At 45.4% G+C, this 112,227-nt stretch overlaps 3 protein-coding genes across 5 annotated transcripts; 2 read left to right on the top strand and 1 right to left on the bottom strand.

Annotated features, from left to right (window-relative positions):
- Window positions 1-12,387: 12,387 nt before the first annotated feature.
- Window positions 12,388-16,780, top strand: LOC310815827 (LIM/homeobox protein Lhx1-like; the record flags this gene model as incomplete). Its single annotated transcript, XM_083685764.1, has 5 exons — window positions 12,388-12,557; window positions 13,884-14,104; window positions 14,734-15,008; window positions 15,636-15,801; window positions 16,401-16,780. 5 exons carry the CDS (start codon window positions 12,388-12,390, stop codon window positions 16,778-16,780), a joined length of 1,212 nt encoding a protein of 403 aa, XP_083541890.1.
- Window positions 16,781-18,824: 2,044 nt separating this feature from the next.
- Window positions 18,825-33,205, top strand: aatf (apoptosis antagonizing transcription factor). Its single transcript, XM_083665485.1, has 12 exons — window positions 18,825-18,935; window positions 19,835-20,008; window positions 21,028-21,474; window positions 21,719-21,856; window positions 23,539-23,653; window positions 23,958-24,174; window positions 25,013-25,180; window positions 25,915-25,998; window positions 27,750-27,817; window positions 27,953-28,033; window positions 28,992-29,063; window positions 32,235-33,205. The coding sequence occupies exons 1-12, from the start codon at window positions 18,851-18,853 to the stop codon at window positions 32,296-32,298; spliced, it is 1,713 nt and encodes a 570-aa protein (XP_083521611.1). The 5' UTR covers window positions 18,825-18,850; the 3' UTR covers window positions 32,299-33,205.
- A 285-nt stretch (window positions 33,206-33,490) lies between these two features.
- On the bottom strand, window positions 33,491-83,338 carry acaca (acetyl-CoA carboxylase alpha). 3 transcript variants are annotated; one of them, XM_083697551.1, is made up of 55 exons: window positions 83,186-83,338; window positions 82,269-82,527; window positions 79,838-79,982; window positions 79,586-79,724; window positions 78,851-78,960; window positions 78,639-78,720; window positions 78,111-78,209; window positions 77,791-77,897; window positions 77,567-77,677; window positions 76,952-77,161; window positions 76,454-76,624; window positions 74,914-75,075; window positions 74,257-74,420; window positions 73,729-73,879; window positions 73,307-73,410; window positions 72,799-73,026; window positions 72,020-72,170; window positions 71,748-71,882; window positions 71,431-71,577; window positions 67,140-67,328; window positions 66,846-66,946; window positions 66,563-66,651; window positions 66,190-66,314; window positions 65,944-66,057; window positions 65,716-65,829; window positions 65,401-65,490; window positions 64,906-65,024; window positions 62,776-62,799; window positions 61,952-62,092; window positions 60,890-61,033; window positions 60,516-60,618; window positions 60,052-60,159; window positions 59,269-59,325; window positions 58,899-58,943; window positions 57,732-57,773; window positions 56,367-56,582; window positions 56,060-56,215; window positions 55,559-55,783; window positions 53,936-54,091; window positions 53,337-53,483; window positions 52,585-52,854; window positions 52,241-52,338; window positions 51,735-51,855; window positions 51,173-51,283; window positions 47,644-47,787; window positions 47,086-47,206; window positions 44,444-44,540; window positions 43,636-43,732; window positions 43,366-43,501; window positions 43,084-43,261; window positions 42,292-42,404; window positions 41,302-41,456; window positions 37,018-37,188; window positions 35,777-35,913; window positions 33,491-35,410 (listed from the first exon to the last, which is right to left on the bottom strand). In XM_083697551.1, exons 2-55 carry the CDS (start codon window positions 82,496-82,498, stop codon window positions 35,278-35,280), a joined length of 7,233 nt encoding a protein of 2,410 aa, XP_083553677.1. In that variant the 5' UTR covers window positions 82,499-82,527; window positions 83,186-83,338; the 3' UTR covers window positions 33,491-35,277. The 3 variants fall into 3 exon arrangements, with proteins under 3 accessions (XP_083553677.1, XP_083553678.1, XP_083553679.1); XM_083697552.1 differs by having other exon boundaries at window positions 79,838-79,970; XM_083697553.1 differs by lacking the exons at window positions 33,491-35,410; window positions 35,777-35,913; window positions 37,018-37,188; ... (21 more) ...; window positions 60,516-60,618; window positions 60,890-61,033 and having other exon boundaries at window positions 61,207-62,092.
- Between the last annotated feature and the right edge of the window lie 28,889 nt (window positions 83,339-112,227).

Genomic DNA, 112,227 nt, shown 5'->3' with positions numbered 1-112,227 from the left:
TCTTACATAGCGATTAGCATATCTGGAAGCCCAGACAGGGACGGGAGGGACGGGAGGGCAGCGAGGGAGGAATGAAAGGACACTGGCTGCTGATAAGACTCTGGCTTGTTTTTTATGTCGATGAAAAATGTGGATAGGATGGCTAAAGGCGCTGTTTTGACATACACACGCGCACGTGCAACCAGACACACACACAGACACGCACACAGGCACGCACGCACACACACACACACACACGTGGACGCACGCATGCACGCATGCACACACGCACACACACACACACACACTGGATACACCCTGACACGAAAAAGGAGACACATTAAAGCCTTAACACAAACGTTCATAGAGAATAAGGGATTCTGTTGGTAGACAAATGTTTCTAGTCATGCGGCTACATGTGCAATGTATGTCTGTAGAACCATGACTCAAAATGATATATATTTCCATTGCTGGTAATGTACTTACAAAAGAGCAGTGATGAATCGTTGGGCCAATGCAGGGTAACTGTCTTTTTTTGTCTATTCTATTCTTTCACACCCCCCCTCCACCTCTCTCTCTCTCTCTCTCTCTCACTCAATGTCTCTCTCTCTCTCTTTTCTCTCTCTCTCTCTTGCCCTCTTTCTCACTCTCTCTCTCTCTCTTTCTCTATCTCTCTTTCTCTCTCTCTCTCTCTCTCCCTCTTTCTCACTCTCTCTCTCCTCCTTCTCTCTCCTTCTCTCTCTCTCTCTTTCTCTTTCTCTCTCTCTCCTTCTCTCTCTCTCTCCTTCTCTCTCTCTCTCTCTCCTCTCTCTCTCTCCCTCTTTCTCACTCTCTCTCTCCTTCTCTCTCTCTCTCTCTCTCTCTCTCTCTCTCTCTCTCTCTCTCCCTCCACTCTCTCTCTCTCTCTCTCTCTCTCTCTCCCTCCACTCTCTCTCTCCCTCCACTCTCTCTCTCCCCTACATTAACGTACTACATGCTTTATATTGTCTGTATCTGCCTCCCTGTCAATATCCACTATCACCTAATGCACGCTTGGCTGCTGTTTACAGCGGTGTAGATACAATCACTATATTGACTGAGCACTACAGTGTGCTGGAGGTGCAGAGGTAGAAGCACTAAAGGGAGGAGGCTGTTCGTGTGAGACTGAATTATTTGTCATTTACCGTATATATCAATGGATTTCTAAGGTAATACATTTCCTAAAAACAAGTCTATTTATGTCACCTTATACACGATCCGTCACAATGGGTTTCAACCTAAAAAATATTAAATGGGGTTGTGTTGTGAAGTACAGTGCAGTGGAAAGGATAGAAAAGTGTATTTGGATAGAGTAGGGAAAATATTCAAATGTACTCTATCTTCATTTGTACGATCGTATTCGTATTATTCATGCGTTCATTTTGTATTCCTACACAATAGTCACACAGTATATCAGACGGTTGTTGTTGTATCTCCAGAGAGAACATACCGTGGTATTCTCTCTCTCTCTCTCTGTCTCTCTCTCTCTCTCTCTCTCTCTCTCTTTCTCTCATAAAAGGGAAAGTCTCCCTCTTTCTCAATTCTCTACGGTCGCCCTGGCAGTGCGTAAATCCACCGAGTGCATATGAATTTGTCTGCTGTCACACCTAACCTGAACACTACCTCCAAACACAGCCCTAGAGAGTGAGACACACACCGAAGCGTCACCAGCCCATAATTCTCTGCCTCCACGCGTGCTCTATGCTATAACGATAGCAGAAGAAAATGGCTTTCTAACTACCTCCATGCTTCTGTGTTTTTTTCTTCTGCTTGCCCTTACGCCCACTGCACAAACAAAGTCCCCACGAGCCACTGTATCAATTCTAAGTTTGGTATTGGAGTGTAATCGGCCATGTAGGACACCAGCTTGCTGAGGCACGGGGGCCTTTGTGAGGCGCCCATCTGCTTGGTGCACAGGGACGGGCTGGGGGTCCCACTGTGCTGACGGGGATGAAAGGGGGGAGTGTGAGAGGGGCCAGCTGAAAACACAAGGGTGGGCGGCTGCATCGGGACGCCTGTTTGTGGCTGCGCCGTCCTCCCTAGCGCGCCGCGGCGCTCCCTTATTCTAATGTAGCATCCAGGGACGCCCCCTCACGCATACAACCCAGAGATCAGAGACTGCTAGAACACACCGAGGGAATCGCACACAGTGCGGTGCGTGTGTGTGTGTGTGTGTGTGCGTGTGCATGTGTGTGTGTATGTGCACGTGTGTACACACGCGTACGTTAGAGTGCATCTTGCGTTCTCTTCCTCCTCTTTTCTCTCGCTCCCTGCACAGCGGTTTGGCTAATATTTTCCTATTGACTCGCCAATGTACATATTACCCAGTCTCAGTGACCTCTGAGAAGCACATTTCTCTGTGAGCACAGATCGATTGATACAGTGGTCTCCCTCCCTCTTGTCTCTGGTGTTCAGAGGATGGGGATGGTGTGTGGGTGCAGATGATAAGCTGCAGCAGGCCAGTCATATCACTCAACCAGGAGTCGTGACCCCACTGCAAACAGGGCTGATTACGGCTCACCCATGGCTGCACGCTCTCCTCATAATCAAGCCCCCCCTGCTCTATGTGGCACATCATATCCCTCCTCACTGAGATCACAACATCAACAAGGTGGAGACCAATAAGGTCACACGGTCAATGCAACGATAGCTTTGTAAGTGGGATTGTGTGTTTGTCATGTCTGGTCTTGTTTATATGTCCTGTTATTCTTCCCATCATTTTGTTATTGATCAGATAACAATGGGGTGGCTTGGAGTCATGGTTATGGAGAGCGAGTTAGCATGGTTAGCATGTTTGAAATGTCATGCCTACATCATCTTACAGCTTCTGAAGAAACTCAGTGACTTGATTTAAATGACTGAGATGATTTGGGGAAGACATTTCAAACGCGCTAACTTAGGGTCCATTGACTTGGTTTTGGTTCAAAATGTCATATTAACGAACAATTAGCAGTTAGTTCCAGTGCCCAGATAAACACAACCAAAGTGTGGACTGAAGTCTGATATCCATTAGAGTCCTTTCAGGGTAAATAACCAAATATGTCATTTTGTAATTTGGGTGAACTATCTTTTGAGGTTCAGCTTTCTTCCTCAATTCAACTCTATGAAAGAAAGGGACCATAAAAGGGTATAATTGTTGCATTTGATAATAAATGTCTCGCTGGGGGGAAAATATTGTGATATGTTGTGTAAACCTGTGATATAATGTGATATTTGTTTCCGACATCTGTGAAGATGGTTTGAGGCGAGCAGTCGACGTAGGACAGGTTGGGGAATACGGTGGCAGGTGATTGGCTTGTGTGAGAGTTGGCATGTGTTCTGGACAGGAATACACACTACAGGTCCTCTTGGCGAGGCACCATATGCCCTCCAGCTTCATCAACCCCCACAAACACACACACACACACACACACACACACACACACACACACACACACACACACACCCCTTCCCCACCCCCAACCCCCCCTCCACCCCCACACAACCCCAGTATCTGGCACAGCGCTGGCTGCATAGATGAGCACAATACATGGGGCAGGGCCGCTCAGCTGGCCTCCACTCCCCACTTGACACAGGTTTGACCTCTGCTGTGTGAGTGTCCTCCCTGTAGGCTGCACCCCCACCCCGGCGCAGGCTGTCTCTCTATCTCTGTTCCCCACACACGCTGCTCAGAGGCAGGGCACCCATCCAGGGCCCCGGTGCATCCTCAGGTCACACAGGTCAATTAAATTCAAATTGAGGATAAATGATCTGCAAATGATCTACAAATAAGAGAGTAATGCAGGGAACGTTCCGCCTTTTTTCCTCTTGTTGTCCGGGTTGGAGTGTGTCAGGTCGATAGATCCTAAAATATTGGCTTTTTGACTGTGTTCTCAGATGTTGAAAACCTCAACAAAAGACAACTCAAAAAGTAGAAATTGGCTAAATTGACTACAGTACTGCCCTGTGACATACAGACACACACGCACACACACAAATGTACACACACACACACACACACACACACACACACACACACACACACAGGCATGGCGTCACAGACGTGGCCAGTGTGAGTGAAAGGCGTGTAACAGCTCTCCTCCCTGAGGGGTTGATGACACTAAAGAGACCAAACAGAAGCTGCAGTGTGACAGAGTGGGGAGGGGAGGGGAGGGGGGGGGGAGGGAGGGGAGGGGGGGAGCGCATCAGCCCCTCTGCCATTCTGCTCTTTTACAACTTTTACAAAATAGCCTTTTAATTTGCCTGAGCGTCTGGGGTGTCTGAGTTGTGCCTGCATCAATCACCATCATCACTAGGCTCCAGGCACACGTTCCCCAGGGCCCTCTCACTGCAAGGCCCCCAGGCTCTCTCTCTCCCCCCCTGGGTGTATAACGCCACCTTTCTCTCTCTCTCTCTCTCTCTCTCTCTCCTCCTCTCTCCTGTCCTCTACCTCACCCTCTCTCTCTCCTCTCTCCACACTCATCATCACTCACTCACACACACCCTGTCACACAGAATGGTCCTGGACCTGTCGTCATGTTAACACTCATCTGGCTTCTCTTCTCCCTCACACTCATAGCTACCCTTGTCACACTGCCAAACCTTCTTTTTTTTTAAATCATATTTTAAAATAAAAAAATATGGTTTTTTACCTTTAGCGTCAACAAATGCTGTCTCAGTTAAGATGTCAACCTCATTGGCCTCTTGAGCGATTGCTTTGTGTAGTTGATAATGATGCTCCTCGTGACCTCATATTGCCTCCTCTTCCAATGGACGGGTATCGTATCTTACTGTAAGACTGCCAAAGCCTGTGGTCGCATAAAAAGGTCATCTTCAGGGTCAACTGAGAAATCCCTCAGTGCTTTTTAAATTTCTACTCCATTACAAAATGACCATGATCTGTCTGATTGATTTCTCACCATCGTGAAGAGGCCTGTTTGATTAGACACCGAGGACTGCTTCATTAACCTAATGTACTGTACTCTCCCACTTCTCTCTGGGTGGCTTTGGAATGTAAATGTTTGTTTGTGTGAATCCTTCCTCTCTCCCTCTGTGGTAGATTTTGGTAGAGCCCTAATGATCATGGTGGCATTGGAAACCATCAATGGTATGGACTAACAGGGGGGTGGCTTGATGAAGGCACATCATTGAGCGAGACAAATCCATGATATGAATTGGCAGACGAGGGGAGAAGAGGTCGATACGGATTACAGCTAAGCCTCTCCTCTTTGTCACTGTTCGCCCTGGCATTGATGGGCTCTCCCAGCAGCCCCTTGCACTGTGAGGGTGGGGTAGGGAGGGAGGAAGGGAGGGTGGAGGGAGCCGAGCTGGCAGGGTGGAGAAGGGCTGCTAAACCTGAACTCCACCCCTCCAATCTCAGCCCTCCTTGATCACGCTGTGTTGGCACAGACAGAGCCCCAAACACTGCCAGCTGGGCACACAATTACAACAAGTCAACTGGATGAGAGAGGAACACCTTGCTAGACAGAAGATAGAAGCGCACACGAAAACCACCACATGCTTTTGTTTTTTGGTTTGTGTTATATGATGATGTGAGTGTTAAAACATACAGGATGTTCAAGGACTGTTGTGTGTGTGTGTGTGTGTGTGTGTGTGTGTGTGTGTGTGTGTGTGTGTGTGTGTGTGTGTGTGTGTGTGTGTGTGTGTGTGTGTGTGTGTGTGTGTGTGTGTGTGTGTCTTGTGGGGGGGGGGAGTGGGAGGTTAGAGAGAGGGGGGGTGCTTTGGTTCTGCTGAGTGCTCCATGTGCTGAATGCTGTATACCAAGAGGTCTGGTGCTGCTGCCCCAATTCTCTGCCCTGAAAAATTGCTGAAGTGTGTCATTTCTCAATGGCCTTCAGGGCTGCTTGCTGAGAGGACAGGAGGTGCAGGTGTGTGTGCGTGTGCGTGTGTGTGTGTGTGTGTGTGTGTGTGTGTGTGTGTGTGTGTGTGTGTGTGTGTGTGTGTGTGTGTGTGTGTGTGTCAGGATGCTTAAATCTTGCTTAACACTCCCATAGTAGCCTTCTGGTATTGCTTGTGTTATTTACCCTGCTTTCACTCAAACCTTCCAAACATTTTAAAAAGGCAATCTATTTTCAACAATAGATATATATATATAAAAACAAAATATTTGAAAATCATACAGACATCACCAAGAATGTAATTTGGGAAATATTCTTATGTAATTTGTACAGTCCATTAATGGTTTTTTACATGTTACATTGCTTGGAACATAATTAGTGCTAACATTGAGATTTAGGGTTATTGAGTACTTGTAAATTGTAAATAGAGTCTGTATATCAATGGGTCAACACTTTATGGACCTTGGTGGTATGCTTGTGGAATGCTGTCATGTTGATGTTGTTGTTATTGTTGTTGTTGTTGTTGTTGTTGTTGTTGTTGTTGTTGTTGTCATTGTTGTTGTTGTTCTTGTTGACTATGTTCCCCAAGTAATTGCCCCTGGGAGATGAATAACGTTTTTTTTATTTGAATTGAATGAACTGTGGACAATGCATCACAACATACAGTAAGACACAGTTGTGGAGCTGTCCACAGAATGGTGCTGAATGCCCGGGAGGGGGTGGGGGGGGGGGGGGGGGGGTATTCTCATCGCCTCTCTCTTCATCTCTTTCTTGTTCTACTACATCGCTTCCCACTGTCTGCCCCACAATAATCAGGGTCTTCATTTGGATACAGAACATTTTAAGCCTGTTTTGTCCTCGTTGACAGAGTGGTTGGAGAGTAGATACAGCTCGCTGATTGACAGTGAGAGTGGAGACTCTCTGATTGAAACGGTTGAGAGAGCTGCAGGTCTCATCAGTTTACACGTTGGATACATTCACCATGTGGAGTGTGTGTACAACGACTCCATCAGCTTGTTTCAGAGGGCCAGGAAGGTCTAAGCTCCCCGAGATCGAGTCATCGTTTTATACTGTGTGATTTCAGATCTGTCTCTAACTTCCTCCATTCCAACATTGGGGATCAATCAGCGTTAATGGGCTTTAATTAGCATCTAGTAATTAATTTTGTTTTCGACAAATTATTTGTATGAACGGTCCCACCGGGTTGCCTGTTCATCTCGTTAGAACCAATTAGCTGCAATTAACACGCACTAATGAGATGCTTTTTGAGTCCAAAACAAACAGTACGCACCCTGCCTGATTCCAGAGCTCTTGTGTGTTTTGAGTGGTGCTAGGGGCCAGCTCACTGGGCCAGGTTCCCAATCAACACCTCTCATAGAGGGACACAAACCCAGCTGGATGCTCCCTTCCACACTCCACACACACACGCACACGCGCACACACACACACACACACACACACACACACACACACACACACACACACACACACACACACACACACACACACACACACACACACACACACTATCACCAAGCAAATCATTTTCGCCTCTGAAACTTTCCCCATTGACTTGTTGCAACAGATTTCTTTCATCATGAGCTTACTTTTAGATATTGGTGTGGGGGGTTATATTTGAAATGGGAGATAGAGAGAGAGAGAGCGTGTGTGACTAGAGATGACTGACAGGTTTTGTAGTGTTTGCCTAGTGGGCTCTTTGTGTGGAGTGACTTATGATGAACTCGTGGACAGGGACCTCAACTGAAATGCGTGGAAGCTTTGGGAGTTTCTGGTAAAAAAATATTGTACACATTGTAAATACTTTAGCGAATACAAGATCTGTTCACATGTGTCATCAGTCCCACAGAGGAGGGTCACCAGAGAGAGAGAGAGTGCTGTTACAGAGACAGAAACAGAGGTGAGGAGGAATTTTCCGTAACCCCCAGGGATATAGAAAAGAAATCCTCCTGTGAAATAGACTGATCAGAATGGTACAAGTCACTGTAGGTCTTACTCAGCGGAGGCTGGTGGAGGTAGAAATTTGAGGACGGGCTCATTGTAATGCATAGAACGGAATGAGGAATGGTATCAATCCTGATGTTGCCCTCTTTTGCCTCCTTTTGCCCACATGTTTGACATTCCATTCCATGCATTACAATGAGCCCGTCCTCTGATGTTTCCATCCGTCAGCCTGCCCAGCCTGCCCCTCACAGCAGGGAGGGGAGTGGGTATTAGTAACAGTGCTTTACTATGATGCAGAGATCCTAGGGGGCAAAAGAGGGCAACATTAGGATTCTGAGGAGGGTAAGGAGACTGTTGGAGGAGGGGGTGGGTATCTTACGGAAGGCAGAGGGGTAGGATTACTAGGCTTTGTGATGCTGGACGATGGGTGACTTTCAGTCTTGTGGAGAGAGGGGTGAATTAAGGTGCTTTGTGTGTGTGTGTGTGTGTGTATGTGTGTGTGTGTGTGTGTGTGTGTGTGTGTGTGTGTGTGTGTGTGTGTCTACGTATGCTTGCATGTCTACGTGTGTTTGTGTGTGCGTGCGTGCGTGCGTGCGTGCATGCATGCGTGCGTGCGTGTGTGCGTGCGTGCATGTATGTATGTAATTACCTTATAATACCATAGCATCTGCCTAAGCCTCACTTGTCTGTCATATAAGAACATAGAACATTGTTTTATGTAACACACAGGTTTCTGATGGTGATTCTCTACTCTTTATATGGCAAAAAAATAAATAAATAACATAATGACAGTTGAATTGTACAGGAGACAGTTACATTTGAAAAGACAACAAAATGAAAACTGATATCAAAGGAAAATGAGTCCTTTATTTTCACATATGAATCAATATCAGGCGCTGAACCGGATGTTGATATGGTTACAAATGATACAGGATTGGGAAACTTGTCGTAAGGCCCAAGCAGAGTGATGTTGCAGACTGTGTTTCCACACTTGAACACAGATCTGTGAGGACAGTCCCATCACCCTCGCTGCTCATTTCTCCTCAAGTGCACCGGCACATTCTCTGCCTGCACCACGCATGCATCTATTAAAATATAAAGTAACCGAGGGAACAGCAATGTGTTTGAAATGATGGTGCCCCTGTGTACTGTGGTTTGGGTGATTTGCAGTTTCTCACACCCTCAGGGTCTAGGATCCACAAGGTAGGCTACACCGCTTAGCCATCCATCAGCTAGCTGCAGTCAACTGAATAGGAGATGTGTAAGATTGATAAGTTCAAAAATAGGAGGGAATAAAAAGTCAACTGTTCATTATTGTGGCTCAGTTATCCGACCTGAGACTGCCAGAGAGACTGTCTCTCCTGCATACTCTGAGGTGTCAGAGTTGTTAGTCAATCCTGGGGTGGGAAAAAAAATGCTTTTGAAATATCATAATCAAACACACTGTACCACCAATTCATCTTATGAGAGGACAGGGTATAGGTGATGGAGAGGAACCACTGAGACATCTGTATTTACTGCCACAGCCATGAGAGTACATTGTTAGGGGTGAATTGTATGTTATATCTATTTTAGGCCATTTTATTGTTAGAAGTGAATTGTATGTTGTATCTAAATTATGCCAAATAGTGTCAGACAGAATGTCACCACGAACACCTATGACACTCTGTGTCAGTGTGTGTGTGCGTGCGTGCGTGCGTGCGTGCGTGCGTGCGTGCGTGCGTGTGTGTGTGTGTGTGTGTGTGTGTGTGTTTCACTATTATTTTACATTTTAGAGCTCACCATGCAAGGGCCTGGAACCGACCCTAAATCCTGACCGACCTATGTCGAAGTGCGAAATGCCGAGACCACCGAGTTTTGCTTATTCATTAGCCATTCTTTTCATCTGCTTGACATATCCCTAACATAAAACCGTAAGGCAGTCGTGAACTATCTCTCTCCTGGTGAAAATAAAGCGTCGCCTCTCTCCTGATCTATGGGCTATAAAATGAAGCCCGTCCACCGGTGTTGGCTCTATCTTCAACAAGGCCTGCTCTTGCACACACAAAAGGCTATGAAGACGAATGGAATAGATTGTGGTGATTCTCACGCGCTAGCTCCCTACAATCTCCACTCAAATCAGTTCTCTTGTGCCCCTCAATTTTTTTTTTTGCTGGGGACTCAGTAGTCAATGCAAGCTATTCATTTTTTTAAATTTTTATTTCACACTGACTTCATTAAGCTGTTAATGCAGATTATTAGCCTGCCTACTTTAATCCTGTTTTTTATTCAGAATTCTCAGAATCACTCTTGATTTTTTGAGGGGATTTGAGCAAATTAATCCATGGCAATATCGTAGTAGCATAGGCCTACAAACGTATAAAGCCTGATTTGCACGTAGGCCCACAAACAAATAAAAAGACGAACACATGAATACGCCTGGATTTAAGGATAAATAACAAATATATTCCACGTTCTGAATAAGACCATATCGCAAGTGTTACAGCCCTCCATACGGTTGATTGTTTATACATTTCCCCAGGCAACAGATATCAGCAACGTGCAGGAGCTGTGGCCGGTGGGAGCCTGGGCAGAAAATCCGCTATCTCCGAGTTCCCAGCCCCGCAGAATGTCCCAAGTGCATTGCCCACTGCGCGATAATATCTTCAAGGGAGCGACTATCGCTAGACATTATATTATAATCATTAGTGATCCTTGCCCTTTCACCCGAAATGTAGAATAAGCGCGGGGAACCATTAATCTATGTAGAAAGCTTGTGTTCAGACTTCCCTGAGCTCTTCTCTCTCCTCATCTGCAGAAGATGAAGTCATGATTTGTCATTTCTGTCACGTCGCCATAGTTTTATTCCCTTGTAGGTCTATTCACAGACTGTCGTTAAGGGAGTTTTTGGAAAACATAAAAACTGGACAGACTAAACAGTAAAACGATAGAGACTAGTATAAGCACATTTTAGTTGGCCTACAGCTCTATATGTTTGGCTACAAAACAACCTTTCCTACCCTTGAAATGTAACCGATATTTCGATTTCAAAATTAATTTAAATGTGTCTCAATATTTAGGCCTATTTTCTCTTCGATTAAGACACACCGAACATGATTTGGTTATGGATACCAAAATCATATTTTTGGTGTATGAGTTTGGCTTGCTCTGGGAAAACCATCACGATTGGGATGGGTCAATCAAATTGTTTCAATAACATCCATATGAAGAGTGAAACATTTACACTGAACAATTGGTGTCTGTTTATAAAATGTCATTATTTTTCTGTAGACCTGCAATAAAATTCTTCTTTTTTTTTTGTAATTGATGATATAGCCAAGTGATAGATTTTTTTTCGTCCTCCTCCTGCTCATCATCATTGTCATCATCATCATCAAACCATCGGCAACAAGTTATAAAATCGTGGCTGCAATATATTACAATGTAACTTAATAGTTGATGTGTCCTTTTGCTACTCCTGCTTGTTGTCTCACTTAGAATATAGAATAGATTGAGTTTGTCACATATTTCGTAGTTTATTCCTGAATCTCTTCATCTAAATATCCACGTGTGGACTTGCGTGCATTTGATAGCCTGACTCCATCCAGCAACCGCGCGCTTTGCCACTCACTCTCACCTCCAGGTAAACCTGTAAGCAAATGTTCTCCTGAAAAGAATGATATGAAACGCGCACGAACTGACGTCCCTCTGCCAAAGAGACATTGCCGTTATAGACTAAAAATGAAATCTATTGTTGTCATGAAATACTGTACCTTATCTTGTTCAATGTTTAGAGACCCAGCTGCGCATCGACGTGGAACTATGCCTGCAGCTTTATCGAGTGGGAATTTACGCGTTTCCAAACCAGTACCATTTCAGCGGAATGGAGCAATAGTCTCTTATATATTCTTATATTCTCTGGTCCTTCAGTGGGTCCGGCAGAGTTTAGAGGGCATAGTAATTGCCACTCGAGTAGCAAGCTGCTGATAGGTTTTGATTCGTCATGACGTCACTTGGCTCTGAATAAGGCAAGCTCGTGCGCTTTCAGCGGCACGCATATTGACGCTTGGACTAGGAGTGCATCATATAGGAGGAATCGGAGGAATATGACAGAAATGACAAGAGATTGAACTCACGAGACAATATTTGTTTTAACTATCTGCGTTTTAAATCGTCAGTCGGCTGTATTATTGTTATGTATCCCTGCGTAATTGTAGCGGCGAATGACTAAACAAAGATTCTCTAAAATCTTATTATCGCACTTCTCAGCTCACCACTATCTTAATGGCTGACGGGAGGCCTCAAGTTTCCATTCGTGCTTGTGAAATGTGTAGACTTTTTTAAGTTGTTCGTTCGTTTTCGATCTATTTGTTGCAATTTTCGTATTTTGTCCTGTGCATGGGAGAGAAATGAAATAGCCTATTTGAGCTCAAGGATATGATGATGCTAAACCATTCGTAAGAGATTCCTCTGGAGGAACTGCATCCCCTAGATCGAAGGAGTGGATCGGAGCAGGTTCTTGAGGTCACCAAAGCGACTCCGGAGACACACCGCTTTGGGACAAAAAGGGAAGACATTCAACCTTGGGATTGCTGGAAATATCTAAAGAAAAATGGTTCACTGTGCCGGCTGCGAAAGGCCTATTCTGGACAGATTTTTACTCAATGTTCTGGACAGACCGTGGCACATCAAGTGCGTCCAATGCTGTGAATGTAAATGCAATTTGACAGAAAAATGTTTTTCACGGGAAGGGAGACTGTACTGCAAAAACGACTTTTTTAGGTAAGCCCATCTGAGCACGAGTTAAGACTGTTTCTTGTTTTGTTGTGCAGAAAATACTCTGCTCATTGGCTGTTTAATTTGGTAGTTACCATGCACAGAACCATAGGCCTGTACCTGTAGACTAAAAAATACAGGGTTTTTTAAACTACTCTACACAATTATACAATTGTGTTACAAACTGAATCTATTGTTGTTTGTTGTGCAATAGGCCTGTGGGAAGTACTGGATAATACAATATGTTCCTTAGATGAGCGACGTAAATTAGACTAAACAAACCTGAGGGAGAATTCCCAGATTATGAGCTATCCACCACAAGCTGATACATTAAAAGCATATATCACCATGTTCTGTGACGGATTCAAGGAAATCGTCCTTTGTTTACAAGGAAAGGCTGCCAGACAAGCCGCGGGGATGAGAATTATTCCAGGATTCTTGACGGAAGTGTATCCCGCCTCAGTTCAATCAGTCGCTGCAGACGCGTTTGTTTGCTGAGACTCGAGTTAAAATGTGCTAAATGGATTTGAATAATAAATCAGCTTGAGAAAACCCACAGTATAATCACAGACCTCCAATACACACGCGTTTGTTAACAATTTGAATACACACTATTTACATAAATAAGCAGCACAGTTACATTCAGCAGGCTCTTTGTTATTTTCAAGATAGGCAAGGCTGTAATTTCATAAGCCTAAAAATGTGATTGTTTAAAAAAAAAAAAAATACAATCTCCATTCAACATCATGTCGTGTGGCCTGTCCTGGAAAAAAAAACCTCTAACATTTATTAAATAATTTCCCCTTTATTTATTTTCCAGGATTACTTCATTCTAGGGCTATTTCTGATGTTCTAATGAATTGCTTTAAAATAAGTGTAAGACTTATAAACACTCACATAATTGAGATGAGACATTATCTCATGCTGGCCTAATTTCTGTATAATTTTCGGTCCACACTTACTATAAAAGTAATTTTAAAAGAAAAAGTAACGGAAATTGAACCCTATTCAATTCAGGACCTGATCATCGGCATCTATTTTATCTTCAAACGATTGCCCAAACCCCTTGCTGTATCTAGCCTCAGCATAATATTATAGCTTTATATCAGCCACATGCCTACTTTCTGTTCTCCAGTTGTCTTGTTTTTCTAGTGGTACTTTTTGCCAATGGCCCCTGGTCCTAGCATAGATTTTTCTTATGATGACCGATGTATAGATAATTCACTTACTTTAGACAAATGTACTTGTTGTAAGTCGCTTTTGATAAAAGCGTCTGCTAAATGTGAAAAATGTAAACATTTAAATGTTGTCTTCCTTTTTTTTTTTTTTAAGGAGATTTGGCACAAAGTGTGGAGGCTGCGCCCAAGGGATCTCCCCCAACGATTTGGTTCGGAGGGCAAAGAGCAAAGTGTTCCACCTGAACTGCTTCACTTGTATGATGTGTAATAAACAGTTGTCAACCGGAGAGGAACTATACATTCTAGATGAATTTAAGTTTGTTTGTAAAGACGATTACCTAAGCAGCAACGGGAAGGACACAACCCTCCTCTCAGGTAAGAATCAGGCTTGAACAACCATAGTTTACTGTCCCATTGTGCTTTAATTAGCCTTTTGATTTGTGAATCACGTATTTTTGGCCGTTTCATATTTCAGACTCCATGTTCCATTTATGAAAAGGCATTTTTTACGTCGCAAATAATTATGTTGATATAGGCCTATCAATGATAACAGTAAACTTAACAACAATGTTGATAACGATAAAAACTAATTTAGCAATAATATAATCACTATTAAGGATTATCATTCATTGGTAGTTGGGTATGTTATTATAATTTGGTTAAGCAGACTAAATGTTATTATTACCACCACCATAGGCCTAATAGTAGTAGGCCTAGTAGGCTAGCAATTATTACGCTATAACAATAATAGTAACAACATTATGCCTACTATCATTGCTAATAATAATGTAGGCTAGATATTCCAATAATAATAACAATAATAATAATAATAATAATAATAATAGGCTAATAATCATACTACTAATAATAAATATAATAATAATTTGATATTCAATTTATTGTCGCAGGGTTCATGTTTTTGTCTACCATTAATAGCACAACATAGAGGCTAAAGAATACATTTGTATGTAACATCATTTCATTTTGTTTTTCTTATGTGACAGTCACGACTTGCAGTGACCCAAGTTTGTCTCCAGATTCCCAAGACCCACAGGATGACGGTAAAGATTCGGAAATAGCTAATTTATCCGATAAAGAGGCGGGCAACAATGAAAACGACGAGCAGAACCTAGGTGGAAAACGACGCGGACCGCGAACCACCATCAAAGCCAAGCAACTGGAACTCCTCAAAGCAGCTTTCGCGGCGACGCCGAAGCCCACCAGACACATTCGAGAACAACTGGCCCAGGAGACAGGGCTCAACATGAGAGTGATCCAGGCAAGTCTATTTACCATAATACGTAATGTTTGGCAACTTGTTGTTCTTCTTACATCGTGCATAGGTCTATACATGCAAGTCTTAAGAGTTTAGGCATACTGTTTTCTTATTGAGTTGGTTGAAGCTGATGCTTTTTACAATTATTTGGCTCTGCATGGCCTATAACTATATTGGTCTATGATGTGGAAAATGTATTCGAATAAATCACGTAGCCTATAGGCCTATGGAAACATGTAAATGAGGAGCATAGGTCTATACCCTTTAGTTGATAAAGTAGGGTAGGGCCTACTTCTAACTCACATAGGCTACAGCCTAAGCGTATACGTCCGATCAATTTGAGTTCTATACACGATTATTTTGTATCCACAAAGCAGATAAAACACTGTGTTAAAGACCAGTGAATTTGAGCCGTCATCAAGTACACGTAGGGCCTACCAAACACATCGCTCTTACAAACACATCATGTCCCTTAATGGAACCTCGAGATCATGCACACATTTAGTTTTCTTTTTTTTTGTTGCAACACCAGACATTTAGCCGACGTTGCAGACTATTGAATGTTTCTATTATTTATCGTTCCGTTGTGATGCCCCATCTCAGCCCGCTCTTTTGATTTGTGCTCTGCAGGTATGGTTCCAGAACCGGAGGTCTAAGGAGCGGCGCATGAAGCAGCTCAGCGCACTAGGGGCGAGGCGGCACGCGTTTTTCCGTAGTCCTAGGAGAATGAGGACTCTTGTGGACCGACTCGAACCAGGGGAGCTTATCCCCAACGGCCATTTCTCTTACTATGGAGGTATGTTGTTCTACCACCTAACACTGGCCGCGGTTCATACAATAACGTGTTTTCAAAATTATGCAGAATAGATGCATCATTGAAACATGCATTTCATTAAAATGAGCTGAACAATATTTAAGCAGACTGATATCATTTTAATGCGTCCATATCTGTAAGTGCATTGATTTTGGGTTGGAAAACGTCTTGGTAAATTAAACTGGAGGTCAAATTCAACCAATTATGTAGCCTACTTGCATGCGGTGCGAAAGCCTAAGAGATAGCCTATTATAAACTATTAAAGAGGTATTAGACAGTATTAAAACGAATGAACAATTATAAATAAGTAATAAACACTGTACAGGACTATTGAAGTGAGAAAGAACGTCAACATGGATGCTCAGATAAGCATGTGTAGGCCTACCTCATTAGTGAAATTACAGCAGAATAACTATTATCCCCCAGTGGCAAATGCATCTTCTAAACATCTGGAAATGTAATGACTTTGTCCTCCTTTGTGATTCAAATGTCAAATAAAGGTTAGAAAGAAAGCTTTAGGTAATGTTTTTTTGTCGCCGCAATTTATGTCTCATAATGACTCTTATGTTTATGTTTTTCAGATTATCAGAGTGAATACTATGGCGCTGGGGGGAATTATGAGTACTACGCCCAGGGCCCTCCATCATCTCAGGCCCAGACTCCAGGGGAGCTAGGTTTTGTGCCCTCCTCTGGCCCCGCTGGCACCCCTTTAGGGAGCATGGACCATCACCATCCTGGGCACCACTCGTCCGGTGAGGTGCAGTGTTTCACTGACATCATATCTCACCATCCATCGGACTCACCTAGCCCAGAGCCCAACGGACCCGGGTCAATGCACAGCATCTCCAGCGAGATGTGTGGCCCAGGCACGCCCTTCACCTCACTCTCCCTCAATGGCAGCGGATACAGCAACCAACTGTCACACCCTTCCTCAGAGATGAGTGAAGGCACTGTCTGGTAGCCAGGAGGACACTGAAGCCATGGGCTAACCATAATGACTTTGGAAGCAAAGGAAGTCCTGAAAGAATATTCCTTTTTATTCATATTATTTATGTATCTATTTAATTTATTCATTTTTTTAATTTATGTATTTATTAATCAAGTAATTATTTAAACATATTTTATTTATTAATTGTGTCCAACTACCTTTATTGTTGTATTGATGTTGCAGTTTTATTTAGAAATACGATAGCAGCAGTAATAGCAGGATGGGGCTGTGGACCTCGAAGAAGTCTTGGGGCCTATTTGTGGTGAATACGTGAGCATTCACCAGACCTATTTGTTTTTTGAGGGTCTACTATATCAACACGTAAACTCTTTTTGACCACTAGCTTGTCTGATGGCTTTGGTTATTGTGTTTATTTCAAAACGTACATCTCATTTCATATTTTTTCTCTGTATATTTCAGTGTTTTGCCAAATCCTAGTGAGTTTGCCTTCAAAAGGAAAACTTTAAAAAGTTGTATAGCCCTTTATTTGATAGAAAATAACTTGAATTTTAAGAAGAAGTCAACCTTCTAAAAATTGGACAATGGTTTGAGGTGGACATAGAACAGTCAACTGTTTACGTATATATATTTACAGTATTTACAGTACTTCAGGGGTTTGAATATCAGCATTGTTTGAAACCTCTTGATTCTGGAGAAAATCTTTCAAGCAACAAACCAAACTTTTGTATCTATTCTATTTATATTATGGTCGTGGTTCCTCACTGTGCTAGTTTGTATTATATTGTGTTAACTTTGAAAAAAAATGTAAAAACACAAATAGACAGTTGCCAAATAAGAATGGAAGCACAATGTTGTAAGTGCTTTGCACCACCAATTGCTGAACATAATGTCTACTACAAAAAACATGTTGTAGCATTTTACCAGAATGTGTTCAATTCTAGTTTTAATGAGGATGTCTATTGTGGAAAGAATTCATGCAGATCACTGAACCAACCACAATCAAAAAAGCTTTTTTTTGTGTGTCTTTACATGAAAATCCAAATGATTAAACATTAATGGTCGAATATGCTACCAGCAGCTGCTATGTTCTTGAAATATCAACTCTTATGTGATGTACTCTATTGTTCTGATAAACAAGCTTATGTGACCTCCAGTGCGTATTAGACCATTCACTGTATAATAAAACATATTGAAACAATTTCTAGTTTTTTTATGATATAGGACAAGATAGGTTAGGTGTTCTGTACAACCCGTGTTATGTCACTGCTGTTCTTCACTTTTAGAAAATAGCTTATGTCAATGCTGCTTCATTTCTGAGCAGTAGCCTACACTAATTGTTCACCCAAAAACAGTGTAGGCATACAGTATGACGACATAAACACTGTATACTTGGAGGTCCTGGTACAGTAGGTTACAAATGACAATATCACTCATGCAGTCATGCATGGACAATATATGCCACCTTCTCACATTGTCTTCAGCTCTCCATCACCAGGTAAGTGGTTAGACTACATAAGGGCCATGTATGTTTGGTGAGATTATTTGCAATTAGAAAAGTACTTTTTGTTTTGTTTATTTCTCACATGTACCAAATAGACTACAGTAGAATTCTGAGTGTGGGAAGCAGCCATATCCGTCTGGTTCTCTGCCACAGTGTGACATTGCAATCCTAGAAATAGAACACATAGAAACGGCTTCTGTGCTCGAGATTATAACTTTTTTACTTGTGTGGTTTACGGTAGCATACAGTAAACTTGACTTGCACTCCATTATAACTGGATTATTGGTTAATAAACTGTTGTTATTCAACATAAATAGGCTAGGAAATTATGGTTCATTCAGACTTCTGTATACTACATAAACAATCTGATCGTATTCAGGCAGAGTTATACACAGCACTATCTCATTTAATTATTTTGATAATCCTAATTTCAAACCGCAGATTTGCCAATTATTTTCCTCCCCCGTGGCAGACAATGTTGCAGAGCTTCAAATTGCGCTGTAGCTTCTACCTCTTCTATTTCTATTTCTAATGTCGCCTCTTGGTGACGTAAGAGAAAGAAGCGTGTTGAGTTCTGAACGATGGCTGGCCCGATATCACAGCAGCTCGAAGACTTATTAAATCCTTTGCCTAAGTTTACAGACCCGGAGGATGATCACGATGAAGGTATGGTGTATCGTCTACAATATTATCACATTTTGATTGCGATTTCAGTTGTATCAACTCACGTGCCTGCAAAGCCATCTAGCTAGTTAACGTGGGCTAGCTAGTTAGCTGTCCTTCCTCTAGGCTAGGAGGATAGAAATATACTGTACTAATACACATCAAGCTGTTGCCATAGTAGACAACTCAGATATTCACTAGTCTTCATATGAGGAGTGTCCATACGGAGACAAATTGTCAATGTGTCAGTTGTCTCCGGCTAGCCATATCATATGGGCTGGATCTTCACTTCACACATTTTACGACATTAGCGACCGGTACTGCCTGTAAGCTCAGTGTTGTATGATTTTTGTACAGCTGGCTATATTCTTGCCATTGGCATTATAACCTTTGCTGGAAAAGTTTGTTGATGTGATTTGTACTGCTGTTGAAGATGCAACACGAACATGATGGCTGTGGGAAAGAGCGCAGGCACATGGTGACCCTCCATCCCCTTCACTGTGTTATTCAGCTAGGGTTGAGTGGGTAGGGTTAGGCGTAGGCTATGGGTCAGAGTTTGGTTGCGGACAGCAGCAAAGTTAGGATGCATACAATAGATTGGGGTTCGAGCTATAGTTAGGGTTTGGATTAGGGTGTAACATCTGAACCCGTCAGTTTATGGTTAATCATATAACTTTGCCCTGTACCAGGACAAATGTCTTGTGTATATGGTCTAACTGTTACCACCAGGTATCATCTAACTTGTCTTATATATTCTGAGAAGTGAACTCCTAGAATTTACTTTCTACCTTTTGCTATTGCCACTTCACGCCGATTAAGCATCAGATATGCGCGCTTTACGCATGTTTTTGATCCTACTGTACAGTATCAACCGCTCACTGATTGTGTTCCTTTCGTTTCAGAGACCAAAGCCAAGGTGGAAGAAAAGTTTGATGAGGGTGATGATGAAGTTGAAGATGGCGTTGCTTTGAGTGGGCTGCGTAAGCGTGCTATAACTCTGCTGTCCGACACAGACCGTCGCTACCTGGGCAAGGCCACCACTCGTAAAGAGCTGCAGAAGGAGATTGCAGGTTCTGGTAAGTTTTTTTTGTTTGTTGTATAATATGTTTTTAGGGCATTCCTGCTTTATTGGGATAGAGACAGTAGAGATTGACAGGAAGGATGGGAGAGAGAGGAGGGATGACATGCAAGATAGGTCGAGGGTCGGAATTGAACCAGGAACCTTGCGATTATGTGGGAAGCGCATTAGTGTGCTACGCTACTAAGCGCCCCCAGGTTCTGGTAAGTTGATGCAAGCATGTTTAATTATTATTATTTTTTTTACAATGGAAGAGGAAATAAGTCATTATTTCAAGTGCCCTGTGTTCATTTATCCAATCACATTAGATATTTGTTGTTACCTTCTGGACGTGAGGGACAGGGTTGGTGAGCCTGTTTCAGAGTCATCCAATCAGGGCCCCATCATTTGAGAAGGTAGATAGAAATCGGACATCTGTAGAATTCTGCCCTCTTGTGGTTTTGAAAGGGGCACCTTTTGTAAACATCAAGTTGAAGATTGAGAGTCGTAATTTATTTGTATGCCATAGTTGATGGTGAACCAGGCTACACCCTTCATCCTGTGTGCTGTGTCATGGTATGGATTCTTTTAGTTCATAACAATGAGTATGTGAAACATCGAGTAGCTTACTTGTTTAAGTGGCCTGTTTTCTGGTTGTTAAACTGAGAAATTGCTATGCTTGTTAATCAAGCTAATCCCTGTTTATCCGAACAAGATGCCTTGATTAAGGCAGAGATTTGCAAGTCAAACATGAGGCCAGCTAATCAATTTAAACCTAGTAGACAACTGATTGCAGCTTAAAGCTGTTGTGTACACTCGCTGCACACACACCACCCTACTGTTATTCAGGCGTTGGGTGGGAGGACATCTCAAGCTTTATTTGCCTTACCTCTGTGCATGAGCCTCGTTGGGTTGATGGTATAATCTTAGCCATTTCACAGTTGTACTGTAGCGGCTAGTCATGCATATCTTAATTTATTGTCTGAAAAGAGATGGAATCTTGGTATTATGATTGAATTGTGAAATGTGGTCCTTTAGGAGAGGATGATGACGAAGATGATGATGAGGAGGAGGAGGAAGAAGAAGAGGAGGAGGAAGGTGACGATGGTGATGACCTGGAGGATGGAGAGGCTGAAGATGAAGATGGAGATGAAGATGAGGAGGATGAGGAGGATGATGAAGAGATGGAGAATGGCATAGCCCAGATGAAAACCTTGGTGTCGAAGCTGAAGGGGACTGACATCACGTTTCCCGCTGAGACAGACTTCAAGAAGCTAACAGCGGGTATGGATGACCTTGGGGAGAGTGAAGGGGATGATGAAAGTGGTGAGGACGATGGAGAGAGCGAGGAAGACGAGGATGGCTCAGAGGAAGAGGATGAGGAGGACAAGATGGAGGATGAAGATGTTGGAGCTGTGATGACCTTCTCGAAAGAAAAAGTAGATGAACAGGTGGAGAAAGGGAAGGCTGTTAAAGACCAACTTGGTAAGTATTTCTGACTTGTGTCACTGCTATGCCTATATTTGTCTCTACAGGCCTTTGCCAAGCATTTAATAGGACCCAACTATATAAACAGCATATTACATTATTTATTTTTTTAAATCCTCCATAATTTTCATGTGTGTATTGTTGTACTCAAATGGCTGAGGCAACACTCTTCTTTTAATGTCAAATAAGGTCATGAATTAATTCATGACCTTATTTGATAAACTCTTTTTGTTGTCCACAGTTCTTTGGGACCAGCTACTCGAGGGGCGAATTAAAATGCAGAAAGCTCTTGTGACAGCCAATCAACTCCCACAACCACAGACCTTCCCAGAGTTCAAGAAGAGGGGCGGAGCAGAGTATGCCAGTGCGTTGAAGAATAGTAAGTTCCTTGTTTCGCTCTTGTTTTATTTTTTTAGACGGTTTGTTTTCTTTTACAACACCTACTAGCCTAATCACCCGCCTGATGTAGATGATGCGTTGCTGATGAATACCACCTGGCTCATTGTTTGGAATAGCTTCATGCATGACAGAAGGTGATACAGCAGACTCAAACAGGAAATTAATATCAATTTCAACTTCGCGTTGTACTGTTTCAAAACCATTTATCTATGCATACTGTACGCAAATGTTGAACAAAATGTATTTGATATTCTCTGATCAGAAGTGTGTAAAAAGGATACTTAAAATACACGCTTGAAACATGCTTGTTTGTTTTGGATTTGTTTTGCTGGGGCCAGTGCAGTGATACGGTTCAGTTTATTATATATTTCTTTAACCGTGGCAAATGTTTAGATTTTCCATTTTCATCTTGACATTGACACAAATCTCTCAGTATGGTACATTGATAAACATAAATACACTAGATGGTATTTATCAAAGTCAGCGAAATTAGATAAGAAAATAATAACTGGTTCACTTTATGATGAGTTATAAAACAATTAAAACAAATGTGACGATAATGATATGCAAGCATGGCTGTCTGTAACAATTATCAGTGTAATACCCATAGGAAGGTTAAACAGAGAAACATTCAAGTCTTTCCATTGAAGAAAGAACCGGAGTAGTTAAGATTTTTCACAGTGGAATCCTATGCGGAACTGCTATTTTGCCTTTCTCTTATTATTGTTTAAACCTGACCGATTTGGCCGATTCTCGAATGCTATTTTCTTTTTTTTTTTTTTGCTCCAGGCATGGTAGTCCACCTCCCTCATGAAAATCACTCACACAATTTTATAATCAATGCCCACAGTAATAGGATTCCTCTGGCCATGGGCAATTAATACAGTTTTTTTTCTTTCTTTTTTTCTCGCGCTGATCTCAAAGCTACGAGACACTGGCTTCTCCTCATTTGCATATTTATTGCATTGGACTCAAATCTGGCGAGTGATTGATGTGGAGCCTGCCTCCTGAATTTTGAGCGGCCCATTATGATGAAAGGGAGGGAGGAGGCTCCGGCATGCCAGTGTACTCTTGATTAAAGTTGAAGAGGACGGAATCATAAGTGTTCCCCACCTCCTTTCTTTCCCTACGCCCCGTGATTTGAAAGGGCAAAGTCTTCGAGAATTTGCGGCGTGTTTTAATGGATGTTGACAAGATGTGGACTAACAAAAGCCAAGGCGGATCTGCTTGAAAAGATTTTAATCAGTCATGCTTGGGGTGAATTACTATGCTGTTGATTTGTTGGACAAGCAAAGTTATGAGGGATATGTTTTTTTATTGTTATCTTGCATAACTTTAGTGCTTCTGATATGTGCCCTGCCCCCTCCTTACTGATATCGAGGGATTAAATTGCGCAGATGCGATAAACCACATTTTCCTGTTTAGTGGGAGCGTACAGTTGAGCACTCTTCAGTAAATATTAAACCAAAAATAATAACTGATATTATATCAATAGTAGACCTAATAATGACATACTTTTCAAACCTCTGTGAAGACTCTACCAAACCCATGTGAAGCCAAGCCACAGCATGTTTGGCCCGAACCTCGTTCCCCCTGGCTCCATATCTGTGCTTTACTGTAGTAGCTGTGATCCTGACTGTGTGTCCTCTCTGTCTTAATAAGGCCACAAAGCCCTGAAGGCTCTCCAGAGATCCCTGCTGGAGCTCCAGGACCAGCTGCTCTACCAGAACCCAGACACCAGGCCTGTCTCACTGGGCAAAACATGGGGAGTCCACAGGTCAGTACTACCTCTCCTGTCCGACAGCCGGCCAGAACTCAGCAGGGATGGGCTACAAGGAACTACAGAGACGAAACACCGTTATTAATTAATCATGTTCATAATAATAATAATAATAATAATAATAATTTCATCATCTATGCATGGAACTCTCCTCTAACTCTGCCCAGGGAATCGGTGTGTTTGCCTTGTAGCGGTGCTTCTAATGAAGAGATGACAATGACATTGTCGGTTGCTAACTCTTTTTTTTAGCCGCAGGACTCTTGAAGACTGAAGAATTGAAGTGTTTGTTTCTCTTCTACAGTGAGGACGAGGAGATACTCAGCAGCGGCGAGGAGGAGGAGGAGATGCAGCAAGCGGCGGTGTCGGGAGGGGAGACGGGGCCTCCCAAACGCAAGCTGGAAATGGCAGAGTACCCAGGCTTCATGGCCAAGCGCTTCGCCGCCTTCCAGCCGTACCGCGACGCCACGCTGCAGAAGTGGCACGACAAGACCAGGCTGAGCACGGGGAAGAGCAGCAAGGTCAGGACCGACTCAGAACTACCTTGTGTGTGTCTCTCTCTCTCTCTGTCTCTTCTCTCTCTCTCTCCCCCTCTTTTCTTTCTTTCTCGTTCTTTTTTTCTTTCTCTTTCTTGCTCTTTCTCCCTTTCTCTCCCCCCCCTCTTCTACTCTTTCTCTCTCCTACTCCCCTCTGACTCGCAACTACCTTGTTTCTCTCTCTCTCTTTTCTCTCTCTCTCTATCTACACCCAGTAAGGACACACGTTCACATGCACCAGCTGCACACCACCAGTCAGCACTGTAGTGTGTGTGTGCTTCTCCATCAGCATGCACTGTGCATACAGTGGTACCACCCTCAGTGCCTACAACGCACACCTCTCCTGCCCAGTGCTGAAATTTCATTGCGCTCGTAAACCAAAAGGCTAACATGTCAATGAAAGCCGTGATCACTTCCCTTCATTTTTTACGATGTGAAGTTGAGCCTGTCCATCTTTTCTTTTGGAAACACTGTAACCGATGTCTCTTTTTTTAGTTTGTCAATTAGATGTGTTCTACTGGTGCATGTAGATGGTGATATTGTGATATTTTAATGGCAGATGCTAAGTGGGATCCTTGGGGACGACCCTATACTAAACCCTAACCCTTACCTTAACCCCTAACCCTTACTGTAACCTTAACCCTAACCCTTACCTCACCCTAAACCTTTACCGTAATTGTTTTAGATCTGAATGTCAAATGGGGGTGACATCAGAGTCGGGTCACCCCCAAGCATCCCTTTTCACCATGTTTGTAATCAGAGTAATGGGGTCAGGTTTCTGACTGCTCCCTCTCTCTCTCTCTCCCTCTCCCCCTCACCTCAGGGGTTCGGGGCGTTTGACAGGAACATCCTGACCCAGGTGGAGCAGGTGTTGATGGACAAGGACAGGCTGCTACGACGAACCCAGACCCGCCGCTCCGAGTACCGAGTCCTGGGGAAGCCCGAGGCTGTGGCCCCCGCCCCTGAAGCCACCACCACCATGGAGGGAGAGGTGAGATGGGCGGGGGGGCGTAAGCAGGCCGGGGAGGCTCAGCCCTCGTGTCTGACACATGCATTTAGCCTACAATATGTGTGTTAGCCTTGCTTTTTCACTGCAAGTAAGTTTTCTCCATACAAGCAAGGATGACTACAACCACGGGGAGCTGGGGGTGGGGGGGGGGCGGGGGGGGCTGTCACTACAGACCTCTACTCCTCTTGTAGTCAGATACCTCCCAGTTTGTATCCAGGGGTGCATTAAGCTGTTACAGCATTAACTGAGTGAGATGCATTAGGCCTGTATCTTAATTGAATCTAGCCAGCAACTGCAGCATCTGAACTTTATTAACCTGAAATGTAGCCCAAAATGATTCAAAGCAGGCGGCATTTGCGGGTTGGTTAATACATTACCCGCGGACGCGGTTGTTTCAGCACTTTAGATTAGACGCCCGGGCCCAGCCATCCCTCTCTCTCTCCTCCAGAGGTGTCACTTTATCTAGAGAGCAGCCTGTTTATCTTGGCTGTTACATCTGGACTTTATGGCTTCACCTCCTGCACTACTACATGACACGTCTCTCTCTCTCTCTCTCTCTCTTCCTTCTTTCTTTCTTTTTCTTGCTCCCCCCCCTCTCTCTCTCTCCCCCCTTTCCCCCTATTTTCTTTCTTTCTTTCTCATTCTTTCTTTCTTTCTTTCTTTCTCTTTCTTCCTCCCCCCCGCTCCCTGCCCCCCCCTCTCTCTCTCTCCCCCAGGTAACTGAGCAGCTGCTGAAAGCCAACACGCACCTCAAAGACCTGGATGAGGAGATCTTTGACGACGATGATTTTTATCACCAGGTGAGTTCTCTGCCTTTTTTCTTTTCTTCGAATGAAACCATCTCCCACAGTCCTCCCACATGGAGGAGGAGGGTGGTGGTCAGTGTGGAGCGTGTAGGTTCTGATCCTATTCTTATTGGCCATTCCATGCATTACAAACCAGCCCGTCTCCCTCCAGCCTCCCCTTGATCTGGTTGGCACACTAACGTCCAGACTTGAGTGATGATGGCGCGGTCGTGGTGTTGGTGTCGAAGCCCAAGGACTGTCCTTGTTATTGTGCAGTGCTTTGTCCTTCAGAGGACATCCCAGTCTAGCCCAGTCTAGAGGCCTATGGAAATGCAGCACACACACATAGAGAGAGAGAGAGAGAGAGCACGGTTCTCCTGTGGGAGTTGGCCCCTCCATGCTCCAGTAATGCTCCTGTAATGCATGCATTTTAATGTCGCTAACCTCTCACTGCTTACAGCCCGGCACCGGACGGATGTTTGCATTCAGCCAAACTTTTTTAGTCAGCAACTCTGAGCATGCCATAAATCACAGACTCTCTGTGTGTGTGTGTGTGTGTGTGTGTGTGTGTGCGCGCGCCCGTGTGTGCTGACTCCTATACTTACGACTTGCCATAAAGACCACCTCCACGCTGCGCGGTACAGCTTTCGGTGGTGGAGAGTCAGAGTCATTAACAATGTATATGAACAGCGCGATCACTCACACATGGTGTTAGTCATTATGTATTGCCAATATATTATGAAGACTTATATTCAATAAAAAGAACTGCAAGATATGCAGAACCCTAACCTATGTTTAAGTATATATCTTTTTCGTGTGGTGTATATGAATGTGGTGTCTGAGCTCCTTCGGTATTGGCGCTCCCTCCTTCCTCTCTCTCTCTCCTTCCTCTCTCTCTCCCTCCCTTCTCTCCCTCTCTCTTCTCTCTCCCTCCCTCCCTCTCTCTGTGCCTGGAAGGTGGCCATGCTGAGAGCGTAGGAGGGGGTTAATTGGGGACATTAATGAAGATTCTCTGCTGATGGGGGTCAGGGAGGGGCTACAGAATGCCCGATTCAAACAAAATGGTCCAGTCAGTCAAGATGTTATCTCGGGGAGGAGGGGGGGGGGATGAGTAATGAAAGTGCAGCTTGTACTGTGTTACTGTGTGTGTGTGTGTGTGTGTGTGTGTGTGTGTGTGTCTGTCTGTAATGTGTGTAGTTGGCGTACATTGTGTAAGTCAGTGAATGAGAGTGAATGATCTGCGCTGTGACTTCCAGTGGAGTTGTATTCCCCTCTGAGGTTCAGTGCTGAGGGTAGTCAGGGAGGTCCTGGCCTCTGGATGTCTCTGCTAACTGAGCCTGATGCCCAGCCGCAGCTCTCTGTCTGCCAGACCTGGGCGTGCTGGGCCTGCCATTGGCTGCCGGTGATGAAGAGAGAGAGAGAGAGAGAGAGAATGAGAGAGCCACCTCTGTGGTCCATTGAATGAATGGGGTTGGCAAAGATGAAACAGTGAGAGCTCTGAGCCCAGGGACAGCACTGATAGAGGGAAGATGAAGGGTCAATGTTCGAGCTCTGGTATGGGAGGATTCCATGCATTACAATGAAGCCTATCCTCCGATTTCCACTGATGTGTGTGTGTGTGTGTGTGTGTGTGTGTGAGCTGTGTGTCGTCACAGATTGGTTAAACGCAAGTAGGAGCAGCAGCTACTTTCATGTCCGTGTTCTAGAATGTTTACCCTCTGCTCTCTCTCTCTCTCTCTCTCTCCGCCTCACTCTGTCCACCTCAGCTCTTGCGAGAGCTCATCGAACGCAAGACCAACGCGTCGGACCCTAACGACCAGGTGGCTATGGGGAGGTGAGTGTTCCATGCCTGTGGTGTGTAGAGGTCTGGGGGTCCCCCCCCCCCCCCCAGGGTCTGTCTGACTGTGGCTCTCACCTCTCCTCCTCCTCCTCCTCCTCCTCCTCCTCCTCCCCTCTGTCACTCCTCCAGGCAATGGCTGGCCATCCAGAAGCTGCGCAGTAAGATCAAGAAGAGAGTGGACACCAAGGCCAGCAAGGGCCGCAAAGTCAGGTGAGTTTGGGATACATTCGACGTATTTGGTCACGAAGCCAAATGTACCCAACGTACGCAGGCAACACAGGAAATCGGCGATCCCGTGTACTTCCTGCGTCCCCACAATGCACAGAAGCGTACAGCCTGAAATTTGTCACACTGCGCAAGGATGCAGGAATCACTATTTTGCGTAGCTAATTTCATTGCATACACATTGTAGGGTATAAACTAGGCCTTATAAAGCAACTCATGTAAATAAAGCCTTTCTCCTCTATCTGCCTCCTGCCCCCCCCCCCCCCCACATTGTAACTCTCAGAAGTGTTTTGTGCCATACCTCCTTTTTTACACACATTCAATCAACTTCATGTTATGTGAGAGGATAAAGAGGCTGTGTTTAGTATGAGGCAGGACAGTTAGATACAAAAGGCCTGCTTGAGAGAACATTATTTAGCAACCAATGTAAAAGAAGCTCTGAACCTCTTTGTCGCGGGGGCGCGGGGGGGGGGGGGGGGGTGGGGGTGGGGGTGTACGCTCCAGTGGCAAAATATATTCACCACTATTAATTTGTACAAAATAGAATTAGCTTCTTTTAAGGCTGGTTTATCTATTCATTCAGTTTTTTTCAATTATCTTTCTTTATAGAAAACGTCCTCGACTGTTAATGTAAATTGCATTTCCATGCAGTCTGATTAAATATTTTGAGCATTCCAATTGATAATTTGTATTTATACATATAAAACCATTTGCCAGTGAAAAAGGGCAATTAAGCTAGTTGTTCTCTCGATTTATGTGGAAAGGTCAGCTTTTTTATTTATGCCTATTGTGTTTCTCAGTGTTTATCTTGTATATGCAGGCACTCTAGACAAACAAACACTCACATTTATTAATGGACAAACCACTATCGTGTGTGTACGTGCGTGCGTGTGTGTGTGTGTTCTTTGAGTCTGATGGTGGGTTTGCTTCTGTGTGTCCCTAGGTTTCACATCCACAGTAAGCTGATGAATTTCATGGCCCCCATCGACAACAGTTCCATGAATGATGACGCACGGTGAGTAGCTTATTATTGACCTGTTACTAGTGTAAGGTAGAGCACTTTCGCACTTAAAAGTCGATATTGACCTGTTCTTCAACCTATCGCTTCCTCCTTCATCCTGCGTCCGTCAGTCACAGGCTTCCGGTGTGTCCGTCCGTGTCCGCGTGTGTCCGTGTGTGTGCGTGTCCGTGTCCTGTCTTTCCAGCGTACTCATAGATCTGACATACTCACTCTGCACACCCCTGACAAAAATGTGCCCAATGACTGCCTCATCACACACACACACACACACACACACACTCACACACTCTGTTTCTCTCAGTCCCTCTTATCTGTGCATCTCTGTACATACAGCAGAAGGTGGAGCAGGCTTGTCTGTGTTTACTGAGAGATGACAGGCATTCTAAACACACAGTACACAATGGGCTGACCTTCCCCATCCCGCCACCCCTGCTGCATGTAGGGGCAGGGGGGCCTGCCTCATTTCCATACCAATCAATGGCCTACAGTAATAATGGTGATGTATGGCCATAGCAGCAGACTGGCCACTGACCTTTCCCAGAGAGAGCCACACACTAGGTGACCTTTGTGAATGAATGCCCCTCACCCTCTCCCTCCCTCCCTCCCCCCCTCCCTCCCTCCGCCGTGCTGCGCCCGTCCCCCCCCCTGCTGCCGTATCTCAGCGCTGGCTTCACGGACGCAGCCCGCCACGCTCCACTGGCTCCATGAATGTTAATGTGGGGATGGGAGATGGGGGAGGGGGCGGGGGCGGGCGCGGGGAGGGCCTTCACCTGGTCTGCAGTGCACACACTGATGTATGCATCAACACATTCTTGTGCGCTAGTATTCATTCATTCATTCATACATGTATGCACACATACACACACGCACACACATTTAGGTGTTCTAGAGGGTAAGACCGACCGGTAGATAGACGTACAGACAGGTAGACATTCATCATGCTAATGTTTTGCTCGGGCATGATCGGGCTGCAGACAGACAGGATATGTGATTTTGAGGCAGGCTGTATCTCAAACACTACACACACGGCTTCCCTTTGGTCCCTTGTCTCTTGTCTACTCTCCATCAGACACAGACAGACAGCCACACACAGCCACACACACACAGAGACAGACACAGTCTGTAGTTTGAGTTCTTGAATCAGCCTCTCCTCTCTCTCTCTCTCCCCTCCCCTCCCCTGTCACCCTGGTGCTCAGTATTCCCAAGCCGATGTTTACCGAGCTCTGGCAGAATAAGAATGTATGCATTAACGTGGTGATGATCAGAGTGTATTGTAATCCTTGACCCTGGTGGTGCATTTCAAATGGGGATTGGGGATTAAGCCCCTCCTGTTGCTGGCTGACAGGCTGGCTCCCCATGCCCCCTAAGGGGAACACAGCCCCCCTCTTTAACTCACTGGCCTGGCCTTTCTCTGCATAAAACAGCTCCCGGGACAGTGTTGACCCATAGCCTGGCTGGTTGGGCTGCTTGGGACACACACATTTGTTAAAGTGTTATGTAGGATGTTTGAATGATCTGCTGTTTGTAAATTCAGATTATACCCCTGTACCCTTATAGAGAGGGTAGGTAAGAACCAGGGCAGGCCTGTGGATCGGAGGACGGCCTCATTGTAATGCATGGAATGGAATGAGGAATGGTATCCAGCCTCCCCGGGTTAGAACAGAGCTGTATAGACCACAATGGGTACTGCAGGTGGAATCCTAAAGCGAGATCTGCGCACATTTGCATTTGTGTAAATGGGACATTCGTGTAATGTCATGTATTGACGTCAATAGGGAACATGCAGAGTTACGCGCAGAATCTGCAGCGACTGTAGGATTCCTCCCTGAATGAATACTGATGATCAGCATCGCTTCTCCTCAAGTTCTGCGGTGATTTCCCCCCCAGTGACTTTCACACTACGGAATTCACTTTACTAACCAGACATTGCAGGTTCACTTGACTCCCTCCAAAACACAATTAACTGAGAACTGTCATTACTGGTGACACCACACACTGCCCTCTAGTGTCTGTTTCACATGTGCGCACAGACGCATATGCAGATACAGGCCTTAAAGACGTTTTAATGGATTTTCCCTGTCGACATCCATCCACCTGCGGATCTGCTAGAGGATGTGGTCCCTGCGGATGTACTTGATGTTCTCATCTACCACAGACCTGGCCCCCTCCTCCTCAGCCAGCTGTTTCTCCAGCCACTCCACCACCTCCTCATTACTGTCCCACAGATAGGCCTGCAGAGAGAGAGAGGGAGGGGAGAGGGATAGAGGAAGAGAGAGAATAAATATATTCCAAAACATGAATTATGATTAGTCTAAAGTTTAATTCATTATGGATGTTGGAAATATCTTAGATGGACAGTGCGTGTATGTATTAGGTACGAACACACAGAAATCTCCCTTTTTAAAATTGAACAGACATCAGTTGACTGACTGAAATAGCTGAGATGGGGAGTGAGGAGTGAAGATGAGTTTTCCTGAGTCTCTAGCCCCGACAGTTGGAGTACAGCCTGTGTGTTGTCATAGCCACAGACACTTGTGCTCAGGCTGTAATCAGACAGCCTGGGGCCCTATAAAGACTCTCCCTTTCTCATCTCAACTGTTGCATATACCCCCCTAATTGGAATCCTGCAACTGGGTCACTGGCATTGTCTCTCAAGTACCGTCAAGTCGTTGAGATGCATGAATGTGGAATTATTCTTGCCTCGGATGCATGATTGAGTCCCCTCTTCTCCCTTTCTTTCTCTCTCCCTCTCATCTCTCTCCATCTCTTCCACTGATTTCCTTCTCTCTTTTTACATTGTAATGTTCATAACAAAATGCCATATGGGTCCCGTAGTCCGACAGGAATTATTTGGCAGAATTCTGCTAGTACAAACTGTTCCCTTTTTCTTATTACAGTTCAAGAGGGCAATCTTGGTACATTCATTGTTGGACATTTAATTAATGATTAAATGTAGCAATTGATTATTGAGGAATACAATGCAGAAAAGGCTCATGAGCTTAGTTAAACTGTCTTACCCTATCAGAACCCCAAATATAGCACTGTCTGTGAATTCGAGTGGTTGTATTTTTCCAGCTCCGTCTCACAGCTGTTTACCCCCCAAAAGTGACCCAGATTGCCCTTATCTAAACTGTTTTTTTTCTGCTTTCTTTCCTTGTTGTGTAGGACTGAATTATACCGTTCACTATTTGGGAAGAACTCCTACACTGATGGTGTGGTAGCCGAGTGACATGGTCTGAGCTACCCAGAGGGAAGGACCGCAGACCGGACCGCAGACCGGACCTTAAAGACACTCATACCTCCTTCTGTGGTCCGGTCCTTCCCTGTCCCGTGGTCTGTGAACAGAGCCGGTCTAGAGATGGGCTCAGACTGAAGAGGACTTGGCTGGGTTGGACTGTGCTCCTTAGGCCTGAAGAGACTTGGCTGTTTTTGTACCTCAACAGCCACACATTTTTAAAGATACCTTGAGAGAACAGAACATTTTTTTTGCCAACTTGTTTCTATTATCCTTGATTTATTATGCTTTATTTGAATGTAAAGGTCATGTATAATTGTGCTGACCAATGGAGGGAAGTCAACACACCACTTCATATTTGTTGGTAATTAAATGTATTTTATTATAATGGAGTTTTTGTTGTTCTTTTGTTAACTTATTATGGAAGAGAGTGGGAAAAAAAACGTGCTTACAATCAGCCATGCCCAAAACCGGCGTAAAGCAATTTCTCCCAACTTTCTCCAAACAATCCCCTTCTCTCCGCTCCAGTAGGAGAGGAAGGACCTGATTCTGCAGTTTGTCAGTGATTAGCGGAGGAATTAGCCAGCCTAGCGTGCCTCCACAAATGAGCAAAGCCCTCTGGGAGACCGGAGAGACCAGGCAAGGCGCATTTCCAATTATACCGCCAAATGAGTCATTTTCTTATTGGGCCTCCCGTAATTGTGATGGGTATTGGGTGCCTGCAACTCAATTTGTCTTACATATTTGTTGGTAGGATAGTAATAGAGTTGACAGTGCCAAGGGGACAGTATTAAAGTAAGAGACAGGAATAAAACAAAGGGATTAGATGGATCCCTCTCTCTATTTGTTTGATCTGTCTCATCCCTCTTAAGACGGTTGAAGTTTAAAAGCTTGGGAAATAAAGAATGCTACTTTGATCATATGCGAGTTGAGGGATGAGAGGAGAGAATGTCATTTTAAAACAATCATAAAATACCTCTCCACTGTATGATACTTATTGAAGCATTCAATGGTGTGATAATCTATCATGTAGATCAATGGATAAACTGTGAATAAATAACTCAGATGCATTCAATTTGTACAGTTGAACTGCATTTTGTAGACAGGTTGGAGGCTATATAATATTCATATTGCCATACGTATGCATCATTTTACTCTACATTGAAAATACAAACATCAGACGGCCACAAGTTAAGACTTTATTAAATTTGGGGTTACCAGAGTTCATCACATTTGAACACATTCTCCTTCCTCATTCTTTACCTAAACAGCCAATCACTGTGTTAGTAACAGAACTACAAGCAATAACAGACAGACAGATAAGACAGACTTAAAACTAGCACTGTGCATGGAAGCCATCCGACATTGTCAATCCCTGCCAATTCAGCAAGGCAAAATTACATTTGACCTTTTAATTGAATCAAGTATTATGTTTAAAGTACATTGTTGAGGCTCTCCAGCGGACCTTGCCGCCATCACTTTGCCATTAAGAGACTGTCGTGCCCAGTTGTGGACATTACAGAAGACTACAGTACCCAGGTTCCATCCCTGTTAATCCTATATTCCACATTTAGCATACCCAAGTGGACAGTTCACACAATACTCTCATTTTCTCCTTGGAAAGTCGTCATTAATAATCAGATGTTTCATGTATAGGACGTCACAGATTAAAGTAACGTTAACATGCCAGCGAACTCGAAATTACAAAATAAAAAAATGTCACATCTGACATTATACTGTATGAATAAGTCCAGAGTGTAGTACCTAGTTCTGTTTAACATGATTGCCATTTAATAAATTAGTCACTTCAATGTTTAACATTATTTTTCTACATTTTAAAAATGAACAAACTATACAAACTCACACATTTAACAGTTCATTTTTGGTGGAAATAAGCCACAATAATTGTCAAAAATATACCCCATAGATCACCAAAATCATGGAAAGTGTGTGTGTGTGTATGTATGTCAAATTTGAAGAGCAAACTGCTAAATGGAAGCCGGATGCAACGTATGTGAAAGAAGAGAAAGGTGCATTCAAAGCTCTCTGTGTGTGTATGTGTGTATGTGTGTATGTATGTATGTGTATGTGTGTTCGCGTGCGTGTGTGTAACAGCTGTGGCTCTATCTGCTGGGGTTTTGTGTGACTGCGTCTGTGCGGTTTTGTTGTGTGGCTGACTGCCCATGGCTCACCCCAGGGTCACAGAGGGTGGGTAGGGTCTGAATGGGGCCCTCTCCCTGCACCCTGCCGGGCTCTTCTGTCCAACCCCCGAGGGCAACCCACTCACCCCCCCCCCCTCACAATGCCCCACCACGCTCCCAGTGTTTCATCATTCATTAAGTGCTTGCTCCAAAAGGTGTGCAAAACTCCCCATCATTAACCCTCCCAGCAATCTGGTGCCGTTTTATTGTCAAGATTTTCATCAAAACACTCAAACCCAACAAGCACCCTTTTATTTATAGAAAAAAAAGGAAAAAAAAAAAAGGAAAAAGAAAAAGAAAAAGAAAAAAAGTGCCCCCTCCCCTTCCTCCCCTATTCTTTTGTGGTATGCATTTTCCTGTGCAATAGGACAGAGACTCTTCATGATCACAGAGGTAATGAAGACTTGCCTCCATTTTTATCTAAGTTATCAAGTATATATTCATATTTCTGGTCTCTGCTTGTCTGTCATTCTTCAATTGCACTTACATACATATACATATATATAACCACTAACACGCATATGTAAGACATTTGTAAATGCATTACCCCGGACATCAGTCCCCGAACTCCCCATGTGTCCTCGACTCCCCCACCGTTAGAATCATTGCCAACAGTTTCATTAGTAACATCGCAGCCTCCGCAGGCGGCCATGTTGGCTCCTCCGGCCTCAGTTTCCAGCTCAGTTCCTCCGCAGGAGCGCCGCGAGCGTGGTGAGGTGCTCCTGTCTGAGTGGGGCGACGTGGGGCCAGGCTGGGGAGCGAGGACAAACCCCTATGTGGCGGTGGGGGTGGCGGCGTCCATGGAGGATAGGATGCGCACCACCTCGGCACGCTGGGTGGGCGAGATGTGCTGGGTCATGTACACGATGGAATCCATGGCAACCTCCGGGTTAGCTTGGACCAGGCTAGAGAGAGAGAGAGAGAGAGAGAGAGACCATGGGAGGGAGAGATGTTAGCATGATTGGGCAGATGCACTAGTAAACACACTGTTGAATTACAATATTATTATTATTAGTAGGTTACAATATTTTTGGGCAAATTGGTGCAAACACCTACATCAGTGGAGGGCTCATTGTAATGTATGGAATGCATTCTGTTCCATGCATTACAATGAGCCCATCCTCCTTCTACCTCCATTTACGTACATAGTTATGACCAGAGAATCTCCCTCTGTACAAACACAGACAGTATTGTAGCGCTGAGGTGGCTGATTAGTGGTCACGTACAGGCCGGTTCACACTGAGGTGGCTGTTATGAACAGCCTGTCTCACCTGCGGATCTGCTTGAGGATGTGGTCCCTGCGGATGTACTTGATGTTCTCATCTACCACAGACCTGGCCCCCTCCTCCTCAGCCAGCTGTTTCTCCAGCCACTCCACCACCTCCTCATTACTGTCCCACAGATAGGCCTGCAGAGAGAGGGAGAAAGAGGGAGGGGATAGGGGAGAGGGGGAGAGGGATAGAGGAAGAGAGAGAATAAATATATTCCAAAACATGAATTATGATTAGTCTAAAGTTTCGCCTGATTTGTAAAAAAAAAAAAAAAAAAAAAAAAAAAAATTAATAATAATGGTTTGTCCTGTGCAGGAGAATACTACAAACATTTCTTCTTCTAACCTTGTGCGTTTGAACCGGTACGTTTGAACCAAAATCAAGAAAGCGGTCCGAATAAATAAGAAAAAAAAAAAAACAATGTTCATATGTGAAGTCAAAGAGTCTGAGAGCTACAAAGCGGTGTGGACTGATGCCTTTTTGACTGGACCTGATAGAAGAAATCCATATTCATGAGTGGCGCCGTCTTCTGATCCCAAACAAAGGCGGGCTGGGGCTTAGGAAGATTGGGGGGGCGTTAATGGCCTCACGCCGTTTTAAGAGAGCTCCGGCTTGTAGTCCGCAAGAACATTTAATGCCCTTATTAATCATTTTTAATCCGTTTGCTTTTAATTAAGAAACAGCGTGTCGCCCTCCTATCTGCACGTGCCAGGGCTCAGATTAATTGTGGCTTAAGATAGCCGGCCCTGATTGGAGTAATGTATTAGGTAACAAGACGCCCGGCTTCTAAAGATACTCTCTCACATTACCTCAGGAGCGGGGCTGTTTCTAGTCACCCCTCCAGCAACACCCATCCCTGGTCTGGGAAGGACATCTCCCTTTGCATGTTGACGTCTCTACACCTATTATCACCTTGTATCACAATTGAATGTCGAATGTACTGGAATAGATTTTTAAACTATTGCTTGTAAAACGTTATATAAATGTTTTATAAAAGCATTATATAAATGTTGATATACTGTAAAAGATATATTGTGTATATAATATATAGTACAAGACGAATGACCAATGGAACCGCATGCAGATCAGATCGTCATGGTCAGACTGACAGTATCAATGCTGATTCTGACAAGGGCAGTGGTGGTTTTGGGGGGGATGGGGGGGATTTGGGGGAGGGTGAGAGGGATTTTGGGGGAGGGTGAGAGGGATTTTGGGGGGGACGGACAGACATGGATGCTCACCTTAACGGCTCCCTCGGCCTCTACAAACCAGCGGCGCAGCATGGCCTGGATCTGTCCGTCCGTCAGCTCGCTGTTGGCCACCTGGATCTTCCTCTTCACTGTGTCCTCCAGCAGCAGACGCCGCAGGCGCCAGTAGAAGAACTGCCGCGATGTCCGCCAGTCCAGGATGTCCTGATACACACACACACACACACACACACACACACACACACACACACACACACACACACACACACACACACACACACACACACACACACACACACACACACCTTTACTAGCCAATACATTTAGAATTGAGTGCTGAAGCCTGTCCAGTCTAAGTAAATTAATTTAATCTTGTTTCAAGTCAGTGTGTTGCTGGTAGTTTTGCTGTATTTTGCTGTGGCTATCCTGCCTTAAGCTCTGGACCTAGTTTCTGTTGAAAGCTATCTGTTTGAAGCCAATTGCTGTCAATGTCCAGTGGGAGGGCCTAAAACTATTCTGCAAGGTATTTAACTCCGGCTCACCTTGGACCAGGACTAATACATTTGGAATTGAGTGGTAAAACCTGTCTGGTCATTAACTGATCATTAGGTGGGAGGGGCTGCTACCCTGCTAGTCATCAGCAATTACAGAATCTGCATTTCTATCTTGACAGTCATAGAGCGATAGCCACTGCGACAGCCTCCTGACACGAAGACGAAGGAGTCAATCTGTGGAGTCCATCGAGGAAGGCCTGAGAGGAAGACCAAACTACTAAAGTATTTTTATTCTATTAGTTTCTATTTTCACTACTCTGAGTATATTGAGCGCTACCTACATATTGTATTACCCACAAACCCTCTCTCTATACCGGCAAATATCACAATATGCTTTCTCCCCATTCCTGTTATTTCATCCCTCAGGAGGACACATCAAAGCTACACCTCCCTTCGCAACCATTCCAATCTAATCTACCCACTCAACTGACCACGATCTCACTGTCATGAGAGGACTTTGGAACTGCCAGTCAGTGGTCCGGAAAGCAGAGGCTATCTCAGCTTACGCCTGCTTTAAGTCCCTCCACTACCTTGCCCTCACAGAGACATAGATTACACTGGAAAACACAGCTACTCTGGCAGCCCTCTCTGATGCCTACTCCTTTTCTCATTCCCCTAGACTTTGTGGTCAAGGGGGAGGCACAGGACTCCTCATCTCACCTAAGTGGTCACATAATGCCCTTCCCCTGTCACACCTGTCCATATCCACCTTCGAATTCCACGCTGTTTCTGTCACCTCCCCTGTCAAACTTCACATTGTCGTTATCTATCATCCAGGTCAGCTTGGCCACTTCTTAGATGAGATGGATGTCCTTCTCAGCTTCTTCCCTGAGGATGGTACACCGCTCTCACTACTGGGTGACTTCAGCATCCAGTCAGAGAAGCTTCACTCGTCTGGAGTATTTTACCTTCTCTCCTCCTTTGGCCTTACCCTGTCTCACTCTCCTCCGACTCATAAAGCAAGGGCAGGGCAATCAGCTCGACCTCGTCTTCACCAGATCCTCCCATACCTCCAACCTCACTGTTACCCCTCTTCCAGTTTTTGTATCCTTCTTCCTTCCCCTCAAATCCACCCCCTCCCAGTCAGTCTCTACCCACACTGTATCCTCTCGTCACAACCTGCGTACCCTCTCCCTTACCCCTCTCTTCCTCTGTCTTATTCTCCCTACCCTCTGTGGAATCCTTCTCCCTTCTATCCACTGATGCAGCCTCCTCCACCCTCCTGTCCACTCTTTCCTCATCCTTCGACTCTCTCTGTCCACTGACCTCAAGGCCAGCACGATCCTTTCTACACGCTCCTTGGCTGTCTGAATCCCTGCAAGCTTGTAGAATAGGGCTCCGGGCAGCTGTGAGGAAATGGGAGAAAAACCGGCCTCTCTGATGACCTAAAACCTTATCTCTCTCTCCTCCTCAACTACACCTCATCTGCATCAGCTGCTAAAGCTTCTTACTACCATTCCAAAATTCAATCCTCGGCCTCTGACCCAAGGAAACTGTTCTCCACATTTTCCTCACTCCTCAACCCACCTCCTCCCTCTCCTCCCTGTCTGCGGATGACTTTGTCACCTACTTTAAAAAGAAGGTTGATGACATAAGCAGCTCTTTCTCTCTACCTCTCACCAACACTGCTACCTCTCCTCCCAAACCCACTGCGCTACACTCGGTCTCTGGTTTATCAGCTTTTCCCTGCCTCTCCCCTGATATGCTAAAACTGGTCACATCCAAGCGGGCAACCACCTGCCTCCTCGATCCTATCCCCTCCCCCTTTCTCCAAAGACCTCCTTCCATTCCTTACCACCATAAGCAATTCCTCTCTATCCACAGGATCTGTCCCAGCTGCCTTTAAGACAGCCAGAGTCAAGCCTCTTCTCAAGAAACCAACTTTTGACCTATCTGCTGTCCATAACTACAGACCGGTATCCCTTCTCTCCTTCTTATCTAAAACCCTTGAACGTGCTGTCTCTAACCAACTGTCTCACTACCTCCTTTAGAGCAACATCCTTGACCATCACCAATCCGGCTTTAAGGCTGGGCAATCTACTGAGACTGCTCTCCTTGCTGTCGCGGAGGCCCTCCACTCTGCTCGAGCTTCTCCATCACAGTAGAGAACTCTACTGTGACCTCCTCCCAGACAGCCAAAAACCTTGGGGTTATCCTTGACAACCACTTATCCTGTGTGGCAAACATCACAGCGACAGCACGCTCCTATAGATTCTTCCTCTACAACATCAGAAGGATACATCTATTCCTCACCAGACAAGCAGCACAAATCTTGGTCCAGACACTTGTGATCTCTAGCCTTGACTACTACAATGTAATGATGGCTGGGCTCCCCACCTCCGCCATCAGGCCTCTGCAGGTCATCCAGAATGCTGCCGCCCGTCTGGTGTTCAATCTCCCCAAATTCTCCCATGTCACCCTCTTCTTCGCACCCTTCACTTGCTCCCGGTAGCAGCACGCATCAGATTCAAGACCCTGGTGCTCGCCTACCGGGCGGCAAAGGGAACAGCCCCTCCCTATTTGCAAGCGATGGTCAGCCCCCAAACCCCTGCCCGATCACTCCACTCTTCCACCTCGGCTGGCTGCCTGGCACTGCCGCCTCTACGTTGATGCAGCAGTCACACTACTCGGTGATGGCTTTTCACTGTCCTGGCGCCCCGCTGGTTGAACGAGCTTCCCACTGCTGTCAGGACTGCAGAGTCACTACCTATCTTCCCCTGTAGATTGAAGACCCATCTCTTCAGGCTACATCTTAACTGTCTCTCCTAAAGACCTCTTCATTCCACCTACCCCCATGTACAGGTTTCTCTACTGTAAATAAATTACTAACAATAATAAAAAAAAGAAGCATTGTGACTGCCAATAGCCCCTGGTCCTAGCATCGATAATTTTTTCTTATGATGACTGATGGATAGATGATTCACTGACTTAGACAAATGTATTTCTTGTAAGTCGCTTTGGATAAAGGTGTCTGCTAAATGCCATAAATGTAAATGTAAACCATACTAACACTTACATTTCAAATAAAAAATCCAATGTTACTATGTTGAGATATTCTTGGTCACCACTTCAGTCATACGTCTTCCAATACCTGGCATTATTAAATTTACATACTATTATTATTATTTTTTTGGAACTGAATAAAGTATTCTATTTTTACGAGGTGTGTGTGTGTGTGACTAGATACTCAAGAGCTGCTCCTGCTCTTGGTGTTCTACAGAGCTGCCATGCATCCATCAGATTCTTGCTGTTCCTTTTGAGGGCGTCAGAGATTTTTATCTCTTACAGAAATACTTAAAAACTGCCCCGACTGCTTTTCTCTCATAAAGCAGGCTTTTGTTCATGCGTGTGCACGTGTGTATGCATGTGCGCACGTGTGTGCACGTGTTGTGTGTGTGAGAGTGAGAGAGAGAGAGGACAGAGTGAGACTGGAATCCAGCCCGGGGCTGTTCCGTGCTTGCTGAGGTGATGGACCAGGTCATCAGAAGGTAATTATGAAGACGTGTCTAACAGCCTGAGTGAGATTGGAACACTCTCTGTTTCCGTAGGCATCTCTACCGCCACAGCCACAGTTCCCCTGGGTTTTTCCGCCGGCTGGGTGACTCACACACACACACACCACACACAGACAGTTCTGTGTGTACGGTCTATGGAATGATACCATCAAAAGCACCGCTCATCCTAAGAAAACACTTGGTATGAGGTGTTCTGATACGATCTGCGTTTCGATCATGAGCGTGACGCCATGGACGGTGACACTCACCGTGATGACGCCCTTCTCCTGCATCCGGCCGGGCGTGTCGTGGAGGTCGGCGAACTGCACGGCCACCTGGTGGTAGATGGGTAGGAGGAACTCCTCGCGCTCCTTCAGCTTCGTCTCCAGCTCCTTCCTGTCTGCCTGGCCCAGCTCTGGGGTGCCTGAGGGGGGGGGGGGGGGGACCACAACGTTATTATCATTCATCGATCAATCTTACTATTAGTCTAACCTTCTCTCATCACCTTTAATCATCTCTATCTATCTATCTATAGACCAAACCATCTTTTAACTTTATCAACTACCAAAATCAGACTTTGCAAGCCCACAAAGTTTCTTCTGAAACTTCTTTTTCTAGTTATAACACCATAACACCAAGTTATGAGATATGGTGCTAGCCAGCTACATGACTGTAATCAGAATGACATTCTGAATTGCGGCAATAGGACAGTGTCAGTGTTTGGAGTTCATTAACACGGTTGGTTCAGAGTGAGTGACAGTGGGAGGGTTTCGGAGCAGGGCTGCTGAGCTTCCACTGGCACCGGGTTTGGTCTTTACGGAGTGTGTGGAGGAGAGCAGGGCTGAGCTCTCAGTAACAGTGTTTTGGTTCAGAGTTCTTCAGAACCCCTGGCTGCTGTCAGCCGTGATTGATTTCTGTCAGAGCCAATCGGTCAGCCCCCCCTCCCCCCACACACACACCTCCCCCCCACCTCCCCCCTATAGGCCCGGCGCTGGCCCATGGCTCCTGTGAGCCAAGAGGAAAAATCTATAGGGGCGGGCAGCAGAGACGAGACGGGCGGCTGATTGATCTGGAACCGCTGTGATTGACACATCTCCCCGGGGAGCGGAGCAGGGACGATACAATCACCCTCAGATAAAGAACAGGAGTGACAGGGAATTACAGCCCACGTGCCCCCAACCAGATATATTACCATCCCTCACAAGAGAGGGAGGGAGGGAGGGGAGAGAAGGGGGGTGGTAGCGAGAGAGAAAACTCACCCAGTTTCTCTGCCAGGCCCAAGTAGACAGGGTCCACACGTCTCATGGTCTTCACCAGGTCCTTCCTCCTAAACTTGATCTCTACCGTCCCTTCTGGCTCCAACACTCCACCCCTAGAGACCACAGAGAGGGAGTTAGAGTAGAGGAACTCGTCAACACTCACCATCACTGACCGCAACAGTCTTTTTTTTCCATTTACAGTAGCAGACGCTTTTGTCCAAAGCGACTTACAATACGTACATTTGTCTAAAGTAAGTGAATCAACTATACTATCACAGTCATTGTAAGTTAAGTCAAGAGTCATACATGACCTGGGCCCACTATTGAGTAAAGACATTGAAAACCAAGAAGCACAAAAAAAAAAAAAAAAAAAAAAAAAAATATATATATATATTATTATTATTTATTTTTTATTTTTTTTACAAATAATAATATATAATAATTTTTCAACAGAAAAACAATCCTAACAGTGACTCTCCAGCAGAATTGATTTATTTATCCCTTATTCAACCAGGTAAGTTGACTGAGAACATATTCTCATTTGGGGAAGAGTTGCCAGGAAGAGGAGAGGGGATGGGATGAATGAGCCAATTGGAAAGTAGGGGACCATTAGGTAGCCATGATAGTGTGAGGGCCAGATTGGGGATTCAGCCAGGACACAGGCGTTAGCACGCCTACCCTTGAGGATAAGTGCCATGGGATATTTAACTGCTCTGCAGTGGCGACCTCTGTTTAACGTCGCATCCGAAGGACAGTGTGGGCCGTGGTCTGTGTGTGTCAAGAGGAACTCACCGGCTGTCCTTGTCGGCGTACATCTCCATGTGGCGGGGGTTGATGGTGGGGTCTATGACCACCCAGGACCCTCCTCTCAGCTCCGCCTGAGGAGGGATGTACACCAACACTGGCTGGCGGTACTCTCTCAGTCCATCCACGATGTACGCCCCGAACTTCAGCACCTGGTCGTACATGTCTGAGAGAGGCGGGTGGAGAGGATTTTTTTCCCATGTTAAGACACTGGACACACAGACAGACAGACACACAGACAGACACACATACACACTGATTCTGTGGTACCTTTCATGCCTCCAGAGAAGCCCCTCCAGTTGGCGAAGACCATGAGTGGGAGACCCTCTCGGTTCAGGTCTTTGATGGCCTGGGCCGTCTTGAAGGCAGAGTCAGGGAACCACACCTGGCCTGCCTGCTGGATGATCTGAGGATGTGACACAGCAGAGAGTTAATGGTCAGTGTGTGTGTGTGTGTGTGTGTATATATACAGTGTGTGAGAGAGAGAGAGAGAGAGTGTGAGAGTGTGTGTGTACGTGTACACAGGATGCATTTTAGTACCTTGGCCTCAGAGTCCAGGTTGGCTGGGTCAGCTGGGATGGACAGCTCCACCGATCTGGTTTCCACGGCAACCACTCCAGTAGGGATCCCACCCAGCCTGAGACCAGACACGGGGGGGGGGGGGTCAGTCATCAATGGGACAAGAACACACAACAGTGGCACCGCTGGGGGGGATGGCAGGTCAGGGGTCAAGTAGGTCAATAGGTGGGGTTACAGGCTAAAGGATTTTCCACACTGGACAATGTGGATGGACCGGTATTACCACGTTGTAGTATAGAGGAATGACTACAATCATATGGGTTCTCTAACGGTATTCTTCAAACCTGAAGCCACATCATCAGTTTGACATCGCTATGGACTGTGGGCCCTTGAGGCTCTGAAGGCATTCAATATATCATAATAATTAATGACCAAAAACAACGTTTTAAGGGAGACGCTTTCAATATGTGTTCCTGTCTGTAAACATTTTGTGTTATATCAAGCTCATTGCCACAAAGATTACCGGAATTATCCATAGATCGTGTAAAGGTTTCCTTGACCTGTTTTATCAAATCACTGTGTAACAAAGAAGAAACATGCTCTGTAAATCTTTCCTTAAAACAACCTAGCACTTTTCCCGATCATTGGATAGACATCACTTCTCTGTCAAGTAGGCTAATCATGTCTGTGTAGCCATAGTGTTTATATGTGTGTCTGTTTCACAATAAGTCTGGTTGTGTTTCAATTAGAATATTTAGGCTTAAGTTATTATTATTAACATTATTATATGAACATGATAGGCTGTGCCTGTGTGGATACATCTTCTCACCTGGCTCTGCCCACCACCACGCTCTGAGCCCACGGCTGCATGATCTCCATGAAGGAGCCGTGGTCAAAGAAACCACTCTGCCACGGACCCTTAGGGGCTGGAGGGAGGGAGGGATAGAGGGAGGGAGAGAGAGAGAGAGAGGGGAGTTGGCATCAGCAAAAAGATTTAGATAGAAGGGGGGAAGAAAAGAGAGAGACCAAGAGAGATGGAGTGTGAATGAAAGGAAAAATCATCAAACGTTGCAGTTTCAAGACTGTTTTGACACAGTAAACATTCACATCTGTTCATTGTTCTACTAGGTAGAGGCTGTATTTATATATATATATATATATATATATATATATATATATATATTAATGCAAATATCTAATCAGCCAATCACATGGCAGCAACTCAATGCATTTAGGCATGTAGACATGGTCAAGACGACCTGCTGAAGTTCAAACCGAGCATCAGAATGGGGAAGAAAGGTGATTTAAGTGACTTTGAACGTGGCATGGTTGTTGGTGCCAGACGGGCTGGTCTGAGTATTTCAGAAACTGCTGATCCACTGGGATTTTCACGCACAACCATCTCTAGGGTTTACAGAGAATGGTCCGAAAAAGAGAAAATATCCAGTGAGCGGCAGTTCTCTGGGTGAGTGCCTTGTTGATGCCAGAGGTCAGAGGAAAATGGCCAGACTAGTTTTGAGATGATAGAAAGGCAACAGTAACTCAAATAACCACTTGTTACAACCAAGGTATGCAGAAGACCATCTCTGAACGCACAACACATCGAACCTTGAAGCAGATGGGCTACAGCAGCAGAAGACCACACCGGGTGCCACTCCTGTCAGCTAAGAACAGGAAACTGAAGCTACAATTCGCACGGGCTCACCAAAATTGAACAATAGAAGATTGGAAAAACATTGCCTGGTCTGATGAGTCTCGATTTCTGCTGCGACATTCAGATGGTAGGGTCAGAATTTGGCGTAAACAACATGAAAGCATGGATCCATCCTGCCTTGTATCAACGGTTCAGGCTGCTGGTGGTGGTGTAATGGTGTGGGGGATATTTTCGTGGCACACTTAGTACCAATTGAGCATTGTTTAAACGCCACAGCCTACCTGAGTATTGTTGCTGACAATGTCCATCCCTTTATGACCACAGTGTACCCATCTTCTGATGGCTACTTCCAGCAGCATAATGCACCATTTTCACAAAGCAAAAGTCGTCTCAAACTGTTTTTATGAACATGACAATGAGTTCAGTGTTCTTCAGTGGCCTTCCCAGTCATCGGATATGAATCATTGGAACACCTTTGGTATGTGGTAGAACAGGAGATTCACAGCTTGAAAGTGTACCTGAAAAATCTGCAGGAATTGCATGATGTCATCATGGACCAGAATCTCAAAGGAATGTTTCCAACATCTTGTGGAAGAACTGAGGCTATTTTGAGAGCAAAGGCAGGCCCTACCCAGTATTAGTATAGTGTTCCTAATAAAGTGTTCAGTGAGTGTATGTATATCTATATCTATCTATCTATATATATCTATATCTATATATCTATATATCTATATATCTATATATATATATATATAAATATAATTTCTTTCCCAGAAGTCTGTGATCTTTGCAGGGCCCCATGACGGATGAGTGTGTAAAGAGCCTCCCTCGGTTCCTCTGCTGCTGCTGCCAGCAGAGTGAGAGAGACAGGGCTAGTCTAAGAGGTTACCATTCAATTAAGCTGCCCCACTCATCACAACTGAAGACATGGACTGCCCTCCCCACCTCCCTCCACCCCCCCGCCCCGCCCCACCCCCCCCCCCCACACACACACCCACCCCACACCCCAATCTCTCCCCCTGCCCCAAAGTTGTAATTACACTGATATGGAATCTGCTCTGGCCTGACCCTCCCGTGTAAAACATGAGCCATCCATTCCACTGCTATCGCTTCATGCACACAGCTCCATGACGCCCTGGGTTGGCTGTGTGTCTCTCTGAGTGTCTGGATGAGGGATTTCCCCCCCTCCAGCCCCCATCGCTACAGTCATGAATTAGCTTAGCCTCTGACCCCCAGGGGATATCTGCCTCCAATGATCACACCGCAAATCTGCACGTCTACCTTTAAATGACACACTCACTAAATTGAAGTATGGGGGGATGGGGGGGGGAGGAGGAGGGGGGGGGGCTGCTGTTTCACACATGCTGATGCAGCTCTTTATGTGAGGCTGGAGGAGAGAGATGAAGACACGACTGTCTGGAAAGTGACTGATTATTTTTTTAGAAAGATAGAAATATAAAGAATCTTTATTGCACAGCGACGGGAAAGACTGGATAGGTTGCATCGAATTGTGTTTTTACGGTGAATTACGGCATTCGGCACTTGGCGACCGATACTATGTTTTTCTAATGTACGTTGAGTCAAGAGTGTTTGTTTTTCTTCATTGGATACTGAATAAATATGAATTAATACGCCGATGCTTATGACAAATGCAGGTGGGACTAGAAGAAGCCTGTAGCTGGATCTCTCTGGGCAGGTAGGAGAGAGACTAGAAGAGAGGCCTGTAGCTGGATCTCTCTGGGCAGGTAGGAGAGAGACTAGAAGAGAGGCCTGTAGCTAGATCTCTCTGGGCAGGTAGGAGAGGGGAGCAGACTCACTCTGGCTGGGCCGTCCTGACAGCATCCAGCGAGGGTCGTAGGGTGCCTTGGTGGGCACAAATTCCACCGGCCGGTCGATGGGGTCCTTAGCTTTGAGAATGGGCCCCGGACTGGAAGAGCACTGAGAGGGGGCAAAGACAAGAACCTTAAAATCCCCCTTTTCACAACAGTATAACACATGAACACAGAGTTGAATACACAAAAACCCCACACAATTGTTTTCTCTCCTTTACCTAGCACAGGGACTACTTTGAGCACGTATTCTTATAGACAGTCTTACGTGTGACGATTGTGTGATGTATAGGTGTGTCACTTACTTTAAGTGAATGTACTTATTGTAAGACGCTCTTTTAGTCATTTGCGTCTGCTAAAAGACGCGAATGACTAAAAAAAAAAAAAAGGGAAAAATATCTATCTATTTTCACACTGAAGCTGTGGCAGCTATGCGTACATGACACTGCTGACCTTCTGTCACAATATGTGGGCATATTCCAGAGGTTAGATTCCCAGTTCCAGTGGAACAAATATAGCTGATGAGGAGCGGCTGGTGATGTTTACCTTGGGCATGTAGGACAGCCACTGCAGCAGGGTGAAGACTCCCTCAAAGTCGTCACACACGGTGCTGTGGGTCACGCCGTTGTTGTGCATGATCTGTACTCCGCCCAGCTGGTTATTAGACGTGTACACCTCTCTGCCCAGCACCTGTGGAAAGATCAAGAGACAGAATAAATGTCATCTCCTCTCTTTTTTTTTTTTTTTTCCATTGGAGACCTCTTCTTTCGTCACATTCCACCAAACCAAACCATTTCAAGTCGATTCATCACTCGAGAGACTGCATCACCAAGCATGACATGTATATACGCCATACAGTTTACAATGCTTCTCAAGAAACCCATGATTCCCCTCCCTGTAGGTATAGTCTCTGCCCCTCAGAGGACATTATGTGTGTGTGTGTGTGTGTGTTTGTGCTAATCCAGTCATAATGGCTGCCTGGCGTCGTGGCTGAGGATGGAGGATGGTGTCAGTAGGCCCTCTGGTCCCTGGGGCTGCCGATCAATAGGATCCCACACACAGACACAGATATGCCGGTGGGGACAGGGACCCTGCCGCTCTGTGGCCCGCGAGGGCCAGTCGATACTGTCAATGGGTGGCCAGGGATCTGTGTATCAGGGCGGTCACGGGGGGGTGGGGGGGTGGACAGGGGTGCCAGACTACCCCCCCCCCCCAGGGGTTGTTTGTAACCTCCAGAGTGAATGAATACATGAGGTTTCTCCTCCCTGACACTCTTATTCACCCACACTATCGACAGGCACTGTGACAAAGAGCTGCCCCGCACACTGCCTCACCACCCGTTTCTGAGAACTGTATATGTGTGTGTGTGTGTGTGTGTGTGTATGTATTGGTTTATCGTGCGTCTCCCCGGCTGTGAGAGGCTAATGAAGGATGGCACGGAGGCCACTGAACTCATTTTGGCGTCCAAACTGCTCCTGTGACCGCCCCCCCCCCCTCCCGGACCCATTAACCTCCCCCCCTACCCTCCCCCCCAATCCCGGCACACCAGAGGCTGGGCGGCCGCGCGTGGGGAGGGGGGGGGGGCGGGACACACAGCTCCGTAAAACACGGAGAGGGGGCTCGTCGCTCACTCGTGGCTTTCACCTCTTCGGCCATCATTTACTTTCTTTATTACCATTAATGGTTATGTCCCTGGCTACAAATCTGGGGCGCTCTCCTAAAGCTGTCAGGCCAGCCTGCGGGCCCCAGGAAGCATTGCAGTCACCTTGACAGGCAGACGCAGAGGCCCCTGTGCCACCGGGCTGAGCCGGGTTCATTAAGATTCCACAGGATCGAGGGGAGGGGGGGGAGAGGGGGAGAGAGAGAGAGAGAGAGAGAGAGAGAAGAAATAGGGAGTAGACGGAAGAAAGAGGGGAGGAGAGGGAAGAGAGGATGGGGAGAGAGGAGGAAACGGCTCACTGGGGTATATGGGCCAGTACTGTAGTTACTATCCAGTCACCATACAAATGTGAGAAAGATTGCCACCAGCAGATGAAATGACAGTAGGCTTCCCTCTTCTTTGGTTAACGACCTACTATGAGGACATGGTGTGGATGAGATAACAGTGAATCTCTGTCCAGTGTCCCTGTCATACGTCACTGTGGAATGAACCTAACCCCGATCGTAAATGGACAAATTCACTATTCATAAGGATAGCAGTATAATCCCCACACATATACAACCTAATCCTGCCTATGACCACCAAGTCCCTGTTCTGTAACGCACGCACGCACGCACGCACGCACGCACGCACGCACGCACGGTTCCAGCAAAAACCTGCAAATCGAAACGTGAGTGTTGTTGTGTTTTCTCATGCGGCGATTTGTCATGTAATTTGGAATGGAGTCATGTTAATGCACTGACAGAGAGGAGAGATGGAGGGGGTGCTAGTGGGGGACACAGAGAGAGAGAGAAAACAATCTGCCTCAGCAAAACTTTCCATTCTGATTGGAGACAAATGATATGGGTGTCCTTCTCTCTCTCTCCCTCTCTCTCTCTCTCTCTCCCCTCCCGAGCTGCAGCCTCAGGCACCACGCTATATCTATGCAAATAACAACTTCACGCTTCCCTTTCTATTATTCCACGAGGAGCTGCAAGGGGGAGGGGGTGTATGTGTATGTGTGTGTGTGTGTGTGTGTGTGTGTGTGTGTGTGTGTGTGGGGGGGGGGGGGTAGGGGGGAATGGCTGAGGGGGGAGGGGGGGGGGGGGTAGGGGGGGGTTTCAACCACAGAACGAGAAAAGGGCCTGATCACTGAGGTGGAAAATATGTACACGGAGAGTGAGAGAGAAAATACAAGATCACAAAACACCATTATAATTTGTATTCTCTGATTTAGACATGATGCCATCTTCCTCCTGTCTCCTAGTTCAGAGTGGGCTGTCTTATCCATTGTACATGCACGTACGCACGCACGCAGAGTGTCTGTGCTCTTCCCAAAATTAACTACTACAAAAGAAAAAGAAAAACACAACCGACTAATACATATTAATAGTGAAATTCCACATTAAAATGCAGATGCGTTAATTGCATGAACTAAGGACAATCTATTTGGGTCACAGCCGAAGGAGCACAGTGCAGAAGCTCACATTAACATCTCGCTGTCTACTGTCTTTTATATAAAAAAATAAAAATAAAAATAAAATAATAAAAAAACACAGGACAATCAAAAGAGAATTAAAATGACCTTCACCCTATCCGTATCTTAAATGGTTATTATAATAAAACATACTGTTGTTGTTGGTGCATGGTGGGGTGAACAGCTGACTGAGGAAAAGCCATGCTCCACTCTCAAAACAAATGAAAAGTCAGCGTCTTTGAACGTTGTAGCCTAGGATCCAATATGCACACAATACAGCCAGCACTCTTTTTTATTATTATTATAATTCTAATTATTTTTAAGTAATAGTTTAATACATGCTACAGGGGGCCAATGACGACCCATGTACTTCCCGTGTCCACTTTCAAATTCCTTTGCGAATTTTGGCATTGTATCAGTGGCGATTTCTAACATTTGAAAGCAACAACTTCCCAGATGAATAACTGATTTGTTATGACTTGTATTCTTGAAGAGCGATCGTTTTAAAGCGGTAAAGTTACGAGACCGTGTTCGAAAAGGTTTTTTTTTTTTCTTTTTCTTTGCTACTGGCAAAGAGATACTGGCTAGAAAAACCATTAGTGACGTCCTGTAAGCATACGTTGAACATTGAATTTAGAAAAAAAAATCCAGACGGAGAAAAATGAATGTGGGACGTTCCACTTGTGTGTGGATCCAGAAGTGACGACACACCTCGGTACTCAGTATGCAAGAGGAACCACTGAAACACTAGGCATACATCCTGACACAATAACTCAGTGAGAGTTCCATGTCTATGAGCATTGAGCCAGGTCAGGTCAGGTCAGGTCAGGTCAGGTCAGGTCAGGTCAGGTCAGCTCAGCTCAGCCCAGCCTGTGCTGGATCAGATGTTATACCCAGTACAACACAGGCCCGCTCGGTTCGGCTGTGCAGTGTAAGTGAAGCCCATGTTGGGCTCTTACCTTGTTGAGAGCTCCAGCCCCAGTGAGGATGATGTGGGAGTTCTCCACCTGGATGGTCCTCTGGCCCAGCCTCACCAGGTAGGCCCCGATCCCTATGGCTCGACACGTCACCTGGACAGGGAACAGGAGACAGCCTGCTTAGGAATCCATGTGTGTTTTTGTATTGTAATGTATTGTAGTGTCGTGTATTGTACTATATTGTAGTGTATTGTACTGTATTGCAGTGTAGTGCGTCTGTTTTGTGAAATACCCTGCAAGGATTCTGTCCAGTAGACAGAAAATAACAATAAAAACATTGAAAAGGAATCCAAATGCACGCAAATTGCTATGCAGGCTAAAGCTGGTCTTGCGTCAATTCTATGGGTTTTACTGTACATTTATACTGTTCTTGGCAGTGTTTCTCTTGGCAGTGTTTCTCTTGGCAGTGTTTCCCAGAGTGTGCATTTAGATCCTTTTAAGTAGCCCATTTCTATGATTGTTTGTGTGTGCCTGTGTGTGGGTGTGTGTGTGGGTCTGTGTGTGCGTGGGGTCGCACATGTCTCTGCGTCCAGTGTGTGCGTACCAGGTTCATGGTGATGACCTCCTCGTAGGCCAGAGAGGACTCTCCGGCGATCATCCCAGAGCCCTTCAGATTCTCCACCCCCAGCCCCTCCTCCTTTCCAATGATGTCAGTGATCTTGTACCTGCAGAGGAAAACAGCTCAGTCAGACACACACACACACACACACACCACTTCTTCACCTTTTTAATTTCTCTCCCTCTATTCTTGTAGGCCTATTCATGTGTAGTCATGCACAGTCCATTGATTCTATATAGCAGGTTGCAGATTTAGCGCCCCTCACCAAGCTTCAGTGAGGAGAAGGTAGAGTATGATGTGTATTGAGTAGGGGAGCCGTGTGGCAGCGAGATAAGGGCTGACCTGATTTGATGGGTGAGAGCAACACGGTGAAAAGCTTGCTATGATCACAATCCGATCATGTTCAGATCAGCGATTACTTAGAGGAAAGGGAGGAAAGTAAAGGCTACATTGTTTTTGAAAAGGTATTGGAACGGGGCCCCTGGACTCACCTGGACTCTCCCTCGTCCTCCACATGTTCACAGTGGACAGAGTTCAGGGCAGACACCTTCTTGTAGTCCTGGGGGGTGAGGTACAGGTACTTGAAGCCCTGGGGGAGAGGAACAAACACACCGTTTGGATGAGCAAGGCTGTGACCGCTGACAGAGAAGACTTCTGGATAGCCAAATTAGCCAACACTTGTCTGGGCCACACAACTGACGACACAACGATTCTGTCTAGTTCTGCCTGGCCGTGCAACGTATTCAAACGATTTGTATTTGAACCCTACGACGGAAGGTCTATGGGCACCCACCCACCCACCCGCATTACCGTACCCGTCCTGCTGCCAGCTCACCTTGTAGGGGTCGGCAGTGTCCTGCCAGGCCACGTGGAACATGTGTCTGATCTCCTCCGCCAGGCCGATGCGGGCGCCGCTGTTGGCAGCGATGTAGATGCGCGGGATGCCACTCTCCCGGGACATCTCGGAGGCCTGCAGGAACAGCACGTCCTCCTGGGGCCCAAACGACCCGATCTTGTGCGTGATGTCATTACTGATGACGACGATCTCCCGCCCCGCAGGGTACTCGGGGGTCCGCAGGGTCATTCGCCAAGCCACCATGCCAATCTGTGGTTGAGGGTGGGTGGATGGACGGACACACAAACTCATGAGATTTGTATTTAGTTTATGAGTACAGTACAACCAAAGCCTGCCTCTGAACAATACTGCCAAAGAAACACAGAGACACCTACAGAATATAAATGGAATTACACGTTTTAAGACAGGGAAAAAAAGACATCAGGTTCATATTAAGTAACCACCAAAAAGGCAGGAAAAGTTTTCAGAAAGTAATACTAAATAACCGTCCTTATTTCAAGTTCAGGCATTAAGAAACCTATTTTTGAAAACCTTTGAGCTTAAAAAAAGTTCCTACGTTTCATTTACTGAAAGGAAAACATGATGAGTCAGCAGCTCAGCAAGCGACACTTGATAATTGGACTGAAGATGGAAGAACAGGAATAATAGATGAAGATCTGAGGAATAATAATTTCCCATGAGTCAGGACATCCCATCATTATGTCTAATTTACAGTCGTGGAGCTTCCCCACCTCGTTTCCCCCTGGCAGGCGGTTCATCTGCACCAGCTGGCCCTGCGCGTCCAGCACCAGCTCAGTGAAGGTCAACAGCTCAGAGGGCAGAGGGCATTTGGGCAGGTGGGCGTAGGCCAGGGTGGACTGCCACAGTTTCCTCAGAGCCTGGATAGGAGGAGGAGGAGGAGGAGGGGGACGGACAGAGAGACCCAGTCAAAGAGCTGCTTTACACTCTCCTTGTAACAAACGATACTTTTCTAACCCTAACCATTTTTAGAACCATGTCGTAGCTTTTTGTATGATTCTGTTTAAAACCATCTATTTGGTGGTACCGGTTCTGGCCATCTCGGGTTGTGCTTTAGTTTCCCCTCTTACTATAACAAACAATTACATTTGGCTCTACACTCGCTTACTGTATATATAGAAACTCGATTTATTTATTACTCTATATATATTTATTACAGTATAATATAGAGGAATACAGAACACACTCAAGGTGAGGTGCTGACTAAGGGAACACAACTCATAACTTCTCTCCGTTATGTGACATTTATTCACCAATATGTTTGAGCCCGGAACATTGGTGAATAAATGTCACTCCACTCGGTGTACAGTACCTGTCGGACCATCTCTGGGAAGTCGTAGACGTAGGTGGTCCCCAGGGACTGGGCCTGGAAGCGCTTGGACTGCAGCAGGTCCTTGGTGACGTAGGGGGTGTTGATGAGCATGCCATGTAGAGGACCCTGCTTGTCACCGTACGCCTGGAACATGATCTGTACCCAGCCAGGAGGAGATGGTTACTCATCACACACACACACAATCATAGAACAGATATCCTTTCCACAGAACATCACGTAATGTAAACCAAGGACAAACTGATCCCACACAGAACATCATCTGAAGTTAACATGAAAACAGTGAGAATGTTACTTCGGTGATGCGAAGAATAATTAAAATCATATCAAATGGTGCACTGTCCTTCAAGTACTGGATTTGTTAATGTGCTGCAGTCGGTTTTTGTTTGTTTTCTGTTCCATTTTCTCCCTCCCTACCATTTTAGTTTGTAATTATTGAATCCTGTATTATTGGGACATTTCTTGAAAATATAATCTATATATAAAATATAAAATAAAGAGTATAATCAAATCAAATATAGAATATTACAATATTCTAATATTGTTTTAAATACAGTGAGAATGAAACGTAAATAAAACGTAACACGGCATCCTCAACAGTCATTTGTACTTCAGCAATATGAACACGATGATACGACACCACATCCCCCATCAGCTGTGCACTTCCGTTTGATTAGACCCATTGAGCAGCGCTGGCGAGCTGAACTGTGTCATTTCACATTAGGAGACAGGCGGCAGAACTCCTCAGGGTGAGAAAAACCCCCCCCCCAAAAAACCAGCTAGGAACTTATGAGGTTTAATACAATAGAAGTCATTTGGGAAGAAAAGCGAAGTTCGATGTAACACATCCAGCCATTGAGACACATTGGTCTCCTGAGTACGGGGCAAGAATGAGCCTGCCTGGCGGCTCCTGTGGTTAAGTGTTAATGACTCCAGCCCCGGCACAATGCACTGAATCCTCACTCAACGACGCCTAGCAGCTCCAAAATAGAAACCAAATTGAACTCCTCTCTCATATTCAATGCCATGAAACTAATAAGGCAGCTGCCCAAAAAAACAAATGAGAAGCACGACATTTCATTATTTCTCGCTCAACCATAGGTCCACGTAAGCTTCCTCTCCTCTCGTATTCTCCAAAGGAGAGAAAGCTCTTTCCTTTCGTGTTGGTTTCTGCCAAATGTCCCGTTTGAAAGATGGAACGTTTGACGTGGTTTGTTACAGTGGAAGGGAATGACACCGCGGATGAACCGTGAAGCCGTTTCATCGCCTATATTAAAGACTAACGCATGGGGATCGCAAATAGGCTCATCCAAGGGGCCAGACGAGAGGCTGTGCAGATCTCTTACAGGGCCTCAGCTCCTCTCAAACAGTCGATTCACATCATCTACACGCCTAGAAAGTACTTCTATAACGAGAAGTAGACATTTTAGCATATAGTATTTTATTTGACAAGATAAGAATAACCACTGACAGAGGTGCATTCTGGGAGCTGAGGGACCTGTGAGAGGCCGAGCCCAGCCCCTTGCCTGTGATTGGATGGGGAGATACGGGGGGAGGGGATATGAGGGGAGGGGAGGAGAGATGAGAGACGTGTGAGGGACCCACCTGTCGGTCTTTGGGCCCCACCTGTCCCGTGCGGGAGTCGGTGACCTCCTTGTACAGGCTGATGTCCAGGTAGTAGCCCGACTCGTTGGTGAGGAACAGACGGATGGGGATCTGCTTCCCGGTGGGCGTCAGGCGGATGTTGATCTTCAGCTCGGCCTGCAGCACGCGCAGCTTCCACAGACGGCTGCCGTAGCGCATCACCATGGAGCGCACAGACTCCTCAATCTGAACGGACGCACGGATCAGGTTACTGTCATTGTTTCACTGACTTTAGGCAAATGTCCTTATTATTGCTCTGGATATTGGAAATGACTCAAATGTAAAACAAATCAAAACAGATAAATAAAAAGAAAAGTAAATGTTACTACAATACATGTAAAATACACATTTTATCAACATTTGGGTGAGTGACTTGCTGAGTAGGAGGGTGACCAGACGCTAGGAGTGTGTGTGTGTGTGTGTGTGTGTGTGTATAGGGTGGGGTCTACTGCTGCCACTGACCTTGGAGGGGTCCATGATGACGGTGGGGACAAAGTTGAGGAAGATGTGGTTGCAGTCTGTCCGCACGGTGGTGTTGTTGAACGCCACCTCCAGCTCATCCATGGCCTCCAGCAGCAGACGCTCAGCCTCGTTGTGGAGGTACTCAAAGGAGGCTTCCTGGAGATCAGCGAGAGGGGGCAAGGCCATGCTGTTTATCACTCTCTGACCATACACACCCACCCACCCACCCACACACACACACACACACACCCACCCACACCCACCCACCCACCCACACACGTTCTATCCCACAACCAAGGGGTCTTACCTTGGTGACCAGGTCCGAGTGGCGGATGATGGCACGCACAAAGAAGCGGTAGTCAGTGACCTCTGTGCCCGCCTCCACGCGGGCAGCGCCCAGGTACAGGTGCATCTTGTGGTTGGCACAGGGGATGGCCGTCAGGGCAAAGTTCCTCATGCGGTTGAGCTCCAGCTGGAAGGCCAGAGCTGGCTCCAGGTGACGGTAGATCCTATCCTCCACAAACTGAGGATGCAAGGTGACAAACAGCAAGATAACATCTCTGAAACCTACAGGAGGAGGGTTGGGCCGGTATTCCCTTATCGTATATTGTGTGATATCTGGAGAATATTTGTGACTATGTAGAGCATATTGTTATGTTGTTCTCTCACAGACGGTAAGCAGTCTGTGAAAGTCCTTCAGGCAGGCAAGGCTCATCTAGCGGTGAAAACAACGCTCTTTGTTTCACCAGACTACGGACAACCATCAGCCTCACACTTGATGCGCTGGAGTTTTGCCTCCGCCTTACTTCAGCAATATGGTCAATGAGAACATTTTGATATCGTACCGACCCTGCGACCTACATGTGAGTGGGCACGTGAGTGGGCTTTCCTCAAGGCCTTTATGGAAAAACATGTTTGGGCTCCCCGGCCATCAGCCCCATCATTACGAGAGGCAGAATAAGGGGTAGATTGGCTGTTTCAGGAGCTTGCGTGCGTGCGTGCGTGTGTATGTGTGTGTGTCTGTGTGTGTGCGTGTGTTTTTCAGGAGCATTGGGTTTATATAAGAATAGAAAGATGCCCGCCAGCCAAACACCGCATTAAGTAATTGAAATCAAAGGCAATCTCAGCCTGCTAATGGGTGTCATTTCTCTTAAATGGGGGACATAATTAAATAGTTCATTACTGTAATGAGTTTTGGTGGTGCCATTGTAGTGAAACTATCAGGGGCGGCGGGCGAGGGGGAAAGAGCCATCATTGATCATGATGAAGTGACTTTCAGTGCCAACCGAGGGGTGAGCAAGTCGTGTAAGTTACTTTTTTTAAGTAACTGTTTCCCACACCTGAATGGCCCACACTTTCCACTGTCATGGGTGTGAAATCAACATGCGCCTCGGGGGGGGGGGAGGCTCCTGCTGTAACTTGACAGACATACTGATGAAATGTGGTCATTTGGGCTCATCTTTTTTTTTTTTTTTATAATCTCAGAGATATATTCAGTGTGGTGTTTGCACTTGGAATATGAATTACATTATCCAGCCCGGATTAGATTCCACCTGTTCGCCTCTCCATTGACCACCTCTACTGAGCAGGATATTCCCTGTTATTAGAAGTGTAGCGGTATTAAAGCCAGAGAAAATTGGGAAGATTGGCATGATGGTTTGGAGAAACTCACCTTGTCTCTGGCTCGGAAGGTGAAGAACTTGGGGAACTCTCTCTGTGAGGGGGGGGGGGGGGTGAGAGAGAGGTTAGAATTACAAACACACAACACACTGTCTCAACCCCTACCCGTTCTACTGGTTAGTACATGCTAAGAATGAGAGTTATATAGGGCTTTGAGGCTTTGAGGATTTCAAGGATCTCTGCTAAGCTGTACTTACGCAATCAGCCATTACACATTAGCATTGTTCCAAACCCGGTAACCGCAGGTGGAAATGGAGGTTGAGGAGTGACATTCTGATAATGCTTCAGTACGAGCGACTACATTTCTTTCTATGCTGCAACGTTTCCCACACTGAAAAGATCTGTAATGGCCGCTGTTTGAATTGATGCGTCAGAGAGGCCCGCCGCGGTGTGGCATCAAGTCTGTGATCAGCGGGAGCCTCTTTAACATTGGACAAGCCCTTGGTACCATCCCATGATCACAGACTATTCTCCCAAACAGCCCCATTCAGATAATGACAGCAACAAACAGTAGGGGGACAGACAGACAACACTAAACTAATGAATACATTTTTTTTTTTTTTTACCACTGAACAAAACCTGAATGCACTACAACCCCTGGTTGCCCCCCCCCCACACACACACACACTTTCCCCATACAATACCTAACTAATTGTAAACACACTCATCAACTCAAAGCCTACATAATGACTGTGGAAGCTACAATTGGACAACAGCAAAAGTGTCTAGCCTGGGGGGGGGATTCACAACCCTCTCTCTATAGAAAAACATACGAGTCGAGGGTTTAATAGCAGTAATTGCTTCTCAGAGGAGGTGAGGGTGTCTCTGTGGGACACACAAGGCCCGCCTAACGAGGAGGGGTGTCACCGACGACAGTGATTAACTCTCATCAGAAGGCTGTTCTTCTCTTCTCAAAAGAGAGAGTCAAAAGGGCTTCGGTCATCATGGAGGGGGGAGAAGAGAAAAGAGAACCTGGCATTTACCCGCATTTCGTTAGTCTAAAACACTGTCATTATCGTCCCGGAGCACACCCGAAAGAGACTCTAAATGTTACCTCAATTGTAATGTATCAACGCTAAAGGACTGAAAACAGGAGGACAAACTGAACCATACAGGCTGTATTCCACATCCATCATTCACATCCTGCCACTGTACTCACATGAAACCTCTGGTCCACCTCACAGTTGACCTGCTTCCTGAAATCCTGTCAGCACAAACCCCCACACAGCAGAGATACAGAGAAGGACAGAGAGGGTGAGAGAGAGAGAGGGAGAGAGAGAAAGAGAGAGAGAGAGAGAGAGAGAGAGAGAGAGAGAGAGAAAGAGACAGGCACAAAGACAGAGAGAATGAGAGAGAGAGAGAGAAGAGAGCAGGCAAACAAAAACAGCCAAATTATGAGCAATTAAATGTTAGACTCTCGTCATGTAGTCATCAGAGTCGGTGTGCATCATTTTGATTGAGATAATTGAGAGCTGATGAGGAACCTGAAGGTAGAGTTGGGGGGGGGTACAGGGAGAGGCAGTCTTTACCTTCTGAGCCACCAGGAATGTCAGTCTACGGATGCCATGTTCATATAGCAGGGTTTTCTGGGGGGAGGGAAGAGGACACAAGGATCAGACTTCTCAGAGACACTGACACTGGTCTTTTAGTCATACCGGTGGCGAAGACAAAGAAATACGGGGAGGCAGCTTTTAGTGTCTATGGTCCTCGCCTCTGGAATAACCTACCTCATGAGCTTAGGGTGTCACAATCCATTAACACTTTTAAAAGAAACCTCAAGACACACCTTTTTATCTTAGCTTTCTCTTAAACCATTTGCACCTCTATTTTTTTTTTCTTTTTCTTTTACCCTCTTAATCCATTCTTATTTCTATTTCTATTCTCTATGTACATATGTATGTTCTGTACTTATGTATTTTCAATTTTACTGTTAAGCACCTTGTATTGCAATTTTGTATGAAAGGCGCTATATAAATAAAGCTTGATTGATTGATTACAGTGAGAGATGCAGAGGTATCATCTATATTCCCTTTGTGGAATTCTTCTCTTTCAAGACAGTCCTCTCTTGTACTTTGTTTTTACTGTTTGATCTTCCATGGCTGCAACACTTTCATTATCCCCCTTATGATCTTGTTGTGTTTTTTCTTCTTTTTCTCTGCTTTGATGTATTCTTCCTGTACAGCGCATTGTATTGCATGTGTGTGTGTATGAAATGTGTTCTATACACATCAAGTTGGATAGATTGATTGGTCGATCAATCAACCAATCAAGTGAAACAGAGGCTGTAACTGTGTATGGATGGATGTTCTGACCTTGGAATGGGTGAACTCGCGGAACATGGCCGCCAGGCCATCGTCATCGATGTCACTGTCAGTCTTGATGGCCACGTTGAGGATGTGGATGGGCTCGTCCTGGATGCTCTGGGTGGAACACACACGCAGGCAAAATCAGTATCTATGGTGACTCCTATAAATGAATCATTGGATAGGAATTCATTGAATTCCAAGGTCACACTTATTACTTTGATAGCAGTCCTTCTCAGAACCAAACCCAAGACAACATAAGTATCGGGGAGAGGCTGGTTGGAGGTAGAAATCGGAGGACACGCTCATTGTAATGCTTGGAACGGAATGAGGAATGGTATCAAACACAAAAATTTGGTTTGAGACCATTCCATTCCATGCATTACAATGAGCCTACCTCCACCAGCCTCCCCTGATGAAGTGTACTATATATCAGTGTGAATAGGAGATGTTCCCCCTTCTCCGAGGCCCACCTTGATGTCCTCCTCGCCATAGAGCACAGGGTTGCCCCCCTCAGGGAAAGTGGGGCTGGGGGGAGGGGAGTCGGAGAAACAGCTCATCACATCCTTGATGTTCCTGAGGGATGGGAGGGAGAGAGGAGAGGACCATGGTTAGACACCATACAGACAGACCGTTACTACTGTGTCTACCATTCTTATACCGCAAAAAAAAATCTCTCTATATATATATTTTTTTTAAACTAAAGACACATTAAAAACAAGTCCATTTAACTTAATGATTTCAAAACTTAAAGATTTAAAAAACTGAGGTAAAATTGTGTTGTTTTTTTCCCCAGTGTTTGCTGTTCTAAAAAGGTTCTAAAAGGCGGGGGCGGGCCAGCGCTCACCTGGTAAACTCCTGGAAGGAGCGGAAGGAGACCATGGCGCCCATGCGCTGGCAGGGCGGGGTGAAGGAGGTGTCCAGGAGCACGTCGCTCACGCTGCCCAGGTGCATCATACCGTAGTGGTTCAGATTGGACGAGAACGACATTCTGGCGACATCACAACACAAACAGCTGTTAAGACTACAGCCCCTCCTGCCACAACCAGCTATGCCCCACACACACACACACACACGTTCACTCCAATAACCCAGAGTTGGGCCCGAGTGTGTGTGTGTGTGTGTGTGTGTGTGAGGTATTCCAGCTCTAGTGAGCATCTCCCCCCTGGCTTCCACCTTAAGAGAATGCCCCACCAGCCAGACCCTTCAGTCACGATGAGCAGCAGGGGCCGACTGACCATTCTGACTGCTCATTCACTTGAGGTGCGGGCACGTAAATCATTTGCATAAATCTGGCACTGATGTCAATGGGAAATTTGCACCATGATGCGATTTACGGGGAGGATCTCAAGTTCGGGTTACACCCATACAGCACAAGAGCGCCCTCTCCTGGTCATACCATGTCTTAATGATGGGACCTAACAAGGAAACGACGACAAATAGGTTACCCAACGTGGCCCGGTCTGGAGTGGAATGTTGACAGGATGGATCACAAATGTGTGTACAGTACCAGTAGGGTTATAGAGATGATGACTTAACACAAAGGCTATTCATGAATGACAATCAAATGGCCTTGGCTGGGTCTGGGTTGACTGCTCACTGGCAGTAGGGAGTTATAACACAGCAGGGATATACAAAATGGTCGGCTGTTAGTGAAAGATCACGTGTGTTTCATGTTAGTGGAAGATAAGATAATCCCCTGCCCAAAACATTCAGAAGTAAGGACACGGTTCAGAAAAGACCCACAGTTTCCCCAGGAGCTTTTAGTACTCAGAATTCCTCTCCTCTCCACTCCAAACACACATACAGGATTGAAGGAATCAGGTCCCTTCCATTAAAAAGAGGTTTGTCCCAGAAGTTATCCCATTGAGAGGACAGAAATATATATGAGTGGCAGTGTGGGCCCAACCTGTCCACATCTGAGTCCGTATCTGGTGCTTTACTGTCCTCTGTTTTACCATCCTTTGTTTTACTGTCCTGTGCTTCAGTGTCCTGTATTTTAGTATCCATCATGGGTTTAAGCATGCCCTGCCCCGGAGCAGGCAATCTCCTGAGAGAACAGTGGTACATTCAGAACACAACACCACCCAGGACACTCGGCATATTTCAAAACAATGTTTGAGAAACATTTTTTTGGTTACAGAAGGTCTCTTTGACTCCCAACACAGAACAATATCTGCATGCGTAACACAGATGTAGTCAGAAACACACCTACAGTACAGGACAATACACCCTGCTATGACACAGGCACACATACAGACACACACACATACAGACACACGCACACACACACACACACACAGGCATACACACACACACAGGCATACACACACACACACACACACACACACACAGGCATTCACACACACGCACACGCACACACACACACACACACACTTTGTCTTTCTCCAAGGATTTGGACAAGTATGCTGCCAAACGCCATGCGATTGCCATTGATTTAAGAAACACCAGACAATCAATTTCAAAATCAAGATTCATTCTTTGTAGAACTCAAACACTTGACAGAAAAAAAGCAGCATAGCCAAACAGAATTGTGCTGGATGGTTAAAAACCCAATTCCTGAATGTCAACGGCATCATTCAAGTTCCAATTCCACATGTTTTTCTGCCCCAGCACCTCTCCCCGCTTCTGTTTGTTTGACCATGCTGCTTCCTAATCTAAAGTCTCTATGAGTCTACATATCGGTTGCAATAAAAGAATGTTGTACTATACCTGTTTAGAGTTGGGATGTTCCCTCTGCAATCAAACAACATCGATTACTGATTACTATTGGTTAGTGGCAGGCATCAGTGGGAGGAGCCAGTCAGGGTTCAGATCGGTGTGTGTGTGTGTGTGTGTGTGTGTGTGCCACAACAGTTGGAGACTGTTCTATTCTATCTGAATTCATGTCCTGCATCGAATATATGTGGTAATCTATGTGTTACGATTAAGGATGGGTCCGATGGGTTCAGTTTTTTGGAAAACTGATTAGTCTTAGATGGGTGCTATAGGACCGATGAACTGATCTCACACCACGGGGCCATAACTTCAATAATGTCACTTTCTTTTTTTAAGCATGGCTGTGTGACTGGGCCAGCCAGGAGTGATCTGATAGTTACAGTGACTGAAGACAAGAGCAGGGTCTGCTGCTGTTGGATAGAATGGTGACCAGCGCCGACCACAATTTCTACTAATAACTACTGGCTTGCTTCAGTCGTGCTAGTGAAAGTGAGTGATCTTTCTTCGATGAACAATGACCTATTTTTAAAATCAATTTGGACCACCCATTCATCGGACTCATCCTAGTTCTGATGATCAGATCATTGCTGCCAATCGTGCATCCTTTTGAAAGCACCAAACCTCCCGTCTAGGAGGACTGGAAGAGATGGCTTGAAAAACAACACATATACACACACTCACATATCCCCCCCCGTCCCCGTCCCCATGACTGCTCCTCCACAACATGCAACAATAAGTCCTAACTTAAGCCTTCTTTGTGGCCAGTGGTCAGTTCATTCCTCCAGTAGGGGTACAGTACATGCATGCAGCTAGATTTGGTCCATGATGACCGTGCGGTAGTCAATCATAGGAGGTTAATGACAAATGGGTTAAAACCAAGTGCAGGCAACAGTTTGAGTACAGCAGCCAATGGGGGACAATGGGTTACAGCATTCCCTCCTGTCAGAGAGGCTAGTCAGACTAGTCAGCCACAGGGGAATGAAGCACATACGTTACCACTCGTAAACATACATACTGTACATACACGTACACATACAGGACCATGACATCTCCACATCGGCATGAAGCACAACATACAACTGGGAATGACGAGGTTCGGGATCTGTTACAGGTCAAGGCAGTCGTCGTCACAAATGCTGAGCATGTACAAAATCCTGAGTTTCTCTCTGGTTGTGTGTTTCTGAATTCCAAATCTGGGATATGAGCTATAGGAGCTTTTCCAACAAAAAAAAAGTTTAAAAAACGGTTGGACATCCATTGGACAGACTGGAAGGAAAAGGACAAAAGTGGGACCCTTTTGTGGGGGACGTGAAACTTAGTTACCCCACTCACACACACTTGTACAGTAGCAGCGAACCAGGTGGAAAGTATTTGTGTGCTCTCTCACAGAATACCTGCTAATTGCACATGAGGAGCATTGTCAGGAAGAGGACACAGTGTGATGGGGTGGGGCTGGGGGGAGGGGGGTTGGGGAGAGGGGGGGGGGGGGGTTGGGGGGGTTAAGAGAGAGTACTGTGGCACCGTGGAAGAGAACAAGACCCTGTAGATCCTCACTCCCGGTCCTGGAGAGGGCTTTTTGTCCCAGCTCAGCACTGACACACCTGAGTCAGCTGATCAAGGTTTTAAAAGATCAGTTGATTAGTTCAATCAGGTGTTAGTTCAATCAGCACTAGGCTGGAACAAAAACCTGGACCCACTACGGCTCTCCAGGACCAGGAGTGAGTATCCCTCCAGAGCTACTGACTTAAGAGCAGTTCTACCAACGCCAGTCCTACAACAATCAACCATTCTGAGCTCAGCAGCAGCTCTGCCTCTAGTCTGCCATGGGGTCATGGAGTCATCATTGAGGGCATAATACACACCACACCATCTCCTCCATGGTGCCACACAGGAGAGAGGGCAGGGCAGTAGAGGGTGTGTGAGAGAGTGTGTGTGTATGTGTGTGTGTATGACAGTATGTGCTGGAGAATAAGTGTGAGTGAGTGTGTGTGTGTGTGTGTGTGTGTGTGTGAGAGTGTGTGTGTGTGTGTGTGTGTGTGTATGACAGTATGTGTGTGTGTTAGAGTATGTGTGTATGTATGTATGTGTGTGTGTGTGTGTGTGTGTATGTGTGTGTGTGTATACCTGTTGGGGTGGGAGGTGGGCAGCATGAACTGGAACTCTACAATGCAGGTGTTGTCCTTCAGCTGTCTGTGCTGGACACTGTTGAGCTCATAGGCGATGTAGGCTCTACGCACGTACACCTGGGGGAGGGAGGGAGGGGGGGGGGGGGCAGGGTTAGAGGTAAGGCAGAGTGGAGGTGTGTTACCCTGCCTTTCTTTTCACTGCAAAGAATAGAAAGGGGTTATGGCGTTCTGAACTCACTCAAAGATGTCTCAAACCTGTTCATCGGGTGCAGGGGTCACAAGCAAGAACATAGGAAACAAGCCAAAGCCACACTCGCTAGAAACACTGTGGTTATTTGAAGCATTTCTAGGCGAGTGTGGCAGGTTTTTCTCTTTTCACTGAGAAATGTCTCGACGTTCAGTGGGGCTAGGAATGGCTTCCCTCCCTGGGCCTCTACACCCAGCAGGTAAAAGGGACATTATTGTGGAATGTTCTGTCTGCTTCCTCTCTCACCTCCAGGGCAGCCATCCTGACCACCTGGTTACTGTGGTAAAAGAAGTTGGGCAGCACATCAAAGATGGAGGTCTCCGACAGGATCAGTTTCTACAGACAGAGAGAGAGAGGGGGGGGGGACGAGGGGGGGACATGAAAGGGTAAGTCAAAATACTATTCTACGTCTGACTCAGAACCACCTCATTCCACAGTCATCAGATTATGACTTCTTCGGATGATTCCTCCCCCCCGACTGGAGTGCCACTGCAGACGCTGGCAATGTTTCTCGTTTGAGAAAGAGAGAAAACAGAATGACTAGAAAGCGCTGGCTCCTACCTGCAGGTTCTCGATACAGAACTGGTGTCCGTACATGTCGATGGCAGAGAGGAAGATGGACTCCACCTGGTTGTGGCGGAGCTCATAGGAAGGGAGGTGGGAGGCGATCAGCACCTGAGGACAGCAGGGGGGGTGAGGGGGGGGGAGAAGATAACTCATGCATGTTCCTAGAAGAGGCACCAGATTGGCGACAGGAAAATGTTGGCAGAGGAATTGGCGTGGGCTGACCTGGCGTGCGCGCAGTGCCACCTTGGCATTGGTGGTCTTGCTGAGCTGGGTGAGCTCTGTCAGGATGGCCATCAGCTCATCTGTCAGCGTGGGGTCACGGCCACACAACTGGTCCTGCACGGGGGGTGGGGGGGGAGACAAACACTTCAGTCTGGCTCTCACACAACACTTCACTTGAATGTATATATGTTATTTGAAATATATTTTATTATCATCATCATCATCATCATCACGACAGACACTTACGATGAGCATGGTGACCAGCAGGTTCTTCTTCGTGGCCTGGGCGTGGGAGAAGATGTAGTTCAGCACGTTGGCCATGTCGCCCTTGTTCTCTTCACGCAGTGTGAACACACACTTGTCGTAATGTCCTGGAAACACACACGCGCAGACACACACGCACAGACACACACACACTCTTCAGTGGAGAACAAAACTACTGAGCAAAGGAAAGTCAGATGCTTGTTTGTGTAACAGTGCCCTCATGTGGACAATCTAAGCTTTTGGTTTGAATTAAAGATAACATTTATTCTTCCTTTTTTACCCCTTACATCAACAAACCCATCCAAACTTTTTTTCCTAAAACAACTCAAAGTTGGTGCAGTTGACTGTTGCTCACCATTCTGGAATTGAACCTCTACTTTGAGGTACTGTCTGAGCAGGTCCATCACCACAGCCTTCATGTGCCCACGGATCCCACTGCGGTACCTGGACAGAAATACACCGTTTATGAATATATAGTATAAAACAAGCAGCCAGGAGATGGGGCCACTGCGATATAAAGCCAGATGCTCAACACAACACACATCCACATTCCAGACACACCAGTGGAGGCAGGAATCGGAGAACGGGCTCATTCCATGGAATGGAATGAAGAGTGGTATCAAAGATCTCTGACTCACTTCTGCACCAGCTGCACGATACTCTGAGTGTTCATGAAGAAGACCTCTCTCTCCGACTTCCTGTTCAGCGTGGCAGCATGGCTGTCCAGGATGTTAGCAATCTGGAAAACACCAGAGGGAAACCAGTTATACGCGACACTTAACTATAAATAATAAAATATCTGCAGCCTAAATAATAAATACAGTGTCTGGGTTTTGAGAGAGACACAGACACATGTCTGTCTGTGTGTGTGTGTGTGTGTGTGTGTGTGTGTGTGTGTGTGTGTGTGTGTGTGTGTGTGTGTGGCAACATACCTGCTGGCTAGGGAACTGGCAGAGCACAGAGGTGATGTTGCTGGCATACTGAGCCATCTCCTTCTTGATGGACTTCTCCACGGCTGGGGGGATACGACCAGAGACACTGGTCATGATGTCCTGCAGCTCAAGTAGGGGCAGAGAGGGGTCCCGCAAGGTCTTCATCAGCCTCTCCACCCACTCCTTCAGCTATGGAAACACACACACACACACACACACACACACACACACACACAGTCAGCATTTTTCTCACTTACTGAACACCACATGAATTCACCCCCGGAGTGGATTATCCCTTTAAAAAGAGATGGTTCAGCCTATTTTCATGTTTTGATGAAATATAATTTTACCCTGAGTTGTCCTCATAGACTAGTAGTGAAAGCTTATCCAGTTCTCCATTCTCCACTTTGCTACCACAGCAAAGGCCAACAGTTAGCAGAGCCCTCTACAATAGACAGGATTCCGACGGCAAGTAGCTAGCTGTGAACAAAAAGTTGCTGGCATATCCTAATGGAATCCAGGAAGTATATGTGACAACCAGTCATTGCATATTATTACAAGACTGTGTCCTTTCCGATTACAATAAAAGCATGTTCAGGTTCATCTAGAATATAGCTGCTAGGCCTGCGGGATATGAACAAGATATCATGTTAGGATACTTTTGCTAGATATTGCGACAGCAATGTAAGTAGCGATATATACCAAACACTTGGGTGAACACTATTTCTAGAGCCTGACCGATACTGGATTTTTAAATCCGATACCGATGCTGATTTATGGGAGGCAAAATTCACAGATTGCCGATATATATATATATATATATATATATATATATATATATATATATATATATATATATATATATATATATATACACATACATATATATATACATATGTCTTACCTTTTATATATATAAAAACATTGTTTTCTTATGAAAACTGTGCTAAAAAGGAACTCTCTCTCTCTTAGCAGTTTTCATAAGAAAACAATGGCAAAAAAGATGCTCTTAACGCTGAAATGCTCTCCATTGCTAAATGGAGCAACATTTATTTATTTTATGCGCACAGTTACTATACCAAATGCCGAATTTTACATTGTTCAGTGCACTTCATATTGATATCAGTGAATATTGATATAATTGCTGTTCAATCTAACTGGTGACAGTTTGATCATCCACTGAATTATTTTTGTTATACTCAAGTTATATTTAATGTACAAAAACATTAAAAATAAATAAATAAATAATGCTCCCTCCACATTCTGGTTTCCAACCACTGTCATTTCCAATAATGGTTTATGCCAGCGCCCCCCCTCCCCACGACGAACTTTATCAAAGTGGTCAATTTCGCTCTATTCAGAGTAAACGCTGCCCTGCGTCGTGCGGTCCACGCTGATAGGGTTAATTAACTACGCCTTTAATTATCCTTTAGTTGTCCTTATCCTTTAGTTAGCAACTGTGCTAGTTGACTGCAGTCCAAAGAGCTAACGTCACTTTGCTAAATTCAGCCACTTCAGTAGGCACACTCAGGTAAAAGCAAACGCCAATAAACAAGCTTATTCATTCATAAAAATCCATGTCTATATTGCTCCGAGTGCCACATATTTTCTATAAGTTCAGAATGTCTAAGTTGAAGTGCTGTACAGTGTAACTTTTTTTTAAAATTTTTATTATTGAGTGTCACAAGCCTCTTGCAATATGGATATTGCACGTGTTCATATTGCAACATCGATAGTGCCGTACTCCACACACGCATTTGACATTCAAACGAATATACTTTCAACGTAAGGCCTGCTGACATAATGTTTGTTTGTTTTAACAGAGAGGAGTATAGACAACTAATACTAATAAATAAAATAAAATAATAATAAATATATATTTTTAATAGGATACACTTCAACAGACGTCATCAAAAAAATAACCCGTATAGCAGAGGGGATTGAAATTCCGCTACTACTTCCTACTACTAAAAAATCTTAATGATGACATCATACATTCTTCACCTTGCATGGTCATCACGATGTTGGAACAAGTGGTTGCTAAAACAATATTTCAGAACACAAGCTGCATCTTTTAAGTTTTTGAAAACACACAGCAATGATGTCATAATCTAAATCGATTATTCTTTTTCTGTATTTCCAAGGAAACAGAACCAAACAACTGTGTTCTTTTCACCAAAAACAGACAAAGCTACATTCATAACGAAAACCTTTCTGATGAAATGCAATCGCATGATACTATGAATTCCAAAGCCTTCCAGTTCTACAGGTCTCAGACTGCTCTTTCAGGTCTCTACTCCCCTATTACCAGTGACGAGGACTCTGACGACTTTTCAGGTAAGGGCTAAACTTTATTTTCTCCCATATCTACTAATATTTGTTATTTGGTCTTGTTTGTTTCAGCAAGTTATTCATACATGTTGAGCATCTGCATGCCTGTCCTGTTTGGTCCAGATTGGGGCTTCTCTCCTGCTGGACCAAGAGTAGGGAGCCCTGTAAGGAGCCAACGAGATCATTTGGAGATCACCCTTCTTCAATCCCGGCTCTCTCAACTTGCTCTCTCAGATCGCTTCTCTTCTGTTAATTCAGAGGAGCTGGAAAGTGGCTCTGACATCGACCACTCCTCAGGTAAGTATCTAACTCCCTGTCTTGTTTCATCCACAGACGGAGACAGATCTAGATTGCGGAGCCCTGGGCCTCTGTTCAGTCCCTGGGAGTCCCCTGTAAACAGTCCTCCTGGTAGTCCCCGCTGCTGTAGTCCAGCTCCAGCTCCAGCTCCAGCTCCAGCTCCAGCTCTAGCCACCCCCATCCATTCCTGCCAGGCTGGGAATAATGCCTCAGCGCTCTGCTCACCCATTACCAGTGATGAGGAGCTGTTCCAGAGTGACATGGACTCTGGCTACTCCTCAGGTAAGGAGTCTTTTTGTCTAGTATTTAAAAACTTAGGAATTTCTAATGTTGCTGTCATTTCTAGTAAATTGTTCATGTGAATTGATCATGGTTGTCCCTCTTGATCCTTAGCTGAGGACATGGGGGAGGAGAGCTCAGAGCACCTGGGCAGTCTCTGGGAGTCTCCAGAGCACAGGGCCTTGAATCCCCTTACTGGTGCCCACTCCTCTAGGTTTACCCCCGTCCAGTCCAGCCTTGCCCTCTCTGACCTCCACTCTACCACTGCTAGTGAGGAAGAACCCCAAAGTGACTCTGACACCGACCACCCCTCAGGTGAGCGGTCAACCCCTGTCTATCTGCTAATCTTTGATGATCAGTAAATGTTTGTCACTTAGTTTGAGTAAGTTTCTCCCATCTTAGATGATTCTATCTTTATTCACAGATTTGGGCTTGACTCCTAGCAGTGCACCTAGAGTGGAGAGCCCCGGACGCCTGGTGATGGATGCCCCCCCTCTTGCAGAGGCCTCACTCCCCTCCTCTTCTGTTGAAGATTCCTCCAGAAAGGAGGGGGATGGAGGACAGAGCCGGAGCCCCAGCCCTCAGCCTGGCCCCAGCAGTGCTCAGCCCAACCAAGACAAGAGAGGCAGGGAGAGTGGAGACAGACCAGAGTTCCACCCAGACCACAAGAGAGCCAGGAAATGAGAACCTCAAGCTTGGTCTCGGAACTAAATGAGGACATGGGGACTTAAAGCTTCCTGTTTATCTTAAGAATTAATTATATTTGTTATATCATAATTGCAGTATTATTGACGTTGTGGTGGCTCTTTTAGAAACATAGTCACAAATATTTGTTTATGATAAGTCTTGTTTTTGATAGGTGTGCGATAGGTATAAATACAAGTATATGTTTAAAAATGTAAAGTGTTATAAAGGTAATGTACGAATTCTAAATAAATAACATTTAAGATTATCACTGACTATGCTGTTTTTGTTACATAATGTACTGTGTCCATGAGTTTCTGTTTTATTACGTTTAGTGTCAAAGAATGGCCAACAATGCAACCTCTTGTGATGTGGATATTGTTAATATTGCGTTAATATTGCGATATCGATAGTCATACAATATATTGTGCAGCCCTAGCTTTATAGCTGCTACTAAACTGTGTTTGAAGTTTCTCTGAGGAGACTTTGGCATGTCATTTCAACAATGCTAAACTACGTACCTTCAGAATCCTGTCTATTGGAGAGGGCGCTGCTAACTGTTAGCCTGCGCTGCGGTAGCAAAGTGAAGAACGGAAACCGGAGAAGCCTATGACGACAATTCAGGGTAGGATGATATTTCACCTGGACAAGAAAATAGGCTGAGCTATCCCTTGAAGTGTTTGATGTGTTTCTCTCTGACCTTGCAGCTGAAGAATGGTTCTGGAAGGCAGAAGCCACTCATGATGTGGACCAGGTGGTCCAGGGTGCTGTGGAAGACCCTGTGCAGCTTCTCTCCTCTCAACGCCACTGCCTGGATGACGGGCAGGGCCCCTGTATGCAGCTCCGCCTGAGGGACCGAGAGATATTGTTACAGCACACTCCCATAGTCACACACAGTACACGGAATACCCCACATTCAAAAGTAACACAATACCACTAATGACATTTAGACACATATTGGTGAAATCTCCTGCATTGGATGACCACGCACACAAGCACAACTACACACACACACACCTGTTGTACTCTGCTGGGGTCATCCAGCTGTAGCTTAGCGATGACACATCCAGGCTCCAGCACTGCACCAGCCCTCTTCACATAGTGGATACAGCCAGACTCTACAGCAGTCAGAGTCATCACCATCTTCATTACCTGAAACAGTCACACACACGGTTTACAGATATTGTCTCTACTACACAACGTAGCGAGTCTTAAATACATCCATACACACACACACACACACACACACTCTACTACATTACAGTCAGTAGAGTACACATCACACACACCTCTATCTCGGCATAACACTGGCCAGAAAACACATGTCCCCCATCCTCCACAGTGTACTGGATGAGTTTCCCTGCCGAGGGCGAGCGCAGCAGCGAAGGGTCGTTCTCCTTCTCAAACACACACGTCTTGTTACCAATAGTGACGCGGTACCTGGCAAAACACAATTAGTCAAAAAACTTTACAAAACTTTAAAGCTTTACAACATGAACAATACAAACAATAAAACAATATAAACAACAAATACAATGTAAATAAAACGAACTAACACCAAAGCAAGGTAGGGAAAAACCTTCCAGTGGAAAGAAATCCTTATCACTGTCTCTATAGTGTATGTCTCTCAGAGAAAATATTCTTTTATCGGACCAGGAAGTAATATGTCCGAATGATAGACTCCTACACCACCCATAGTGCTATGCGCCTCCCAGCCAATCACGGAGGTAAGCTAAGAAGCACGTTAGTAAACACACGGATGTATGTGCTAGTGCGGTGCTTACAGATGTAAACAAACCAGGCAGTAGCTAATATGGAAACGATAACCTCACTCCTCCCTAAAGCCCCTTGTAGTTTTCAAAAACATGCGATTGCCCCCAAATACATAATTCAGGGTAAAATCCTAAAACGAACAGTTTTTGATCTACAGAACGCATTTGGAAGCCGTTTTCACATGACCACACTTCCATAAGAACAATTGAGGTAAAAACAAAAGAAATCTGTAAAGTGTCCTTTTAAGACGGTATTGAAAAATACCAATAAAAAGCATGATTATGACTAGTATTACCTGTCCACCTCCTCCTTCATGTATGTGGTGTAGCTGCTGCCGTCGTAGGAGAGCAGCAGACCCCCGTCACTGAGGCGGTGGACGTCCACCTCGGCCAAGGTTCTGTTCATGATGACCACGTAGGAGTTGGGCGACTGTCGCGTCACCTTCAACACGTACTTGGTGCCCTCGTAGATCAGCTCCGCCTCCACGGTGTTGAGGAGGGTGTGGGCCGGCAACACCTGGCCCCTGAGAGAGAGAGAGACAGAGAGAGAGAGAGAGAGAGAGAGACAGAGACAGAGAGACAGAGGCAGAGATAGAGAGAGGCAAAGAGAGAGGCAGAGAGAGAGAGAGAGAGAGAGAGAGAGAGACAGAGAGAGAGAGGCAGAGAGAGAGAGAGAGAGAGAGAGGCAGAGAGAGAGAGAGACTCCATCATCCAAACATTCTTCCACAAACCCAGAGCAGTGCTCAGCCTGCAGAGAGATATTATTCTAGAGCTGCAATTCTACAAGAGTGTATGTTTGTTTACCTTTCTAGAGAGTGCAGGAAGTTGGACACACTGTTCCGGAGGTTGACGTCAGCCACGTGGAGAGCTCCGCTCACGATGCCCAGCATAGTGTCTGGTCGCTCTGCCTGCCCACACACACACATAGATACAGTGCCCTGCATAAGTAACGGGACAGTGAAGCATTTTTTCTTCTTTTGGCTCTACACTCCAAAGATTTGGATTTGAAATCAAACAATTACTATCAAAGGTTAAAGTAAACATTCTCAGCTTTTATTTGGTGGTATTGGTATACATATATATACATATTCATTGTGGAATTTCAATGAATAGAGGTCTAGTATGCTTCTATTCAGAGCCTTCAGAATGACCGGTTCTATATAGGACATGCCCACAGGAGAAATCAATCTTCTATAGGAGCAACAGCTGCTGTTTACAGCATTTACCTGCATCTTCTCCGAGATAAGCCTGTCCAGCCAACCAGTGTCGATGGTGTTGTGCTGGAAGCTCTCCGTCTCTAGCAGCTTGATGAGGTATTCTACTGTGGTCCTGAAGTCTCCTCTGATAGACAGCTCCTTCAGGGCCACCACCATGTTCCTACACACACACACACACACACACACAATATACTGACAGCAAACCCAAACCTCTATATATCACCATGGGGTTCATAGTCCTTACATGACTATTGGCCTTCATACGCACCTATCCCAGATAGCGCTAGCTACTGTAGCTACATTAGCCAAGTCACGTACTGTAGCTAGCAAAATCAGTTAACTGTTTTCATTATTTCGGTTGTTTTATTTCAATGTTTTTAAATTGTTTATGCTACTAACAATAACAAGAAGAAGAAGAAGAACGCGTGTGATAAAGACCACTTGGTAGCAATCATGCCACAGAAACTCAACTCCATACAGAGTTAAGAGAGTGATATCGAGAGTGATATCGTGATATGTTGGGCTGGGTGTACTTACGAGATGGCCTCCTCGCGGTTCTCTCCCCAGGAGAAGCAGTGGCCGAACTGGGAGTCGGCGAACTCATGCAGGCCTCCGGCCGCCGCCACGCTGAAGTAGCCCCACACGTTCTTGTTGCTGCGGAAGTTCAGCTCCTGGACCGTGCCTGAGCTCGGCTTGAAGCCCTGCGAGAAAACACAAACCTCAGCTGAGCCAGGACTCCAGCATTTACCACCCTTCTAACCTGTCAAATATATTTGTATTGTAAATATACAGTATATTATAATAATAATGCCATTTTAGCAGAAGCTTTTACCCGAAGCAACTTACAGTACAGTGAGAGCATTCCATTTTAGTACTGTATATTTGGTCGCAGCGGGAATCGAACCCACAACCTAAGCGTTGCTAGCTCTACCAACTGAGCCACACAGGACCGTATTTGTGCTTCCCTAGTCACAGGGACAACACACTAGTCTCCACACAGTCTGACAATATATGCCATTGAGCTGATGCTTTCATCCAAAGCGACTTACATTGCAGTGAGTGCATACTTTTTTCAGTATATATGGTCCCAGCGGGAATCGAACCCACATTAGCACCATACTCTACCAACTGAGCCACAGAGGACCACTCAGCCACTCAGTATACCATGGTATAACCAACAACAGGAGGGCCTACCTCGTCAGGGTTCTCACTGGTGATGCGGGCAGCGATGACGTGTCCCCGTGGAGAGGGGGCCGTGGACAGACCCTCAAAGTCAATGAGACAGTCGCCCCAGGGCTGGACCCCGTACATCATCCTGATGTCTTTGATCCTGTGGAGGGGGATCCCCATGGCAATCTGAAGGGAAGTTGGGGAAATAAGAACAGTCAAGAGTCCGGAACGGTTGACATAGTATCTTTTCAAATGGTACTCCTCCTTGTACCTTAACGCAGTTAAGAGCAGTAAAACTCAGTAGGGTTTTATGTGGCGTATGGACAGGGACTTTATTTTACAGGGGGGTTTATATGTCTGGAATGAAACAGAACCATTTCTCTTGCACCGTTTATCTCATTTGTTTGGAACACTCTTATCACACTTGCTCCTCCGCGTCCTGGCCTGGCGGTGATCATTGTTGTATCCCCCTGACAGGAGACACAGCCTCCTTGTATGCTACTGTTCTCTGTCCCTCCCGCAGAGATTAGATAGTGTGTGAGTGTGTGTGTGTGTGTTTGTGTGTGTGTGTTCCCGTGTGGTGGACAGAGTTGTTCCCTCCCCCACAGAAGCCTGCGTGCCAGCCTGACCTCCTCAGTGGTACTCTCCTTCAGCTTGAGCGCCACTGACCTACATACTGCAGGGTGGACACGTGACCTACGTCTCCTACTGCTGCTGCTAGAGGTGTCTGGGACAGCAAAGGGGTGAAGAGGACGATGAAGGGGGAGCGGGGGGGGGGAGGGGGGAGGCTTTGTGTGTTGCTGCACATCGGCTCCTTCAAACCCAGCCAGTTGCCATGGAGACAGGGGCCTAGGCTAATGTTAAACGTCCAGTGCAGTGAAGCGCTCTGGCTTTTGTGCCTTCGCCACGTAGAAGTAGGGCCTCAAACGATGATATCTGTGACCTAATCCCCTTTCATTCATGACCGCTGTGTGATCTCTGGTCATGAGCTAAAAATTCACAAAGTCTTAATCCGAGTGTTTTTTTTGTAACGTTATTGGTTAGTAATGTTTTTGCAATGCCTTCCTAGGGTTTTTGTAGTGTCAGTTATTGACCCTCCTCTATTGCCCTTCCTTGTAGAGTATCAGGTTACTAGATGAATGCGTTGTTGGGTTGTTTTGCCATCCGTCTAGATACCTGTTCCCAGACGGCCAGGCCCAGAACCCAGACCTCACAGGACTGTGTGAGCCCCCCCCCCCACAGGACTACATCAAAGTCACAGATCAGTGTCACACTCACTGACTCACACACACAAATAATGAAAGTTTAGTTTTGCTCGCCTTTTAGGAGCTCTCTTTTGGGTTCTAATTGTTTGTTTGATTTGAACAGCCCTTGCCGGCCCTTTTTCCTTTGTAGTGGTACCTGTTGTGTGTTTCCGTTGTTACCTTTTCAAAAAAGACCTTCTAAGTTCCTTGTTAATAAAATAAACTTTAATTTACCAAATCCATCTGGTTTTATGTTGCTTCCCTTTCCCCTAGCGAGCTGGGTTGTAACACACACACACACACACAAAATGGCCACTGACCTGCAGCTGTGCAGCAGGCAGGTTGACATCGGCCACCATCTCCGTGCAGGGGTGTTCCACCTGCAGACGAGGGTTGAGCTCCAGGAAGTAGAAGCTGCCGTCTTGACTGTAGAGGTACTCCACTGTTCCAGCGCTCACGTAGCCCACCATCTTAGCCAGCTTCACCGCACACTGTAGAGCAAACACACAGACACTCACTATTGGCCACTCCAGTCACAGGTCAACGAGTCCGCTCGTAGAAGACGTAATAACCTAGGACAAAAAAAAGGAATCGTCTCGAATGTCAAAATTCATCTTGGCAGGGCTTGTCACGTGCCAGTGTGACGAGCTGGGTTTCCAAACTGGGTCTCCTGTTACGTGGAAGACCCAAGCGTCTACCATGAGGTCCAAGAGGCTATGTCTCAGGCAGGGCTACCTCATTTACAAATCACCTCCGCTACACCAGAGCCCCTCTTTATTGTACTATATAAGGAGCCAGGTACTGGGGATACGCCATACCCTCTCCATGTCCTCAAACACGTCCGATGTGGCAATGGTGGCGGGCGCCTCCTCGATGATCTTCTGGTGTCTGCGCTGGACGGAGCAGTCTCTGCCGAACAGGGAGATGGCGTTGCCGTACTGGTCAGCCAGGAGCTGCACCTCCAGGTGGCGTGCGTGCTTGGCCAGCTGCATGACGAAGATGGGCGACCCCGGAACCTCCGTCTGGACCTGGGGAAGAGCGGGCATGATTGGGTTTATTCAGGATTCTTCTACAGCCAATCAAAAAGGCTGATGTTGGTGGAATACTGAAGTTTCACATCGAATTTTGGCTTAAAATGTTGGCTGTATGGTTCATAACGTTAATTGATTTCGTACAGTCTCTCATTAGACCACACAGTCCTTTGTTTAAGGCTAACAAAGTTTAGCGAAATAAGTTTTTTTGGGTCATGGGTGTCGGGGGGTATGCCCCTGTTATGCCTAAATCAGGTAATTTGTTGACAATATCTCTGTCTATTTAGGGGACCCACCCAGCTCAAGAGCTCCCCCGCAGGTCAAAAGTTCCATATAAATCACTTTAAGTAGCGACATTCACATTACAGTGTAGCTATGGAGACGGAGGTCCCCCGTGCTCACCTGTCTGTAGAGGTTGGGGAAGTCGTCAGCGCAGTTGACCTTGCGGATGCCCTTTCCTCCGCCCCCCTCCGAGGCTTTCACCATCACTGGGTAGCCCACGTGCTCGGCAGCCTAGGACACAACACAACACAGCTGTTGAGCGTCCTCACGGTCGGACTGAAGCCCATAGCCGAACCCACTCTCATTCATGTCTCAATCGTATCTGTTACTGCTGCCAGGAGTACCTTCAGCCCTGCCTCCACATCGTGGATGCAGCCCTGCTCGTAGAGATCAGGGGGGACATTGATTATATTCTTCTTCTGGTCACTCTCTGTCCACTCCACCGTCAGCCCTGATACACACACACACACACACACACACACACACACACACACACACACACACACACACACACACAGACACACACACACACACACACACACACACACACACACACACACACACAATCAGTCTCTTCGGGCACAAGTGTCAGGGACATTGACAGTATTGACTATTCAGGAAAATAAATTAACAGATAAATAAACAGCTTGGAAGATAGACTGACCTAGTCCACTCCAAGGCAGGGTAGGGATGCCAGCGGTCTGGGCCACTATGGACGAGGCAATCTTGTCCCCTAACGCCCACATGGCCTGGCTAGGGGGACCTGGGAGGGGACACAGAGACAGGACAGGGTGGGCTAGACACATCAGATGTCAAACATACATGACATTGTATTACATTGTGCTGCTCATTGAGAATCCATCAAATAATAACAGCTGTGGTCTTTCATCATGAAAAACTGATACGGGGAATAAATAGTTTCTCTCTGATAATTCCTTGTCATATTCAAATGTGGGGAGATGTACAACCAGGCTCGGTTTCTGTCATCGTAGTGAAACTGTGGGGGATTGGTAGTAAGGGAAAGAAGTAATGCTGTCTGTCTGTCTGTCTGTCTGTCTCAGGTTTCTAATCAAGAATGCCATTCCCAAAGGTGTGTCAAACTAGGCTTGCACCATTGCAAAGCCTGCAGCTCTAGAAAAGAAATAAAGATGAAGAAATAAAGATTTCAAAACATAAGGACACCCAGTCTTACCCATGAAGGCAATGCCATTCTTATGCAGCAGCTCTGGGAGTTTGGGGTTCTCTGACGCGTGGCCCCATCCTGCCCAGACAGCCTGGAGAGAGCATTAAAATCACCCACAGTCAGACACAGATACAAATAGACAACATGGTCTAGGATCATGTCATGACTGTCCTAACAAGCCTATGCTTGAAATGGAAGATGAATGGCTTGAGGTACTCTACCTGCACAGGTATGCGTTTAGCAATGTCCAAGATGAGCTCCACATTGGCATAGTTGTTGTTATTCGTCCCTCCTGGCACAGGCACATAGTGGTCGGCCATCTTTATGTACTCTGAGGATGACAGTGACAGGAAAATCATTCACATGTTTTTATTTGACCTTTATTTAGACAGTTAAGTCCATTAAAAACAATGTGGCCAATTCACCCCTTGACACCGACAGGTTGAGCACAGCAAAGTAAACCACATAAAATAAATAAAAAAAATATACAGCATACAACTGATGATGACAACGTCACAACGTGCAAAGTTCAGTCAGAGTCTCGAAACAGTTTGCATATTTGATTCACTCTATACAGCACCATGTATGTGGTAGAACCTACTTTTCTCTAGCTTTGTCGCTATGGGCTTGCTATGATCATATGTGAGTCTCACTCCCCGAAAGACAAACTATTTTACACATGAAAGAATATTCAGAAAGCAATGCTGTTTCTATACCATCCAGCAGAGTCTTTTCTTCTGAATTAGGGCAGGCTAAATGGCTGTTCAGTGCAGGCCTGAACCAACAGAGAGCAGCCGGTGCCTGGAAGCCTGGTCTGCTTGTTTAAACACATCGGCTAGAGAGCGTTGTCATGGGTTTTGCTGGGTCATTAGACAGCAGAGTCGCCTCTCTTCAGTAGTGAACTCTGTTGTTGCCCTCCTGTTGACGCCACACCGTCAGAAAATAAAACCACTCACCTGCGTTAGCTTTGAGGTCCTCCGGGGTGACCATAACGACGAAGCGGATGGCCCTCTCGTTGCGGAACATCTCGTAGGCCCAGCGGCGGATGGAGCGCATGCACTTGACCGCTGCGATGCCGTTGTTGGCGATGAGGACCTGGGCGGGGGAGGGGGGGGGGTTAGGGGGGGAGAAAGGATATGAGCGATTCATACCACCACTAGGACTACATATGTCCAGAACACACAGGGTTAAACAACTCCTGGACATACCTTCTCGATGACTTTATTGCCTCCAAAGCGGGTGACAAACTCGGCCGGGGAGGCCACGGTAAAGTCTCTCTGCAGGTCGATACGTCGGCGGTCTCGGCCTTGCTTGACCAGGTGGAGCCCTGACATGCTTGGTCTGTGTGAATAACTAACATTAATACAGCATGAGGAATCAGAATTCACCCGATCCGAATCATTAACATCCCAATCATCAACAGATGACCCAGCATCATCATACATTGCTCTTAAAAAAATAATAATAATAATTATGTGAAAGACCAAACCAAGCAAATCTAGTCGACACTAGCTCTGTGTTGACAACACTTCATGTCTACCATCAGACAGATAAAAGGGCCCAGGGATAAAGGGATCACAGGGGTGTTTAGACGGCTACTGGTGCTAGGGAGCAGCAGATTACTGTATCTCATCTGAGATTAGATAGCGGAGGTGGCCTGGGTGTGGCAGCCCAGACACGCTTTTTTTTCTTTTTTCTTTTTTACAACCGCTCACTAGAGAGCACCAATTTATCAGTGCCATGATGGCAACGGTCACATCCATATAGACAGGGATGACGATTGTTGATTAACGACAACGTCAGCTTTGCTGACAAGAGACATCAATGCCACTGGGGAGAAGGGAAAATGTCCTCTCATTGTGTGAGAAATTGTCACTCAGTAAAAAAAAAAAGTAGGTAAGGTGAGGTTCGCTTCATTCCGGAAATGTTTACAGGCTTGGGCAAGAGTTTTGTTTGAGGGAAAACTGGGCCCCCTGGAATGGAGCTCCACCCTCTGAGGGAGCCAGAGGGAGGAGGCAGAGGGAGGGGGACCCAGTCATCACACTCATCCAGGAGGGTGTGGCAGAGCCTAGGCCTGTGTATGGCTGGCTCCAGTGGCCTGACACTGCAATATTGCATCATGATGGGGGTGCTGGCACGATACTGGGGCCTCTGATTGATGGCCAAGAGAATGGTACTTCCAGCTATAGAACACCCCCTTGTCCTATGAGAGAGAGAGAGAGTGAGAGAGGGGGGGGGGGGGGGGGGGGGGAAGGGGAGGCAGCCTCCCGCTGTCCAGTATTTCCAGTTTTGACACCATCAAACCTCCTCCTCCACGCCACCCAACCCGATTCCTCCTATCACACTCCCTCCAGTCCCCAATGGTTACACTAAACCAGACAGGCCGGGGCAGCTGTGACACTAATAACCCAAATGACAGGGGTCAAACAAGGATCAAAAACAAAAACATGCCTCTCTCCCAGACAGCCATATCATAACAGGCGGAGAGCTTAACCATATGATCCTAACTATATGATTACCTTGTATTTAAATATGAACGATAGAATAGCTGTGTACATAATTGTACAATGGCTTTGGAATGTAGGCCTAATTGTGCTGAAAGAGTTCAGTGCTAGATAGGCAAGTTGAACTGAGACACATACAGTATTTTACATTTTCATCAGTACAAAGCATAGGCCTAATCATGTTGATTGGTTCTCCAAAAAACAATTACAACCCCATGGCTGAAGCAATACTAGACCTGGGAGACCTGCCTTGCACTCGTACCAGGCACAACAACACCTTCATTTCATGAACAGCACAGATCTGCAGTTAAGGAGCTTTGTGAAGAGACAAAAGTGGGCCTACAGGCTACGATCGCACCACAGAACCAACAGATATCAAAGACAAAGCAAAGGCAACAGCAAAAAAACAGAGAGACTGGCATCTTGTGAAGCAAATGTCCTAACCATTATCTAGCTCATCATTTTAACCAAATGTAGCTATACTCTGGCCAGCTCCATAACATCTGAAAGACTTAGCCTACTGACGCAGATGGAAGCTTAGTCTTGTATAGCCCTAGCCTATAGCCAGCAAGACATCTACATTCACCCTATCCATTCCCTCGTCCCAGTGCCTGTGAAAGGAGGCCTACAAAGCAGAGCTCGGGAGCTCAGGGAGTTCTGAGGGTTTTGGCAACGGGACAGAAGCCAGCTCCAGTAGTCCTCCCAGAACACACAGTTCCACTGTGGCAGAGTGTGAAGCTGGTGAGGCCACATTTTTCACACACAGCAGAGCGGGGGCCACCCAGCCAGGGGGAGTGCACTCAGTCAACTGAACACAACACAATGTTCTGGGGCCGCCATTTCTGAATACACTACAACATTCGTCAAATTAAGACCTCTCTGTAATGGAGGTTACTTCATGTTCCATACACCTGGGGCCAGATTATTATAGCAAAAACTAAAATGTCACGAGGAGATCGACCCTTTTGATGTTTTTCATACTTGAGTATCTTTTAATTCATTATTTCTCTGACTAATGCAATACTAGTCATCATTCTGTATAGTTGAAATACCCATTGGCGATCACTAAAACAGATGCTGTGACAGAAATTCGTGGTACGGGTGGCATGCAAATGAAACAGGCCCGGGTTCTGACCTCAGGTGTTGCAGGGGCCCATCGATGTGGTCGAAGCCCACCTCAAAGGTGCTGTCCGAGCTGCTGATGGACGAGGGGGACAGGGATCGCTCCTTCTCCTCCAGCTGCAGGTCAGGCTTCCCCAGGATCTCATCCTCAGAGTTCTCCTCCGACACAGAGCCGACGATGAAGTGGGAGTGCAGCGCGGCCGCAGCCGCGGGGTTCTTGGCAGGCGGGTCCTGCTGTGCCATGGCTGGACGACACGGACAGGCTGCAAACACTGGAGGGAGAGGACAGTTAGAGCCCCAGTTATAAAGCCTGCGCGAGGGCTGCAGACAGTGTGACATGGGTTCAAACTGGCATGGGCCAGTATTTGTCAGGTTGCATCACTGAGTTGCACAAAATGAGACTGACCCTGCATATAAAGAACACGTTTTCACAATGTGTACTGCACGACATTACAAAACAATGACCGGTGTGCTGACCTCTGAGGAGTGTATTGCCTCACCATCCCCCCTGTACAAAGTCGCTTTATGTTGGCTACAACAATATTTTTTTAATATCTATCTTACAACTCCATTGTAAATCACATGAAATAAGCACACACGGGTAAAGTTTGGGATGAAACTGCAGCCTTGTCACAGACATGAGCAAGACACACCTTGCTTGCTGGACCTGAAAAACCCGCCCAGCAATCCAGACATTGCGAAAATGACTGAACATTACTAGCGACACGCTTGGAGAGGGATAACATAGCTAGTAGCAGATCATGTTTGGAAACAAATGTCGTATCCACACACTGCTATGGCAAGAGAAAGGAATCGTAGCTACGAGCTAGCTACAGTACTACTCTGCTACCAGCTAGCTAAGTCAGCTAGGTGGATTGCTAGCACTGCTGTGTGTGTGTTCATGTAATGAGCTTATCTATAACGACTCACCGTGTGAAAGAAACCGACAAGCAATCCTGAATCGTGGATCCCAAAAATATTGGTGACGATCTATTTAACTCAATATGAGTTCTGACATGTCTTTCGAAGCGGGGAAGGCAAAAAATCACATCATGATTGATGTGCTTATGCGCGACTACAACAGACGCTTTGACAGCGGAAAGTGGTGCGATGTGATGCGCAGATGGGTTACTTCTGGCCATTCCCCTCTGACCTTGGATTGCTGCGGAGAGGGCCAATTGGATTGCACGACGACATCCAAGGGCGGGCAGAAACCGGCAATCTGTAGGAGGTGTGCCCAATGAAAAACCTTTCTCCTGTTCTATGTGCTATGTCCAGAACGGCCCGGTTCAATGGTCCGATCCAAATGGAGAGATCCCCCTCACCCAATCCTGACTGGTTTACCCATTTATCCTTATACAAATCTGATCTGCTCTTTGGAACCTGATGCAGTACAGCATGTCAAAACCGGTAGCTCTCAGCAATGTCCAGACATTTGCCTAACCAGGGTTGATTTGATCCATGAATAAGATTCCGTTTTGTAATTTTGGGGTCGATATTCTAACGAGGCTTAACAACAGAGATTTACATAGGTTGAAATGAATGTGTTTAAAACTGGTCAGTCTATGGATAACCCGATTGTTTTAGATGAGACAATACCTGTTTTTGGTCCTCACACATCAATCATATTTAATCTCAGTCAAAGAAGAATGTGAGCTATTCACAGATTTGAACTGCTTAAAACCCTCAAAATACCAACATATTTCGCTGTTCAACAGGGATTTGGCCAGAACCCAATACTGAAAACATAAAAAAGCCACAATCTTTCAAAAAGTAATACGTTTTCCTTTCATAGTTTTAATTTATAATTTCTAACAACAAAAAAGAAGTTGCACATTGCAACACATGTAATGTTAATCAATACATCTTTTCTTTTGCCTGAAACATTTGTAATTTTCTGAATACCAAATTAATACTTGACACCAAATAACATGGTTTGGAGATGTTTTTTTGAAAAAGTCTAGAAGAACTGGAAATTTAGAATATATATATGGCCAGACGCCAGATGGTACTTTTAGGGCGTACATTTATATATATACATGTATATTTAAAAAATGTACGCCCTAAAAGTATCAATTGGCGTCTGGCCATAAGAATCACTGCTAGTTTTAGTCACAATAAAGTACTTATATGTTGCCACACCAATAAGGTATCCTTCCCTAAACCTACATAAACAGGTAATGCAGTTGATCACCCATTGGTTACTCAGGAATAATAAAAGTGTATTTGTCACTTCAAATATTCTTACATTCAAACTCAAGATTCTACACAGATGAGGGTCAAACTAAGTGTAGCTTTAGGCAGTACAGCACTGTCATCTAGTGGATATTCACAGACACTGCAAGTGTCCTTGTTCTCCTTGGTCTATGTTCAGCCTCCCCATTTCCCCCTTGTTTATGACGTTCAATATTTTGTGATCATAATTTTACTGATTAAATATTTTTACAGTGATAAATATTTTACTGATAGTAAAATAGCTGTAGTCATACAGTACACTTCCTAAGTCTCCCCATAATGTTTATGATATTTCATGTTCAGTTTAAATAAACAGATTTCCATGTACTATGACAAGGAACCATATCTCCATGCATATTTTTCTAAAATGTATTTAGGAAATGCAATCCAAGCATTGCAAATCAAAACATGCTTTAGAATGTGTATTTTCAGTTAAAATGATAGAATCATCTTACATATACAATAGTTGAGATATTAAAATGTCTTTACAGTAGGGTGCTTACAACGCTCTGTTGCCCAACAGAGTGCAGCAGATAGTGTTTTCATTGCGCTAAAGCTACTCTGGGTCCTCCATATGTACCAAGGTGTTTCAGAGATGTCTTAAATAATTCAAATGAAATATTCACATTAAAGTGCTTTCAATTCTGGGGAGAGTGTGCTTTACTGTTTCTGCAACGTACTGAGTTGCTTGGATTAGTTTCTAATGGATAAGGAAAACAAAACATCCCTAAAAGTATGTTTTCCTGGCAGGGGAAGTTGTATTTCACGCAGCCCTTTCCAACAATACTCAACCGTCAACAAATGACCAATGAACCACGCCAAACTGTGCTGTTGTAATTATGATTCCCAGCTATTGAGGTTTCTTTTCTATGGAAATACATACAGTAGCTCAAATATCTTCTCACAATAAAGGGTCTAAAAGGTTATGGAAAATGTGGTAATAAAAATACTCAAAAGCCCAGTAGAGGCCTATCATCGCTCTCTGTCCCTCATTGGCAGCCATTGCAGGGAGTCGCTGAAAATCACATGCATTGAAACAAACACCCTGGGTATCAGGAACCCTGCAGTGAAAAGAATCTGTGTTAATGTGCTCACCCATCACACAGAAGAACATATTGCTTACAACCGGTACAATGAGTTTGGGGTGACTTCAGTTACACGTTCCTGGAGACTGGCAGACTGTTACAATGGGGGCCGGGGCCCTGGCCCCCTTTGTTGCCACGGCGAGGAGGAAAGTGGCCAGCTACAGTTTCACTCCATCCCTTCATTGCTGATTGACATCCTTGAATGCGGCTTTTGAGGCGAGCTCCAGTTTAATTAAAGCGTTTGCCCCGCTTCACGGTGATCCTGTGAGCACCGGTGATAAATATTGAATGGAGTTCACCTTCTGGTTAGCGCGTGAAGTGGGGGGCGGGGGGTGGTGGTGGTGGTGGTGGTGGTGGTGGTGGGGGGGAGGTGGGGGGAGGTGGGGGGAGATACAGGCAGATGCTTTGTGAGAAGGGGGGGATCTCTGGAGAGAGCCCCTCAGTGGGGTCTGGGGGACTGGGCCCCCGCTGGCTGTATGGGACGCTGAATGAGACGAGAGCTCAGCCGCCGCGGGCTGTGCCAGCGCGGTTGAGCCCTAGAGCGGCCTGCCGTGTGAGATTTCACACTGCCCAAACACCGTGGCGGCTCTCGGGTGTCTGAACAGCCGTGCTGGAGAGGGAGAGAGGTCTCACTGAGGGCCACTTTCTCTCCTCAGAGCCCGGGAGCCGGGTATCAGGCTACCTTTTGCCGAGTGAAAAGACAGACTGATAACCTGTTAACCAAGCCCCGTGTGTAAAAGACACTGGCACACATACCTTATCTCACCCACATTAGCCTCCCTCAGATACACTTCTCTGGATTGTGTAATCCAGTATGTTCTGAACAGCTCACTATCACCTCTGATACTGGGACAGTGCCTCCCATCTTGCGCTTTTAACCTAATGAGTTTATGAGATGAAGAACTGTAATGGGTGTGAGGCTGTCTCTCTTCTCTGGGTGACATTCTGATCTGAGGTGCGGGGGGGTCAGGTTGGTGTTGATCCAATTGGAGACGGGGGGGGGGGAGTGTGGGTGCTGTGGTTTAGGGATGGGGAAGGGGAGAAGTGATGAAGTTCTTATCTGCATTCCAGAGGTGACTCCTGGCCCGTCGCGGTGTGAGTGAAGCTGAGACTGTGTCAGGCAAGCATCTCCATGGTAGGGGGAGTGGAAGGTAGGGGGGGGGGGACAGGGGGGACAGGGGGGACGAGGACGGGGACGGGGGGGACGTGTAACAGATACCCTTGTGTCAGCTGTTTCCTGCACTGCAGCTGACAAGGACCCCCATTCACAACTCTCCCCTCCTTCCCCACTGTGATGAATAAGTAATTATTCCATCACGGAGGCCGGGCACTTGGAACGGACTATTTCATGTGGCAGCCGTGGGTAAAGCGATCCCCCCTGTCACGGGCAACTGGAGCCGAGTGTGTACCAATTCCAGCAGGGCCGTAACCCTACCTGCTCCGAGCGCTCTGTTTATTTGGCACATCAGCGGAGCCTTTCTCTACCTGAGTGACAGCTTCGAAAAGGGGGTCACATTCACCTCCACTCTATCGCGTATTGTAATATTTAATGGCAAACAAGCTTGAGAAGGACGGCAGGTAACCAGAGTCCATCCTTTCCACCGATGCCGGGGCTAAGGAGGCAGCTTGATCCCTGGTATTGTGGTGCAACACACGCCCGTGGCTTGCTATTTGTTTATAAGGGGATATAGCCTTACTGATCACAGTTTGAAAGGAAAAAGGGTGAAAAGAGAGAGGGCCGTATAGAGTTAAGAATGTGTTATTTGAACATGTGCGGTGATGGTGACTTTTTCCTTGATGTCGTCGAGTAGGTGTGCTGCTTTTGTACTGGAAATAAGGGCTTGATCACTTTCATATGAAAGAAGGTGAATTGAGCTCCCCAGTAGAGCTCAGATCACTGATAAGTGGGTTTTTTTACGGATAGAAATACACCATCCTCTTTGCTGCTGAGTGTAGCGCTGTGAATTGCTCTCAGTGATAGAACACCTCTATGAAGAAGACTCCTTGATCCGTGGCAGGGGGGTCTTTGATATAGTGATGAATTAAATGTGTGTATTGTGAGTGGGGTGTGAGTGCCTGTGCACAGTACATTGTGTGTGTGTGTGTGTGTGTGTGCGTGTGTGTGTGTGTGTGTGTGTGTGTGTGTGTGTGTGTGTGTGTGTTGCATAGATATGAAACAGCAGGTCCTACAGCTCTAGAGGAGGACAGCTTCTGAAAGCCAATTTAGAAATTGTCCTTCACTCACACAGAGATCAAGGGATGAGGCTGCAGTATAGCCGTACAACACCTGGAACACCTTCCCTCCATGTTGTATTGCCCTGGGTCAATTTCCTATGATCAGTGCAGTGATAGTACAGTGAAATGTGTTTGTCTAATGTTGGCCTCCATATCATGTGGACAGAAGCTAACCCTCTTGTCAGGGATAAAACAAAAATACAGATAGCTCTCATTGAATCCTACTGGGTACATACATTTCCGAATATAACATTTGCGTCGCATATCCACTAGATGGCTTCAGAGGCCATTGGTTGACAAACATGAGCGTTTCTACATAAAACGATGCCCGTAGAATATTAGCTTATGACTGCCGTGTTATGCTACCACTCTTTATCTAGCTGGTTGGTGTGTGTTTCAAAGCAGTGATATTAAAAAGCGAAGCATTTATAATACATGGAGTCCAAAACCTCAGTCTCTACACATCACATGAAACTTTCCCTTGTATATCACCTTACAACTGACATGTTTACCCATAGGGCTCCATTGATAAATACTCTGTCCACTTTGTCTGTCATGCTATTGAGATGAATAATTGATTGTCTTTCAAGTTTTGTCTTTCAGCATTAATTCTACAGCAGTAACATGTTGGGTAGCCTTCTCAAATGGCGGGGTGAATTAATATGTACAGGGCTCACTGTGTGACACTGTAACTAATTTGTTGTTTAAATGTTTCGCTTTTCGCCATTCTAATTGTTGATAGAGGTGTGAGGTGTTTCTAGCAGAGGACCCTCCAACACCGATCACCGATCTTCAAAATACATTGATGTTTTTGGATCATTTTGAATCGTTATGATATTATGATGAAACCATGCCACCGATGGCGTCTCCCATGCTTGGCGTGATCATTGCTGTGATGTCCAGGGTGTGAATAATTCACATCTTCATGTGTGTCCTCGTGCCTCTGAAGGGGTTCACCATGTTTCTTTTATGTGGCCACTGGTGCTGCTGACACCCTCCATTATTAAAAGGCTGGAAACACTAATGCAACTTATGGCTCAACACGGAGCTAGAGGAAAGGTAACTAACGTCACAACAAAAGGCCAGCTGAAAGGTGCATCCATAAGAGAGCTACTTAGGAATGCAATAGTTCAATGGCAATGTACTAACGTCTACCTCTGTAGTTATGTTTGTGTTTTATAAGACTGTGACAGCAGTGCAGTCTTGCATACATTTGATATCTTCATTTTTTTTAAATACATTTTTGTCATGCGTTGTCTGCAGGTCTACACTGTATGTCTCCCTCAGTCTGCTCTATACAAATGCACGAGATAGCTTTATTTGTAACATAACATCACTGTATAGCTTCTCTATGATATGGTTCAATTATGAATTATGCACATGCCCTCTCTCCGAGCATTTTTTTGCCATCTGTGTTGTAGGATTACGTGCTAAAGTTTAGATGAGTGGAAGTGACTTCCGTTATTATGATGAAGGTGATGATGAATATTTCAAGGCAAACGCTTTACAGAAATGGGGCAAGAATTCTTTCGGGGTCCTGGCAAAATGTTGACAAACAGGAGTTCTTGTTGCTTTGACGTTCCAGCATGCAAAAGGATGATGTTTAATGAATAAGTCATATCCAAGCTTTCCAGTCCCCCACCTTTCCAAACCTGAGGAAATAGGGCCTCGCTTCATTTCACATCCCAGCTCAGGCGTGCAGAGGCTGCTTGCTCTCTGTGCTCGTTCTCTCATTTGTATCTTTGACTCGCCTCACTGAGTCCCCCACGCACAGCCGAGTGTGAGCTGATAGCATTCTCAGTCCCATCCCCACTTCTGCTCCGTTCCACAGCCGCCTGGGCCTGCCGTGGTGGAGGGAGGGGTCCTGGGGTGAGAGAGAGAGAGAGAGCCTTGGACGCCAGGAGGAGAGAGAGAGAGAGAGAGAGAGCACTTCTTGGCCTGCTTCTGATCCATCTAATGCCAAGCCCCTCTTCTTCTCTTCCCGACCACCAGAACACTCAAGCCCTGGCTGCAGTGAGAAGTTTTCTGCTGACTGCAAGAACTTGTAGTTGACCTCTTCGCCACGTTTCCGAGCCAATGGAGATGCTCTTTCACTGTGAAGCCACGCTCAGCCAAGGAGAAAATCCACACAGCGGAGACATGAGTGGAGGCCAGCGAGAGGAGAGGGCTTTTAGATCAATGCTCGTCCCGGGAGACCGCCTGACTTTTTGCACCAGTTACAGCGCAGCCACAGTGATTTTATTACGGGGGAGAGTTAAAACACACCAGGTTCTTTGCCAAAAGTGGAAAAATAAGAGCAGAGAGAGAGAGAGAGGGGATGAGAAGATGGACTTTTATATTACTTTTGCAATAACTAATGGGGTGTGGGTAGTGCTGCTTGTAGGATGGAAAGACACTGGGTTGTCTGTTACATTAGCAGAGTAGGCCTATCATCAATCTGGAACAACTTGACTCTTAGGGGAGGACTCTACTGAAGTAAACTATTGACCCTGTCATCCCAGCCTAATGGAGCATCGGTAATTCAACCACTTTACCAAATATAAAGCAATAAATATTCGTTTCACTATTGTGGTCAGCGGGACAACATTGTGAGAGAGGAGTGAGAAAAGTACACAAAAGGCCATGCACTACAGCAGTGGTACTTTAGTAACAGGGCAACTACATTTGTTTTTAAATTGCAACTCTCATGTATACAATATTACTAGACATGTAATGACATAGTAATATGTAATGAAATACACATATTTCTTCCAATCAAAACAAAAGTCACGTGATATAACACAAGCACTATTCAATATGAAGATTAGAATGCAAACAGGTGTTTAGATTCCTCAGGATAACCCCCCCCACGTCCCATCAACGTGTTTTTTCAACAAAAAATGTTTTTAGCTCTTGTGTGTTGTCATGTGTAAACAGTACTAATCTTTTGCATATCCTTTTTTTTTTTCATGGAGCAAACTGACCTTTCCAAATTATTTTGGGCATATTCTGTTTTTGTTTTTTTTGCAGCCTACCTGTCAAAGTATGTCAAAGGCTCTCCTGACTGGCTCTGTCACCGTGGGGACATGTGCAGATGATTGATGCTTCCCAGACGTTCACCTCAACGGCCAGAGCTGTACGGAGCGACAGGACTCTTACCTCTGGGGGAAAGCCTTTGATTTTCCTCCTTTCCACTTGGCTGGACGGGGGGCAGGGAATTTGGGGCTGCATTAGATTTGAATTTTGCAGCTTGTTCATGGTCCCTTTGAGCATCCAGCACATGGGATGAGAGGGTTGTAGGGGGAGAGGGGGTCGAGGGAGGGGGGGGGGGGGGGAGAGGGGCGGAGAGAGGGTTGCAAACGGACCTGTGTGCCTGACCGTTGTCACTCCCCATGGCCCAAATGCCACATGGTTATTGACAGTGCTCTGTGATCCGTGTCCTGTGCTAACAGTCCCAAGACAGAGGATTCGTACCTTTTCACGGTAATGGCGTGGAGCCTAACCGAGGGGTCAGAGGGTTGAGGTCATCTGTGTTGATTTGACAAGACGTAATGTGCATTGGACTTCAAGAGGGATTGTTTCACCAGGAGTGAAAGGCTTACATCTCCTCACTTATGTCATTCAACACCTATAGTCTCTGTAGGTCTATATGCCCCGATAGACATACAGTATATTAGACAAGGGAGGCTAATGAAGGTAGAAATCGGAGGACGGGCTCCTTGTAATACATAGAATGGAATGATGAATTGTATCAAACACATTGTAATGCATGGAATGGAATGAAGAATGGTATCAAACATGTGGTGTTTGATACAATTCCTCATTCCATTCCATGCATTACAATGTGTTTGATACAATTCATCATTCAGCCTGTCCTCCGATTTCTACCTCCACTGATATCAGCAGCATAGTCAGGATTGGACATTGGATCCCACTAGTGATGACCTGATTACCCACAGGACAGTGAACCTACAATAGCGATGGCCTGCTCTCTGTTCACAGGTACAGGGCGTTGAAGCCAAGACACTAACACTGAAGGGGTTGGGACTGACATACTGTAATAGATTGTCCAAGGCAGCAAGCTGCCTTCTGCAGGGTTTCAATCAAAACACACTGAGCTTCAGTCACATTTAAATCCTCTGTCTCTGGGACACACACCGTCTACACCTTCAGAAGAAACATCAGCAGTGAACACCGTGGCCATAGATGGCTGTGTTAGATACGATTTGATGAAAACAAAAACTAGGTGCACATCACGAAAAAATGAAAGCGTACAGCTTTCCGTACGTTTAAATGTGCAATTGTCCCTATAAAAGAGAGTTTTAGATAGTTGGAATATGTCAGGCTGCAGAGTGTGGTGAACCACATGCAGATGGGCCAGGGGAGGCTGGTGTAGGTAGAAATCGAAGGGCAAGCTCATTGTAATGCATGTAATAGAATGAGAAATGTCCTCTGATTTCTACCTCCACCAGCCTCTACGGAGATGGGCCACATGCAGATGGGCCTTGGTGGACCAGAGACTGAGCTGTATCCTCTCATCTCAGACAGACTGACACCCAGATGGAGCACGGTGAAATCTCCAAGACAGACACAAGATGGCCGCCCATAGCCGAGGGCAACACACTCTCACACACAGCTGCACCGCAGAAAGATGCTCGGCTGCAAAACATGCCTAGAGGCTAACGGTTTGTTTTCACGGATGAACAGGTAAGATAAGCAGAAGACAGATGAACAATAACATTACGTCTAATGACATTTTAACAAATCCCTTCCAGCTTGTGGTTTCGTATACTTTTTGGGATCTTTGCTCGGAGCAAAGATTGGCTTTTTCACATATGCAACCTGTCAGGTTAGATAGAGGGCTGGATTGTGATTGGATCTAAATGACACCAAGGCCTCGGGCTACTGGCCTTTCCCTTTGACAACTCTGTCCCCCACACTTGATGCCACATCCCTGCTGGTGTCACCGAGACGGATGAGATCTCATCAGGAAAACTAGTGGCCTTTTATGAGATGCTCTCTGACTGTCTGAATGACAGGCACCTCTCCTCCTGGCGACAAACACAGTAGGATTTCCTTAGACCTCTGTTCACGATGTGGGTGTGTCATGAAGAGTATTGGCCTCTGTCCAACTGTAAACATGTTGGTTTTTAGAGGGACCTGTAAGAAAGATGACATGGATCTAGTGGTCTGTGGGTTAATGATGTCTTGTAACATATGACAGCTGTCAGCGTCTGTTAGTGTGACTGGGCTCTCAGAGTGTGAGCTGGAAAAGGCTTCCTACATCGGGAGTGACATGACCTCCCACCATGATGTACCTGCCATGCCCTGGAGCCCAGGGGTAGGGTTCAATGGGGTCCTTGAGTACCTGTTCGCGGGGTCATTTCCCCCTCTGCGTCCCTCAGAGCCTGTCAGGTGGCATATCTGTGAACTTATCACCTGTCAATTTGCAAACACAAGTGCCAAAACTCACATGAAGGGCAGTGGCTGAACATTGGCAGATGTTGTCCTGTCTCCTCTGTCTGGGGACTGTTGTGTCGAACGCCTACAGTACGAGTCCTGCTCAGTCCTGTTACCGTCGACCTGGCCTCTCCCCGCCCTCCTTCCCCCTTTCAGGATGGCTGTGCTTCCTCCTCAGGCTTCTGTGTGTCATCTGAGGGTCGGCTGTGTGACAGCATACTGTGTAGACAGCCTCACCCTCCCTCTGTAATGCAACGGCTAATACATGTACAAATTATGTTCTTCGTTAAAAGTCATTTTTAGTTCAAAGTTAAAAGTTTGCACATCAACGACAGGCGAAAGTCAAAACGTCACGACAAAAAGACACGGTTTAAAAAGGTGAGGTGAGGTGAAAAAGGTGTATTAAAAAAAAAGAAGGTATATAAGAGAACCTCACCACCACAGGAAGAAAAATGTAGTACATAAACCAATACAGAAAATAAAGTGCAGAGTCAATGACATGAAACAACTTTAGTACAATAGATTCTGAATCAGGAGGCAGGGTGTGACATTGACCCAGGTGATCTCATACATGGCTTCAATAGCAATGACAATAATAGAAGGCATTTATAAAGCACCTTTCTTCTGTGTGGAGACAACTCACCCAGGCTCGTTGTTGGTTGCTTAGCAGTATGAACACTGGCACGGCCAGCGCCTGTTATGACTGCTATGAGAGGGGACATGGACTGTTACAGTGGCCCTTATCCATGCAGGTTTGTTTACTCCACAGTGTAATTAGGAGGGAAATGCCTGGCGTAGTGATACAGTATTTGTCCATTTAAAAAGGGTGTGAGTAGGCAGAGCAAAACAGGTATTAAAGAGGGAAGCATTACTTATTAAAGAATTAATGCTAGTTCTGCCATGTTTCAAATTAATCTCACTTAATCTGTGCTTCCCCTGAATTAGCTACAGCTTTAGAGAGAGATGTCCAACCTAGAAGCTAGATGGCTGATTTATTTCTCCAAACATCTACAAGCAGACATAGAAGTATAGTTCCAAAACTGCTAGACTGATTCATGGAGTAACTTTACTGTAAATTGTATCAGAAAAAAATCCAATTCAAAAGCATGGATTTTATAACTTTCGTATTGATCATCTTTAATCGTGTTTCCAATCATTGTTCACAATTTGAGAGCTTCTTCATGGAAATCTCTGTCTGTGATTTAGCAGATAACATCAGATTAGGGGACCCCTAAACTGATAAGCATACTGTATGCGTTCTCTCCTGCTGGACTGTAAAAATCCTTACCAAGTCCTAATGACACAGATAACAGGCAGATTAGAGAGAAGGATGGATTAGCCATTTGCACCTATAAGTAAAGATTAGTCTCTCATTGACCCTTTTCACTGTGTCTCCTATCCACGTTGACATATTGCACATTTTGCTAAATTGTATAGAACATTAATACATTTACAGATTGTGGCCATAAAAGTGATACAACTATTTTGAGTCTCCAAATTGTTTTGCGCAAGTAACAATAGGACATGGGCTTACATCACCCTCTGTCTTTCTTCACAGTTAGTACAGTACGCAGTTCGCTGCAGTAAAGTAGTTGATCAGTGCAGGTAATCTGTTGTGGCTTGTTGCCAGGCTTTAGAGCATTGTGGAGCTTCTTAGTGGTTTGTCACTAATCAGCCACTGTAATAACCATCTGACATTTCATTAGGAGATCTTCAAAGTGTCCCTTCTCATGAACTGATCCTTTATAGCTTTAAGATCTTAAGAGGTCTTGGTCCAGCATTTTGCCAGCAGGAGTCAGAGAGTGTCTCTGCTGGAGCCCAGGCTGGTATCATTGTCAAACAAGCTGTCTGTACTTATTTTCTGAAAGCCTATAAGCATAATACTGTATATCATTGATATGTTAAACATTATTATCTTACTGTAAAAAAACAAATAAATAATTCAAATTCATTTCAAAATGTAATGTTACTATAAAATATTAAAAGCCGACTTTCCATGTATTGAACATGAGTCAATATGTTGAGTGACTTTCATTTATGCTCAGTTTACACGGCACTATGTTCAATCGTAAAGCAGAAGAAATTCAAGCGCTGGACTTGGAATAGGGTCATGTTTGGGGACCCAGGGCTGAGGGCAGGGATCTCCAGTGACATATGTTTACTACACTGGAAAGGCACTGGGGAAGATCAATAACCAGACGGCGTTGTTTTGTATTCCTGCCTCACCAATGCTTTTGGGATAGTTTTATTTCATTTTTTTCTGGGGTAGAATTGACATAGGTTTGATATCATGAGTGATTTGCTCTAGTCTCCCTCACTTCACTCAACCTACAAGTATTGCATGATTACAGGTACGTATAATACAACTACCATGATTACAGGTATGTATAATACAACTACCATGATTACAGGTACGTATAATACAGCTACCATGATTACAGGTACGTATAATACAACTACCATGATTACAGGTACGTATAATACAACTACCATGATTACAGGTACGTATAATACAACTACCATGATTACAGGTATGTATAATACAACTACCATGATTACAGGTACGTATAATACAACTACCATGATTACAGGTACGTATAATACAACTACCATGATTACAGGTACGTATAATACAACTACCATGATTACAGGTACGTATAATACAACTACCATGATTACAGGTATGTATAATACAACTACCATGATTACAGGTACGTATAATACAACTACCATGATTACAGGTACGTATAATACAACTACCTGTAGCATCAGGGAAGAAGTGGTTATGCTAAGTGGTAAATGCTAACGCAAATAACACAAATACTGTTTAATGATATTCACCATTAAAACAGAGTTTATGTGTGTTAACACCCAATGTTTCTCTATATAGGATCCACACCTCTGAAGTGGTTGAATAGGTATAGACTGTAAATGCTGGACGATGGTGGAATGTAAACAGTAATGCAAATAACACAAATACTATAATTGGTTACGGGTCAAGTATGTAACAATCAAGCTTTCTAGAAGCTTCCTAATGGTAGTAATGGCTGTTTTTAATCGGTAGCGATAAGGGAATGAGATCCTTTGAAAGAAATATTTCATTTATGAATGCTGTTTAGGTCCAGAAAAAGCACCTAACCGACACTCGGTAAACATGTTGTCACTGCCAAGGGTGTTCTAGGGGAGTGGATTTTCAGATTTTCGGTCTGTCTCTGGTGGCTGCCTCTTTGAATCGTGCGCGCATGCAGAAACACAACAGCAAATGTCTGACACTGCAAGTCCATTTCGGGGGGTTCTATTATTGTTAGGGAGGACGTTGTTGTGTGGAACTTCTAACTGAATTTCCCCGCGATGGCCAGAGGTGGCAGATTTCCGACAAACTTAGGCCCTGCTCCTTTAATACTATTCACCATTAACACCCACTTTTTTTCCCTATAGAAAATCCACACCTCAGCACGGGAGGGGAGGCAGGGTGTGGGGGTCACCAAGCTGTGAGGGACGCCACTTTGCCATTCCATACCGTGTGAGGGGGTTGTGAAGAGGGAAGAAACACGCCTCGACGCATAAGCAGACGTGACACCAACCCAAACACACGGAGCCTATGGTGCCACTGCGCTTGGCTTTGCCTCCTGCCAGAGTGCCTGTCCTCAGATGATGTATGTGACCTCAGGGTCCAATAAGAAGATCTATACGTGGTCGTAAATTAGAAGTGACAGCAGCGTGGCGTGGTCTGGACCGTAGAAATAAAATGAGTGTGGATGTCAAATGAGAGTCTATGTTGTCAGAGTGATCTATTGCTCTGGTCTAGGCCTTCCCCTCAGTAGCCATGACCCGCTCTTCAACACTGTTCTCAGAGATGTTTGTTATCATCTCTGGTTGCAACACTTGGGTCTTGTTTTAGTTTTTAGTTTTTCATATATTTTCTTTTTTTTTCTTCTTCTGTGAAGCGCATTGTCTTGCATCCGTGTATGACATGCAGTGTATGGTACAGTTTGATGTGATTTGATTCAGGTTTCACAGACAAAAAGTGATTTAGTATTTAGTTGTGGTTACACTTCGGCATCGGGCATTATCTGAATATACCATGTATGTATGGAACGGTATGGAATGGAATGAGGAATTTTATCAAACACCAGGGGAGGCTGGTAGAGGAAGAAATCGGAGGATGGGTTTATTGTAATACATGGATTGGAATGAGGAATTGTATGAAATGCGTCTGATGTACTGATCTATGTTTGCACTCTTCTGGAGCTATAAACACTACTTCTATCCCAGGATTATTCACATTAGCTACGTTGAGCTAGAGGGAGAGCCAGAAGTAAAACAACTGTGTGCTTTTAGCACATGGAACAATGTGAATTCTGTTAAAGGAGGGGTTACATCAGATGGATCATAAGGAGATCTATCCTCACCTCCAGCTTGACGGCAGTGGAATGCTAATCGCAAGGGGACTGTGGGAGACACACAGTGGGAGAGATTGTCCTGGTGATAATAGAGGGATCCCAACAACCTCCCCTTTCCTCAAGGAGAGAGTGTCATATGCAGGCCAACAGTGGGAGAAAATGTGTAAGTCCAAATCACTCAATGATATTTAAGATAAAGAAACAAAGACAGATTCCTTGGGTGGTCCCTGACTGTGTAAATATTGGAAGTGCTGAAACATAATGTGTCAAAACATGCAGACCTGCAACTATTCTGAAGAAGAGAGGGGCCTCCAAGAGACACTGAGGTTAGCTTTGGAATAATGAGTCCTGCTGACAGACATGGACTTTAATGTGGAAGCCTGCATGCTTGGACAAAATAGTTTGTATTAGCATGTGCGTGTGCATGCGCGCGCACACACACACACACACACACACACACACACACACACACACACACACACACACAGACACACACGCACACACACACACACACACACACACACACACACACACACACACACACACACACACACACACACACACACACACAGATACTATATAGTTACTATGCAGCTAGGGTATGGGTGGAACTTTCTCCCACAAATCGTAGAAAAAACATTTGTGAAAGTTGTTTTACAGGTGCTGACAGATAAGCAATGAATTACCTCCCCAGGGACAGACACAATCTTAAGCCACTTATGGAATATAAATGACCTGCTTCGATCTACCTTTGATGATTGTGCAATCAATTTGAACGTCACTAGCTTTTCATATGAACTGCTGTACAGTAATATTACTACAAACGGAATAATTACTTCCCTGCTCCTATGGAACTCATTTCCAAGTCAAAAGACCTCCATTCCTGTTTCACCTCAGAGTATTTGAATACCCACAACAGACATGCACCACAACAACTGCTGCTCGCAGGGTCAAAAGAAAGCAATGTATTATATTGAACCTAAAAAGCACACTTAGACAGCAACATACAACTTCAATTAGTTGGAATGGGGATAAAAGGTACTTAGTCCCTGAAAAGAGCGTGGCTTGGCTGTTTTTGTGTACCTTGTCAGACGAGGGATTACCCCAAGTGAGTGAATGGGCCAGGGTAGAGTCTGTGCAGGTGGAGCCCCACAAAGAGGCGCTGCTACCGGACCCAGGGCTCCAGGCTGACTCACACATGTATGCTCCTCTGTGAGGTTATCGTGCCAGTAAACAATAGCCACCGTCGACGTGGACAATGTGAGCAGCACACAAGAAAACAGGAGGAACACCTCAAAAACAAACATGGCACTCTTGCTTTTTTTTTTTCTGAGAACGTGGGCTGGTGCTTTGACAGAGTCTCTCTTGTCCAGGGCAGGCAGAGACAATGAACAGACAATTAGCCCTGGCTTCAGAGCCAGCGCCACAGAATGGGCCTCTCCCTGTAAGCCCACTGATTACATGGCTCTAATGCGCTTGGCGTTTTGTACCATGTTTGCCTTTTTTCTGTAGGCTTTGTGTCAGGGAGAGACTGATGTTCCCTCGGCAGCCCTCTGAAGCACTTTTAAGTGTCACTGTGCTGGTGAGATGCGGGGGGGAGCCTGTGTGGAAGGCTTTTGTAGGGAAGCTGTTTGTTTGGGAGGGACAGAGTTTGTTTTGTGTATCCAGACAGAACTCGGTCTCTGTTGATGTATTTGTTCTCACTGTAGATGGAGAACACTCAAATCTATCTACCATTCTATCGTGACACTGAGCTTTGGAGTGTTGATTCAGGTTAAGCTCTCTCCCACTGTAAAATGGTAGAAAAAAGCCCTGGAGGTGGGACAAGAAAGGAGTGTGTGTGTGTGTGTGTGTGTGTGTGTGTGTGTGTGTGTGTGTGTGTGTGTGTGTGTGTGTGTGTGTGTGTGTGTGTGTGTGTGTGTGTGTGTGTGTGTGTGTGTGTGTGTGTGCGTGCGTGTGCGTGTGCGTGTGTGTGCTTGTGTGTGTATACATACGTATAGTGTTTGTGTATGTCCCTATAGCCAGTAGATGTCAGTGTAGAATGGTCTGACTCTGCAGAGTCTCAGGAATGCAATGAACCTCTGCCTCCTTCATCACAGAGCAGATTCTCTCCTCCCAGACACGTCCTCTGGCTTTGCCTTTCGCATCTCCTCCTCTTTATGTCAATGTTTACCCTGCTCCTGTTCTACGCTCTCTGCTCAAGTTAACCAACAGACTGTAATTGTTCTCATTGTAATGGTCCAGGAGCCTCTGCCCATCCCAGAGTGATCGGTGCATTATCATCATCATCATCATCATCATCAACATCTCTGCAACACAACACAACCAGAGCAATCACCAGACAAACAAGCCAAGTTACAATGACAGATTCCCTAAAATGCTGTGTGAAAGTGATGCGGGAGGCCCTGGTTTAACAGAGAGGAGGAAACATAATATGCTGTATGTATGGGAAGCCTTCATTTGGAAGCCGGTCCAACTAGTTCTTTTTGGAAAGTGCAATGAAATTATACATTCAAATTCAAATAAGAAATGCCAGAAGCATGAGTAATGATCCAACTAACACCTGCTATATGATCATGATGTATCAGAGTTAGGTACTGGCCTGACGCCTTGCTCCCTCTTAAAGCCCTGGGTTGGCTTGTTTGTTCAGACTTGTTCAGACATGTCCAGTGTCACATCATTTTATTTGTATATCTAGATATGATGATAGATGATATATATGTATATGTATATGTATATGTATATGTATATATATATATATATATATATATATATAGATATAGATATAGATATAGATATAGATATAGATATAGATATATAGATAGATAGATAGATAGATAGATAGATAGATAGTTATAGTTATATTATATATTATATCCACATTTTGTTGTGTTACAACCTGACTTTAAAAATAGATTTTATTGCTTTTATGTCACTGATCTACACAAAATACCCTATAATGTCAAAGTCTTTTTTCTTTTTTTTTATGTCTACAAATTAATTAAAAATGAAAAGCTGAAATGTCTTGAGTAAATAAGTATTCACCCCCTTTGCTATAGTATGACACAAATGCAAACATGTCTTCAACAAGCCATTCAATAAGTTGAATTGAGTCCATCTGAGTGCAAGGATAATAGTTGATTTCGGAATGAATACTGTCTTTGTTTTTATAGGGTCTCTGATTTGCACAGGAATTATTTACACGCTGTGTGGATCAGATTGTAATTACAAACTGAGCAAATGGAGAGGAACAAAACTGCTTAGGAATGCTACCCTGAGTACTGCGGAGAAAAAGCACAGTTGATGGGACAACATCATCCCAGTCACTCTACAAAACTGGTCTATAACCGAGTGGCCAAAAATAATCCCTTAATGAAAACAAAGCTATCTCACATCCATAATTGTGTTTGCAACAATGAATTCAATTGATACCGAGAAAGTAGCCGGAAATGGGTTTATTTGGTTTTACTACAAAGCTGCATCATGTGCTTGTCACCGGCATCACATGAACTATTATCCTTGCACTCAGATGGACTCAAAACCTATTGAGGAACTTGTTGAAGACATGTTTGCATTTGAGCTAATTTTAGGAGTGCCATAGAAAAGGGGGTAAATACTTATTGACTCAAGACATTCCAGCTTTTAAAAATCTATTTTTAAAGTCAGGTTGTAACAAAACAAAATGTGGAAAAAGTCCAGGGAGCTGAATCCTTACTGAAGGCACTGTATGCATGTATGAATGCATGAGTCAATCAATCATTTCCAAGTGCCATAACAGAGTATGTGTTGCCGCTAGAAACAAGGTGAACTCAATTTGCCAATGAATTATATCATAAAGCCTAAACAAGCTGGGATGTGGTGAAAACACAACAACACGTGGGAGTGTTTGAAAGGAAACAGGGGTGTGTACTTCAGACTATCCGGCTTGTGTTCAAAGAGGGATGGAGAGTCACCTGAGTCATACAGTGTTCCACCAACGTCTTTTGGCTCGATGACAGAGCAGCCAAGCTGACCAGGATTTAGCTCCTGACTGCGAGCAGGTGAGCCAGACAGAGGAATGCCAGGAAGAAACCTGCTGATTTGTCAATCCTGGTATATTTGGCGGTTTCTTTACTGCCCAAAGTATGAGAGCAGTCTTTGAAGGAGCTCTCGCTGTTAATCACATGGTTCTCTTTTTGTATCTGTTATAAGTTACTACGGTTTTGCCCAAACCGTAAATGTACAATATATGAAATATGTACAAGTACGTAAGTAGTAGTAGTGTAATTGTGTTTAAAATGTAAAATTGAACTTAATAAACTTAATAAACTGACCTTATGTTAGACTCTGGGATATGGTGTCACGCCTTTGACGTCACGCCCAATTGATTACTTTGGATATTCGCTCTGTCACACGCTCTATTCTCGAGTCTGTGGTATCGCCTTTAAAAAAAATAAAAATAAAAAAAGTATCTAGCAGTGTCGCCCCACTCGTTTTGCTGTGACGTCATACCCCATAGTCTACCTTTAATGGTCTTCAGCATACATGTATCTTTTTGTCATGTGAAATGTAGTACTGGAAGTGCTTTTCTGTGCAACAATGTTGTACTATCGCTTCAGTATATGCAATATGTCTAATGATGATGAGTCAGTGGTTTGAGCCAGACACACCAAGGGAGCGGCTGAGGAGTTGGTTAGAGGACAGGTTAGGAGGCAGGTCAGTCTGCAAGGGCAGTCTTTGTAGGGGGAGAAAGAGAGGTGAGATCAGTAGGACATCCCAGCTTCCCTGACCAGTAGGCCCCAGTAGGATGCCCCAGTAGAAGGCTTGTTTAGACTACCTGGTGGTCTGGCATGAGGAATACACAGGTTGATCAGGGAATGGAAGCTGTCATAATGTGTGCTTGTTTGTCTGCACATCCGTGGATATTCCTCCTCTCATCGCTGTTCTCTGTCTGACAGCTATCAGCTCTATCAAAGAGAGGGCAGGAGTCTGGCACCTCAGGCGCCCTGCATTCTAAAGTACCAGCACCCTACCTGCCTCTCTCTTTCTCTCTCTCTCACACACACACACACACACACACACACACACACACACACACACACACACACCGTTACTGTTGCAGGCATGGTGCTTTACTCTATATCTGAAGACTGTCTGAGCCATGTCTGATATCTGGACATTCTCGAGCAGTATGTTTATGGTGCAGCAAGATAAGGGCAGGAGATATGAACCCCTGCTCCCTGTCAGCACCATCTGCATCAGAGATACAAGGCTTTTTTCACACACACACACACACACACACACACACACACACACACACACACGCACACACACACACACACACACACGCACACACACACACACACACACACACGCACACACGCACACGCACACACACGCACACAGACACACACAAACAGACACACAGACAAACAGACTCAGAGACCAACACACTCTCCCACATACAGAGTTACCTACTCATACACATAAATTCACACTGCCAAAATCAAATGCTTTATCAGATCCGCTGCCTATTTAGAGGATGGGGTTATGTTGATTTTTTTTTGGACGAAGGAAGGGGAGGTGTTAGCCACTCACTGTCTGCATTCAGCTGGAGCAGACCCCCCCTACGCCCCCCCCCCCCACACACACACACCCACGCCCACGCCCCCACTCCCTCTACCACAGCAACACCCTTCCTGCCGCTGTGATGGCAATCTGGCTGTTTGTTTGGATTCCCCTCTTCACCACTGGCGTCAGAGGGCCTAATCGGGAGACACACGCCAAACCCTGCGGCCGTGTTGAAGGGCCCTCTCTTCATCGCCCTAAGTGGCCGGACGGTGGGGACTCAAAACACACTAAGGACCCTCACACATAGTATCTGACCACCCCACTGGGGGCCTCACCCCCCCCATCCCTTCCCTCCCCCCGTACACTCTCACACACACACACACACACACACACACACACACACACAGACATACACTCTGGCACTGGACGCTATGTGCTGAGCCTGTTCCCTCTGGTCCTTTGAAGTGACGAGTGAAGGAACAGGCAGAGGTGAGATGTCTAGACGGCCTCTTGTGCCAGTGTGTGCTCTCACAGAGCTTATCTCACAAACACACTCTTGAACAAAAGCCTGACTCCTCAGCCCCTGACAGGTGGAGAGAGCAGGCATCACCTATACGGCATGACCCGACCTGCAGGGCATTTCTCTCATACCTCTGCAGAGCCCTGGAATTGTCCAGCAGCAGCAGTAGCAGCAGCAGCACTGCTGTTCTGGAGAGATAGCCATTACAGGGCTCCCTCCCTCCCTCCCTGCCTCCCTGCCTGTCCACGGGTCCCTCCTTCCCTCCTTACCTCCTTCCCTCCTAAGCTGCCTAGCTTGCCGCACAGAGAGACGGCCTGTGGCCAAGGCCTGCTGATAGACATCAGTGTCTGTCTCGTTCTCTCATTCCATGCTGAATCGCTATCGCGGTGGTTCATCTGGAGACTCTGTGAGGCGGTTGGGGCATGCTTTCATCCATCCGTCTGACTCTCCCTTATCTTATCTCTGTCCCTGACAGAGCAGGCCTGCCACTGAGTAGCTGGAGGGAGTCAGGAAGAAGAGTAGAGCAGGAGAGCTGCTCAGGAGTGGACTCTCCTGCTGTGCAGTAGACAGTAGAGGTTGTGGTTTTAATACATCAAGACTGACCCGAGATAGTCCGACTGACCAAGGAGATAGTCATGAGAAATCCTGATAAAAGACAAAGCAGTAACACTTTATTTTAAGGTTCCATCTATAAAGGATTTATAAATGATATATTAGCAGTTTATTTTATAAATATTGTTTTATTTTTTATTTTTAATAATTTATAACTAATTAATAAACATTTTTCAAACGCTGTTTGGTACTTGGTGCCAAATAGCTCACACTACCTGGCAAGCACCAAGTGGCTATCAAACTATTTTTAATGAATAAGTTATAATGTTTTGTTAATGGTCTGTCATATGCGATCCAGGACCACCACAGAAGGACATGAGTTCCAGGACTGACATATTAATTCTTATTAATAACAGTATTATATTGTTTCATGAGCTGGATTCCGCAGTAAAAAAGAGCCTTCTTATTTATAACAGGCTCACTCCTTAAAAAATATTTTCCACTGCCTTATTTTCCACTTGTATTTAACGAGCTGGAGTGAGTAGTGAGTAAAAAACAACAGTCTCCCTTCTTGTAAACTTTGACCATCACATTCATATGACCATCCAGAACCACCACATTCATATGACCATCCAGAACCACCACATTCATATGACCATCCAGAACCACCACATTCATATGACCATCCAGAACCACCACATTCATATGACCATCCAGAACCACCACATTCATATGACCATCCAGAACCACCACATTCATATGACCATCCAGAACCACCACATTCATAGTCATGTGCAGCACTGGTATAATAATACAAAGCCTAAATGTACATGAATTAAAAACGTCAAGGATATTACACAATAACGTCTCATTATAAATAATGACTTATTTCCATTGTGGTCTTCTTAAAGCTGCCCTCCCCAAGTTGTGAATTGGCTAGCCCACTACCTTGTTTACAACGTGAAAAGTGTAGTGTTGCGGCAGTGAAAATAACTCCGACAGTTTTTCATAAGCGACTGCCCTTAAACCGCTAGTTCAGAGTTAAAATCACTGTGTTTGAGGTTACAGCAGCACATGGACAATTTACAGTGCTTGTTGTTCACATAGTTTAATCGGAATGGTGTACCAGCCAATTTCCACTTGTCAGCTTTAAGGCAAGTTAGAGGACCACAATGGAGACCCAAGGTGACCTGTTGATTTGGTTGTGTACAAACAGCTTTAGCCTAGATTGGCTAACCTGGCTGCCGTGCCACACGGTGCAGCAGTAAGCATGTCAACGAATGTAAACCAAGAGATTTAGGGCATCAGCTCTGGCTTCAAAAGACTCTTATCAGCTGGGTGATCCACAGCTTCAGAGAGGCTTGGTCCCAGCTGGTCCTATTTGACTCACCCACCACAAAGTGTTACCCATTCATTCTTGAAGACTATTAGGTAACACTTTACTTAGAGAAAAAAAAACCCCACTGAATAGCTTCAAAATATGTTTAAAACTCCCATGACGTCAGTCCTTGCATCCAGTGTTCTGTCTATGTATTTCAGTGTGGTAACATTTCTTCAACCCCATCACTCCGCTTTATGTGGGCTGACATTTAGTTCTTTCTTAAATTTCGGATTGTGGCTTTAAATCGACTAATGTACAATCTTAGAGGCCCTTTATAATAGTAATATTGAACCTTGACGTGTTGAATCCTGGTTCTACTCAGCTCTGAGAGGCGCCCATATGACACAAAACAAAAGCAACAGGTATCCAGTGATATCATATATGTACATACAGTATGTATAAAATGTCCAGCTGGGGACTCCTGATTTAAATCATGATCATAAATCAACACAAGGATCTTTGTAATGCCAACCATGGCCAAATTAATCCTCTTTGTTCTTTCTTTGTATCACGCGCTGTTTCACAAAATTGAACGGGCTTTGCTCTGCAAACCTGCCCATAACGTTACAAGAGGATACAAGAGAATACAACCTTGTAATCTAATTGAACCTACTTTGTTTCTTGGTTTTATTTGCAGAGGAGATCTTGGACTTAGCATAATGGGCTTTGTCCACACTAAGGGAGCTTAGTGGCCAACAAGGATGCCCAGGGCTCTTTTTTGTCTCTCTTTAGCCAAATAATCATCTTTTGTTGCCCTGATCCCTATTAGCACAGTCTGTTGTTCACCAATGCCCCAATCCCTGCTTATCCTTATTTATCAAAGTAAACACTTGATCTGTATGGGCCATTGGCTGGAAGTGAGCTGCAAGTAGCCAGATGACTACCTCTCCAGGGGATTTCAAGAGGATTTCACATTTATATCTGACGACGTACAGTCGCTTTTCGGAGTTAATCCCGAGATTCCCCCCACCCCACCCCTCCACTTTGCATACACCTGCAAAGCCATTGTCCGACAGGCACTTAGTTCACTAAAGGTGGCTTCCTGTCCTCAGGATGGATAAAGTGATATAAGCTGGCCACCTGACCTCAGGTGGTCAGGTCAGGTCCTATTGAGAGGAAACAATGTCATTCAAAATTGATTTGAGAATACAATTAAAGGTGAAGCAAGAAAAACGCCTGTTGTAAAAAGCCTTACCAGCATTTCAGATCAATCCAAATGAGTTCAAAGAGTTTTCCTGCCTTGTACATCATACCACAGGAGAATGCATATACTTTAGAGTAATGATATCAGCCATTACAAAGTGAAAATGTTGGTCACAATACTACTCATGAAGCTCAAGGCAATGTACTGTACTGTATGTAAGGCCCAAAGTGGCTGTTGACTCTAGTGTTGTTTACAGTGAAGAATTGCATGGTCTCTCTAACACTAACAATCTCTCTCTCTCTCTCTCTCTCTCTCTCTCTCTCTCTCTCTCTCTCACACACACACACACACACACACACACACACACACACACACACACACACACACACACACACACACACACGCACACACACACACACACACACGCGCACACACACACACACACACACACACACACCATTAAGCACAGCATGTCGTTGGCTCCAGTACACACAATTGCTCCATGACTGACTTTAATACGAGCAGCTAAAGGAGAATGCACTGGTGAAGTAATTCATGGACCATTCCTACACAACATCCATCAAAGGGCAAAACCGCAGATAAAATAGACCCCAACCTCCTTATTATTAATGGTATGGATTTATTCTGACGCTGCATTTCTACCCTCGGATGGATGCTGCACCTTGTTATGTGATCTCTAATGAGAGACTACATACATTCATTTGTCAAATATCATTGGTCGGCCACATCCAATTCGTTTCCCTTGAAGGCTGGAATGTCTCGGGGTGTGGACTACAAGTGAGTGGGGTTGAGTTGAACTGTTAGCCCAAGTGTCCAGAGGTTGCGTCCAGTCCCCCACCTACCCCTGCCATCTGCGATGAGCATCACACTAGAGGGGCCAGACCCAGCAGGGCAGGCAGAGGGGTCAACCTGAGGTCAGCGCCTACAGAGAGTGGCAGGGATGGAGGGAGTCAGGGAGGGAAAGAGAGACGACGAGAGGGGAGAGGAGGGGAGGGGATGGGGAGAGGAGAGGAGAGGAGAGGAGAGGAGGGGAGGGGATGGAGAGAGGAGGGTGCTGTCCAGAAGTGCCCATGACCTCTGTCTGGTCCACTGCTTTAAGTCTGAGGGTAATGTTCTCATGATGTTTACGGTGGTGGAGCGGGTAAATAGTGGGCCCAATCCTATCAGGCCAGTCATCTGTGAGGGACCTGCGCATTCATATTGTTCTCGTACATTAGCCTTAGCTTTGATGACATGTTGATCAGCCCCCCTGCATCCTTTACATTCTTTCACATGGCGCTCCGAGTGAGGTTTGGACGGACAAGCTCACAGAGTGTGGCGGTGGATTAGGTGAAAGCTCCATCTTCCAGTGGAGTGTTCTAGGACACCCTGAATAGTGACCCACTCTGGGGCCCCCTGTCTCTGTCTCTGTCCCTGTTCTTCCAGCCTTGGTAGCCATGGCGGGGTGGGTGAGGGGGGCCTGGTTGCCCCTCTGCCCTCATTACTCACCCTTATCATCTCGCAGGCGCTCCACTGAAGTTGACAGTCGACCCCGCCGCGGGGCAGGGAGGGCTATGGACCTAATGAGCTAGCCTCTGACGCGATGGCTTTGGACAGTAATCCCAGGGTGTCTCTGGGTAGTGCTGGCCCCTCTCTTTTCAAAGTCTTACTGAGACATACAGTTCTATGAGTTATAACATTGGAATTATGAGAGAAAATATGTCCATTTACTCCAATGTGACTGTACATGGTAGATACTACCAACACACATGACCCTGCTTTTGTAGACTATGAGTGGGTCCAAGGATAGAGTATGCATGTCTATGTGTGCATGCGTGCGTGTTTGTGTGTACATGTGCGTGTGCGTTTTCATGTGTGTGTGTGTGCGTGTGTGTGTGTGTGTGTGAATGTGTGTCTGTGTATGTGTGTGTGTCTGTGTGTGTGTGTGTGTGTGTGTATGTGTGTGTCTGTGTGTGTGTCTGTGTGTGTGTGTGTGTGTGTGCGTGTGCGTTTTCATGTGTGTGTGTGTGTGTGCGTGTGTGTGTGTGAATGTGTGTCTGTGTATGTGTGTGTGTCTGTGTGTGTGTGTATGTGTGTGTCTGTGTGTGTGTCTGTGTGTGTGTGTGTGTGTGTGTGTGTGTGTGTGTGCGCGCGCACATGCGTGTGTGTGTATGTATGTATGTGCGTGTGTGTGTGTGTGTGTGTGTGTATGTATGTGTGTGTGTGTATGTGTGAGTGTGTATGTATGTATGTATGTATGTATGTATGTATGTATGTATGTGTGTGTGTGCACGTGTGTGTGTGTGTGTGTGTGTGTGTGTGTGTGTGTATGTATGTAAGTGTGTGTGTGTGTGTGTGTGTGTGTGTGTGTGCATGTGTGCGTAAGCACAGTGGGCCTCAGAGTCATGGCATCCTCTCCAGCGGCTGCCCAGTTTCACTCTTCACAGATCTCCACAGGCTGCTCCGCTGTCTGCTGCCAGTCTCTGTCTCTATTGCTCTTTAGACTACAGGCCCGCTGTCAGAGTCCCAGTGCTGCACCAGCACATCGACATGCAGGGCAGCTCCTCACTGTCACGCAACCAAGCCCAAGGTTCAGTGGCAGGGCTAGTGTGAGTCAGGCTTTTTCTTATGGAGAACACATGTCCATTAATGACAGACATAGAGCATGAGTGGTTCTGCGGTTCGTGGCATAGAGGGAATGATTACAGAGGACGGGGGAGGGTGCCTGTGACCTTAGCTTTTGCTTTTGATCATGTAATTCACCAAGGTGGCGCTGAGGAACTCCAGAGCCGGCCCTGGCAATGGGTCGGACTGAAACCGTTCCCACAGATGGCAGGGAAATGGGAGGCTGGTGTGAGGCCTTTGAGGCCTCCAACAGGAGATTTCTTGGCATGACAGGAGTTTTGTCAGGACAGTGCCAACCAACACCTGGAGGGACTCTGGGATGTATGCCAGGATATAAGGTAAGTAGCATTCAGGGCAGGTTCCAACTGTGCCAAAACTGGATCTAGTGGACTTGTCTACAGTTTGATGGGTGAAATACATTTCACCTAAGTCTTCACCTGTCAAAGAACATGACAACTGACATGACCAAATACTATTCGGCATCCATCCCTCTAATTATAGACATGATTTGACTGGTGCAATCAAGGACAGCTCAGACATGCTAGTTGTGATTTATCTGAGTACCAAGCTAGAGGTCCAATAGAACGCTTCAGAGTCAGGGGGCATTTCTGCACTTTATTACAACTCTATAATGACACAAGCCTTCCTTCCTCTTCAATGAACCATGACACATACAAGTGTGCTTGTCTCTGCAACGTGCATGGCCGAGGACATTGAAGCATTGCTCATGAATCCTGTATCTTGTTCGTGTCTGGTACTGATTTGGCTTTTCAAAGGAACATGTTTTTAGGGTTAACGTCTCTCTGCAATGTTCTGACGGCCGCAGCAGTGTAAAATGTGGGATTGTTCTTCAAGCTGTACACTGGAGAGGCTACAGTGACAGATACTGCATGCTAATACTAAAGACAAGACCATAAAGCACAGCAGTGGAGCTACCTTTCATGACCTCCCCTTGAAAACAGATCAGGTTTTTCACTCTGTCTGTGTTTGGGATGAGGGCTAGGGGTCTTTATAAAATGCCTTTTAATAATGGAAGTTCAAATGTGGCTGCAGTATAGACCACTGACATATAATCATGTTTGTGGATATCTTCTTGAACTTTAAATTGCATTTCTGATGTCCCTTCTATGAACACACAGGAGAAGGTTATGCTGATTTATCGAAACACCCACATTTTGAAAGAGATGGCTCCAAACTGTCTCTGCGCTTTTGAAGCCCTACTATGTATACACATGACTCTGTACACTCCAAAAGGCCTCTCTGGACTTAAGAAAAAAACATCAGGACAGGACAAAGGTTATCTGTTTTTCTTTTATAGCATTAAATATGATCTGATCCATTAGAAGCCCAGCTTTAGATGCCGGGGGCAAAATCAGATGACTGAACAGCAGTGGAGGCTGGTGGAGGTAGAAATCAGAGGACGGAGTCATTGTAATGCATGGATTGGAATAAGGAATGGTATTAAACACACGTTAGATATCCTTCCTCATTCCATTCCATGCATTACAATGAGCCCGTCTACCTCCACCAGCCTCCCTTGCTCAACAGTCACTGCTCCTCTCATTTGGTCCTCCAATCTCTGGCTCTCCAGTTGTCCAGCCCCCTCGCCATGTTGGACTATATATAGACTTCTATAAAGAGACCAGGTAACATGAAACCCAGATTAACATTGCACTTTCATGTCTCAAATCAATTCGAAGAATCAACTTTTATTTCAAGTTTTAAAAAATAAATTAGATTTGAATATAATATCCGAGGCTCCTGTTTGAAATGGACTAAATTGCGACATCTAGTGACAATGTTCAGTTTCAGCACATTTTGACTGAATGTAACAAAATGATTCAAGGTGGTTATTTACTCCAAATGAATGAATTAGGTCATCGCATAGGCTTTTGCTGCAGTTTTACAAGTAAAGCTCAAATAATTGCTATTTATAAAATGTGTGATGGCTATTGGCGATTTGTCCCCTGAAAGAAAGTCTGGGGGAGTTCTGGGTCCAGGTAGTGGTGGCAAAGCAGTTCTAAAGGCAACACTCCATTTACTGATGCCCTTTCTGTATTTAAAAACTACAAGCTAGTCTATATCAGATTTCCTATACAGGAATAAAACTACAGCAAAAGGTTCTATTGTTTCCTTTGCTCAATTCCCTCATGCAGCCAGGGACACTCAGGGGACGACTTTTGCAGGTCTCTGTCAGTTTCCTGTGCGTGTATTATCTCTGTCAGAGGATCTCTCTCCAGTCGAGTGCGCTGTGTACTCTCACCCAGCTCCTAGCACTCCTGCCGTTGGGCTCCGAGGTGGGCTGTGGGTCAGCCAAGCGCCCAGATCACCCAGGGCAAAGAGGCCCACCTACACTACTGGTGCCAGGCGAGCAACACAACTCACGTATTCAATATATGAACTAACCTAGCCGACACATGCGTATACGCATAGTTGTCGTTTTGTGAAACATTAACTATTTATGTCCTGGAATGGAAGCCATGAAGCAGGCTAGGCTAGGCTAGGCTAGCCTATATTCAAGGCCCATTCTATAACTTATAATTCCAGCCAACAGCCAGACCCTTTGGACAAACTTTGGACCTATGCCTACAGTGTGTAATGTCTGTTTACTATGTCTCAAAAGACATCAAAACATGAATAAAGTACTATTTGGATACTGTATGCTAATGATTAGATAAGCCAATTCATTAAGGCATTGCAAGTCATATTAAAAAACAAATGGTTTCAATTGGCCATTATTAACAGCAGGATATTACAGATTGCACCTTTAAATCAAGATAGTAGGATTTTGAACTAAGTTGAT

The sequence above is a fragment of the Argentina silus genome (assembly GCF_951799395.1).
Source record: "Argentina silus genome assembly, chromosome: 2".
Taxonomy (NCBI): domain Eukaryota; kingdom Metazoa; phylum Chordata; class Actinopteri; order Argentiniformes; family Argentinidae; genus Argentina; species Argentina silus.
Note: the sequence above shows the minus strand (reverse complement) of the source record. Positions and strands in the feature narration are given on the sequence as shown.

Excerpts from the sequence above, each read along its gene's own strand:
- aatf (XM_083665485.1), top strand. The coding sequence starts at position 18,851 with ATGGCTGGCCCGATATCACAGCAGCTCGAAGACTTATTAAATCCTTTG. Across the intron at positions 20,009-21,027 it reads GAAGGAGATTGCAGGTTCTG|GAGAGGATGATGACGAAGAT; the intron begins GTAAGTTTTTTT and ends GTGGTCCTTTAG. Across the intron at positions 28,034-28,991 it reads AGCAAGGGCCGCAAAGTCAG|GTTTCACATCCACAGTAAGC; the intron begins GTGAGTTTGGGA and ends GTGTGTCCCTAG.
- acaca (XM_083697551.1), bottom strand. The coding sequence starts at position 82,498 with ATGGCACAGCAGGACCCGCCTGCCAAGAACCCCGCGGCTGCGGCCGCG. Across the intron at positions 77,678-77,790 it reads ATGTGGAGGCAGGGCTGAAG|GCTGCCGAGCACGTGGGCTA; the intron begins GTACTCCTGGCA and ends GTTGTGTCCTAG. Across the intron at positions 44,541-47,085 it reads GTCAGGACGGCCCAGCCAGA|CCCCTAAGGGTCCGTGGCAG; the intron begins GTGAGTCTGCTC and ends CCCTCCCTCCAG.